The sequence below is a fragment of the Bos indicus x Bos taurus genome, chromosome 27, assembly GCF_003369695.1.
Source record: "Bos indicus x Bos taurus breed Angus x Brahman F1 hybrid chromosome 27, Bos_hybrid_MaternalHap_v2.0, whole genome shotgun sequence".
In the NCBI taxonomy this organism is placed as follows: domain Eukaryota; kingdom Metazoa; phylum Chordata; class Mammalia; order Artiodactyla; family Bovidae; genus Bos; species Bos indicus x Bos taurus.
This window is the reverse complement of record NC_040102.1, coordinates 15,010,250-15,142,486: the sequence shown is the minus strand read 5'-3', so window position 1 is coordinate 15,142,486 and position 132,237 is coordinate 15,010,250. Positions and strand designations below refer to the sequence as shown.

Here is a 132,237-nt window from a genome sequence, read left to right as displayed (position 1 = left end):
GCTTCTGTAATGAGGTTGATAAAAACATTGTCTTTTTCTTTAAAAAAAAAAAAATTCTGGTAAAACACACCCAAGATTTCCCATCTTCATCATTTAAAAGCATATGGTTCAGTGGCATTTAGTGCGTTCATACCTGTGCGGCCGTCACCACCATCCATCTCCAGTAGTTTGTCACGTTCCAGAACTGCAGCTCTGCCCATTAAGTAATAACCCTCGTTCACTCCTCACCCAGCCCCTGGCCACCACCATTCTGCTGTCTCTGGACTTGACCGCTCTAGGTGCCGTATATGAATGAGTCATACAGTGCATATCCTTCTTTGGCTTATTTCACTTCGCATTATGCCCTCTGGGTCCAAGTGTCATCACAAATGTCAAGATTCTCTCACTTTTTTGGCTGAATTAATATTTGTACGATTACATCACATTGTGTTTATCCAGTCATTTGTTGATGGACATTTGTTCCTACCCTCTAGCTATTGAGACTATCCACTGTGAACGTCACTGTACAATATCTTTCTGAGTCCCTGCTTTCAGTTCTTTTGGATAAACACCCAGGAGTGGAATTGCTGGATCACTGGGTCATCCTGTGTCATTCATTTTCTGGGGAGCTGCCACACTGTTTTTCGAATCATTTTAGATTCTCAGGGACAGTGTACAAGGGTTCCACCTTCTCCACCTCCTTGGCTATTACTTGCTAGTTTCTTTCTCTTCTTTTGATAATACCCATCCTCGTGGGTGTGAAGTGATACCCCACTGTGGTTTTGATTTGCAAGCTGGAATCAAGATTCCCGGGAGAAATATCAATAACCTCATATATGCAGATGACACCACCCTTATGGCAGAAAGTGAAGAGGAACTAAAAAGCCTCTTGATGAACGTGAAAGAGGAGAGTGAAAAAGTTGGCTTAAAACTCAACATTCAGAAAACGAAGATTATGGCATCTGGTCCCATCACTTCATGGGAAATAGATGAGGAAACAGTGGAAACAGTGGCAGACTTTATATTTTGGGGCTCCAAAATCACTGCAGATGGTGATTGCAGCCATGAAATTAAGACGCTTACTCCTTGGAAGAAAAGTTATGACCAACCTAGATAGAATATTAAAAGGCAGAAACATTACTTTGCCAACAAAGGCCTGTCTAGTCAAGGATATGGTTTTTCCAATGGTCATGTACGGATGTGAGAGAGTTGGACTGTGAAGAAAGCTGAGTGCCAAAGAATTGATGCTTTTGAACTGTGGTGTTGGAGAAGACTCTTGAGAGTCCCTTGGACTGCAAGGAGATCCAACCAGTCCATTCTAAAGGAAATCAGTCCTGGGTGTTCATTGGAAGGACTGATACTAAAGCTGAAACTCCAATACTTTGGCCACCTGATGTGAAGAGCTGACTCATTGGAAAAGACCCTGATGCTGGGAGGGATTGAGGGCAGGAGGAGAAGGGGACAACAGAGGATGAAATGGCTGGCTGGCATCACCGACTCGATGGACATGAGTTTAGGTGAACTCCTGGAGTTGGTGATGGACAGGGAGGCCTGGCATGCTGTGGTTCATGGGGTGGCAAAGAGTCAGACACGACTGAGTGACTGAACTGAACTGAATGATGATAAAGTTGAGCATCTTTTCGTGTGCTTACTGGTCACATGTATATCTGCTGGGCAGTCTGGCTCCAGACACTGAGCTTTCCACCTCACACTGTGGAGGTTGCTTCTTGTCTGCCTGGGCCAGTAACCTCCTGACAGAGACATGTCATTGGATTGTTTCTTGGTGCCAGTAGCTATGCCTCTGAGCTTCAGTCCAGATGGTTTTGATTCCTACCTAATGGTTTTCCTTTGCCACAGCACAGGCTGTGACCACTTGCCAGTGTCATTCTGGTTTATAGCTCATCATACATGAAATACAGTTGCCGTCTGTGACGTTGGAAACCCCACATCCATCAAGGATCAAAAGTCAGGTAGAACCAGCCACTCTATTTCAGGAGGAAAGTAGGTGTAAAGCTGGGTCACAGTCATGTGGCAGGTTCATGAGGACCCTTGGACGTCCCAGGATCATCAGCTGTGGAGGTGATGACAGCTCCGTGTCGTGGCCTTGCTATGAGCAGTGCACCAGGCTGTGCTCAACTTACGTTCTCATTCAGTCCTCACAAAGCCCCCACAAAACTGCAGGCTACAGATCCACAGTTCTGTGTCTAGCATTGGCTAAGTGCCAGGCACAGTTCTGAGCTGCAGGAACTCGGCAGTGAGTACAGCACACGGGATCCTTGCCCTGTAACTCTCTGCCGAGAAAGACAGACGGCAAGCAGACAAGTGAGTGGACAACTTCAGATCACGATGGGGGCTTTGAAGACAACAGGTGGAGTCTCGGTGAGGGGGCCACCAGGGCCTGTCTTCAGCGTTGTGTCCAGAGAAGGTCTCTTTGAGGACGTGACACTTGGGGTGATAACCTGAAGATGGAGGAGGAACCCTGCAAAGTTTTGGAGAAAGAGTTTTCAAATAGAAGCAGCGTGTGCAAAGGCCCTCAGGTGGGAGCCAGCTGGCTCCAGTCCAGGCACTAAAAGGAAGCTGGCGTGGCTGCAGCATCATAAGCGCGGGGAAGAGTGCAACTGAGAGAAGTTAGAGAAGCGTGAGGACCGGTTACCAGGCCCTGCAGCCCAGAAAGGAATCCGGGGTTTTTAAACCAGTAAAGGCTTCTGAGGCAAGGAGTGACGTTCCCTGAATGACCCCTCCAGCCAGGTGCAGAGGGGTCAGAGGAGAGGCCGAGTGAGGGTGAGGACAGGCTAACCTGTAAGTGAGGCAGCTTGAACCAGGTTGGTGGCGGTGGAGACAGAAGACAGTCAATTTAAAAGCCATTGGTGGCCGAACCACTGTGCTTGGGGAATTGGGAAGAGGGTGGGCTCAGGAGTGAGCCCTGCGGTAGATGGTGGAGCTGTATTTACTGGAGTGGGAAGACCCTGGAGAAAGGACTTGAGAGGCCAGGTGGGGCCGGTTTCCATCTCAAGTTCCTGCTGGACAACTCAAAAGATAGATGGAATTGGGAAGAGGGTGGGCTCGGGGGTGAGTGCTGCGGTGGATGGTGGAGCCATACTTACTGGGATGGGAAGACCCTGGAGAAAGGACTTGAGAGGCTGGGTGGGGCCGGTTTCCATCTCAAGTTCCTGCTGGACAATTCAAAAGATAGATATCATCTGCCACTCAGAAGACTGCTCAGGAGATGACAGATTGCAAAGTTAACAGCACAGAAAATGCAGGCTTTATCAGGCAGCCTGGGGAAGCGGAAACCTGGAAGGAAGTGGAGCAGGTCCCAAGCAGAGCCCCAGGGGACCTCCACGGTTGGGGGCACTGAGAAAAGGGGCAGCCACGGGGGTGGAGAGTCACCTGCCGGGAGGAAGAGCACGGTGTCCCTGAAGCCCAGAGAGTGTCAGGAGGGGAGGGAGGCGGTCGATATGACAGCCTGCTGTTGCATCAGGGAATAGGGTGGGGACGGAGGAGCTGGATTTGGCAATGGCGGCAAACTTGGCAGTGAGTGTCCGGCAGAGCAAGGAGGCCAGAAGCCTGCTGGAGCGAGTTCCTGAGTCCTAGGGAGTCAGGACACAGGGTGGCCGGCTCTGTCTTGAAGTTTTGTCCCATGAGTAGAGGGATGGTAACTGGAGAACGGCAGGGAAGTAGAGAGTCTTGCTTTTTTTTTGTTGCTGGTGGTGGGGGTTTTGAAGATGAGAGATACAGTGGTGACAATGACCCACCGACCCAGAAAGTGATGAATCCGGAACAAGGGGGACAGCTGTCCTGAGACGGGGCAGGTTAGAGCCGCAGTCAACTGCAGAGATCGCCCATCAATGGGGCATTTCTATTGTAGGATGCGGCTTCTATTGTAATAGGAAGGGGACTAGAGAACGTGGGGTAGATATAGGTAGATCCATGGTGATTGACCTAGAAAAATTAAGGAGCTCCTATCTGAATAGTTCTTTTTCTTTCGTTGAAGTATTATGTCCTTGTTATGGATGAGAAACGCGAGGCTTGGAGAGATCAGCCAACTGGTCCTAGTAAGTGACTGAGCTGGATTTTCTGACTCCAAGGTCTCTCCGTGTCTGGGCCACCTCCCTTCTGTCCCTCCCCCCTGCATGGTATGATGCCTGGTGAGTGTCTTGAGCATCCCAAAGGCCCCACTGCTGTGTTGGATGAGTTTTTTGTTTTGTTGTTTTTTTTTTTAATTAGGCAACCAGGGCCAGCTACAGTCTCCACTGCAGTTTGAGTCAAGCCACCCGGAGGAATCGGGTAAATGCCAGGGACTCTGGACTCTGCTTGTCGTGTTTTATCCTTATTCCCAGTGATGGCTGCTTTTCACAGCGGAAGAGAAGCTGCCAGCCCACCCCCAGCCACTGGGCAGAGCAGTGGACAGAGGACTGAAGGGAGCACCGTGAGAAGGGAGGCCATGGGTCTGTTGGATGATCAGGCCCAGAGCATCCCTCTCGCCCCCACAGTCTCCACCCTCTCCGCAGTTACTATGGAAGGTGGTGGCCGTGGCTGTGAGTGTGGCTAAAGGGGACTCTCCTGTGGCTCACAGCACAGAGATAGCTCCTCTGTGTCCTCCCTTAGCTGAGTAATCAACCCCCCAATCCCTGCAGCCAGCTGCCCTCTCACCCCTGTAACCTTGAGTGATGCTCAACTCTGTGTTCATCTTGATCTCACCCCTTCACCCAGCGTGAGGAACTGGAAAACTCACCAGCCTGACTTATTCATCCATACATCTGGCATAAAAAGAAGTCTAGCATTTTCATTTTGACTTCTCACTCCTTCGCTGCTGATTTCCTCGGATGGTGGCAGTCTCGCCAGGTAAATTCTGCTCCCCCAGCACCGTTCTTCAGGTGCAAAGGGATTTGTTCTTTGCCCGGAAGCAGCATTCTTTTCACAAATATATTTTGCATGTAAGTTCCTAGCCACTCTCTTTTGTGGAGATCTTTTAGGGAGGGGATGGTTGTGGATGTCACATTTATCTAATAGAAACCGTCCTTGCCAGCTACAAGGTCCCTGCTCCACCCGGAGGGTGTGGGGAACCAGTCGGCTCACACTCTGCTTTGGGCAGCGAGCGCAGGTCCAGAGGGACTCTTGTTCTTGAGTCTTTTGCTTTCCCACACCCACTGATACTGGTTCCTACCAGCTCCCTGCCCTGCCCAGGCGGAGCTGTCTCTAGGCTCTGCCATCTGGGAGAAACTCCAGGGCAGCCACAGGTGGCTCAGGCACCAGGATTGCTGCTGCTAACCCTGTGGGCCATCAAATCCGTCCCCTTCCCGCATTCCCTTAGTCCCACCGCCCAAGAGCACCATCTCTTGCCCTGACCATGTACCATCCTCTTACTTGACGTCCTTATCTCCTACATTGATCTCTACTAACTCAGCCCCTTTCCCTCCACTTTGCAGCAAGAATGACTTCTCCAAATCCCAAGTCTTAGTCACGTGATTCCCCTGCTCAATCATGCCCAGGTTTCCTATTGCTCACAAGTTGGAACTGCTGAATGTACTTAGAGGAAGGCTTCACAAGCCTGATTGTACAGCAGATCCCCAGGGGATCTTAAAATGTGGATTCTGATTCAATAAATCTGGAATCAGGCCTGAAATTCTTCACTTCTAATAACCTTCCAGCTGAAGCCAGTGCTGCGGGCCTGTGCGTTATACTTTGAGGAGCAAGGAACTGCAGGGCTCCTGCCTGTCTCCCCAGCCTCATCCCTTGCCACCTCCCCAACTCTCCTCCAGCCACATGGGGCTTATTCTAGCTCCCAGAAGGAATCAGGCTCTCACTTACCCCTGGGCCTTTGCACAGGCACCCTCTCTAGAGCACTCTCTTACACTGCCTGGCTGGCTCCTGTCCTTTATTGCAGTGAGACCATAGAAGCTGCTTCCTCTAGGAAGCCTTCTCTGATTCTCCAAGTCCAGGAGACAGATTACTGAGTATATTTGTGGTCTGGCAATGGTGTGAGGTGGAGGGGTAAGGAGATAATCTTTTTCTGTTAAGGCACAAAGTCAAAGGGGTGAGTGACCTGCACACGGCAACAGCCAGAGAGTGGGGTGGGCGAGCTGTTTCTTGCTACAGAAGGTTCCAGGAAGATGGTCTCTGGGTCACCTGGGGTTAGAGGTAGGTGACCTGAGCTTGTCTGAAGGTCCCTGGCTCATCCACTTTTCCCTTCTCAGCTAAGCAGAAAGGGTCCCTGAGGAGAGGACCCTGCTTGTCCTGGACTTGGAGAATCAGAGAAGGCTTCCTAGAGGAAGCGATTTCTATGGTCTCACTGCAATAAAGCACAGGAGCCAGCCAGGCAGGGTAAGAGAGTGCTCTAGGGAGGGTGCACGTGCAAAGGCCCAGGGGTAAGTGAGAGCTTGATTCCTTCTGGGAAGTAAGCAAGCTCATTACCAGGATGAAAACTTTTTCCAGAAAGTTCTTTTCTGACCAGAGCTTGAGAGTGAATCATGGAGACGAATTTCTCGTGTAGAAATTTTATGTCCCTTCTTGCCTTAAGAAAATCGTTTTCTTTGGGGTGTCTTTCCATTTCCTTTGCTCTTTCTCAGTTGTTTGAGCTCCTCTGGTCCTTGTACAAGTCTGAGTCATACAGTTATTCCCTTTGCAGGTTGGAAGTTGGTTTTCCTCAGTGAGAGTGAAATCCTGGATTTTGCTAGAATGCTCCTGCCTGGGTTCCTACACCACAGTCTGAGTCCTGCGGGGAGCTGGGAACGGAATCTGAAACACGTGACAAAGCATCGTCTGGAGGTAGTGACCCAACCTATTTAGCCCTGTGATCTCAGCTTGGATAAGAGAAGTGCCAGTTAGGTCTGGAAAAAGTAGAACATTAGTTACAGAACAAACAAGTTTAGTAGCTGGGTATCCGAGCCAGGATGGTGTTGGAAAGCACGTGACCTGGGAGGGAGGGAACCAATGTCATTGCTGTTTGCTCTGATGGAAAAATCTTTCTGCCCTCTGACTTAGTAAACGGTACCGAATAGTCCTACCTTTCTGAATTTTTATTTCGCCTTTTTTCTGAAAGAGGGGGCATCCAAGGGGAGGTCTCCTTCCTCCTGGCCCCGCCTCTCACCCTCCTGGGATGATTCTTTCTGCAGTGTCAAACCGTTGGTCTGTTTGAAATAGGTAACTACTTTAGTTTCTTCCTGTTGAGAATTACCAGGCTCAGTGGGTTATTCTCGTGCATACCCAATAACTCACAGGTGCGTAAGAAGTTAAAAAAGAAAGTTGGAAAGTTTAGGAAGTAACTGATTTTCTTTTCCACAACAGAAAATCATCCTCTTTGCCTTAAGGGAACCTTACTGGAATGGCTTTGATACATTATGGAAGAGCATCATGCACATGAAGGAGAAAATGAGTTGAGCAGTGGCAGTTAAGATGGCTAGCCTTATCAATCTTGAACTGACTTTTAGTCAACTGTAAACATTATTGACAGTGAACATAAGGAAGTAGCTCTGATCTCTGGTTGTTTTCCAGTCTCCAGTCCCGTTCCTCTGCTGCCCTCTCGTGGACATAGTGCAGAACAGCACATTCATCGGAAGGCGCTACCAACAGCTAAGAGCAGAGAGGCTCAGTGAGAAGTAGTTAAGCCCTTCTTCTGTCTTGTTTTGTCACTAAGTCGTGTCCGATTCTTTTGCGACCCCATGGACTGTAGCCTGCCAGGCTCTATCTGTCTAGTAAAGTTGCTCAGTCGTGTCTGACTCTGCAACTGCATGGACTGTAGCCTGCCAGGCTCCTCTGTCCATGGGATTTTCCAGGCAAGAGTACTGGAGTGGGTTGCCATTTCCTCCTCCAGGGGATCTTCCCCACCCAGGGATCGAACCTGGGTCTCCAGCATTGCAGATGCTTTGACCTCCAAATTCTTTCTCTCTTATCTTTATGATAATCCTATAAGATAAATAATAATATTCTCATTTATACTTTACTTAAACATCAAGCTAATAATTCCAGGATATAAAACTCAACATTCAGAAAACTAAGATCATGGCATCCGGTCCCACCACTTCATGGGAAATAGATGGGGAAACAGTGGAAATGGTGACAGACTTTATTTTGGGGGGCTCTCAAATCACTGCAGATGGTGACTGCAGCCTTGAAATAAAAAGACACTTGCTCCTTGGAAGAAAAGCCATGACCAACCTAGACACATATTAAAAAGCAGAGACATTACTTTGCCGACAAAGGTCCATCTAGTCAAAGCTATGGTTTTTCCCGTAGTGATGTATGGATGTGAGAGTTGGACTATAAAGAAAGCTGAGCACCAAAGAATTGATGCTTTTGAATTGTGGTGTTGGAGAAGACTCTTGAGGGTCCCTTGGACCCTCAAGGAGGGATCAAGGAGATCCAACCAGTCCATCCTAAAGGAAATCAGTCCTGAGTATTCATTGGAAGGACTGATGTTGAAGTTGAAACTCCAATACTTTGGCCACCTGATGCGAAGAGCTGACTCATTTGAAAAGACCCTGATTCTGCAAAAGATTGAAGGTGGGAGGAAAAGGGTACGATGAAGGATGAGATGGTTGGATGGCATCACCGACTCGATGGACATGAGTTTGAGTAAACTCTAGGAGTTGGTGATGGACAGGGAGGCCTGGTGTGCTGCAGTCCATGGGGTTGCAAAGAGTCAGACACGACTAAGCACCTGAACTGAACTGAACTGAACTGATAGAACTAATATAGAGATCAACCTACTCCACAAGGAAGATATATTTCTGCAGAGAAGTGTCCATACCTAACCATTCTGTTTATCCCAAGGATCCAGAATGTTTTGTAGTTCTTTATTTTCTGTATTTATATCAGAGAAGCAACAGTTTTTGTTTTTTCTTTAATTCTCCAAACATGAAAGTATATTACATAGCTCAATGATCGGGCCGTAGGCGCTCTGCAGCACCTCTGAGCTTCCTCACGTGGCTCCAGGTTCCTCCCTGGGGCTCCAGACCTGCTGGCTCCTGTTTCCAGTCCTGTCAACACCCCGCCCCACCCCACCCTGTCCTTACTTCTTCACAACCCCAGTGCACATCCTATTGGTTCTTTCTCTCTGGAACTCTGACTAATACAGGTGGGTACATGATGCACGCTGGTAAAATTAGAGTACATCTTTTTCTGAGATTGCTGGGACATAGCAGCCTTCTCTGAAAGATGGAATTCCGATGTGAAACATGGAAAAGCTGCTGGGTGCAGGCTCCCGGACAGAGTCCTCAGATCTAGCACAACCACAGCCACTTCCTCCCTGTGGGCTGCTCCTTAGTCTCCTCACGTGCAGGGTGAGGTTCTGGTGCCTGTCACAGAGGGTTATTGAGAAGATGAAATGTGTTCATAGATGCTAGAACACTTAGAACGATGCCTGGATCATAGTAAATGCTCACTAAATCCAGGCGATGATGGTGACAGCACCCAGGCTGGGGGAAAAGCTCAGGCTCCAGAAGGGCAAGGAAATAGATTCAGAGCCCTGGGGGCTTCTCCAACCTGTAGGTCAAAGTGAGCCATCTTGCCGCCATCTTGCCACTGGACTTTTCAGTGACATGAGCTCATAAATTCTTTTAGCATTTAAACCTACTTGGGTTGAGTTTTTATCTCCACCCAGAGCACTGAGCCTCTTCTTGTTGTAACACTTGGGTGGTTTTCAGCTCCATAACTGCAAAAGGTTTGACTGTAACCCCTTTCCTGGGAAATTGAGCTAGCTTTCCACACTCTTATGGGTTAACAGCTTCCAGTGATTCTAGGAACCCTATTTCTATGCATCAGCGGGGAACTACCTTCAAAACCACAAAGATGATTTATTCTTCTGTGGCAATTGCCCAAATGATTCCTAAGTGGGGTAAATAGGTGTTTCACCGAAGAGGAATCAGGAAGGACCTGTAAACAAAGAAAAGACGACCAACTTAAGGGAAATGTAAATCAAGAACACAAGAGGATACCATTTCAACTTGCTACTCAAGAAAAATGTTTAAATCCTGAAAATTCTAAATATTGACAAGTATGTGGAGTGAAGGGCACTTTTACATATTGCTGATGGGGGTGTAAATTATATAGTCAACAAAACAATGTGTAAAAATTGGCTGCTGCTGCTGCTAAGTCACTTCAGTCATGTCCGACTCTGTGCAACCCCATAGACGGCAACCCACCAGGCCCCACCGTCCCTGGGATTCTCCAGGCAAGAACACTGGAGTGGCTTGCCATTTCCTTCTCCAGTGCGTGAAAGTGAAAAGTGAAAGTGAAGTCACTCAGTCGTGTCCGACTCCTAGTGACCCCATGGACTGCAGCCTACCAGGCTCTTCCGTCCATGGGATTTAAAACCTAGCCAGACCTAATCCCAGGCCCCAGCCCTTGCCCTCGGCAATGGCTCACACTCTGAAGAGTGGTTCTCTCTGGATCCTAACCAATCCACCTCTTTGTCTCTCAATGAATTTTTGCAATGAGACATCAGAGCCTGAGTTTCATTAGTTTTGGCTGGGCTTGAGTCCCGGGAGAGAGCTGAAGGACAGGAAGAAAAAGCAGTGGGAAAAATGTGCCAAGGAATCCCCTCCATAGCCCACCGGAAAATTTGCTAAATATCTGACCGGTGCCCACAGTTTCATTGGTCTGATCTTTGGCACAGAGAAGAGAAAGGACGGAAGAACCCCCACCGGCTTGGGTAACAGCTACTGGGGCTCAGCAGATAGCGCCTTTGGGACATGCTGAGGAGTAGCCTCTCCAGACTCCCTCAGCTCTCAGGTCTTGGACAAACCGTGTTATAGTTCTTAGGCAAATCAGTGTTACAGCTTTATTTTATTTAGAAGATAGCAGGAGAGAGAGTGAGAGAGAGAGAGAGTGAAAATTGGCATTGTTATGTAAAGCTGAAAATGTCTTTATCCCTTGAAGCAATAATACTACTACTGAATCTATCCTTGTCTCTTAGGTTTTTGACTGCAATACACTTAGGTTTGGAGTAAGCATTTTGCAGGAATGTTTACTGTGGCATTTTTAGCAACAGCAAAGACTGAAAACAACTGATGTTTCCATACACGGAAGAATGGATTAGTAAAATGTGATATACTTAATACTTTCCAAAGACAATGAAAATGAATGAATGACAGCTGCCTGCATCAATGTGGATAAACCCAAAAATCAAAGCTTTGAGTAAGAAAGAGCACTTCCAAAATACATACTAAATATCATTTATATAAAGTTTAAAACATACAATAATTAATACATCATTTAGGGATGTATCAAGGTAGAAACGGAGAAGGCGATGGCACCCCACTCCAGTACTCTTGCCTGGAAAATACCGTGGACAAAGGAGCCTGGTAGGCTTGCAGTCCATGGGGTCGCTAAGAGTCGGGCATGACTGAGCGACTTCACCTTCACTTTTCACTTTCATGCATTGGAGAAGGAAATGGCAACCCCACTCCAGTGTTCTTGCCTGGAGAATCCCAGGGATGGGGGAGCCTGGTGAGCTGCCGTCTATGGGGTCGCACAGAGTCGGACACGACTGAAGCGACTTAGCAGCAGCAGCACGGTAGAAAAAACATGGAAATGAGAAACACAAAATCAGAACAGTGGTTATCCTTGGAAGGAATGACTTATTAATTTCCTAATCCACTGGTGAGCACACGGATGCTCTTTTTTTGTTGTTGTTAAAGCTTTTAAGTTTCAACCATTTTCTTTCTTTCTTAATTTGTATTTACTTATTTTAGTATTTTGGCTGTACTGTGAGGCATGCTGGATGGTTCTTCAACCAGGGATGGAGCCTGGGCCTCTGCATTGAAAGTGCTGAGTTCTAACCAGTAAGACACCAAGGAACTCCCAAGTGGCCATTTTTATTTTTATATTATATGTGCTATATTCTTGTGTATGCATGAAATGTAATTTTTTATTGTGGTTAAATGTACATGACAAAGCTTAGCATTTTAACCATTTTTAACTGTACAATCTAGTAGCCCTACTTAAGTGATTCACAGTTAGGCAGCCACCCACTATTATTCATTTCCAGAACTTTTTCATCATCCCAAACTGTGGTTTTGGCGTCACATCCAAGAAATCATAGCCAGATCCAATGTCATGAAGCCTTTACCCTGTGTTTTCTTCTACGAGTTTCAGCTCTTACAGTTAGGTCTTTGACCCATTTAAGTTCATTTTTATTTATGGTGTGATAAAAAGTCCAACATCATTCTTTTGCAGGATTATACGTTTTTAAAGAGAAAGCAGAGAATCAGAGCATATTAGAAGGGGTCCTCCCCGTTTACGAATAAAAACACTGGGGTAGAAATAAAATAATAAGCCAAGCTCACACAGCTGATTCAGTACCAGCGGTACTGAAAGCCTAATCCTGTCAATTTTCAATGCACGACACCAGACAACTGCGCAGGCGCCTAAGCACCCGGCGGGAGGACACCGGGTTTGGATTCGCCCCTCGGCGGCGAGCTCGCGCTTAGGTAGCTTTACGGCAGTGGCTCCTCCCTTCCCCAACCCGGGGGCGGGCCCTGGCGGAAAACTTGCATGGCGGACGGGTAGGCAGAAAAACCAGGTAAGGATTTAGCGTCTCGAGGGGGCGGGGACCGTCAGCAACTAATTGTAAGGCGTGGACTCCAGCTCTGTTCTCGCATATTCCAGGCTGCATTTTCTCTAGCGCTTTAGGATGGGGCGGAGCCCCGGCCCTCAGACTGACAGAGCCGGGAGGTGGGGCCGGGGACGTGTTGGGGGCGGGGCGTTTCTGCATGCTCGGCCCGGATTGGCCGCCGGGAGTAGCGCGAGGTTTGGCGGGAGTTTTTGCGTTGGCGCCGAGCGCTGCGGGCTGGAATGGATCGGCCACGGCCTGCGCGGCTGTCGCAGTAAGTTCTGCGGGCCGTCGTAGCGCCGCCGGGGTCCCCCCCCTTTATTTTCCTCTTCCTCCGGGCTTGGGCTTCTCGAGCTCCCTGGCTCTGCCTCTGCGCACCGTGTCCGAGCGACTGACCGCCCGGGGCCTTTCTGTAAAGTGGGGATAACGTCCCCACCGTGACAGAATTGCTGGGAGGTTGAAAGGCGTCCGCTTACAGCCGTGTCTGGCGCGGGGAGAGGCGTCGGCTAGCGTCCCCTTACTTTGTGCGGATGAACGTGCTCTAAAGTAGACGCCAGGTGTTCTGAAACTATCCCACGAATAGTAACTTAAGGAGTACCTACTACTTGCCAGAATTCACCTTCTAGCAAGAACACTAGCATTGACACTCGGGCTGGAGTCAGTATGCTTATTTTCAAGACCCTGCTTGTTTTTGTAACACAAACCACAGACTGTAAAGCTGAACTAAGTCGGCGGGGGAGCCCAGGCTGCCGCTTGTTATTTTTAAAGGGGGGGACTCCAGCCAGGATGGTTCAAGCTTTTTTTTTTTTTAAGCTGAAAAGATATGCAGGTTAAAATACGTTGCCTATCTGCTCTCTAAAACGTTATTTTTCTCGGAGTCATTGCCAAGTGTTTCTGGAGGTGTTTGAAGCACATCCAGGGCTCTGCCTGGGCCTGGCTTGGAGGGGCCTTGGCAGGCCTGGGCTGGTCCTCAAGGCCGGAGGAGTCCCACCTGGGCGGTGCGAGGGCTGCTGGAGAAGGTGCAGTTTGTAGATGCAGCGTGAGGGTGCAGGAGAGCCAGTGTAGGGAACAGGCTGGAGCAGGACAAAGCAGGGTGGTGGAGTAAACAGACTAGGCTCCTGTGGCCAGCGGGTAGGACCAGACTCTCCCAGAGAGGATTGGGAAGGAGTAAGATGCTTGAGACTCAGCTGACATAGTGGTGTCGGTGGTTTGGTCGCTAAGTCCTGTCCGAGTCTTGCAACCCCATGGACTGTAGCCCACCAGGCTCCTCTGTCCATGGGATTCTACAGACAAGAATACTGGAGTAGGTTGCCATTTCCTTTTCCGGGGGATCTTCGCAACCAGCAATGGAACCTGGGTCTCCTGGGTTGCAGACAGATTCTTTACCAGCTGATCTTTATCAGGTATGCCAGTAGGGGGTTTCTCTCTCCCTCCCCCGCCCCTCCCCACGCGGTACACACACATATAGCATTTTTGTCTTTGATCGAAACTCATGAAATTTGTTCATCCCTCCCCCGGAAACGCAGTAGTATGCCTACACCAAAATTTTTCCATGTGTTATCACAGAGGTTTCTGTCTTTTGGTAACCTCACCTTCCTCCTAGCCTAAGGTGAGGAGGAAACTTGACCACATTGTTGAGCAAAGACAAGGCAGGAAAGAGTGGGTTAAGACCTTATATGATGTGCCTTCTAGTCCTGTTACTTGGCTGTGTGACCACTGATGTCAGTTAACTTTTCTGAACCCCAGAATCATAAAGGCTGTAAAACGAATACCTGCTCCATCTTCTTTTTTGGGTCTGAGAATCAAATAAAGGATTGTTTTTTTCAAATTGTGGTGTCTTGAGCAGCATTAGCAGCCCCGGGAGCTTGTTAACAATGCAGGGTCCATCAGGCGCCATCCCAGGTTTATTGAATCAGCCACTCTGGAGGTGGAGCCAAGCAGTCTTAACAGCTTTCCAGGTGATTCTGATTCCTGATGTTTGTGACCCACTCCTCAGTTTTCCAACTTTTTCTTTTTACTGTAATTCACAGTATTAATAGTTTACATCACAATGGATACACAAGTGTGCACGTATGATAAAACACAAGTTTTAAGAAATCTTAATTTTATGTCCCCTTGTATTTCCTTTAAAAAAAAATGCTAGAACAAGAAGAAAATTTTTAAAGGAAACAACAGCAAAACAAATTTTAAAAAAAGCTGGGGAAAACCTTAAAGGACATGACAGGGCAATTGATAACATTTGGATATGGACTGTAAATTAGACAATGATGTCAGTGTTAAATTTCTTGCTTTGGAAATTGTGCTGTGACTACACAGGATAATGCCCTCTTAGAAAAGACACACGTGTGTCCCCAGGTTACCGTACACAGACACACAGGAAGCCGGTGAGACAAAATGAACAGTGGGTGAAGTGGGGTAAAGGCTGTACAGAAGGTTCTCAGACTCTTCTCAAAACTCGTTCAGACACTAAATGGACTTTGCTCTTTGTTAACGGGTGTGTGCAAGGTTCATTTGAAAGTGGAGGGTCTGTGCAGGGTGGTGCAGGATGTCCTGTTCCCTGGCACCATGCTGGAGCCCATAGGGTACTCAGCCCACAGTCACCGGCAGAGGTATTTCCCGTGTCACTTATTTTCACTTATTCTTTGGGTCTCTGTTGTGACATCTGGTTTACTTAAGCTGATTAAAGATGTAACTTTATCCTTTCATCCTGATGCCCTCTGGAGGGATCCTGAAGGGGAGGGAAGAGGGCAGCTCTGGGTATGGACTGACAGCAGATTTTATCATAGGCTTCCCTCCTTCCCAGCCACCTGCGGCTTTGGGCAAACATGCTTCTGGATGGAGGGATTCACTTCTACCTGGAGGACCGTTAAGGAGCTAAATGAGAACACCTGTGTGAGAGAGCCAGGCACGGGATGCATCAGGGTCCGGTGCTTAAGAAAGACGCACCTCTAGCACATTTCTGCAGGATGCCAGCCTTGGCTGTTGATGTGACTTCAGGGACACGGGTGATGGCAGGGTTAGTTCTCTGTGCCCTGAGGGCAGAGCTATGTTATTTATATGTGGGTAGTATGATTTGGCCTATAAATTATTTATGCGTGGGAGATGTGGCTTCTGCTTTCCAAAGGGTTTGCCATTACCTGAATTTCATCGCGTGCACATTGTTAGTGCAACTAACAAGGAGAGTAACTTGGAAAGAAAATACTTGGACTCCATCGCCAGTTCTAGTGTTTCCCCAGTTATTTTAAAGTATTTCCTAACTTGTGTGTGTGTTTGCTCTTTCCTAGTGCGAGATTTTCGAAGAACCATTCAGGCAGAACACATTCCATGAAAGATGTAAGTTATCATTATATATTTTAATGTAATGCTCGTAATTGAAAATGCAAAATAACATTTTGTGGGAGACTCAGTATTCCGTCGACTTGGTAAGCTCTATTTTCTTGTAGTGGAAAAGTATATTCATTTTCCTTGTGTTCGTTCCAGTACAAGTGAGAGAACATTAACATTTTAAATCTTTTTTTCTGGGCCTAGGTTTCATTTTCATTTGGATAATTGGCATTGTTTAAAAATTGTGCAGTGTTCTGTATTTTGCTTTTTTCACTCGTAGCCATTTCTCCATGTTAATAGTTTTCCACAGTTATGGTCTCATCATCTTCCATGTAGTTTTACTCACATGGTATTTTTACTGTAGGCTGGGGTGAGCCTTAGAAATAAATGTGTGAAGGCAGGGGCATTTCTTTAATACTCTCAGCTCACTTCATGTGCTTTTCCAGCAGCTTGTTGAGTTGGCCTCAGAGATTCACATGAAACGCCTTAGGCAGTGTCTGCTTGGGGGTGCCCAGCCCTTGGGGGTTCTCCCTGCTCTGTGCCCCGCCCCTGATTCTCTCTCTTGGGGGGGTGTCTCCCCCTGCTTCCCTAGGCCCCTGGCTTTGGAGGGGGCCCTTTTCTCCCCTGGGAAGTCCTGGGGTCCCTCTGCAGCCCCACCGCAGCCCGCCCGTTCTTTGGATGGGTTTCTCCAGCTTCCTGTCCTCTTCTTGGGAAGGCAGCTGCCGTACATGGCTGGGGGCCTTTTTGCTCAGGGAGGCCAGAGGATCCGTCAGCTCTCCTTCAACGTTCCTTCTAACCCCAAACACCCCTTGGGTGGTTTTGCACTGAGGGTCTGTGAGTGCTAGTTTTTGTTTGGAGTCTTACTCTATCTCCAGAATTTCCACTAATTTTTTTGTCTGTTAATGGCTCCCTCCACATTGTCCAGAGCTACTGAATGTAGCTTTCTATGTGTTGTGGTCTTTCATGAGGATGTAGGGGGCAATCTTCATGGGGCTTATTAGTATATTGCCCTGTAAGTCTCTTTCCTGCAGTCAGGAGTTTTACCCCTGTGTATCCTCAAAGCTGAGGAAGGCTTTCTTACCTCTCCTTGCTGTTCTTTGGAACTCTGCATTCAGATGAGTATATCTTTCCTTTTCTCCTTTGCCTCTAGCTTCTCTTCTTTTCACAGCTATCTGTAAGGCCTCCTCAGACAACCATTTTGCCTTTTTGCATTTCTTTTTCTTGGGGGGTGGTCTTGATCATTGACTCCTGTACAGTGTTATGAACTTTCGTCCATAGTTCTTCAGGCACTCTTATCAGATCTAATCCCTTGACTCTATTTGTCACTTTCACTATATAATCGTAAGGGATTTGATTTTAGTCATTCCTGAATAGTCTAGTGGTTTTCCCTACTTTCTTCAATTTAAGTCTGAATTTTGCAATAAGGAGTTCAATCAATCTAATTTCGATATTGACCATCTGGTGATGTCCACGTGTAGAGTCGTCTCCCTTCCCAAATTGAAGAAGGAGTTTGCTATGACCAGTGCGTCCTCTTGGCAAAACTCTATTAGCCTTTGCCCTGCTTCGTTTTGTACTCCAAGGCCAAACTTGCCTGTTACTGCAGGTATCTCTTGACTTCCTACTTTTGCATTCCAGTTCCCTATGATGAAAAGGACATCTTTTTGGATTTTAATTCTAGAAAGCCTTGTAGGTCTTCAAAGAACCATCCAACTTCAGCTTCTTCAGCATTAGTGGTTGGGGCATAGACTTGGATTACTGTCATATTGAATGGTCTGCCTTGGAAATGTCGTTTTTGAGATTGCATCCAAGTATTGCATTTCAGACTCTCTTGTTGACTCTGAGGGCTATTCCATTTCTTCTAAGGGGGTCTTGCCCACAGTAGTAGATATGATGGTCATCTGAATTAAATTCACCCATTCCAGTCCCTTTTAGTTCACTGATTGCTAAAATGTGGATGTTCACTCTTGCCATCTCCTGTTTGTCCACTTCCAATTTACCTTGGTTCATGGACCTAAAATCATCTGGGAACTTTGGGCTAAGTGGCTATTTCTGGGGAGCAAGCCCCTGGTGGCTTAGGAGTGGCCGGCTGTGGCCCTGTGAGCTAAGGATGGTTTTTACATTTTTAAATGACTGAAGTAAAATCAAAGAGGACTATCTCACGGCATGTGAAAACATGAAGTTCAGATTTCAGGATCCATAAGGCTGAATTGCAGCACGACTGTGCTTTTTCTGCACGGCCCCGTCTGCTTCCACACCACGACGGCTGAGCTGCTGCAGAGCCTCATGGTCCACGGTCTTGGGTACAAGGGACCCTTGAACAACACAGGTTTGAGCTGGGAGGATCCACTCTACCTGCACTGTTCTCAGTAGTAGGTTCTACACTATCCACAGGTGGTTGAAACCCCCGCAGGTGGAACCTCGAATAAGGAAGCCAGCTGCCAGGGTCATACGGGGATTTTCTACCGTATGGAGGCTGGGCGCCCCAGCCCCTGCGTTGTTCAGTGGTCAACTGTATTTACTCCCTGGTTCTTTCTAGAAAAGTTCCCCAACCCCGCCTTAGATCCCCAAGAGTGCGAAGACTCGCTCCATAGGCACCGGTGACAGCAGCAGCGTCCTTGCCATGCAGATCGGCTTTGTGATGTTCTTGTTATGGCCAATCCAGTGACTTTGAACTTCATTCACTTTCAGAAAGCTGGCCGGAAGCACAGGCCTCTGGATGTATTTGATTTTCCTGATCATTCTCAGCTCTCAAGCTTCAGCAGGCTGGGTGAAAACGAGAAAGATGAAGAATCCTATGAAACCTTTGGTTAGTATTTTTAATCTATATTTTGAAAACTTTAAAGTATTTTGAGCAACAGCATTTAGGCTAATTACTAATAAAAATGTAGAAATGCCTTCACATACAAAAGCAAGGTGGTCCACACATGAATACAGTGTTCTGGGGAGTATTTGATAATTTGAATTAATTTTTCTCACTTCTGGGTACCCCAAAACTAAAAAAGTGGGGCTCTCCTGCTGGCACTGGTCAGCAAGCCAGACATATGTTGGGCTCCTGTTATATGACTTTGTAACGAGGGATGTAGACTAATATTTCTCACTTCATACCTCCAGTAGTCACGTGGAAATGGGCTTTAATTTAGGGAGGAGCAGAAGGATATTCTTCCTTTTCTTAGACACAGGAAGGCGGAGGACGCTGCAGGAGAGCTTCACGCATGGGCCCAGAGTGTCTGGGAGACAGCGCCGCCACTGGCGGGCCAGGGAACGGTGTGTGACCTGCCCGGGCGGGCCTGCTCTGTCCGTCATTGGCCATTCCAGAGGCCAGAGGTGATAGAGAAGGGCTGGTATGCCCACATCTAGAACAGCTGCTGCTGCTGCCGCCAAGTCGATTCAGTCGTGTCCGACTCTGTGCGACCCCATAGACGGCAGCCCACCAGGCTCCCCCATTCCTGGGATTCTCCAGGCAAGAACACTGGAGTGGGTTGCCATTTCCTTCTCCAATGCATGAAAGTGAAAACTGGAAGTGAAGTTGCTCAGTCGTGTCCGACTCTTAGCGACCCCATGGACTGCAGCCTAACAGGCTCCTCCATCCATGGGATTTTCCAGGCAAGAGTACTGGAGTGGGGTGCCATTGCCTTCTCCTAACACACACACAAAAAGAAATTGAATTTATTCTAAATGAGGTGGGAAACTTGAATCAAAGTAGGGGTAAAATAAAACCTGTTTAATTTATGAATCTCATATATTAATTTACATTTTTTTCTTGAGTTGTCATATGCAAGCATACAGCATATGTTGTAGGAGTAAGTTTCAAGGGAATTTTGACAACATAAACCTTCTCACATACTTTTTATTTGGTGTCTAGTATTTTGAGTCTTAATTTTGGTTAATAAAGGAAATTATTGTATTTCTGGCATGATGAAAAGTAATCATTACCAGAACATCTTTTATAGTGACCTGTAAAATGTTTTAATTTCTTACCTAAAAGAAATCTAAATGTAAAAGGTCTGAATCTAAAAGAAATCATAATTTTAAAAATTGAGATGTAATTCACATGCCGTACAATTCACCGTTTTAAAGTGTACGGTTCAGTTCAATTTTAGTTTAGTCACAAGATGGTACAGCCATCACTGTTTTCTATTTCAAGACGTTTTAATCATCCCAGAAAGAAACTCCACGTCCACTAGTAATTTCTCTGGAGCCCTTTGGCAACCATGAACCTGTTTCTTGTCTCCGTGAATCTGTCTGTTCTGAACATTTAAATAGCTTCTTACATGAGGTATGTGGTCATTTGTGACTGGCTTCTTTTATTTAGGGTAGTAGTTTTAAGGTTCATCTACATGGTAGTAAATTTCAGTATTTTATTCCTAAAAATTCTTACAGGTCAATAATCCATGGTTTGGATAGGCCTCATTTTCTTTTTTTTCAAAATTTATTTTTAATTAAAAAAATTTTTTACACAGTTTTAAGGCTTGCTTTCCATTTACAGTTACTATAAAATCTTGGCTGTATTCTCAGTGTTGTACAGGACATCTGAGCCCAGTCACACCCAGTGGTCTGCACCTCTCATCCTCTCCTGTACTGCCCTTCTCTCCCCTCCCCACTGGTGACCACTGGTTTTTTCTCTGTATCTGGGAGTCTGCTGCTTTTCGTTATATTCACTAGTTTGTTGTATTTTTGCGTTTCACACATAAGTGATATCACACAGTATCTGTCTTTCTCGTCTGACTGACTTCTCTTAGCATTCTGCCCAGGAAGTTACTAGAAAACACTCACCTAGGTGTCACCTCCCAGATGCAGAAGCAGAATGTTGCCACCAGGATGGAAGCACTCTTCCCTCTTTCTGGATGTAAAGTGACCCCTATCATCTTTCTAACATTTTGTTTTAGTTTTGCCTGTTTTTGAACTTTATATAAATGCTCTCATACATTATATATTCTCTTTTCTGGCTCTTTTGCTCACTTATTTCCTTTTGTGAAATCATCTAAACAGCTCTGAAAAGTAAAAGCGAAAGTCGCTCAGTCCTGTCCCACTTTTTGGGACCCCATGGACTACACGGTCCATGGAATTCTCCAGGCCAGAACACTGGAGTGGGTAGCCTCTTGTCCAGGGGATCTTCCCAACCCAGGGATTGAACCCAGGTCTCCCACATCACAGGCGGATTCTTTACCAGCTGAACTACAAGGGAAGCCTATGAATACTGGAGTGGGTAGCCTAACCCTTCTCCAGCGGATCTTCCCGACCCAAGAATCGAACCAGGGTCTCTTGCGTTGCAGGTGGATTCTTTGACAACTACCTACCAGGGAAGCCCCTAAACAGCTATAGATAGTGGTGGTTTGTTCATTTCCATTGGTGTGAGTTGCTACATTGTATGATGATGCCACACATTAGTCATGCAAACTAATCTTGAAAATAATTGTTTTTTGGTTTTGTGGAACAACACTGTGATGATCATTCCTGTATGTTTCTTTATTTTTTTTTAATTTATTTTTAATTGGATTGTAATTGCTTTACAATGTAGTGTTAGTTTCTGCTGTAATACCTGTTTGTTTTTCTGACTTCCTTCACAGGGTCTAGGTTCATCCACCTCGCTTGTAACTGACTCAAATTCGTTCCTTTTGATGGTTGAATAATACTGTGTTGTGTATATATACTACACCTTCTTTATCCACTCATCTGTCAGTGGACATCTAGGTTGCTTTCTTGTCCATTGTAAATAGTGCTGCAGTGAACATTGGTGTACATGTGGCCTTCTGAATTATGGTTTTCTCAGTATATATGCCCAGAAGTAGGATTACTGGGTCATATGGTAGATTTTTCTTTGTTTTTAAGGAAATCTACATACCATTCTCCAGAGTCCCTGTATCAATTTACAGTCCCATCAGCAGTGTAGGATTGTTTCATTTTTTCCACATCCTCTCCAGCGTGTATTCTTTGTAGATTTTTTGATGGTGGCCACTCTGACCAGCATGAAGTGATGTTGTTCAGTTGCTCAGTCGTGTCCAACTCTTTGTGACCCTGTAGACTGCAGCACGCCAGGCTTCCCTGTCCTTCACCGTCTCCCAGAGCTTGCTCAAACTCAAGTCCATTGAGTCAGTGATGCCATCCAACCATCTCATCCTCTGTCGTACCCTTCTCCTCCTCCCTTCAATCTTTCCCATCATCAGGGTCTTTCTCCTCCTTCCTTCAATCTTTCCCATCATCAGGGTCTTTTCCAATGAGTCTGCTCTTAGCATCAGGTGGCCAAAGTACTGGAGCTTCTTTAGCTTCCTTCCAATGAATATTTAGGGTTGATTTCCTTTAGAATTGAATGGTTTGATCTCCTTGCAGTCCACGGGACTCTCAAAACACCACAGTTCAAAAGCATCAGTTCTTCAGGGCTCAGCCTTCTTTATGGTCAAGCTCTCACATCCATACATGATTTCTGGAAAAACCATAACTTTGGAGACATTTGTCCGCAAAGTGATATCTCTGCTTTTTAATATGCTTTCTAGGTTGGTCATAGCTTTTCTTCAAAGGAGCAGGTGTCTTTTAATTTCATGGCTGCAGTCACCATCTGCAGTGATTTTGGAGCCTAAGAAAATAGTCTGTCCCTGTTTCCATTGTTTACCCATCTATTTGCCATTAAGTGATGGGACCAGATGCCATTATCTTAGTTTTTGAATGCTGAGTTTTAAGCCAGCTTTTTCACTCTCTTTCACCTTTATCAGTGGCTCTTTAGTTCCTCTTTGCTTTTTGCCATTAGGGTGGTGTCATCTGCATATCTGAAATTATTGATATTTCTCCCAGCAGTCTTGATTCCAGCTTGTGCTTCATCCAGCTTGTCACTTTGCATGATGTACTCTGCATATAAGTTAAATAAGTAGGGTGATAATATACAGCCTTGATGTACTCCTTTCCCAGTTTTGAACCAGTTCATTATTCCATGTCCGGTTCTAACTGTTGCTTCTTGATCTGTATACAGGTTTCTCAGGAAACAGGTAAGGTGGTCTGGTATTCCCATCTCTTTAATATTTTTCCACAGTTGTGATCCACACATTCAAAAGCATTGTCATAGTCTATGAAGCGGAAGTAGATGTTTTTCTGGAATTCCCTTGTTTTTTCTTTGATCCAGCGAATATTGGCAATTTGATCTCTGGCTCCTCTGCCTTTTCTAAATCCAGCTTGTACACCTGGAAGTTCTCGGTTCATGTATTGTTGAAGCCTAGCTTGAAGGATTTTGAGTATTACTTTGCTAGCGGGTGAAATGAGCCCTGTTGTGCTGCAGTTTGAACATTCTTTGGCATTGCCCTTCTTTGGGCTCAGATCATGAACTCCTTCTTGCCAAATTCAGACTTAAAGAAAGTAAGGAAAACCACTAGGCCATTCAGGTATGACCTAAATCAAATCCCTTATGATTATACAGTGGAAGTGACAAATAGATTCAAGGGATTAGATCTGATAGAAAGAATGCCTGCAGATCTATGAGTGAAAGTTCATAACACTGTACAGGAGGCCATGACCAAAACCATCCCCAAGAAAAAGAAACACAGCAAGGCAAAATGGTTGTCTGAGAAGTCTTCACAAATAGCTGAGAAAAGAGAAGTGAAAGGCAAAGGATAAAAGGAAAGATATACCCATCTGAATGGAGAGTTCCAAAAAATAGCAGGGAAATATAAGAAAGCCTTCTTAAGTGAACAATGCAAAGAAATAGAGGAAAACAATAGAATGGGTAAGACTAAAGATCTCTTCAAGTAAATTGGAGATACCAAGGGAATATTTCATGCAAAGATGGGCACGATAAAGGACAGAAATGGCATGGACCTAACAGAAGCAGAAGATACTAAGAATAGGTGGCAAGAATACACAGAGGAACTGTACAGAAAAGGTCTTAATGAAACCACAATGGTGTGATCACTCATCTAGAGCTATACATCCTGGAGTGTGAAGTCAAATGGACCTTAGGAAGCATCACTATGAACAAAGCTAGTGGAGGTCATGGAATTCCAGCTGAGCTATTTCAAATCCTAAAAGATGATGCTATAAAAGTGCTGCACTCAATATGCCAGCAAATTTAGGCCACAGTACTGGAAAGGGTCAGTTTTCATTCCAGTCCAGAAGGAAATGCCAAAGACTGTTCAAACTATCGCACAATTGCGCTCAACTGTACCCTTTGTCCCCCCTTGGTCTTGTTGCCAGGTCTCTTTGGAAATTGAGTATCTTGAGTGTAGTGGTAGAAGGGGCAAGGGCTGGGAACAATGCCATTTCTGTTACGGGCATCAGAGCTGCTTTCTTTGCATCCCAATCTGCCCGGTTGCTTCCTTGGATAATTTGAGAAATTCCCTTTGATGCTTGTGGCAGTGAATGACTGCTACGTATTTTGGTTTTTGAGCTGCTTCTATCAAATGCAAAGTCTCAGCCTCATACTTTATAGAGGAATTTCTTGTATTTGAAAGTTCTTTCTTTTTTTTTCCAGATAGCTCCACTAGCATGTAAAGCATGAGCCTGTGTATATATTTATAATTTATCCTTTCTCTAGGGTTAGGGCTCAGGTGAGAGCTGTCGGTTCAGTTGTCTGGGCTGGAGTGTAGGCCAGGAAAGGTTTTGCTTCTTGGACACTCAGCACTCACGGTAGTGTCCCCTGCCCTCCTGACTCCGTCCTTAATAAAGCTGCTGCTGTCAGGAAACCATTCGTCCTTGGTTTCCTGTAGCTTGATCTCTTAGATTAGGCCTACAGGAATAAACCTGGTCAAGGGTTCTGAGGCAAGAGTCTGCTAGCTGTGGGCTCTCATCAGGCTTAAGCATAGCCAAGTTGAGGGTATGGAAAGTTTTGTAGGTTAGTTCTCATGATTTAAGGATCACAGTGTGGTATTAGTAAGACGGCCTTCAGTTAGCCAGTAGTGACCTGTAATCTCCTGAATCCCTTGTACTTGATGACGGGACTGGACTGCTGCTGCTGTCCAAAAGTAATCTTGTTAGCTTCTTCCACTAATCGATGGCGGCTACTGCCTGGAGACAGCCAGGCCAACCTTGGGCCATGAGATCTAGCTGTTTGGAAAAATGCCCAATAGGCTCAGAATCTTCTCCAGCTTCTGTATAAGAACCCCAGAGCAGTGCCGTGCTATTCAGCCACATACAGGATGAATGGCGCTTTCAGATTGGAGTGACCGGGAGCAGGGGCTCTGGTGAGGGTCTGGTTGTATAATCATGTGAAGCCTTTTCTTATTCCTCATTCTAAAGTAATGGTTCTATATCTGAGCATTAGTCACTTGATACAGAGGCTTAGCCATTGGCCCAAATTTTGGAATCCAAACTCTACAAAATCCTATCATGTGCACAAAGGTAGAGATGTGTCTTTTTTATATAATTTATTTTTAATTGAAGGATAATTGCTTTACAGAATTGTGTTGGTTTCTGCCAAACATTATCAATCAAACATAGGTATACATATGTCCCCTCACTTTTGAACCTCCCTCCCATCTCTCTCCCCATCCCACCCCTCTAGGTTGATACAGAGCCCCTATTTGAGTTTCCTGAGCCATACAGCAAATTCCCATAGGCTATCTGTTTTACAAATGGTGATGTTAAGTTTCCATGTTGCTCTCTCCATATATCTCACCTTCTCCTTCCCCCTCACCCCGTGTCCATAAGTCTGTGCTCTGTATCTGTTTCTCCATTGCTGCCCTGCAAATAATTTCATCAGTACCATCTTTCTAGATTCCATATATATATGTTAGTGTACAGTATTTGTTTTTCTCTTTCTGACTTACTTTACTTTGTATAATAGGCTCTAGGTTCAGCCACTTCATTAGAACTGACTCAGATGTGTTCCTTTTTATGGCTGAGTAATATTCCATTGTGAAATATTACTTTCCAAATTTCTCCTTTCCATTGTGAAAGGAGAGTGAAAAAGCTGGCTTAAAACTCAGCATTCAGAAAACTTAGATCGTGGCATCCAGTCCCATCACATATGGCAAATAGATGGGGAAACAATGACAGACTTTATTTTCTGGGGCTCCAAAATCACTGCAGATGGTGACTGCAGCCATGAAATTAAAAGACGCTTGTTCCTTGGAAGAAAAGCTATCACAAACCTAGACAGTGTATTGAAAAGCAGAGATATTACTTTTCCGACAAAGGTCCATCTAGTCAAAGCTATGGTTTTTCCAGTAGTCATGTATCGATGTGAAAGTTGGACCATAGAGAAAGCTGAGTGTTGAAGAATTGATGCTTTTGAACTATAGTGTTGGAGAAGACTCATGAGAGTCCCTTGGACTACAAGGAGATGCAACCAGTCCATCCTAAAGGAAATTAGTCCTGAATATTCATTGGAAGGACTGATGCTGAAGCTGAAACTCCAGTACTTTGGCCACCTGATGCGAAGAACTTATTCATTAGCAAAGACCCTGATTCTGGGAAAGTTTGAAGGCAGGAGGAGAAGGGGACAACAGAGGATGAGATGGTTGGATGGCTTTACCAACTCAATGGACATGAGTTTGAGCAAGCTCTGGGAGTTGGTGAAGGACAGGGAAGCCTGGTGTGCTGCAATCCATGGGGTTGCAAAGAATTGGACACGACTGAGGGACTGAACTGAATATTCCATTGTGTATACTGCTGTGGCTGCTGGTTAGTCTCTTCAGTCATGTCCAGCTCTATGGACTGAAACCTGCCGGGCTTCTCTGTCCATGGGATTCTCTAGGCAAGAATGCTAGAGTGGGTTGCCATGCCCTCCTCCAGGGGATCTTCCTGACTAAGGGATGAAACCTGCGTCTCCTGCATTGCAGGCTGATTCTTTACTGTTGAGCCAGCAGCTATAGCCTTTTATCCATTCATCTGTCCATGGACATCTATGTTGCTTCCATGTTCTAGCTATTGTGAATGGTGCTGCAGTGAACATTGGGGTACACGTGTCTTTTTCAACTTTGGTTTCCTCAGTAACAGAGATGTTTAGTCATTGTGTTCAACTCTTTTGAGACCTGGTAGGCTGCAGCTTGCCAGGCTTCTCTGCCCTGGAGAGTTCCCAGGCAAAAATTTCGGAGTGGGTTACCATTTCCCTCTCCATGGGATCTTCCTGACTAATCAATTAAACTCATGTCTGCTGCATTGCAGGCAGATCTTTGCAGTACTTAGGTCCAAATATAGCTTGTTTTCTGTATGGAGATAATTGTCTATTCCTGGGGTTTATAGTATATACTAGATATTTAATTCATTGCTTGGGGATTTGTCATGCTTTTGAGAGGCTCTGTAGCCCCAGGGACATCATGGCTTTGATCTAAGTGGTGCTTTGATCTGAGAGCCCCACGGGGAGGTGCATATTAATATGTCGTGTGAACCGTAGAACAGCCCGTTCTTTTACGTGTGTCTCCCATAGTTATGTCCTTAGGGCCTGGGAGATCAAGTGTGGGCTGTCCTGAAACCCCTGAGACAATACTGTCCAAGTGTATTATTGCTGTTTGGCCTACTGCTGCTGCTAAGTTGCTTCAGTAGTGTCCGACTCTGTGCGACCCCATAGGCGGAAGCCCACCAGGCTCCCCCGTCCCTGGGATTCTCCAGGCAAGAACACTGGAGTGGGTTGCCATTTCCTTCTCCAATGCATAAAAGTGAAAGTGAAGTCGCTCAGTCGTGTCCAACTCTTCGCAGCCCCATGGACTGGAGCCTACCAGGCTCCTCTGTCCATGGGATTTTCCAGGCAAGAGTACTGGAGTGGGGTGCCATTGCCTTCTCCATATTTGGCCTGAGTGGAAGTCAAACAGTTGTGAGGGGGGATAGGCTTGGATGCAAGAAAAGGGATCTTGAGGTTGAGCTCAGTAAACCATTTAGCATCCTCAGGAATTGGGCTAATGTTTTATAAGTATTGGCCACAGTGGGTGAATAGGGCCCACAGCATCATTTCCTGCTCTGAGGTCTTGTACCACTCTACTTTCCCCAGTTGGTTTAATTACTGGAAAATAGGAGTATTGCATAGAGACTGGCATGGCACCATGTAAGAGGCCATGTAAGAATTTATGGATGAGGAGTTGTAAACCTTTCTTTGTTTCTAGTTTCATGGGATATTGTCTCTTGTTAGGGACAGTGGCTTCTGGCCTAAGGCTGATTCTTTCAGATTGGGCATTGAGGGCCTTCCTGGGTACGTATTGTTCCCAAAATGCAGGTTCATTCCTTGTAGAATATGGCTGGGAATAGGACCTTGCTCTTTTCATTGGCCTCCTGTAGTCAGAGTCAAAATATGGGGCTGTTCGAGGTATCCTAATTGTTCACTGCTCCCAGGAGAACCCAGAAGGTCCCCTCTCTGTTAGTACACTGAGGGACAACCAGAAAGGCAGGTGACATCAGACACTACAGATTGGCCCGGGAGAAGCCCAGTGAGGTAATGGATGAGAGACTTGCCATCAACAGCAGTCACTGGGCAGCTTTTGGAGGAAAGAGGCCCCGCTTGAAAAATCAGGAAGAAGTAAGTGGCTCAGGTATCAATTAAAAATCCATCCTCTTACCTGTCATGTCAGGAACTACCCAGAGCCCCTCGATGCAGATAGACATCTCAGAACGAGCCCCCTGAATCCCCCCATCAGTTTAGCTTGAGCCCTGGCCTGTCTTCCTCATGTTGGGCTCTCTCTCCTACTCAGCTTGAACTCCATTATTAAATACCCAAAGGCCACCTCTAGGAGTTGGGTCATCAGGGTTTGTTGCGTAATTGTACCTTCTGGAGTTTCTGTGTAGTATCAAGGGCAGACTGACTGATCATATGTTGTCATAGCTGGGATTTGCCCTTGGGATTGGAGAGTTCAATGTTAATCAGTTTTCCAGAAGCCTCCACAAGTGGTCCCTGAAAGAAGGCTGGGTTTTCTTTTTCTTCTTGGGTCACTCCTTGAACCCTTTCATAGTTAATTGCATTTTTGATAGGTTTTTTCATCCCTTCAAATAACACAATGGATCACGTGTTTCATGGCTTCTGTCCCATCCCTGGATTCACAATACCAGTGGGGCTCCTGACTTTGGACCGCGTCTCCATCCATAACAAAATGTTTGGGTTGGTCAAGCTGGTACTATGCCACTGGACTGCTGCCCACATGCTCTGCTTTTCCTCAGGTCCAGAGCAAGTATTCTAGTAGGACTGTTTGGACATCCTCCTAGTCAAAGGCCAGAGTTAGGGCCTGAAACCCTGCAACAGACTGACTGTTGCCTTCAGTATTACCGGCCCAGTCTTAGCATTGGACTAAATCAGTTCAAGAGGATGGCGCGTGTTCTCGGACTGTCCCTTCACTGCTTGTCACTTCCCTTCAAAAGCGTATTTTCTCTGATCCTGGTTGATAGGAAGTCCACTGTGAGTTTACCCTAGGGGCAGTCAGTCTCCCTTCAGGGGTGATGAAGGGTGTATGGGACATAGGAACGTGGAGTTTGGGATTGGTCATAGGGATCTGGAAACTTGGTGGCTCTGGGGAAGCAGAGGAGCCTTTGTTTCACCTCTGAAAATTGGAGAAGGTTAAAGGGGATCCCTGGTAGCTTAGAGGTTAAAGCGTCTGCCTGCAATGCAGAAGGCCCGGGTTCAATCCCTGGGTTGGGAAGATCCCCTGGAGAAGGGAATGGCAACCCACTCCAGTATGCCTGCCTGGAGAATCCCATGGACAGAGGAGTCTGGAGGGCTATAGTCCATGGTGTTGCAAAGAGGTGGCTACGACTGAGCGACTAACACTACTACTACTGAGTATGCATTCCAGATGTGTTTCTTATGGCTTAGAAGAGGATCCTGCCATGTTGAGTAACCTGCAACCAAGAGCGCTTCTAGAATTGAAGTCCAGAGTCCTGGAGACAGTCCTTTGGAGGTTTTTGTAGGAGGGAAGTTGGAGTATCTTCTGAATTCCTTTCTCATCTTATGGGATTTTGAGAGTCTCTGCTCCCTTTCATTCGTAACCTGACATCTCTGGTCAACCCAGGCCCTCCAGTGAGGGGCGCCTGTAGGGGCCATTTGAAGCAGTGCAGTGTGTTGGCCGGACTCCACTTGGGGATCTGTTGTCCATGAAGCTCGCGTCCTGTGACAGTTTTCCCTGTGTTGGAGTGTACTCCTTGATGGGGAGCATCTGTAAAACCTAGGATCTGGGCTGCTTGCAAGTGGCCAGCCCGGTAGTTAGCCTGTCACTGTGTGAGTGCTGGCAAGTGGAGGAGTGAAGGACGTCCTGGAGGTGCAGAGTGAACTCCTGGGGGACTTGCAGGGCCTCTCCGATGGAAATTGAGGTTGGATGCAGTGGAAAAGGCCATGGGTGTAGACAAGGAGGGCCTGGAGGTGGGAGTATTCCCACAGGGGGTTGTTTGGACCTGGAGTAAGGTGAGAGACTAGACAGCAGAAGAACGCAGACCCTTTCTTCTGTCTGTTGGGTGGCTTCAGGAAAATCGGGAGAGGGTAATGATTCTACCTGATGCAGGCAACATTGAATTTAGACAATGTTTCCCACATAATTTAACATACCAAATGAACCCAGTTAGTTTAGGATCTTTCTTTGGGGTGCTCCAGGGACCCTTTGAAGCACCCCAAAGTATCTTTAGGTCAAAAGAACTTTAGTTCAATTTTGATATTTGGGGAGTCTGTCAAAAATCTCAAAGTTTTTTTTTTTTTTTTTAATGGTGTTTAATTTTATTTTTGGCGGTGCTGGGTCTTTGTTGCTGCCGCAGGCTTTCTCTGCTTGCAGCGGGCAGGGGCTCCTCTCATTGCCGTGTGCGGACTTCTCATTGTGGTGCCTCCCCTCATTTCGGAGCACGGGCTCTGAGAGCGTGGCTCAGTGGTTGTGGCTCCTGGGCTCTGGAGCACAGGCTCAGCACTGTGGCGCGCGGACTAGTTGCTCCATGGCACGTGGGATCCTCCCCAACCAGGATCGGGGATGGGACTGGGATCCCCTGCGTTGCAGGCTGTTGCTTTTCCACTGAGCCACCAGGGAAGCCTCTCAAAAAGTTTTAAAACACCCAGATAGAATCATAGAGTCAAACAATGACTTGTTGAGCTTAGGTGAAAAAATTCTTCAAAAATAAATACCGATCCCTTAAGGGCATAGGAACTCACATGATCTGATATCAAAAGGCGTATTCCAGCAAAACCTCGTTCCCTTATGAGAGAAAAACCAAATCCAGTCTCACATCAACCTATTCTTAATAAAATGTGTTTATCTCATTTAATCCAACTTGAGAAAATTTTGACCACATACAAAATTCCTTTATCAGTGTTCCTCTTTTACAAGCATTCACTACTTTCTGTAGCCATATTTTGTCCCGTATTCTTTCCCCATTCAGAAATAGCCAGTTCCAGGGCAAAGGCACCTTTTCCCCTTTCAACAATATGCATTTCCATTTCTCATACCGTCTTTTCTGAAAACACACATCCTGTTTTCCTTAAGCAGCCATGAACTGTCTTCTACGTTAGCATTCCATAGGTTGGTGAAGGACATCTCAAGGTGGCACAAAACATCTTTAGTTTTTCTCTCACAAGAAGACAAAAGTTGGTAAATTTGGGCCTGTGTATAAATTAATATTCCCAGTATTTTATCTTATTTGAAAAGGCCTGGATTTTCAATGAATTCCTGTCGTTGAACTTAATTTAGTTTCAATTTTCCAAAATTTGCAGAGTGTTTTAAACAAATGTTCAAAACATAATTATTGCTATCAGATCAGATCAGTCTCTTAGTCGTGTCTGACTCTTTGCGACCCCATGAATCGCAGCATGCCAGGCCTCCCTGTCCATCACCAAGTCCCGGAGTTCACTCAAACTCATGTCCATCAAGTCGGTGATGCCATCCAGACATCTCATCCTCTGTCGTCCCCTTCTCCTCCTGCCCCCAATCCCTCCCAGCGTCAGAGTCTTTTCCACTGAGTCAACTCTTCGCATGAGGTGGCCAAAGTACTGGAGTTTCAGCTTCAGCATCATTCCTTCCAAAGAACACCCAGGGCTGATCTCTTTCAGAATGGACTGGTTGGATCTCCTTGCAGTCCAAGGGACTCTCAAGAGTCTTCTCCAACACCACAGTTCAAAAGCATCAATTCTTCAGCGCTCAGCTTTCTTCACAGTCCAACTCTCACATCCATATATGACCACAGGAAAAACCATAGCCTTGACTAGACGGACCTTTGTTGGCAACGTAATGTCTCTGCTTTTGAATATGCTATCTAGGTTGGTCATAACTTTTCTTCCAAGGAGCAAGCGTCTTTTAATTTCATGGCTGCAGTCATCATCTGCAGTGATTTTGGAGCCCCCAAAAATAAAGTCTGACACTGTTTCCTCTGTTTCCCCATCTATTTCCCATGAAGTGATGGGACCAGATGCCATGATCTTCGTTTTCTGAATATTGAGCTTTAAGCCAACTTTTTCACTCTCCTCTTACACATTCATCTAGAGGCTTTTCTGCCATAAGGGTGGTGTCATCTGCATATCTGAGGTTATTGATATTTCTCCCGGCAATCTTGATTCCAGCTTGTGCTTCTTCCAGCCTCACATTTCAGATGATGTACTCTGCATATAAGTTAAATAAGCAGGGTGACAGTATACAGCATTGATGTACTCCTTTCCCAATTTTGAACCAGTCTGTTGTTCCATGTCTGGTTCTAACTGTTGCTTCTTGACCTGGATACAAGTTTCTAAGGAGGCAGGTCAGGTGGTCTGGTATTTGTATCTCTTTCAGAATTTTCCGTTTGTTGTGATCCACACAAAGGCTTTAGTGTAGTTAGTGTTGAGGCAATATGAGCGCGTGTTTGAAAAGAATTTCCAGATATAGAACATTTCAGAAGGGAGTGGGTTTATTAAGAACAAAGAGCAGAGGTAATATTGACATTGCGAGCACAGTGGACTGACCTCCTGACAGACCAGGGAAAGCCAACCATCTTCATGAGTTAATAGCCAATTTTTATAGCCTCAAGACAAAATTCTTGCTGGAATGGTAGTGTTATTTTTTGGGGCGCTCTAGGGTTCATTGGAAGGACTGATGCTGAAGCTGAAACTCCAGTACTTTGGCCACCTGATGCGAAGAGTTGACTCACTGGAAAAGACTCTGATGCTGGGAGGGATTGGGGGCAGGAGGAGAAGGGGACGACAGAGGATGAGATGGCTGGATGGCATGACTGACTCGATGGACATGAGTTTGGGTAAACTCTGGGAGTTGGTGATGGACAGGGAGGCCTGGCGTGCTGCTATTCACGGGGTCGCAAAGAATCGGACACGACTGAGCGACTGAACTGAACTGAGGGTGTTCACTGGAGTGGCCGTCTTTGCTTAATCGGGAGTCCTGAAGCTTGTTAGGGGTTATCGGGGGCTTCGGTGAGGTCTGTGGCAACCCTAACTGACCTAATCACCACCTGACAGTGCAGCGTTGCCACAGACCTTCATTTGTAAACAGTGCAGTGTCTGCGAAGCGCCGTGAAGCAGAGTGCAGTAAAACGAGGTACTCTTGTATCTTCTTTGAAGCAGTGTCTGTTCACATCCTTCGTTCATTTTGAAATCAGGTTATTTATCTTTTTATTGTTGAGAGGTAAGAGTCCAGCTCATGTGACTGGTTATATATGGAGATTCAAAAATTGGTCTAGTTTTCTTTTTTTTCCCTTGTTATTCCCAGTAGTTTTAAAGTAAGTAAATCCTTTTCTTAGTTGTTGTTCTGTCACTCAGTCATGTCCTACTGACTCTGAGCTCCCCCTAGACTGCAGCACGCCAGGCTTCCCTGTCCTTCCCTTCCCTATCTTCTGGAGCTTGCTCAGACTCATGGCCATCGAGTCAGTGATGCCATCCAACCGTCTCATCCTCTGCTTCTGTCTTCTCCGCCTGCCTTCAATCTTTCCCAGCATCAGGGTCTTTTCCAGTGAGTCAGCTCTTCACATCAGGTGGCCAAAGTATTGAAGCTTCAGTTTCAGCATCAGTCCTTCCAATCCCTAGTTTGAGGTCAGTACCAAGTATATTACTAACTTTAAAATTGTGCAGTTGCTCTGTTCATTATCTAAACAGCTGTTTATTGTGCATTCATGGTGAAGCCTGAGCGTGAACTGGGTGCTTGGCTCTTTCCAGGCACCCCTGCAGCTGTTCCCTCCTCCCTCCCTTCCTCCCTGCCTCTCACGGGCCTAGCCCCAGGGCTGAGGCCTCTCCTGTCACCTCTGTTTCCTCAGCAGGTAGGAGCATCCTTCTCAGCATCTCTTCTGTATCTTCCACCAAGGCCGTTTGGTCTCCTCTCCTGTTTCTTGATTCGAGTGAACTTTTCCTGCTTCTCTCCATGCTCTGGCAGTGCAGAGGGGAGGAGCAGGGAAGGGATGTGCAGGAGGACCTGGATCCTCCCCAAAGGGCCAGTCGTCCACGGGTGTTGAGCCCGCCTTTGCCAGGCACTTTGTGGGGCGAGAGAGTCAGGGGAATGGCCAGGCACCCCGGGCCCTTGGGTTTGGAGTTTGTGCAGTGTCTCCCAGGTAGCGTGTGATGCTCCAGAGGATGATGGAGCAATGTCAGACGTCCTGTTTATGCTTATCTTTTAGCTCATTTAAAAGTTTCTGTATCATCTATAAGGACAGTAAGGTTATAGGATGACTATCCATGCATGTATTGGTGAAACGGTTTACATTTGTTCTTATTGAAGTGTGACATCAGAAGTAGCCTGTGCAATTGGTTTTGATTTTATTAGCCATGTAAATAGGTTGCTTTGTATGCCAGTGTAGAGAGACAAACTTGATTACTTCCCAGACGACCAGACTTCTAAATATATATATTGTTTTTAATCACTTGTAGATCCTCCTCTACACAGCACAGCTATATATGCTGATGAGGAAGAATTCTCCAAGCAGTGCGGGTCACATCTCCCCTCAACTCCTCAAGAAAAAGAAGCAAAGAGAAGGTATGGGTGGATCACAAGCAGCTGTTTACTCATGGCTAGTGGCATTTCTTAGATGTTCTTTAAGATAGATGCTTACAAGACCAAAGCTTTTTAAAGATTCTTTGAGCCATTTTATGTTTTTCCTCAAGAGAACTGGGACATAAAAGCTTAATTATTCAGTAATTGATGTTACTTATAATAACTATAACTGACACCTGATTATCCTAGAAACATGCCAGTGAAGGTTATTTAGCTTTGAGATACAATGAGGAGAAGAAAGGTTTTAAGAGCGTAGAATTTTAGGTGATTTTACAAATTCTCTTACCCATCACAAACGGGATGTTTTTTGGGGCAGGGTGGGTATAGGGGAAAGAAGCTGATAATCCCAGAGGAAACACAAAGTCTGTTGTAAATTTCAGCTGTGTTGTCCCTTGGGTGCATAGGTTGGAGTTTTATAGATTTCTCTGGGGTTCTGGGTCAGGAAAATCTGTACAAATGACTCAACATAGACAACTTGAGGGCGCACATGGTGAAGAGCTCTTCAGTAGCTATAGTATGAATTATAAACTATTTGCTAGAGCAAGCCCTGACTTAAGGACCTCTGTTAGGTAATAAGTCAATTTTAGTTACTGACTATATTTTGAGAGTGACAAACTGCATTTTTAAAACAAACACCCCACTTGGGCAGTAGCCTAGATGGGACGTCTGTCCAAGTTTCTCTATCTGGGGATGCCTTGTGGTCCTTGGTCAGTCAGGAGATTCCAGGTTTTCTACCAGATGTTACTGGAAATCAGTAACAAAAGCCAAATATTTGGAAAACTACACGCTTTGTTTTAAACAGTGGTGAATGTAATTTTTCCAGAAGAATTTTTGAATGGGTGACACATTCACGTGGTTTAAAAAGGTTAATAAGAGCCTTCATCTCCTCTCTGTCATCACTCCGCTCCTGCACCCACTTCTTCCCTTCCCTGCCAGTGGTTTTCCTCTTTTTTGGCTGTCCTGGGTCTCCCTTGCTGCAGGGCTTTCTCTCGTTGCAGAGAGCCTGCTCTCCAGTGGCGGTGGGCAGTGCTCGTGGCAGTGGCTTCTCTTGAGGAGCGCGAGCTCCAGGGCGCCGGGGCTCAGCAGCTGCGGCTCCCGCCTCTAGAGCACGGCTCAATAGTTGTGCACAGGCCTAGTTGCTCTGTGATATGTGGGATCTTCCCAGAATAGGGATCAAACCTGTATACCCTGCATTTGCAGGCAGATTCTTATCCACTGCACCGCCAGGAAAGGAACCCCCCAACCCCAATATTCATTTCTGATGTCTTTTTACAGTTTCTTTGTGTTCTCAAAAGAAGTGTGTGGTCCAGCTGCTTACTGGTTGGTGGAGAGGAAAGTTTGCCTTATTTCAGATGCCAGCAATGGTGCAGGGAGAGGGGTGGACATCTGTCCCAAGGCTGACTCCCCCACCCCTTCGTAAGCAGGGGTGAGAGCTTTCATAGACAGAGTGGGGGACTGCATTCAGAGACAGCACAGTCATCTCCAGCAGTCATCTTCAAAATGGCATCAGTGGTCTAACCGGCGTCATCTTGGTTGGTACGGTTAATCTTCAGTTCCAGGGTTTGTTTGTTGCCATTTCTTTGAGGCCAGTGTGGCAGCTCGTGTCGTGGGTACAGCCTGCTCATCGTGTAGTTAACTTCTCCACCTGGGGTTTTAGTGTCTATAAGACAGCTACAGGATATGGCTCAGAACATTACCTTACAGCTCTTGAGAAAGAACTAAAGGTCCTTGGCTATGCTTAATGACCACATTATTATTAGCCTCCTTTGACTGTTTTCCTTTGTTCCCACATTTCTCACTTCTGTGATTAAACTTATTCAGACTAAAGTTTTCCTCAGATGAAAGGCAGGCAGAGGACATGGCCGGGGGCGGGGACCACAGGGTCCTGCTCCGTTTCAGTCCCCCGTTTTCTTTGATATTCTCAGTCTTGAGGAAGGACAGGTACAGAACAGGAAAGGCAATAAACTTTCGTAGTACCTGGACAAACATTTGAAAATTACTAGACATATTACAATGAGGATTATAATCAAAATGCACCTTGGTACTGTTCTGTCTTCATGATTAAAGCTGATGTACAATGTCTGTTTAATAGGCCACAAACAGGCTGTTTTACTTAGCCTAAAGTTCAGACTTAATCATGTATAGGTCAGAATGACTTCCCCATACCTCAGTATGTGAGCACTTCATCCATCATTTTCCCCTTTTAAGTTGCAACTCTTTCCATAGAGAGTGTTGATAATCAGTATGTTTTTCCAGCGTTGCCAGAGTGGTTTGCCTGCTCTGGGTCCGTCCATGTCCCTTGGTGCTAGGCCTCCTTTTTATTTATATGCTTGACTAGTTGTCCACATCAGGGGGTACCTACTCAGATACCATGAACAGACTCTGGGTATGTTCATAGGGAAATGTTTTATAGGCCACACATTTTATCGTCTGTTCCCAATTTTCACACAAACATTGTACATGTGCTTTAAGCTGTAAAATTAAAGCCAGTAGTGCTATACATCATGAGTAGTTACACTCTGTGACAACTTTACAGGACAGTTTTTTCCATCCTGAATATTAGGGTCAAAATATGACTAGAAACAAAACAATTGCTTTCCATTAGAAGTGTCTGCTATCAGAATTAGATCAATATTCCAGGAGAATTTTGTTTTTTCAACAAAAAGGAAAAAAAAAAATTTAATCTTGCATCAGTTTACTGGTAATAACAGAATTTATATACCTAATTAAATTTAGTCTAATCTTTATCCTGACAGCATACAAAATTTTGTTCTCAAAGTTCCTTTTTTATAAACCTTTTATAATTTTTTGGATCCAAACAAATTTGTCCTGTGTTTCCCTATCCAGAAGCAAACAACTGTAGAACAGTATTGTCATTTTTTTTAACAAAAATATTTCCATTTGTTTATACCTTTTCTTCACCAACAACTCATATCCTGTTTGTTTTACACATAGAAATGTTATCATTTTCACATTTCACAATTTTTAACCCTTGAAACCTTAAGAAAACCAAGTGATTGAAATGGTACACCAGCATTTTCTGATTGGCAAACTTAAGAACATACTCCACAACCTCTGAAAACATACATTTTTTCACAGCATAATTTTTCTTCAGTTGTATAACATGCATGTTTAATAAACCAAAACATCTTTAATTTCCCTCTTGGTCTTAAAAGAAGACAAAAGTAGGTAAACTTAGATTTGTTTGATTTGTAAGTGCTCATATTTTTTTAAGGCAAATTAAATAGAGCTCCTTTACAGATTAACCTCAGCAATATCATCCAAAGACAAAAACACATATTGAGACATACAAATGTCCAGACCAACAGAGATCTCATTGTTTTATCTTTTCACATTTCGTGAATTAGGCATTGCAATTAAACTTAGCAGTTTATGGATAGTAGTTAGAATAGCCAAACTCACATACTGTATCTTAAAAGGCTTTCCTCCTTTTTTTTTTTTCCTCTTAGCTTGAAGTTTTATAATTAACCCAGGGCTGGCATTCCAGGCAATGTGGACTGTGGTTGTATTTCAAGGACACAATAAGCCTTAACTTCAGATTTTCTCCTAGGCATATTTTTATTTTCCCAGGGTCTGAAAAAAAGTGTTTTATCAAGCTAGCTTTCCCTAACTGCATATGCAAAAAACTGGTTTTTGTCAATTTCAAGAGTTTCATCCTAACCATTTTTTTTTTCAGAGTCTAAAGAATACTATTGCCAAACATACATAGTCCAAAATAAATCAGCTTTCTTTTTGTTTAGTCATAATTTCCCAGCTCAAATTTTTCTTAATGAATTGAACCTGAATTTCCCATTTTACCTAAGGCAACAGGAGTACCAGTCATACAAATGGAATACATGCTCACACACCAAATGACAAATCTGTCACAAGCTCTCTCTCAGGGTGACCGGTTTAGAGCCTGAAACAAACACTTCCATGACACAAACGGTCCTCAAGGTAATCAGATCTCAGAACCAATTGGGAAGATGTCCGAATGACACTCGGTGCGCACAGATGGTCGTCAGTGGTAGTCAGATGTCAGAACCAGTTAGCAAGAATGCCCAAGTAGCAATTCATGCGAACAAACGGTCCTCATTGGCAGACAGACATCAGAACCAACTGGCAAAAATGCCCAATAGCAGTCAGTGCTCAGAAATGATCCTCAGCATTAGACACACACAACCAACTGGCAGGAGTGCCAAGTAGCACCTCATGTTCCAAACAGTTCTCAACATCAGACACACATCAGAACCAGCTGGCAGGAATACCAAGACAGCGCTTGTTTTTGTTGTTGTTTAGCTGCTCAGTTGTGTCCAGTTCTTTGCAACCCCATGGACTGCACACCAGGCTTCCCTGTCCTAAACTATCTCTTATAGTTTGCACAAACTCATGCCCATTGAAATTGGTGATGCTATCCAGCCATCTCATCTTCTTTCATTCCCTTCTCCTCCTGCCTTCAATCTTTCCCAGCATCAGGGTCTTTTCCAGTAAGTTGGCTCTTTGCATCAGGAGGCCAAAGGATTAGAGCGTCAGCTTCAGCATCAGTCCTTCCACTGTATATTCAGGGTATATTTCCTTTAGGGTTGATTGGTTGAATCTCCTTGCTGTCCAAGGGACTCTCAAGAGTTTTCTCCGGCATCACAGTTTGAAAGCATTAATTCTTCAGTGTTCTGCCTTCTTTGTGGTCCAACTGTCACATCCTTCCATGACTACTGGAAAACCATAGCTTTGACTGTATGCCCCTTTGTTGGCAAAACGATGTCTCTGCTTTTTAGTACACTGTCTAGATTTGTCACAGCTTCTTTTCCAAGGAGCAAGTCTTTTCATTTGATGACTGCAGTCACCATCTGCAGTGATTTTGGAGCCCAAAAAAGTAGTCTGTCACTGTTTCCACTGTTTCCTCATCTATTTGCTATGAAGTGATGGGACCAGTTTTTTGAACATTGAGTTTTAAGCCAGCTTTTTTTCTCTCTTCTTTGACCTTCATTAAGAGGCTCTTTAGTTCCTCTTCACTTTCTGCCATTAGGGTGGTGTCATCTGCATATCTGAGGTTATTGATGTTTCTCCCGGCAATCTTGATTCCAGCTTGAGCTTCATCCAGCCTGACATTTCGCATGATGCATTCTGCATAGAAGTTAAATAAGCGGGGTGACAATATTATAGCCTTGATATCCTCCTTTCCCAATTTGGAACCAGTCCATTGTTCCATGTCTGATTCTAACTGTTGCTTCTTGACCTGCATACAGGTTTCTCAGGAGGCAGATAAGGTGGTGTGGTATTCCCATCTCTTGAAGAATTTCCCACAGTTTGTTGTGATCCACACAGTCAAAGGCTTTAATGTAGTCAATGGAGGAGAAGTAGATGTTTTTCTGGAATTCTCTTGCTTTTTCTATGATTCAACAGATGTTGGCAATTTGATCTCTGGTTCGTCTGCCTTTTCTAAATCCATCTTGTACATATGGAATTTCTTGGTTCACATTCTGTTGAAACCTAGCTTGAAGGATTTTGAGCATTACCTTGCTAGCATGTGAAATGAGCACAATTGTGCAGTAGTTTTAACATTACTCTTCTTTGGGATTGGAATGAAAACTAACGTTTTCCAGTCCTGTGGCCACTGCTGAGTTTTCCAAATTTGCTGGCATATTGAGTGCAGCACTTTCACAGCATCATCTTTTAGGATTTGAAATAGCTCAGCTAGAATTCCATCACCACTACTAGCTTTGTTTGTAGTGATATTTCCTAAGGCCCACTTAACAATCCAGGATGTCTGACTCTAGGTGAGTGATCACTCCTTCATGGTTATCTGGGTCATTAAGATCTTTTTTGTATAGTTCTGTGTATTCTTGCCACCTCTTCTTAATATCTCTGCTTCCTCCTACGTCCATACCATTTCTGTTCTTTATTGTGCCCATATTTGCATGAAATGCTCCCTTGGTATCTCCGATTTTCTTGAAGAGATCTCTAGTCTCTCCCATGCTGTTGTTTTTCTCTCTTGCTTTGCACTGTTCACTTAAAAAGGCATTCTCATCTCTCCTTGCTGTTCTTTGGAACTCTGCATTCGTCTTTCCCTTTCTCCTTTGTCTTTCACGTCTCTTCTTTTCTCAATTTATTTGTAAGGCCTCCTCAGACAACCATTTTGCCTTTTTGCATTTGTTTTTCTTGGGGATGGTTTTTATCACCACCTCCTGTTCGATGTTACGAACCTCCGTCCATTGTTCTTCAGTCATTCCGTCTACCAGGTCTAATCCCTTGAGTCTATTTGTCACCTCCAGTGTATAATCCATAAGGGATTTGATTTAGGTCATACCTGAAAGGCCAAGTGCTTTTCCCTACTTTCTTCAATTTAAGTCTGAATTTAGCAATAAGGAGTTCATGATCTAAGTCACAGTTAGCTCTTGGTTTTGTTTTTGCTGACTGTATAGAGCTTCTCCGTCTTCAGCTGCAAAGAATATAATCAGTCTGATTTCGGTGTTGACCATTTGGTGATGTTCATGTGTAGTGTTGTCTCTTGTTGAAAGATTGTGTTTCCTGTGACCAGTGCATTCTCTTGGCAAAACTGTTAGCCTTTGCCCTGCTTCATTTTGTACTCCAAGGCCAAACTTGCTGGTTAATCCAGGTATTTCTCGACTTCCTACTTTTGCATTCCAGTCCCCTATGATGAAAAGGACATCTTTTTTTGATGTTACTTCTAGAAGGTCTTGTAGGTGTTCATAGAACTCTTCAACTTCTTTGGCATTAGTGGTCGGGGCATAGACTTGGATTACCGTGATATTGAATGGTTTGCCTTGGAAACAAACAGAGATCATTCTGTCATTTTTGAGATTGCACCCAAGTACTGCATTTCGGCCTCTCTTGTTGACTATGAGGGCTACTCCATTTCTAAGGGATTCTTGCCCACAGTAGTAGATATAATGGTCATTTGAATTACATTGGCCCAGATAGTACTAGTGCTCACAAACAGTCCTCAGTGGCAGTCAGAACCAGTTGTCAAGAAGGCCCGAATGGCACCAGCATGCACAAATGGGCAGGTTGCACACCAGTCTGCACACCGGTGGACTTAACCTGGTCTTAGAGCTCGTCAGCTTTTCCCAAATACTAGTTTCCATTCTACCAAGGAAAAGATTAAGCTTGTAGCCAGAGCTGAGCAGGGGAGAAACAGGGAGGATCCTCAAAACAAATGGTTTAGGCAGCTGCTCGAAACGCCCCCACATCCTCTACTCAGGGCTGGCTAGCTACGAGCAGCAAGCTGGTACACCGTCATGGCCACACGTCCCCTGGGAATCCCAGGACAGCCAGGCACCATGAAAGCACAGGAGCCAGCCCCACGCTGGGCACCAGAATCTTAACGACAAGGAGTATGTGGGTCTGGCTACTCGCCACTCAAAAGCCAATAAACCAGGTTGGTGGAAAGGAAAGGTTGCTTTATTTTATTATGCCAGCAACTGTGGGGAAGAGGTGCAAACATCTGTCCAAAGGCTGACAAGCAGGGGTGAGAGTTTTTATAGACCGAGTGGCAGCCAGGGACGACATGTAGAAACAGCACAGTCATCTCGAACAGTCAGCTTCAATTGGTCATCTGTGGTCTGACCAGCGTCTCCTTGGATGTTCTAGGTGCAGTTAATCTTCAGTTCCAGAGTCTGTCTGTTCCATTTTTTGAGGCCAGTTCTTGGAATTATGGCTTCTGATGTTGTGGGTACAGTCTGGTCATCATGTAGTTAACTTCTCCACCTGGGGTTTCAGCATCTGTAAGACAGCGCACAGGATATGGCTCAGAATATTAGCCCTTGAGAAAGAACTAAAGGTCCTTGACTGTGCTTAATGACTACATTATTATTAGTCTCCTTTGACTGTTTTCCTTTGTTTCCACATTTCTCTCTTCTCTGATTAAGCTGATTCTTTGACTAAAGGCGGAGGACATGGCCGGGGGCAAGGACCGCAGGGTCCTGCTCCATTTCATTTGTGCCCGTCAAAGTAAGAGTACAGAGTTTTTACCTTTTTCAAAAAGACAGGGTACCTTGCCGCCTGGCTTTCCCACTCTCTGTGTGTGGCAGAGCCGTGCGTGTCAGTGCAGGTGGAGCGCCCTCGTTCTTCTGTTCACAGTCGCGGGTTTCCCGTAGTCTGGAGCGTCACAGCTTCCTCCCCCAGGCCTGGGTCTGCAGGCAGCTGGGTCATTCCCAGTCTTCTGTCACCAGCAGTGCCGTAATCAATAAGGCGGTACATACGCCAGTTCACATGTATATGCCTGTTTCTGTAGAAAAGGAAAGCCTCGGTCACGTGAAACGTGTGATTGTCATAGTTACTGCCGAGTTCCCACCAGCATGGCATCAGGCTTGGGTTTTTGCCAGGGTGCTGTGCTAGCTCAGTTCTAGTTTGATTTTTCTCATGACTGAGTTAAGTAACCTCTTTTGTATGTGTTACAAGTTCTTGAATTTCTTTCTGCAAGCTCTTTAGATCCTTTTTCCGTGTTTCCCATGTTGGTCATTTTCTTCTGACTTCTATGACTGTGTTTAAACAAGAATGAAATTAACCCTGTTTGTCATAGACAGCTCCTGGCTTTCAGGGTTGGGTCAGAGGACTGGCGGTCTGCTGTTGTGTAGGGTAGGGCTGCCCTAGGAGACTGAGTGCTCGGTCCTCCCGAGGGGACCATGGACGTGCTGTGGAGGCGTCAGGCTGCTGCGTCCGCGGGCCGGTACTCAGTCCTCCCGAGGGCACCGTGGGCGTGGTGTGGAGGTGTCAGGCTGCTGCATCCACAGGCCGGTGCTCAGACCTCCCGAGGGGACCGTGGGCGTGGTGTGGGGGCATCAGGCTGCTGTGTCCATGGGCCGGTGCTCCGTCCTCCCGAGGGGACCGGGGGCGTGCTGTGGAGATGTCAGCTGCTGTGTCCATGGGCCAGTGCTCGGTCCTCCCGAGGGGACCCTAGACGTGCTGTGGAGGTATCAGGCTGCTGTGTTTGCAGTCTGGCGCTCAGGGGAGGGGCTGAACTGGTGATCAGACTGGCGGTTTGACACAGGAGTGGGCTGTGGCCACGGGTGGGCCTCCCAGGAAGAGATGGTGGCCTGAGATGGGGCAGAGGCCCAGGGCCAGCCCACAGGAGACCTGGCACCTGTCCAGGGGAGGAGGAGCTTGCGGAGGAGAGAGGAGCCCCTGGCTGGAGGGGAAGAAAGAAGCCAGGAGAGGGTGTGTTCTCAGGAGGCTGAAGTGCAGTTGATAAGAGAGTCAGATTAAGGCTGAACACTTGGGGTTGTTAGACAGTGTGGACCTCCTCAGTGACCTTGGTTTTGGAGGTGTGTGAAGCCCAAACAAAGAGCATCATTTGGATAAGTTGGACAGGGTTTATACATGGATACAGAAGGAAGTCGGGGCGGAAGAGATGAGCGGGGGCAGGGGCGGTGCCGGCACTCAGGAGGCGCCTCTCCTCATCTCTGTCAGACCCTCTCCTCTCCCGCCCCTCCCCCAGTTCCTCTCATGGTATCCCCACACGCTGTCCCCAGGGCTCCCTCTGCCCAGCCTCTCTCCCGAGCCCCCAGCGGGCCTCCACGTGGACCACACCCCCCAGATGCTCTCAGGCACCTCGGACTCCACAGAGGCGCCCCCAGGCCCCATCACTGCCCCCTCATCGGTGTCAGCAGCCGCTTTGTGTTCTCTGGCTGCATGGTCCTGCTGGCACCCCGGCACCCAGCAGAGTAGTCCGGGCCTCTGCTGGCGCGCCCCTGCTGGCCTCTCTGCTCTGCCTCTGGCTGCCTGCCTTCCCTCCTCGCTGTGCAGTGGCCACGGTCAAGGCTCCTGCCACCCGCCCCTCCTGCCTGCTCCCCGCCTGGTCCCTCTGTCTCTGGAGTCGCGCCCCCTCCAGGCTCACCTCCCACCTCCCTGCACAATGTGTCCAGCATGGAGGCTCAGTCTCACGCGTCCCCACCCACCCCCCAACTGTGTGCAAGGGTCACTCAGGCGCCTGTTTGGCTCCCCTTGTCAGTGGACACCGAGGCGGTGAGACTGAAGAGGTTTGTTAGCAGCATCCATGAGCATTACAGGGGGATGGATCAGGCTGGAGCAGAGACGGCCTCAGACCCTAGCGCCGCTCTCAGCTCCCGCCCTCCCTGGGGAGGGGGTAGACTGGGCCTGGTGCTGCTACCTCTGCAGTCGCAGGCAGGGGATCGCCGCTCGCTTGACCCTCTGTGCAGATGAGCAGCGGCTCTTCCCCGAGCGTGGGGAGGGGCGAGCAGGACCCCGCGCCTTGCTGTCTTCCCGGTCATGACCTTTGGCTTCTCTGGCACTGTTTTCTCTTCAAGATGTGTGATCTCTACTCTGATTCCCGTCCTGTGCCTTGATCGTGCAGGGTGTTTTACACCCACCTGCTTCTCTGTTTACTTTTCCTTCTTCCTTAAATCCCCTTCCTTTTTTTTTCTCTGCCTGAGAAAGTGCTGTCAAAAGTCCGCTCATCTTATGACCACTGTGTGTTTCCTGGCGCCACAGCCTGGTGTCCCAGGTCTCCGCTGTCTTTGACCTTCTTCCTAGACACGGATCCCATCACAGGAAGCCTCCTCATTGTTCAAGTAATTGTATTCCTTATCCTTGCTTTTCGAAGTTGGTGTTAAATGTCAAATGAAAAAACTGAAAGCACTCTCATCAGAAATTTAGGTTATTTTTCCTTTTCAAAGGATGAAAGAAGGTTTTCCCTTTTCTGTCCCCTAAACTTGGGCCTGTGGTGGCGGAGGAAGGGACGCTTCTGACGGGGCCACAGGGGCTGCAGTGACGGGCTCTTACTGCCTGCTCGAGCTCAAGTGATGCGGCCTGGGTGTGCAAAGGCGTGGGAGGTGACGGTAAGGCTGGGGAGGTGGCAGGCCCGCCCGTAACAAGTGGGAAATCTCATTAAACTGAGCTTGTGTTTGTGTCAGAGGAGCAGCTTTTAGAAGACACATGTGAATAAAAATGAAGCGTGTGCAAGATACTGATGGTTTGGTTTTTGGTACAGTTCGGACACTTCTGAAATTGAAGCAAGTGAAAACGAGTCTGTAAAGATTAGTGCCAAAAAGGTATGCACGATCTCCCAACTTAATTTGTAAGATATTTCATATCCTATTTAGAGTGGATGCAAGTAGAAGAAATGTTTTGTAAAGTGTTTCATATACTGTGTGGATGCAAATAGAGACAATGTTCTGTAGCATTATTTTTCATAAAGAGTGTATTATGTTTCAGAAGGTACTTTTTAAAGATAAAAATGGGATAGTTTTATACCTGAAGTGTTTTCATCCCCGAGATCTCAAATCTGTGTACCGTGTCAGTTTTCATAGTGTCCTTGTAATGTGCGTAGGTGGTGGTTAAACACTCTGTTGGGAGTGTTTGCTGGGAACCCTTTAATCCGGGTTTCTGGTCCTGTGCACGAGTGAGGTTGCCATCTTTTCTAGTATGTTCAGTTTTGAAGTTTGGAATTAAGAAATGTGGACCTTATGGTTATCTACTAACAGGAATGATAAGCATTTGTATTTTCTAAACAGTAAGGCTGTTTTCTTGATATAGCCAAGAAGAAAACTCAAGCCCATCAGTGACGAATCTGAAAGCCCTGAAGAAAGTGATGTAAGGAGAAAAGTTAAACCCACAGAGAACATAAGTACACAGCATGAAGCTGTTTCAGCTACAGCACTTCCAGGACTGTCAGAGAAACCAGCTGAAGCGGTCACTCCTCAGAAGACAGGACCCCAGAGTGCCGAGTCCTCTGCTGAGAAAGCGACGCTGGCCACAGAACATCAGCTGGTAAGAGTGTCTGCCATCCCCCTGGAGAGGAGAAGAAGCTGAGAATGTCCGGGGGAAGGGAAAGCATTTTTTTTTTCCTTCGCTTCTTTTGAAAGATATGTTTTTTTTTATTTTTCTTATTATAAAAGTATATTTACTTTAAAAAATTTAGAAGGTGTATAAAGGAAGATAAAATCCTTTAATTCCATCACCCCAGAATAAAATAACTGCTGCCTTTTCTGGTCTACACTCTTCAGTCTTTCATTGAGCTTTTCTTACCGTACATGAACCACATCCTTGGCATTAAGTATTCTACATACCATTTTAACACATGACATTTCATTCGTGAATGTGCCATAGTTTAGTTAATCTTTTACTAATGAAGAATTGCAGTTTTTAAAATATAAGTGCTTTGATTTTTTTTTTTTCCCCTAGCGAAATCTCTGTGCACATCCTTGGTCATTTCCTTAGGAAAGAAATTGCTCTGATAAGAATTCTGGGTCATATTTATTCTCTTTTAAGATTCTTGACATGTAATATCTCTTAATCAAGCTTTTAATATGTAATAATATGCCAGCATCTTGATTTTGGCCCACTGAAATGGATCTCAGGCTTCTGAACTCCAGATCTATGGAAATATCTTTGTTAAGCCAAGTTGTAGTAATTTATTATAGTGGTCATAGGGTATAAAACATCACCCAATAACTTTTCCTTTTTAGTATCATGCTCTTGGGTTCTAGAACTTCCTTTATTTTTTTCCCGTCATAGTTTGTTTCTTGGCTGAGATTCCTTATCTGCTTAATCCTTAAGTCCATCATTTCCTTCTTGGGACATATTAATGTTTATGAGAGTGGCTTTGAAGTCTCTGCTTTCTAAGTCAGGTGCAGTCAGCCCTCTCTATCTGCAGGTTCCACATTGACAGATTCAACCAACTATTTGATAGGAAATATTCGGGGACAAAAATTACATAAAATTCCCCAAAAGCAAAAGTTGAATTTGCCACGCACCAGCAACTATTTTCATAGTATTTGTATGTATTTCATAGTATTTGCATAGTATTTGTATTAGGTATTATAGGTAATCTAGAGATGATTTAAATGTAATGGGAAGAAGGTTATGTGCAAGTGCTACCATGTTATACAAGGGGCTTGAACATCAACGGATCTGGGGGTCCCTGGGGATTCTAAACCCACCTTCCTTGGACATTAAGGGGTGACTGTACCTGGACTGTGGTGGGTCAGCTTCTTTTGAGTACTTCTTTTCTGTCTTGACTACAGGTCACATTTTGTGTGACATTTTTCATCTAGGAGTTTAAACTGTGTGTTACACGTTGTTGACAGGTGGTTGAGATTTTGAGTTGTGTTTTCTTCTGAATGTTGACTTTCATTCTAATAGGTATCTTGATTATTGGCTGATCAGCTTGAACTTCTGTGGGTGTGATTTATCCCTTGTTGGGGTCAGTCTGTGGAAAGCCTCAGGGGGTCTCCCAAGCCTCTCTAAGTCCGTGGACTCAACCTCTATATTAATAGTCTTCAGTCACTGCAAAACAGAATACCGCAAACTGTGTGACTTCAAACGACATACGTTTATGCCTCACACAGTCTCTGTAGGTCAGAAGTCCAGGCTCGCCCAGCTGGTGAGGGCCAGGGTCTCATAGGCTGGGGTCGAGGTGCCAGCCAGGACCGGACTCTCACCTGAGACTTGGGGTCCTCATCTGAGATCACGCAAGCTGTTGATAGAATTCAGATCCTTGCGTTCTTGTTTCCTCTCTGGTGGAAGCCAGGGGTCAACTCAGCAAGCAGAGGCTGCCCCGAGGCCCTCCTCACAGGGCCCTCTCCCGGCGGGGCAGCTGGCAATGTCTTCAGAGCCACCAGGGCCTCTCAGTCTGCAGTGATCTCCTGTGCGATGTGACTAATCAAGGGGTGACCATCCCACCAGAGTCACAGGAGTCACCCACACTCAGGAGCAGAGAGCATACAGGTCAGTGGGAATTATGCTTACCGCACCCCCAGGCTCTGTTGAGTCTGGTCAGAGACTGGCTTTAGCCTTAGTTACAGGACGGAGGAGCCTGGTAGGCTGTGGTCCATGGGGTCGCTAGGAGTCAGACAGGACTGAGTGGCTTCACTTTCACTTTTCACTTTCATGCATTGGAGAAGGAAATGGCAACCCACTCCAGTGTTCTTGCCTGGAGAATCCCAGCGACGGGGGAGCCTGGTGGGCTGCCGTCTATGGGGTCGCACAGAGTCGGACACGACTGAAGCGACTTAGCAGCAGCAGCAGCAGTAGGGTGGGTGTAGGGCAGCCCTAACTCTTGAGCAGTGTTTCTTAAACCTTTTTCATTGTTGTCTTCCCTAAGAAGCCTTTTTAGACATTTTTCCTCCTAACCATTCCCCCAACTGAATTTGAACATCATAAGTATGCTGTATATCTATTTATGTATCAGGTACTTTGGAGGGTCATAAACTGTTGTACTAGAATCTCTAAGGCTGTCTTGCTCCCCACCCTGGGGACAGTTGGAGATGGCACGATCTCGGGCATGTTCTTACCCCTGAGCTGGGGTGTCCCCCCAGCACCCGCTCAGCTGGATCAACAGCTCTTAACTAGTTAGTGAGGCCTCTGCGTTTTCTCCATCCAATTTCCCCGAGTATTCCTTGTCCTTTATCACTTGTTACGTCCTTGTTCCCATGATAGCACATCCAGTGCCCCTGTGTAGCCTCCCTGGGAGCATGGAGTAGGCGTCAGGGACCCCAGCCAGACCTCTCGTGTCCTCTTCCGACAGCCTGTTGCAGGGGCTTCGGCCACTGTGCCCTGCTTTCTGCCTCCTCAGCGGGGCAGGACGCTGCTCTCAATGGGGATACAGCTGCTGTGCTGCCGTCTGAAGGAAGGTGTCCCGGGCCTGGGGGGCCGGGGCAGCCGTAGGTTTGCGTTCTGAGAGTCTCAGGCTTGTCCTGCCTTTTGTCCGATGCCACCCCCCCCCACCCCACCCCCTCACCCCCCCCCCCCCCACTTTATGGTTGTGCTGGCAAGAGAGCTAGTTCAGAAGCTGTCACTTCATCATAGCTTGGAGCAGAAATTGAGCTGATTCCACATATTATTATCTTAAATAATAAAAGCTCAGTTTCCTCCAAGGCACCCATTGTTACAAGCCAACTGAAAGTTTTAATTACTTTTTATTTTGAGGTAGTTTAATTTGTTCAGTGTTTCCTTATATTAAGTTAGATAATTTATATGATTAATATATTCACTTAGAACAAAATGAGAAAGTTAGTCACTCAGTTGTGTCTGACTCTGTAGCCCACCAGGCTCCTCTCTCCAAGGGATTTTCCAGGCAAGAGTGGGTTGCTATTTCCTTCTCCAGGGTATTTTCCTGGATCAAATTGTAGCTAAAGTATTGACAGTGTCTGATAATGCTGTCTTAATTCTTGTTTTAAGAGAACTTTCTCCTACATGAAAATCTTTGCTGTGGTTTTTTGTTTATTTTGTTTTGTTTTTTAGGAAACTCAGAAAAATAAGATGCTTCCTGGCAAAAGGAAGAAACCAAGAAGTTACACCACAGGTATAGAAGTGTTTTATATGTAGTCAATCGTTCAAGAAGTTCTTTTTTAAAAATATATTTTTTAATTTAATAGAATAGTACATTTAAGTATATAAAATTTCCACTTTAAAAAGTTAAAAAATATATGACTTTGGAGTAACTGAGTTTTCCAGCAGTCTATCATGAAAATTTTCAATATACAACAAAGGATAAAGAATTGAACAATATATATTCATATACCTACTAACTAGATTTTACCATCAGAATTTATTTCTACTTGCCCTAGCACCTATTCATTAATCTATTTTAATTTTTCATCACGTTATCACTCTTTTCAGACATCAAACTATGCACTTTTAGAAGCCTTTTTTCATTCAATGTAACTCTGAGATTCATGCATATTATTCTGCATCATTTTTATTGGCACAAAGTTTATTGAAAAATGGGAGGAAAATCATTTTCTCTCTTCAGTTTTTTAAAAGATAAGTTTTGTTTTTCTAATTATAAAAATGTTTATTTTAGAATATTTCAAAGATATAGAAAGGATGATAACATCACCTACAATTCCATCACCCCAAAGTAACTGCCATGTTTTTTGGTCTATACTCTTCAGTCCTTTTACTGAGCTTTTCTCACCCTAAGTGGGCTCATATCCTTGTCATTCAGTATTCTACATACCATTTTAATGAATGTGTAATATTTCTTTCACAAATGTACAAAGTTATAGTTAATCTCTTATATCAGCTGTCTGAATCAATATATGCAGTAACCTTCCTGTGTCCTAGAAGTGATCCGTCAGGTAGATTAAAACTAACAAAACACAGTTAACAAAGATCTGCATCACCAGTAGCATTCAGTAACAGCCGGCTGTTAAAGGCGCAGCAGGGTAACTAAGGGACGGCTGCTTTTGGCTGCTTCAAAAGTGGGCCAACCAAGGAGGCGGCCACTAGAGGGCGCCCTACCGACAGGGGTTTGTGAGCCTGTCTTCTCCCATGTGTTTCTTCAAAACCTCTTACTATTTTTAGCAATTTGGTGGAATACTTTTGTTGTAGGCTTTCAGATCCCTGGACCTAGAGCTAAATTGCTGATAATCAGTATATTAAATTAACCTATCCTGATGTTGTAGATACTTCCGACTGTGCACCTGTTTGGTGTTTAAAAGAAAAGAAAGCCAGTGACATCATGGAATTAGATGTGTTTTTGTCTGCATTCGAGAACATTCTTCTAGAGTATGAGTGAGTCTTTTGATGTTGTCATTTATGTGCCTAATAAATTTCCCTTGAAATAGCACTTCTGTTCACCCCACAGCTTGATATGGAGAACTTTCATTATCATTTTTATGAACTTTTAAATTTCTATTATACTTTTTTCTTTAAGCCTCTGATTTAGTAGTATGTTATTGTATGTCCTTGTATGTGACTTTTTAATTTGTATTTATTAATCTTCTGTCTTAAATAGTTACAGTCCAATTTCATGGACTGGTAATACCTATTTTTGAAATACTGAGGCTTCATTTATGGCCTAGCACATAATCTCTGTGGAAGCTCTAATTATTGGATCTGTGTAGAATCAGTATTACTCAGTTTTTCCTGGTATTTCTATCAATTTATGCTATCTCTATAGAGGTTATTTTACTAGGATATCATGTTTAAAATTGCTCTTTTAGATTGAACATTTTATCCTTATGAAGTGACTCTTTTCATTCCTAAAAATGCTTTTTTTGGTTTTAAAATCTTTTATCTCATATGTCACTAGATTTCTTTAGTATTTGCCAGATTTTACATTCTTTTAACTTTTACTTCCTACCTTTGTCTCATGTTAAACTGTTATTTATTACAAAATCCTTTTTAAGTCCAGTGTCCATCTTTGAATTTCACTTTAGTCCATTACACTTAATTATCCTTACCTTTAGAAGAATGTATTTATCCTTTTTTAAATTTATAACTCCCCACCAGTAAGATTAGAACTTTGGCAAGCTGTGATATCTTGGTCTTCTGCCCCCACCACAAAGTGCATCATGTTTAACCTGGAGACTGTTTAATTCTGGGAAAAGGGCGATCAGAGTTGATATGAAATGGCTGTTTGAATTTAGGGTCTAGACTTTGAACTTGCCAGAACCAGTTAAGAACTGCAGCTTCTTAATGGTTCCTGGAGTCCTCCTCATAAGGCTTTTAGGGCTATATGTGGTTGTTGGTTTCCCTGTGGAGGAATGAGGTCTGGGGTTTCTTATTCCATCTTCTGATGTCAAAAGTGCAGGCCATCTCTCCTGCTTAGCGTCTGAAGAATTAGGCCACGGGCCTAGTCCCCTTCTCCTGGGTGACTTTTCCTCATGTATTTGCCCCAAGAAAAAAATGGCTATATGACAAGCTCTCACTCACACAAGAGGTTTATTTTCAATTCAGACTTTAAATTCTAGTGTTGTTCTGTGACGAGGCCGAGCAGGGGTTAGCTCCACCCTGGCAGGGTGTGGGTCACCATGGGTCTGTGTCCAGCTGTGAGGGAGGGAGACTGGGCTCTTCTGTCCCTGACAACAGGGACCCAAACCAGTTTCTTTGTTTGGGTCAGCTTTTGCAGAGCTGAAGAGCTGGCTTCTGGCTGCTTATATAGCGGTTAGTCCAAATGTGAGGCCCAGTCCCTTCCCCAGTTGTGGCAGGGAGGGAGGAAAGGGCTGAAGTCTGCTGGCCACTGGATCAGGCTGCAGGGAAGCCCCGGCTTGTCTGGGACCATCACTTTCCACGTGGTTTCGTGTCACTTGTGGCTGTGGCCAGTGTCGGGAAGTGCTGGCCACATGCGTCAGGACTTAGGAAAGAGAGTTCCAGTTGTTTTTCTTTTCTTGAGGTGCTTCCAGTATTTTTTTTAAACCTGAGAAGGGGCTGCAAGCTGACCATGCCCTCTTAGATATTCAGAATGGCACATGCCAAACTGTGTGTCCCTGGGAATGCTGAACAAATGAAACACGCCTTTCCAAATCCTTCAGAGAGTACCTGAGTTTGACTTTTTTTTCATTCTGCTACAGACAAAAAATAGACTCTCGAGTTTGTAAGGCAGCCATCAACAAATTTCATTCTAATTTGAAAGAAGAACTCATCAAAATGGTAAGTTCAGTGACATAAATTGGTTGGTCTAATTTTTATTTTTTTAAAAACTAATCCTGAGCAACTCACTGTTGTCTTGGAAAAGCTTGCATTTGCTGCCAGTGTGGTGAAGATTAGAAACTGGATATGATATGTTATAAAATGATAAACACTTGACTTTGGAAAATGCATGCAAATATTTGTTTTTGTTTTGTGTAGGTTCAAGAAATCCAGATGTTGAAGACTCTGAAAAGGAAGAATGCTAAGGTAAATCACTTACGTGATTAAAGACGCAGTCCTGTAGAAGGTGCACATACATGGCAAGTAAGACCCGACTCTGGGTTTTGTGACCTACAGTTTGTGGAGGCCTTTTATCTTTTTAGTCAGGCTTTTGTTTGGTCGATCTGGTGACTGTTCAGGTGAGTACTGATCAAGTCAGTAATGTTGTTGAGACGTAGGCTAAGGAACAGGGGTCCCAGTTGGCCTAAAAATGGCTCTCAAGCCCCAAATGACCCCTTACATAGTTGCATATTATGTAATACGTGTATCACTACTGTGTGTGTGTCAGAAGTCTTTCAGACTAAAGAACTGGCTCGAGTCTCAGAAAGGGCAGGCTAGGAAGAATACTGGGCCAAGGTCAGGAGATCTCTTGTCATGGTGCTGCTGCCTCAGTGTCCTGTTGCCACTTGGTCTGCAAGGAAACACGAGGCCCTTCCAGCCCGCCTGTTTACAGTTGGACCAAAACGCATGCCTTGTTCTGGCTGTAAAATTGCGTGAACCCACGTGTGGAAGCACAGCCGCCCTCTGTGTTTATAACAGAAATGGGCGTGAAGTGGATAGTTTTCCTTGTGGTGAAAAACAAACTATTCTGGTGAAAAACAACAGCCTTTGCTGTTTTTCAGTTTTAATCTCTTGTTGGTCATTCCTGCGTCTCTCACAAGCAAGCAGGAGTAGTCTGAATGTCCAGCAGTGGAACATGAGGTAGTCGCTGAAAGTGATGGTTGAGATGATGCAGTGAATCCTGTTGAAATGTTCTCTGTAAAATACAAATTGTGTCATGGCATTCCCGTGCTTCAGGATTTTCCTAGTGTATTAGAGGGCATAGGAATGCCTTACTTGGAAGCTCACAGGGTAGTAAAATAGGCCCTCCTCTTCGGGGCTATCTGCGAGAGGACCCCCTGGACTTCTCCAGTTCCCTGTTCTTTCCCTTCATAGCACACGTCACAGGCTGTAATTACATCCCTTTGTATGTCATGTCTGTCTGCCCTGTGTGACCAGAGTTGGTAAGAATGGGGTTTCCCGTGTTTCCCACTGTGCTTCCAGTACAGTGTACAAGGCACAGTGTACAAGGTGGTGCTCAAATGTTTACAAAACTAATGTAACAAATTTTTGTTACTAGATAATCTCCAATATCGAAAAGAAAAGGCAGCGTTTGATTGAAGTCCAGGATGAACTGCTTCAGTAAGTAATATCGAAATTCTCTTTGAGAACTTAAAATAGGGATTTAATCGCAGCATTTCACGTGAGGCTTTGCTATAAAACTTGCTGCCGTGTTGCATTTAAACACCAGGTCTTCTCTGGGCTGGAAGCTCAGTCAAGGGCGGTTATACTGCCGAGTTGAGAAGCTTTTAGCAAATCAGCCCTGATGTGCCCACCACGAGCTCTCTCAGTTCCTGCCTGAGAGGCGCTCTGATTGGACATGTAACGCATGGACGTGAGGCTTAAGTGCGGGCTCTACCACTTGGCTGGGCAGCCTTGGGCAGGCCGTCCTCTCAGTGCCTCATTCCCTCGTTTGCAATGAGCATGATGGTGACTGTACCTCCCAGGGTGTGTGAGGCCTGAGTGAGTAAATGCGCAGAAAGTGCCACACCATGACTGGCATAGCACAGTGTCGTATGCGGCGTTACCAGTTTTCATGAGTGTCGTTGAGACGCATTGCTTGGTGTGACACACCTGGGCCCAGGTGTCAGGCCAGAAGAATTTCCAGGTCTGTCTCCACGTGTGCTTAGGAAGACAAGCGCAAGCCGTCTGCTCTGTTTCTGGTGGTCTTCCTTACAGACGGGGTGGCCAGGTGAGCCGGAGGGCTGGCAGCAAAGCAGCAGCAGAATAAGCAGTGTCAGGTACGCTCCCTGCCCTTCAGGAGCCTTAAAATAGCTTGGAAAGTGGTCTTAGAAGACAACCTATGAGTGAGTACTAAGTTTGAAAGATGAGACCTGCCCCAGAAGTCTAGAAGAGGGAGAAACGGGTTGTCTTGGCCTTTGGTTCCCAGATCCAGCCTCTGAACAGGTGCTGCTGGCTGGCGCTGCAGCCTTCATGGGCCCAGGCCAGAGTCAGAAAAGTAATCATGACGGGACGCTTTTTCAGGTGTTAGCTGTGTGTCGCTGGGCGCTGTCCTAAGTGCTTTGTGATACCAACATATTAATCGTCACCATAACCCCAGGAGGCAGGGTGTTTGGCCACAAGACAACTATGTAAGACTCGGATCTGTCTCTCAGAGCTTCCAATCCTTTTTCTAGACGGAGTTGTAGAACTTGAGAGGTATAGTATTTTGGAAAGGCATAGAAAGAAAGAAAATGTGTATCATTGTTTTACATGTAGAAAACCCAAGGCACAGGGCGGTAACATTCCAACAGCCCCCAACCCGGAAATGGGGGAGGCAGGACCCGGTGTCTGCCCACTGGCTCCCGACCCAGCACTCCTGCCCACGACCCTGCTGGCGCCCGACCCAGCGCTCCTGCCCACGACCCTGCTGGCTCAGGGGGTTTCCCACTGGTTCAACACACAGAACTGTACGGGGACTTCTATAAAATGATATTAGAGCAGGTTTTAAATATATCTTTGTGAGAATGAAACATGGTAGCCATTCCCCATTCTTTTATAAATTGGTCCACAATATCCAAGTTATCCTTTTTATTTTGTATGTTAAGAGACTTACGAGCTACTGAATCAGAAAGCAGGTTGCCCAAGGTTGCACATCTCATCCAGGCACTGAGATAGTTTCTCCACTGCTTTTATTAGACTTGGACAAAATTTCATAAGACAGAGGGGCAGAGGAAAGGCTTTTGGTCCATGCTTTTACTGCTACACTGCAGTGTTGGTCTACATCCATCTGGGGCGCTAAAATCTTGATACCCAAGTATATGTTTCAATTCAGTGGTTCCTAAGACTCTAAAAATGACTTAATGAACTTTAAGATACATAAGGCATATTTTTCTGTGGGCTTCACTGCTAAGTACTTTTTAGGCATCATATTTCAGAGTTTTTGCTATATTTAAATTGATTTCAGAATCATTCACATTGATAATTTGAAAGCTAATGATATCTTAAACCACCTAGTCCACCTTCCCTGTTTATTTACTTCACTCAAAACCCTTACACACTCCACCTTAGGCTGAAGTTCCACTTTGTCATTTCTTTTTGGGAAAAATATCTTTCTGTTTTAGGGTAGAACCAGAGCTGAAACAACTACAAATAAAGTATGAGGAACTTCAGGAGAGAAAAGCTTCCCTTAGGAAGGCAGCATATTTCCTGTCTAATCTCAAGCAGCTTCATCAAGATTACTCAGATGTTCAAGAGGAAGAACCAAGTGTAAAGGAAACAGTAAGTTCAGTTTTTAATTTTCACTCTGCTTCAGAAGACACAGGGCTCCTGTTAGAGAGCCGGAGCTTGGAGGGGAGAGCAGTGGAGACGCCAGGTCTACCCAAAAAGCAGCCCTATAAACTGGTGAAAATTTGTTCACACCACTTCTTTAGCTAATTAATTAAGGCCAGAGAGGTAAATGAAAATCCAGAAACACTGATTTTACTAAGGTATTTAAGCTTCAGAGAACTGAATTTCTTGAAGGGAAAGTGTATCCTCTGGACAAAACTCAACTTGTCATCAACCTAAGACTAAGACCACTAAAACCTATACAAGTTTTAAAGACCAACCTCTTGTTCTTTGTTCAGCCCGTATTTTTACTATCTTTTGTATCTGCAAAAGTAGCCATTATCCCATATAAATGGTAGGTATGATTTTAGAAGTTGAAAAATGTTTTAAGAGGGCATGCAGGAGGGGAAAGGGTGGTTGGCATAGATTCTTTTCTGTGGTCTTACAAGATAGTGAATATAGCTGGCCCTGTCCTTGCTGTTCATGCTTTATATATAGTAGTGTGTCTGAGTTATGCTTTCAGAGTGTAGATACCAGGGTACATGCCTTACCTCTTTTCTTAAACTAAGAATCCAGTACCTAATGTTAGTTCTTCCTCCCCTGAGAGCAGGTGCCCCCCGGTACAATAGGTTGAACACATTAGGCTCTCAAATATCTGTTAAACTGAATTGCCTAATGGTAGGTGATATAGACAAAATTATTTGGGTTGTAGTCACTCTGATAGCTTTGTGCTTAATTTTGTTTCTAAGAAAACCACCTTGAAAACATAAGCAACAAAATATTCTAAGTATAATATAGCTGTCAGGACTTTAGTCACTGGCTCTTAGATACAAGTTGTACCATGATATTTGGCGTAAGTTTCAAACTCATGAGTTGAGTTTTGTTTCCTATTTTTATGCTGGGTTTGTATTTAATTTTGTCTTTAATCATTAAGGACACTTGGATTGGCAACTGAGAACCACATGGTTAATTTTCTCAAAAAGTAATTTTTCTAGATGAGTTTTATGGGCCTGGTGTCTCGTTACGTCGGTTCTTACAGTGAACCTGCTGAGCCACAGAGCTCTGGCTAACCTGCCCAGACCACGTCTTGGCCTGTCCAGGGAGACTTTGGTTTAAGTCATTCGGATGCCATTGCTCTTTGACCCGGCTGGTCTTCTGGGTGAGGAGCTCAGGCTTTGCAGAGCAGTTCCCTTGCAGCCTGTTTATCAGTTGTTCTGAGGTGACGGATTAAAAACAATTTCATAAAAATGAGTGAACAGTGATTCATGGAAAACACTATTATCACTGGCATTTGGTCATAACATTGAACTACATAAAATGGATAGGGTTTTAAAAGGGTTAAGTTTTTTTATTCATCTAAATATTTTTCTTCAACAGTATGATTCATCTAGCCTTCCAGCTTTGCTGTTCAAAGCAAGACCCCTTTTAGGAGCCGAACATCATCTGCAAAATATCAACTATCAATTAGAGAATCTCCTTGACCAGAAATGAGACCAGTCTACTAAGATGTGCACATTTAAGATTAGTCTCATGATACAGTTTTAGAAGGTAACAACAGTATATATTTTTGCACAAAGGAAAATGGGAAGAAAACCTGAACTTTATTACTATTAATTTGAACTGAATATTTTTTATTGTTATAACATTCTCAGATAAGTTTAAAAGCAGGAAACTGTCTTACTGTTCAGACTGTATGTATGACCTTGAGCTTGTCACCAGAATTTAATATTGCTTTGTCATTAAAATTAAATAGCTAAGTATAGTAGTTTTAGAGGTCATAATTAACTTTTCTAGTTAACACCAAGTACTAAGTTTTTAAATGTTTTACAGTGTTGACACCTCGTCAGCCCTTAGAAGCTCTACCCTACAAATAAACATGCAAAATTAAGCTGATGTGAACATAGTTAATCACATAAGGAGAATTCTACTGAATTTTAATAAGCACACTGGAGCTAATTTTCAATAAAACTGGTTTATTTGAGTACATAAGATTTGGAAGTAAAGTGATAAATAAAACAGCTGATATAACAGGCTTATTTAATAAGTTACTATAATTTAATGGTACTAAATCTGCCTTCATGTAGATTACAGCCTAGTTATGTCAGTGTCCATAATTAGCTACTCTTGTAACACTTCTATTAGTAGTTCATCAGGAATTTCATCCATCCTATTATAAGCCAGAAGACTGTTCTCTGCAGCTTCTGCTAATTCAGCATCTTCTGTAGCCTCCAAAATGTAAGTATCATCAATGCCGTTATCCCAGTCAGCGTCGGAAAATGCCCCTTTCGACAACACGCTGGATGACGGTCCATGAGGACTCTTGGTCTCAGTGTCCGCTGTTGTATCTGTTGTAAACTCCTCTCCCTGTAGTTCCAAGGCGGAGGGAGAGCAGAGTAGGAAGAAAATACCGATTACTCAAACAGAATGTGTGATGGTTTCACCATACAGTTGATCTGTACTGCATTAAGGTATTCAGTTCAACAGATACCAAACACGGGACGGTACAGTCTCCAATGCAGTCATCACGGGCTCATCGTTGCTGCCTTTGTGGGACACTCACAAAACTCCACATTGGAAATGCCTGCAGCTCCGTGGTACGCCCTCTCCGGTGTACACAGATGGGCTACAGCAAAGGGAGACTGAGTCTTTAAGTGGACAAACTGGAATCTGCTATCTGAACAGACTAAGTTCTTGATAGTTTTAGATTGAAAAAGGTTTTGAGATAACTACACGACTGAGTGTCTGATTTGATCAAAAGTATGACTGGATTTTGAGTATTAAACATATTGTATTAACATGAAATTTCCTGAATAATTTCACTATAGATGTATAAGAATGTTCTTATTCTCCAGCTACATGCTTGAGTATTAAGAGACGAAGGGTTTTGATATCTGCTCTTACTCTAAAGAGATTTGTTATGGACTGAACGTTCGTCACCCCCTTCCCCGTTAGATGATCCCAACGCCCAGTGTGGTGGTATTAGGTGAGGGCTGCAGGAGGCAGGTGCTGAGATCAGAAGGGAATGGTGCTAGTGCTCTGTGACCCCGTCTCCCAGGGACAACACAGTGAGAGACACCGCTCAGTGACCCGGGAGCTGATGGGAGTCCACAGCACCTTGATCTTGGACTGTCCAGCCTCCAGAACTGTGAGAAATTTGTTGTTTTTAAGTCACTCAGTCTGAGGTACTCTGTTACAGCAGCCTGAAATGCCTAGGACAAGATTCATCAAAAATAATGTGTCATGTGTACAGTAGCGGGAGAAAACAAGTGTGGCCAAGTGTTTAAGAACCAATCAAGAAAAGGCACACAGGAGGGTTCCTTGTTCTTCTGCAGCATTTCTGCAGGTTAAAACTCTTTCATTGCAATAGAAAACAGGCAAATATCAGTAACACTGGAGTTTAGCTTAAAATACTAAAAGTGTTAACTGTTAAACAGTATAATAAACCTATCACTCAGTTTTTAAGTAAAAAGCTAAAATAAGTTAAATCCAAGCAGTGGTAATACTGGTCACCAAAGGTACTTACAATTTGGTGTTTTCAAGGTATTACTGGATTAGCAGGAAAAAAAAAAAAAACTTTCAGAAACCCACTAAAACCACAGCCATTTATCAAAATAACACTTCAAATAAACTAGGGTGAAATATTCTCAGAGACAAAGTTTGGTTCTTTGAAAACACTTTTTAACCTAGTAATTTACCAGAGACTGGCGATCAGGTATTTTATATCCAGCTCCTACAGATCACGGAGGTTTCTACCATTTCAGTATAAATTTTTTCAGGAGAGACGTTTTTAAAGTTGAATACATACCAGACAGTTACCTAGATTATAAACTCAAGCACTCAAGTAGGTAACTTTCATTTTAACCATAACACTATAAACAAAAGGGGGAAAAGTGTAGAAGAGTCCTTAATACAAAGTTCTTGTAAAATATTAGACCTCATATTAAAGTAAACAGAGGGCAGTTACAGGCAATCCATAATAGAAACCTGAATGTTAAACTGTAAATTAAAACACCTGAAATACCACTTTATGTCTACCAGCTTGGTACAGATTAAAAGGTAAAAATAAGAAATGGCAAGTGGAGGATAACCTAATTTCCTATCATTTTCATGGAGAACAATTTGGTAATACAGAAAATATGACAGTTTAAGTAGGAAAAATCCCTACAATATAGTATATATACTACTAATTTTGGAAGCTACAGACCAAAACATTAATCTGAGTGGTAAAATTATGAGAATGATTTTTTCTTTTTGCGCTTTATGTATTTTGTAATGTTTTTCTACAATGAATGTGAATTACTTGGGTAAGTAATATAAAAGTTTTTTTCAAAGAAAAATATTGGTTTGGCAGTCTGGTAATATCTACCAAAGTTTAAAGTGTATATATATATATCCTATAGAACTATCTCTAGAAATTCTTTCTAGATATAAAGAAAGTATATTTTGATATACTTTGTAAAGCAAAAAATGAGAAGCTAAAATGTCTGAAACTGGTTAATAGCTATCTATTTCTTATGCAGCAGTGGGAAAAAATGAGGTTGAGAGCAGATGTGTGCTGAGGTGGAACGACCACTGCAGCAGTTCCTAAGTGGAAACAAAGTTCCAACCTGTGTTCAGATGATACCTGGACACCATTAGCTCCTTGAACCACTGTACGAAGTCGCTTCAGTTGTGTCCGACTCTGTGCGACCCCACAGACGGCAGCCCACCAGGCTCCGCCGTCCCTGGGATTCTCCAGGCAAGAACACTGGAGTGGGTTGCCATTTCCCTCTCCATTGCGTGAAAGTGAAGTTGCTCAGTCGTGACCGACTCGTAGGGACCCCATGGAACGCAGCCCACCAGGCTCCTCCATCCATGGGATTTTCTAGGCAAGAGTACTGGAGTGGCTTGCCATTGCCTTCTCCGTAGAAACCAGGAGGAAACTACAAAGTGCACTTACCTCTTTGAGAAGAGACAGAAGACATACTTCAGCAGGTAGTGGAAAGCCTGAATCAGAAAGACAGTAGAACTATTTTATATAATATCTAATTTTTACTCTGTGGTAAACGTAAAAATTAGTAACTCACAGTCAGATTTGAAGTTTTCTGCTTTGCAGACAGGGTCATGACATTTTTGATACCAAACTTCATTTTTCAAGTCAACCAAAATCCTTTACATTTAAAACAAAAAGTAAAAATTAGTACTTTCCAGACAGGATAAAAAGCAAAATCCCGTTACATGCCATTTACTAGAGAGATGCCTAAGACTTAAAGAGGGAGAAAAGATAGAAAGTAAAAGGATACAAACATATCTGACAAATGGTGTTTGCCAAAACTATGAACTTTAGGGCAAAAATTATATACTGACCAAAGTTTCTCCCAAGAAGATAAAATTCTCAACTTGTTCCCGCCAAATAAGAGATCTTCAAAATATGTGAGTAAAGCTTACAGAACTTCAAGGGTAAACAAATATTCAACCATAATTTAAGATTTAAAAAAGAAAACATTCTTCTGATAATTGATACCAAACAATCACCCCAAAACTCAGGATATCAAAAATTTGAGAATTTAAAACAATTTAAAACAATTTAAAAAACTGACTATGCTAGGTACAGTATGAATCATTAAATGTATAAGTACTCATTCACACATTCTCTGACTACAAAACAGATTTAGAAATAAGCAATAAAAAGAACTGAAACTCAAAACTTAGAAATTTAAAACATTTTTCTTAATAACCAAGTGACTCAAGGAAAATTCATGATGGAAATTAGAATATGCTTAGAATTAAATGGATTGAAATTACATATTGAAATAGGTGAGGGGAATTTCCTGGCGGTACAGTGATTAGGATTCCATGCTCTCACTGCCAAGAGCCCAAGTTCAATCCCTGGTCGGGAAACGACGATCCCACAAGCCTCACAGTGGTGCCAAAAATAAATAATAAAATGTGAAACTGAGCTAAAGTGATCTTTAGAAAGAAATTTAGAATCTTTAGCAGTAACACAAATAATTTAGAAAATGAACAACAATAAATCTTAAAGGCAGAAATAACAAAAATTTCTAAAAGTCAATGAGGACAGAATGAAGACTAATAAAATTCAAGATTAATCAAAAAAGGTATAAAGACATAAGTGGTATTAGAAGTTGAGATATAACTACAAATATAAAATACATTAAAAATATATATTATGAACTTTTTCTAGTAATGCTGAAAATTTTCGTAGAACAGACACAGTACTAGATAAAAATATACCAAACCAAGCAGAGTTACAGAAAACCCAAACAATCCTATAACCACTAGAATTTTTTTTAAGTAGTTTAAAATCTTCCCACATTTCATAGAAAAGAAACACAAAATGGCTAACTATGTGTTTGGGACATTTACCAAGGAGAGAAAAATGGGCTGGTAGCTCAGTCTAAGGGCCCCATAAACATTCCAGTAACAGACTTCCTAACAGACAAATGCTAGTTTCCAAACTGTGCACAGAAGTGCCCCAGGGCGATACAGGATATGTCTGTCTTTCAGGGGATAGGGTGACATCTGTCAGGCACCTTGCAACCGCTTGCTTGTAACTCACAGGCTCTACAGTACGGCATCACCCTTCTCCATTCCTTTCAGTGATGTCCTGTCTTTTTAGAGCTGGGTGTTTGATATTGGTGGTAGTGATAAAAAAGTAGCATAAATATGGAATGAGACGTGAGGGTGAGGCTGGCAGTGTCCAGCTTGATCCCAAAGTTTGAGTTTATGCATGCAGGCTTCAAAAGGACACACAGCTCATTAATAAGCATACTTAAGAGTCAACAGGTCCCAACTTCCAAGGATAAGTCAAGTCACTGTGATGTAATATACACATAGCAACTACAGTTAATACTATATTGCATATTTGTAAATTGGTAAATCTTAAAAGTTCTCATCACAAGAAAACAAAAATGTAACTATATATGGTGATGGATGTTAACCAGACTTACTGCTGAGATCATTTTGCAGTTGTACATAGATATCAAATGTTTTACACCTGAAGCTAGCTAGTATAATGTTAAATGTCAATTATATCTCAATTTAAAAATGAAATAATACTTCATTTCAATTGATGCATATTGTTTTTTCAAAGTGCTACTAAATTATCAGGGCAAATATTAAGTTGCCTGAAACTGATTAATAAGTATAGGTATTTCTCTTGTCCTTGGAACAATGTGAAAAAGTTCAGACACTAAGGGCACCATGAACTGAGTCTGGGAACCACTGGGCCAGTGGCAGTTTGCCAAGCTGAGCGTCCTTGTCTATAAAGAATGCCCTTGGCAGGAGGTCTCTGATTTCTGTGTATGGTAAACAGGCCTAGAGTCTGTGGGTTTATAAGACACGGTTCCCTGCACATGTCACACATGCTATGTAACCATGAATATAAAACAGATGGTTCATAACCTCAGTGTTCCCTGCTGTGTACGGTGGCTGGTAGCTCCTGCCTCAGCTCTGAGCCGGAGTTAGAGAAAGCGTCCCGTGCAGGAAGGACGTGGGGAGCCGTGCCTGGTGTCCCAGGCCTGACTGCTTCCTTATACCTTTAAAACTACTAGTAAAGCTTCTCATTGGGTAAGATCTCTGATTTGGATGAGGGAGGTTTGACGATCCAATCCTCAAATTAGTAATCGGAAACTCAGATGAAAACCACAATACCATTTAAACTCACCAGATTAGCAAAACAAATTTAAAAACCTAACGATAGTAAAATTTTGGTAAGAATATGGGGCAGGACAAAATCTGAAAACACTGCTGGTGGGAATATCAAGTAGCATGACCATTTGGGAAAATAATTTATCTAATAAAATTCATGCATATTCTGTGACACAGCAATTCTAGTTTTAGAAATACACTTTGAGAAACTTGTGTATGTGCGCCAAGTGACACATACAGTATTTGTAGCTTCACTGTTTACAGCAGCAAGCCAAATGTCCACAGCAGGACAGCAGATGAACTAGTCTACTTACATATACAATGATGGAAACAAGCAACAGCTACATTCTGCACTATGCACAAACCTCATGAATATAATGTTGACCAAAAAGCAAGTCAAAGGACCAATTTACTATAAGATTAAAAAATGTAAAATGAAATGTCTGGAGATGCAAGCAAATATGGAAAAAACCATAAAGACGGAAAGATTGCCACAAAATTCAGGACAACAGCTATTATCTCTAAAGAAACTGTACCTGGGCCCAGAGGATACTTCTGAGGTTAAAAGTGGTAGATATGCAAGTATATGCACATGTGTATATATATATACACACACACACACGATGTATTTCACACTTAAAAGGAATACACTGGATAATAATACAACCTGTAATTCTTCAGAAAGAAATAGCAACCCGAGAATCTCAAAGTTAAATAATCATTATATGAAATGACTTTCTGGCAAACATTCATGAACAGAAAAAAAGACTAGGAAGATACACCAAAATCACAACCATAGTTCTGGGACTACAGGTGGTCTTTGCTACAGATTTGTGCACTGAGTTTTTGAAGTTTTTTTTAAAAACTGAATTAACCTATGTATACATTATAGCACTGAATCATAATATCTAAGATGTTTTCCAGCTTTTTAAAGTTTCATGATCATTTTCTCATGCCTGGCCCATGTGCTGTAAAAGCTTTATATATTGAAGTCTGAGCTTTGATATTAGGTATTGGCTGGTGGTGGTTTAGTTGCTAAGTTGTGTCTTAACTCTTGCAGTCCCATGGACTGTAACCCACCAGGCTCCTCTGTCCATAGGATTTCCCAAGTAAGAATACTAGAGTGGGTTGCCATTTCCTCCAGATGTTAGATATTAAAACATAGAAATTCTGCTAACATCATAAATGATAATGACTGCGTTTCTATTTTATCCCTATCTGAATATTTCCTTATATGATGTAAAATCCTACTTCTGGTCTTACTTCATCCTTTATTTCCTCTTATTTTACCAGGGGCAAAAGACAAGTCCAAAACAAGGCCTTGCATATACAGCAAGCATTCAATAAATACTGGTTCTCTTCTGGACTATTCTTTGTCTTGAACATGTTAACATAACCTTTAACTCTAATTCTTAAACCCTAGCAGAGTAGTTTCCTTCTTGCCCAAACTTGCTCACGTTTGATTTAGACTCCGTAGGTGTCAAAGGCTAATGGCTACTGGCTCTCATTTCTTTCTAGCCCCACTCAATTCTGCTGTAGTTTCCTCAAGATTTCACTATTTAAGGGGTTATTTTACCAAATAAAGTACAAATAAAGATGATATGTGCTGAGGCAAAGTAATAAGATATTCACAGTTAAATATTAAAAAGCACAAGCCAAATATAAGTTGTATGAGTTACAACTAAATCTATTATAACAAAATCATTTTTACATTTTCATCTTAAATTATAAACACTTAAAATATAATACTGGGTAAATACATAGAACTCATTAACAAGCAATAATACTTACATGATATTATTACTCCTGTGGGCTCTTCCAATGTTTTCACACCAGCGGTATTTACAAATGTCATAAACCAACAATTCTTCTGGGAAAAAGTAGTTCCACCGCCGAATTCCTGAACCACAAATAATGTTTCTGAAGGTACTATTACTCTCTCATATAACAGTTAATAAAGAATAAAGTTATCTTTACCTCCTTTAATGCCATTTTTATTCACCAGTGAGAGAACAAATTGATCAATTTCAGGGTAAGGTGAACACTGAAAACCTTCAATGGCTTCTACTGCAACAGAAAAAATAATTATAAATCATAACAGCTAAGAGATGAGTTAAATTTTAAGTTGTTCAGTACAACTGTGTTCACAGCCGCCTCCTGCCAGTTTTTAGTTTTCTTGCTTCTCTGCAGTTTGTCTTTTAATCAGTCGTGCATTCTCACAAGGAAGCAGGTAAAATGCAAACCTCTCAAATCAAATTGTAGCTACTTTTCATAAAAAGCATTTAGAATCACTTCAGTTGCTTGCTTCATTCTGATAAAGAGAAAAACAGCCCCCTACACTTGGGAGCTGGCCTTGTGTTAATACTGTCACTGAGACTGCGGTGTGGCCACAAGCTGGCTGGGGACTTGGAGCTCAGCCCTGGTGTTCTCCCATTAATCATAAACTGCTTCACAGAACTTCAGCATCATATAAGGTCACTGTGGCCACAATAATTCAGGACAAGAATGAAGACCAAACCACAAAAAGGACCAAACACCAGCCTATTTTGTCTCAGTAGCTGCTCCTTTACCAGCTGTGGCGTTAGTCTCCCCCGTAGTCAGCCTTCTTTCCAGATAAGATTTATCGAGATATTTAAATCATAAACCTGTCACTGACAGCGCCCAACTCAAACAGCCCACTCTTCCTTGGAGACTCCTCAGAAGCATCTAACTCAAGCCTGGATCCTATAAGAAGTCCTTTCTAACGCCCTTTTTCTGAGATGCCTGTTTCCTATGGTGTGCAGTCTCCACCAAGGTAACCAGCGATAAACTCACTCATCACAGGCGCATTCTCCAGGGTCCTGTAGCTGCAGAGCACTAACATCTTATGTCTTCTATCTACAACTCTAAGGAAAATTACTTAAAAATCTTATTTAAAGACAGAGTAATCTACTTTTCTTAAAGCCCAATTTCACTTACAAAAATAGTATACATAATAGTGTACATAATTAAAGAAATTTTGGAAAATATATTAAAGCAGAAATGAGAGAAATAAACTTCAATGTCTAGAAACAACTGTTAGACAGTAAACAGGTAAGAAAATGTTATCCATATTTTTAAAATAAACCTGTGATCATACCTCATATAATGTTAGAGCCTTATCTCAACATCTTAAATGGGCATTTTTCATACTATATAGGCTTTATAAATCTAAGTCAAATGTCTACAGAGTATTTTACAGTATGTAACCAATCCAATTTTGTTATATATTAAAATTTTCAGTCTCATTCTTAGAATGATAGCCTAAAAAGTGTGTGTATTAAAATATTTACTGGAGTTTATATCTTAGAAAAAGATATTTTCTTCAGTAAACGAATGAAGAACATATAGATTTTATGAAAAATTATATGGCCATTAAAAGAATGCAGAGGCTCTTCATGTGCTGGAAATGCAGGGGAGCTGTACTGGGTTAAACAGGAAACTGCTAACAGCGGTGACCCCTCTGTGGACAGAGGAGTGAAGAGATCTTTAAGTTTTTTCATTTTAATATGTGCTTATTTTAGACAACCTACATTATTTTCATATTTTTCCCCAAAAACACTATAAAATGAAAATTAGTAAGCTTTAAAATACATTTTTTTTTTTCACATTTTCCATTTTGGAGAGAAATGCAGTTGTTCTGAAAGAACAGTACATACAAATATATAAGATTTAAGATTTTGAAGAAAAATAGATTTTGTGTCCTTAAATTTTCACAGCAAATTGTTTTCTTAAACTTACCTGAAGTACCGGTACGACTGAAACACTGAACTCGCTGTTTACTTTGAGGTACGTCACATGTCAGAATTCGTAAAGCATCTGAGAACCTGAAGAAGAAAATGTGTACAACAGAAAGTAATACTAGAATTAGAGAGATCTGACTACTGAAAGGACACAATTTCAGTCAGTCTCATAATAAAATCCTTTGTTCAACAGCTCATTGTGCTAGGATGTTTATGCCACATTTGCCTACAAAAACACCAATCCAACCCCTACAAAAAGACTAGTTTGGTGACCATTTATAGTATTTTCCTTAACTGCAGAGTCAGTCAGAAGACCTGAGAAATGCTGAAGCTACAGAAGCCTCTGAAATTTTTGTTAATTTTAAAAGTCTGGATAATAGGAAGAAAAAAAGGAAGAGGAACAAAAGCAAAGGGAGAAAATTCTACAGAAAAATTATTGATAATTTATTGGTCAGTTATTAATTTGACAAATATTTATGATATAATGTTGAGTAGACAAGACAGGTGATATAATCATATAAATAATGATCCCAAGAAATATGTTTCAAGTGAAGGATCTATGTAAATTATATTTCTGTATGTGCATATATAAAAAGAAAATTTTATCTTAACGGTAATTACATTTCCAAATGCAATAAGTAGTTTTTATTTTCTTTTTTAATAGAATAATCATTTTAGAAAACCTGGAAAATATATCACATATAAAAGGACATGAAGAGAAAAAGTTAAAAATAACGTTTAAAATAACGTTTATTATTTTCTAGTTAATAGGCAAAAATGAACAGTTAACCTAGAATTTTAAGAACTTTCTTTTACTCAAAATATAAAAACTTTATACAGTTCACATTTTAGTAATTCACAATGCCATTCATTGCTTAATAAATATTCTTGAACACACAATGGTTTAATTCTGGTCCTGCATACCTGACATTGCTGACCAAAGAAGACAGGAAGTATTGATTTTCTTTCGAAATATTCTTCGATTGTATAGGAAAAAATTTGTTATCTTCAGCAACTTCCAAAGCCACATACTTTCCTATTTTTGATGATTTATACAGTCGAAAGTTTCTATTCCTGGTGTAAACTCCTATATAATTAAAAAAACAGTATGAGTTCATGGTTTCAGTGGTGTGTTTCTAGGTCAGCAAATATTAATCCTGTTCAGCATTATTAGAAAAAAACACATGGTTCTGGTTCCAAACAGCAACAGAGATCCTGAATTCACCTTCTCCCGTGGACACACTCTACAACAGTATACGAAACAATTTCACGTGGACAAAATGTACCAGGTGGAAGACCCTTCTCATCAGGCAGTGAGAGGGAAATCACACCGAAGCAGCCGGGAAAGGCTGAGACACACTCTGGCCATAAACCCCACCCCAGACACAGCAGCTCCCAGCCTGCAGGGAACTCAAACTGGGAGCTTCTCCCCAAGGAGCAAAGTACTGCTGCAAACACCTGGATTTGAAGACCAACTGGGCTCCCACCCACAAGAGCCACTGTTGCTCAGTCACTAAGTTGTGTCTGACTGTGATCCTATGAACTCCAGCACGCCAGGCTTCTTGCCTCAAGAACCCCACGAACACGATGAAAAGGCAAGAAACCCATGGGGGCTGTGAAAACTTACTGGGGTTCCTGAAGAACAAGGCAGTGTGAGACTCACCTGCCTCGGAGTCAAGTTCAGAAGCAGCCACTTGAAAAGCACCCATTCTTCATGTGAGAGGTTTGTTTGCTAATTTTAAAGCCCTGGCCTGAGGGGCAAGGTCTCGTTGGTATATAAAGGATGGAGCCTGCTGGGCACCGCCTTCCCTCTCGCCCTTTGCCTTGCTAAAGCTGGAGAGAATCACCTTTTCCTTTTTCTTGTATGAGCAGTATCATCTTCACCCCTCTACCTTGCTCCAGAGTGCCAGTATCTCCCAGAGGGGAGCTTTTAGGATCAATGATCTCAAAACCAGGGCAGATGAACCTACCCAATCAAAGTAGAAAAAAAAAAAAAATAGAAAAAAAACTATATTGCTTAAGGGATTTATGGGACAACATCAAGCAGACTCATATTCACATTACAGGAGTCCTAGAAAAAGAGAGGAACAGAAAACTTATCTGAAGGAGTAATGGCCAAAAACTTTCCTAACCTGGGGCAGAAAACAGACATACAGATATGGGGAGTCCAGAGAGTTCTAAATGAGATCAAACCAAAGAGACCCACAGCAAGACACATTATAAATAAAATGTCAAAAGTTAAAGCCAAGGAGAGAATCTTAACCTACCAATACAAAAAGCTTGTTACCTGCAAGGGAACAAGACAACCACCAGATTTTTAAGAAATGTTCCAGGCCAGAAGGGAGTGGCACGATATATTGAATCCGGCTGACGGAAACGAACCACCAAGAATACTGGCAAAGCTACCATGCATAATGGAAGCATAAAGAGCTTTCCAGACAAGTGAAGGCTAAAGGAGTTCACCACCAAACCAGCCTTGTAAAAAATATTAAAGGGACTTCCTTATACTGAAAAAATAAAAGACGCCTTAAGGGCTTCTCTGCCCGTGGAGTTCTCCAGACAAGAACACTGGAGTGGGCTGCCATTCCCTTCTCCATGGGATCTTCGTGACCCAGGGATCAAACCCGGGTCTCCTGTACTGCAGGTGGATTCTGTATCGGCTGAGCCACCTGGCAAGCCCTAAGAAAACATGAAGGAGTGAATCACCGGTAAAAGCAAATATGTAGGAGAGGTAGGGGACTGAGACGCAGAATTAGTATGAAGGTTAAAAGACAAAAGCAGTACAAATGCTATGCTTAGTTAAGGGGTACACAGATGACAGGGCTGGGGCTAAAAGTTACAAATTTAGAATATTCCCAAACCTAAGTTCTTATCACTTAAAACACGACTGTTAAAAGTTGTTCTATGTAAGCTTCATGGTAACCACAAAGTAAAAACCCACAGTACATACACAACAGGACAAAAGGAAGCGAAGCATACTCTCCTGCATTGCAGGCAGATGCTTTACCAGCTGAGCTACCAGGGAAGCCCACCAGACATGCATCAAACCTCAGAGGGAGAGAGCAAGAGAGCTGGAAGGAAAGAGAGGAACCACGAAACAGCCAGCAGAAAACGATGAACAATATGGCAGTAAGTACGTCAGAGAGCAAACAATGAAAAGCACAATCACAGAAAAGGAACCAAATGATCACATGGATCACAGCCTCATGTAATTAACGAAACTATGACGCATGCCGGGCAGGGCCACCTAGACAGATGGGCCATGGTGGAGAGTTCTGACAACACGTGGTCCACTGGGGAAGGCAATGGCAAACCACTTCAGCATTCTTGCCTTGAGAACCCCATTTACACTATGAAAAGGCAAAAAAATATGACACTGAAAGATGAGCCCCTCAGGTCAGTAGGTGTCTAATATGCTACTGGAGAAGAGCAGATAAACAGCTCCAGAGGGAATGAAGAGGCTGAGCCACAGCAGAAAGGATGCAGAGTTGTGGACGTGTCTGGTGGTGAAAGAAAAGTCCGAATCTGTAAAGAACAATACCGCCTAGGACTCTGGAAATGTTAGGTCCATGAACCAAGGTAAATTGCAAGTGGTCAAACAGGAGATGGCAGGAGTGAACATCGACATTTTAGGAATCAGTGAACTAAAATGCATGGGAATGGGTAAATGTATTCACATGACCATTATATCTACTACTGTGGGCAAAAATCCCTTAGAAGAAATGGAATAGCCCTCATAATCAGCAGAAGAGTCTGAAATGCAGTATTTGGGTGCAGTCTCAAAAACTACAAAATGATCTCTGTTTGTTTCCAAGGCAAACCATTCAACATCACAGTAATCCAAGTCTATGCCCAAACCACTAATGCTGAAGAAGCTGAAGTTGAACCATTCTATGAGGACCTATAAGATCTTCTAGAGCTAAAACACCAAAAAAAAAAAACACACATGTCCTTTTCATCACAGGGGACTGGAATGCAAAAAGTAAGAAGTCGAGAGATACTGGGATTAACCAGCAAGTTTGGCCTTGGAGTACAGAATGAAGCAGGGCAAAGGCTAACAGTTTTGCCAAGAGAATGCACTGGTCATAGCAAACACCCTCTTAAAGATGACTACACATGGATGTCACCAGATGGCCACTCCCGCAATCAGACTGATTATATTCTTTGCAGCCGAAGATGGAGAAGCTCTATACAGTCAGCAAAAACAAGACCAGGAGCTAACTGGCTCAGATCATGAACTACTTATCGCAAATTTCAGACTGAAATTGAAGAAAGTATAGAAAACCACTAGACCATTCACATATGACCTAAATCAAACCCCTTATGATTACGCAGTGGAGGTGACGAACAGATGCAAGGGATTAGACCTTGTAGACAGAGTGCCTGAAGAACTATGGACAGAGGTTCATAACACTGTACAGGAGGTGGCAAGCAAAACCATCCCAAAGAAAAAGAAACGCAAGAAGGAAAAGTGGTTGTCTGAGGAGTCCTTACAAATAGCTGATAAGAGAGAGACAGGAAACGCAAAGGAGAAAGAGAAACATACCCAACTGAATGCAGAGTTCCAGAGAATGGCAAGGAGAGATAAGAAAGTCTTTTTCAGTGAATGATGCAAAGAAATAAAAAACAGAATGGAAAAGACTAGAGATCTCTTCAAGACAATTAGAGATACCAAGGGAACATTTCATACAACGATGGGCACAATAAAGGACAGAAGTGGCGAGGACCTAACAAGCAGGAGATGTTAAGAAGATGTGGCGAGAATACACAGAAGAACTGTGCAAAAAAGGTCTTAGTGACCCGGATAACCACAATGGTGTGGACACTCACCTAGAGACAGACATCCTGGAATGTAAAGTCCAGTGGGCCTTAGGAAGCATAACTACAAACAAAACTAGTGGAGGTGATGGAATTCCAACTGAGCTATTTCAAGTACTAAAAGATGATGCTGTGAAAGTGCTGCACTCAATATGTCAGCAAATTTGGAAAACTCAGGAGTGGCCAGAGGACTAGAGTCAGTTTTCATTCCAATCCCAAAGAAAGGCAATGCCAAAGAATTCTCAAACAACTGTACAACTGCACTCATTTCACATATTAGCAGAGTAATGCTCAAAATTTTCCAAGCCAGGCTTCAACAGTACATGACTGTAGAACATTCAGATATTCAAGCTGGATTTAGAAAAGGCAGAGGAACCAGAGATCAAATTGCCAATAATTGCTGGATAACAGAAAAAGGAATAAAATTCCAGAGAAACATCTGCTTCGTTGACTATGCCAAAGCCTTGGACTATGTGGATCACAACAAACTGTAGAAAAATCCCAAGGACATGGGAATACCACCTTACCTGCCTCCTGAGAAATCCATATGCAGGTCAAGAAGCAACGGTTACAATCAGACATGGAACAATGGACTGGTTACAAATAGGGAAAGGAGTACGTCAAGGCTGTATATTGTCACCCTGCTTATTTAACTTATATGCCAAGTCAGTCACGTGAAATGCTGGACTGAATGAAGCATAAGCTGGAATCAAAACTGCTGGGAGAAATATCAAGAACCTCAGATATGCAGATGATATCACCCTAATGGCAAAAGTTGAACACGAACTAAAGGGCCTCTTTCACTAAAGAGGTGAAAGAGGAGAGTGAAAAAGCTGGCTTAAAACTCAGCATTCAGAAGACGAAGATCAAGGCATTCTGTCCCATCACTTCATGGCAAATAGATGGGGAAACAGTGGAAACAGTATCAGACTTTATTTTTTGGGGCTCCAAAATCACTGCAGATGGTGACTGCAGCCAAGAAATTAAAAGACAAGACACTTGCTGCTCCTTGGAAGAAAAGCTATGACAAATCTAAACAGCATATTAAAAAGCAGAAATATTACTTTGCCAACAAAGGTCTAGCCAAAGCTATGGTTTTTCCAGTGGTCATGTATGGATGTGAGAGTTGGACCATAAAGAAGGCTGAGTGCAGAAGAATTGATGCTTTTGAACTCTGGTGATGGAGAAGACTCTTGAGAGTCCCTTGGGCTGCAAGGAGATCCAACCAGTCCATCCTAAAGGAAATCAGTCCTGAATATTCATTGGAAGGACTAATGTTGAAATTGAAGTTCCAATATCTGCCCACCTGGTGAGAAGAGCCAACTCACTAGAAAAGACCCTGATGCTGGGAAAGATTGAAGGTGGGAGGAGAAGGGACGACAGAGGATGAGATGGTTGGATGGCATCACTGACTTGATGGACAAGAGTTTAAGCTCTGAGAGTTGGTGAAGGACAGGGAAGCCTGGCGTGCTGCAGTCCATGGGGTCACAAAGAGTAGACAGGACTGAGCGACTGAATAACAACACTAATGCAAGTCAGCTGTGTTTGGAATTTACTCCAATACCTGCGCCCCGACATTTCCCAAGGGCAGCTGTCATTAACCCAGACCCAGGTCCTATGAATTAAAATCCTGTGATCGCCATGGATTAAGCTGTAGTTCCCGAATACTTCCACAAGGCGGCAGCACTTTTCCTTGCCCACCTCAAGCCCTCTTCTAAGCGCGCAGCCTCCTAGGTTCTAAGCACCCACAAGAATGTACTGTGAGCCCCTAAGAGATCAGTGTGGACGGGGTGTCTGTGTGATGCTTTAGGACTTAAACGCTTTAGTATTTTCTCAGGCACAATCCACTCTAATTCACCAACCAAAAAGCGAACTTTCCCTCACGGTGTGGTGGCCCCAGGAAACCAAGGTGGGTGAAAAGAAAGTGCTGCCGCCTTGTGCCCATTTTCGGAACTACAGCTTAATCCCTGTGCTAACAGTACCTCAATTCACTCCTGGGTTTGGGTTAATGACAGCTGCTCTCAGGGAACGTCCTGAGGCAGGTATTGGAAAAGTAAGTTCCAAACACAGCCGACTTCTGGGAAGCCAACTGCCAAAGGTAAATTGTCCTCAACCACTTTAAACAGAAAAGGAAAAACAATTTGAACGTCCACCACGGGTAAGATGGTAAGCATCCCTAAGTGACACAGGAAATGTCAGTCAAAAGGCCAATGGGAAATCACATCCCATCCGGCACAATGGCCATCTTCCCAACTCTGAAAACAATAAATGCTGCTGGAAGAAGCCGCCTGAAGAAGAAAGGAATCCCCGAAATTGGTAGCAATATACACTGTCAGCAGCCAGGATAATGGAGAGGCCTCAAATGACTGGAAAAAAAAACTGTCACGATGGGCTAAGCCTAGAATCGGACGTCCCCACACCGGGGCCTGTATCCTGAGAAAAGCACACAGCAGAGGCACACGCAGCAAGGAGCACTGCAGCCCTGCCTCCGATCTCCAGGACTCAACCAGCATCTGCGACAGGAGATCAGGGCGTAAACAGGACGTGCCACTTAGATACGGCAGGCTATTTCTCATTCCTGTACAACCGCCCCTGAAGTTACAGAATTATGACGCTGGTGGCCGCAGGGATGGGTTCATACACTGAGGAAAGTCAGTCACGCAGAGGTAGAACGTGATGTATGAGGAATTCTCCAGGTTAAACAAAAAACAGACATACAAGGCAGCAAATGTATAATGCAGAAAGAGAGTCTGCGAAATCAAAGTCAAACAAATGGTTTCGGTAAAAACAAGAAACCAAAGTGAAAGAATGGAATGAATCAGGAGGTCCCTATGTAAAATGACAAAAAACTCTGTGTCTGTAACAAATAATCCACAATGATTATCCCCTTCCTTACTTCCTTCCTTGGACATATGCAGGGATTCTGTATCTCTAAGAGATAATCCACAAAACTTATCTCCTATATTCCAGCTTGGTATTCACAGAAAAGTGTCTCTGAGATTACCAATACAGCACGACCTGCTGCACACCATCTGCTAGATGTTCTAAGGCAAAAGTCCGAAAGAACAGTAGAGCTGGCCCATTGGTAACGTAACACCCCAACCCGGGGCTGTACGCTGACAGCCATCACAGCGTGGCAAATCCACTATACTTCAAAGGAGCATCGGCAAGGTGTTAAAGGAAAGGAAAGAAAAGCAGTGCCTGTTGATCCTCTCCGACCTCCCAGACTAGGGGTGCTGGCCCATCCCTGGAGACCGAGCAGGCTTGGGTCCCACTGCTCAATGAAGGGGGGTCAACACAGCCGGGCTCGGTGCCCCGGGCTGAACCCCTTGGGAGGGTCTACACTGTGCCAGGTCTGGCTGGGACAAGAGGCTGGTGTGGCATCAAGGCCTCGAGAAATTTCAAGACAAAATTCAGCCGGTCTGCATCTCTCCTGAGCTGGGGATCCCAGCTGAAGCCTCCGTCCTGAGAGTGGAGCCTCCCAGCATCTCAGCACCCACAGCAGTGTCCTGTGGAGCCCAAACAGATTGGTCTGGACGGGGCATCTGTGTGCTGCTTTAGGGGGAACAGGCAGGTAGACTCACAGCCTTTCATGTTTGCTCAGACACAGTCCATTCCAAATCAGCCCAGGAAGCCAACTCTCCCTACGGCTCTGGCTGCTGCAGGAAACAAAGGTGGCCGAGAAAGTGCTGCAGCCTCGGTGCATTTTCCGTGTTGCTGTTCAGTCGCTTGGTTGTGTCCGACTCTTTGTGACCCCATGGACTGCAGCACGCCAGGCCTCCCTGTCCATCACCAGCTCCCAGAGCTTGCTCAAACTCAGGTCCATCGAGTCGGTGATGCCATCCAGCCATCTCATCCCTGTCGTCCCCTTCTCCTCCTGCCCTCCATCTTCCCCAGCATCAGGGTCTTTTCCAATGAGTCAACTCTTTGCATCAGGCGGCCACAGTACTGGAGTTTCAGCTTCAACATTAATCCTTCCAATGAACACCCAGGACTGCTCTCCTTTAGGATGGACTGGTTGGATCTCCTTGCAGTCCAAGGGACTCTCAATTGTCTTCTCCAACACAACAATCCAGAAGCATCAATTCTTCGGCACTCAGCTTTGTAGTCCAACTCTCACATCCATACATGACCACTGGAAAAACTGTAGCTTTGACTATATGGCCCTTTTCAGCAAAGTAATATCTCTGCTTTTTAATACACTGTCTAGGTTTTTCATGGCTTTTCTTCCACAGTGATTTTGGAGCCCAAGAAAAATTAAAGTCTGTCACTGTTTCCATTTTCTGTAACTACTACATAATCCCTGGTGCTCAAAGGACCTCATTTCACAGGGCCTGGGTTTGGGTTAATGACAGCTGCTCAGGAAACCTCCTGGGGCAGGTACTGGAGAAGTAAATGTCAAACACAGCTGACTTCCAGGCAGCCAACTGCCGAAGGTAAATGTCCTCACCCGCTTTAAATAACCTGCTAAACAGCACAGCTTAGCTTAGCCTACATTAAACATGCTCAGAACACTTACATTAGCCTACCCCTGTGTAAAGCCATCTAACACGAGGCCTATTTTGTAATGAAGTGTTGAATATCCCATGTAACTTATTGAACAGCATAATGAAAGTGAAAAGCAGACTTGCCGTCCGCGTATAGACTGGGTGTAAGCGCGTCAGTTTCCTGTCCTTGAGGAGCTGCAGCTCACCGCCGCCGCCCAGCATCACACGAGCGTGATACACACCACACATTGCCAGGCCAGGAAAAGGTCAAAACTCAAAATTCAAAGTATGGTTCCCACTGAATATACCACTTTTACCTCATTGTGAAATCAGGAAGTGGAGAAAAAACCTAAGTGAAGCCATCAGTAAGTCGGGGACCGTCTTTCTGAAAACTCTAAAGACTCCAGCAAAAATCTGTTAGAATAAATGAATACAATAAAGCTGCAGAAAATAAAATCAATGTATAGAAATCTGTGGTGTTTCTATACACTAATAACAAATGTCAAAAGAGAAATTAAGAAAACAATCCCATTTACAATTGCATCAAAAAGAATAAAATATCTAAGAATAAATCTAACCAAGGAAGCGAAAGACCTGTGCACTGAAAACCACAAGCATACTTCTGAGCTACAGTGGGATCAGTTCCAGAACACCACAATAAAGCAGATACCAGAACAGTCACACGGAATTTTTCACTTCCCAGTCCATATTAAAGTTACGTTTACATTACACTGCAGTTCATTCAAGGTGCAAACAGTATTGTCTTCAAAAATGTAAATACCTTAATTATGAAATACTTTATTACGAAAAAATGCTAACTATCATCTGAGCCTTCAAGTCATAGCAGTTAACATCAAAGACCAGTAATCATAGGTCATCAAAATATAATAACAATGAAAAAGTCTAAAATATTGCAAGAATTACCAAACATGAGGCAAAGACACAAAGTGAGCAAATGCTGTTGGAAAAATTGTGATATTAATTCACTCGTAAAATCATTTTGTAAAAAAAAAATGCAGTATCTGCGACGTGTCATAAAATGAGGTACAGCTATTATACTTCTAAATTCTTATAGCTGGTCTTCAGGGGTGCTGGGAAGACAGGCCATACAACAGGAACACTCTCAGCCTGGCTGGCCTGGTAACCTTGCTTATGGTTTAAACTCACTTTTCTTCAAGCTGTAGACACTGAGGCTCTCTGAATTGCTCTAACCATCAATGGAAAAATGCTGCTCTTAACAGCTTTTCAAATCACAAGCTAGAGCTCAATACCAAGTCGGGTTTAGGTTGCCAAATGGAAGCTCAGCTGAATCAGGGGTGCTGACTGGCCTGAGTGCTACCTAACGAGGCTGAGGTCCCGCGCCAATGTTTCATACATACTACCTCGGATTCAGCAAGCAGAAAGGGGCAGGGCAGAAGAGAGCACAGCTGAAGAAGCCTGGTGCGATCGTAGCAGGAAGCTGATGAGGCAGCCCTTGCAAAGTTCCTCAGTGCAGAACATGCCAGCCTTCTCTGCCCACGGAGCACGTCATTGTTACACTGTATCTGTTTTTTATAGGTTATTTCATCTAATTAAACCTGTCAGCAGTGCTGGAGACTGCTGACCCAACTGCACCCGAGAGCACTTCAGAGTAGGAGCCGGCCACAATCACCCTCCTCCGGAGCCCCGGCCAGCCCGTCTGTGGGTCCCCCAGGCCCTCTCTGAGATCTCAGCCCAGAAACCTCCGAGAGTTCCAGCACCTGAGCTCACGATCCCGTTCTGCTCGTGACCCCGCTCTCACCGAGGGGCAGTGCTGGGGGTGAGAATCCTAGGCGAGTGACAAGCGGGCACGGAGCGGTGCCTCACAGCAGCACACAGCTCCATCTAACAGAACGCGGTCAATTCCACGTACCCAGATCCACAAAAAGACGCTTTTCTCCCATGTCATTCTTCACTATTAAAAACGAAAGATCAGGACTGCTTTGCTGAGCCGACCCCAGCCTCCCCAGTTTCTCTGAATTCGATGTCTGGCTCTCTCCTACGTCGATATCTGTGGACATTTTACTAAAGCAAGTTCCTTGTTCACTTGGTGTTTCAGAAAAATGGGTAAATTCATGGCCCGTCGTCTCTGGGGTCATATCCTCATCTTCACTGGCAATTAAGTGAAAAGCAGGCTGCAAGATTTTTCGCACAAAATTACCTAAAGGAAAAATAAAAAGGTTAATCAAATTTTTTTCTGCAAACCATACCAAGATTGAGGCACAGAGCCACACATGGCAATTTTACGCAGCAGGGCTTCTATGTTTGATTTCTGGTTTTAAGGCTGAGTAGTTATTACAAATTGTAACACAAGTCTCCTGTGCGTCCTTCCTCTTGCGTAATCTTTAACTTTTTAAATTCCCTTTCACAAGGGAGCTTGTGTAACTTATGATCAAATCTCAGAAGGGAAGGTGAACATGAGATCTGTCACTGTTGCTAGTGTGGGCCTGGGTCTAATGCTCTGTCACCAAAAACGCACTCGGATGAATACAAACTGCATAGAGTTTACATTCAAATCAGTGACTGAAGAATTTTATTTATTAATAAAATAAAGCAAGGCTTATATGTGTGAACAGTGCTCTCCCAAGCTCTGCCATACTCTCCTGAAGTCAGGATGTCAGCAAATTTCTCAGGACTTGCTTCTGTCTCCTTTAGCTGCCCTGACATCCCCAAGAACCCGACATTCATAGCCGTCAGTTTAAGGGTCACGCTCTTCCTCCCTTCTTCTATGCGGCCACGAGCTGGGTTGTGGCCCAATAACTAAAATCCAGAACTAAAGCAAGTAAATACATTTATTGTATGTCAAGATTTATTCTAAGGGCTCTTAGTATCAGTAGTGATATCTGTACCTAGAAAAGATGGTATGACAATCCAGAGCCTCTTTAAACTTGCATATATTGTTTATACCGCAAAAGTCAAGTAAATAATTTGGTTAGGCTGTTTCCTGCATAACAACAGTGGACAAATGCACCACTACAAGAAAAACTAAATTTTAGTCTTTAAAGCTAGTAGTCTGGGTTTGTTACTTATTTACCGGACAGCTTGAACCCTTTAATTACAAGATACACATGCTCTAAGTTCAAAATTCTTCCTCCAAATTAGACTCAATTACTTTCTTAATCAAAGGAACAATTCACTACCTTGTATAACACTAAGCATCAAAATGAAAGCAAAAGCATTTGATGCTTGCAATCATATCAGACAAGATTATCTCTGGGATGAGGGAAACATATACTGAGTAAAAAAAAAAAAAAAAATCATGATATATCAGAGGACAATAAAGCAAAAAATTGATAAGAGTCAATTTTCCTGGAAATGTACAAAAAATTACAGCTACTTGACACAAAGAATGCGTGGTTACTGAACCAGCTGTAATCATGATATATCAAAGGACAGTAAAGCAATAAATTGATAAAGTCCATTTTCCTGGGTATCACTTGACACTCCAGAAGGCGTGGCTGCAGCCTGGCTGTGAAGGCTGTGCTGAGCAGGTCGGGAGGCCTCTGACCTGTGGCACGGAGCCAACCAGGCCAGGCTGGGACCACGGAGGGGCCACCTTAACGCCAACACGGGCTCCACAAACAGCTCTGCCCTCTGCTGCCCTTCCCCGGCCGTGTCTCCCTCCCCTCCTCATTCACACAGGGACTGCTGGCTGGGAATAACCCAAAAGAACATATCAATCACAGAATGTCAGCTTCTGTGGCAGGCTGGCAGCAGAGTGCTTCAAGCAGACCAAATCTGTACATCCTGCTCACAGTCTGTGCTCTTACACCTAGCCTAATTCCTCTTTCCAAAAGGCTGACAACAGGGAACAGAAATGTCACCAAGAGATACACCGAGAGAGAGGAACCAAAGTAGAGAGCTGGAGTAATTTCATAGTCTCTGCACCTCTGGTTCTGGCCGCTCATAATGCAAGGGGATCAAAGCCTCAGATGGCACCCCACTTAATCACCTGGGACTGTGTCTCTCACTCTCGCCACTCTAGATTCCCACTGCTCCCCAAATTAGTCACAAACTCGTGTCTGTACTTTTGCTTATGTTGCTCTGACAGTAAAGCCTTTCTTATTTTAGTCTGTATGATAGAATTTGATTTCAAGCCCAGCTTGACTGTCAGCTGCCTTGAGAAAATCGCTGTAGCAGAGACTGATTATTATCTGTCCAAGTTCCCTTCTCCCCTTCTTCCCCAGCAACAAATCTCAATCTTTAGCCTTGGGGCTAGGAGTCACAGAGCAGACTGTGAGGAGTAAGTAGGAACCAAAGAAATGTCCTGCTGAGGGTGTCCACACCGACAGCAGAGCCCACCTAACGTGCAGTCATTCATTCGGCAAATGTTACATCACTACTTGTATTTATGATTGTTATCTTATTAATGTTACTGATGAAGACATTATTACCTGATAAGATCTGGAAATACAATAGTGAGTAAGAATCAATCCATGCCCTAAGGAAACATTAACTAGAACAGAGAAAACAAAACAAAAACAAGAAATTACCCTGAAAGGCGGTGGCTGCTTTGACGGAACAGGTACTGGGTGCGCCCTGCAACCCAGATGCCACACAAACCAACGTCTTCGGGTTTGAGAGGTAACAGACACGGCTTCTCAGATGACAGTGCCTACACGGAATCTCAACAGACCAAGCGAACTGGCCAGAGTGAGGCGAAAACAGCGCAAAGCACTAGGAAGAGCGTGGCCTGGTGGGAGCTAAGTGAAGGGCGGACTAAGAAGAGCCAAGCGGTTAGAGACGAGGCTGGCGCCCGTGGGCCTCACCTTGCGAACCAGAACCTCTGCGCCTTTCCCTGAAGGCAAGGAATGATCCTGGAGCAGTTCGAGGCACACAGTGGTATGATCAGATCCCTCTCGCTGTCTGAGTAGGGTGGGTGAGTGAGAGTACTTCTACTCAGGTAACTGGGTGGACGCTCACAGCACTCAGATACACGTGCCCCAGGAGAAGGAGCAAGTCTGGAGGAAAAGATGAGGAGTGTGGCTAAAGACATGCCGCGTTTCAAGTGTATGTGGGGATGTCTAATGTGAGACCGATCTTGCCTGCAGATAAAGATTTGAGAGTCATCAACACACAAATGGGAACTGAAGCCATGATAGTGGATGATCATGAAGGTTATAGACAGAATGAGAAGGATAAGCTCAGACTGGATAATTACTAACATCCAAGGGATGAAAGCTTGGATATTAATAAGTATTGAATCTAGAGTACAAACTGAAGCAGGGCAAAGTCTAACAGTTTTGCCTAAAGAACACACTGCTCATAGCACACACCCTCTTCCAACAACACAAGAGATGACTCTACACATGGACATCACCAGAGGTTCTTAACTGAAATCAGATTGATTAGATATTCTTAGCAGGTGAAGATGGAGAGGCTCTATTCAGTCAGCAAAAACAAGCCTGGGAGCTGACTGTGGCTCCGATCATGAACTCCTTATTGCCAAATTCAGACTTAAATTGAAGAAAGTGGGGAAAACCACTAGACCATTCAGGTATGACCTAAATCAAATCCCTGATGACTATACAGTGGAAGTGAGAAATAGATTTAAGGGACTAGATCTGATAGAGTGCCTAATGAACTATGGATGGAGGTTCGTAACACTGTACAGGAGGTGGTGACCAAAACCATCCCAAAGAAAAAGAAATGCAAAAAGGCAAAATGATTATCTGAGGATTATCTGAGCTATTACAAATAGCTGAGAAAAGAAGAGAAGTGAAAGGCAACGGAGAAAAGGAAAGATATAAGCATCTGAATGCAGAGTTCCAAAGAATAGCAAGAGGAGATAAGAAAGCCTTCCTCAGTGATAAAAGATGAAAACAACAGAATGGGAAGACTAGAGATCTCTTAAAGAAAATCAGAGATACATTTCATGCAAGGGAATGAAATGCAAGATACATTTCAATCAAGGGAACATTTCATGCAAAGATGGGCTAAGGACAGAAATGATATGGACCTAACAGAAGCAGAAGATATTAAGAAGAGGTGGCAAGAATACACAGAAGAACTGTACAAAAAGGTCTTCACGACCCAGATAACCACAATGGTGTGATCACTGACAGAGCCAGACATCCTGGAATGTGAAGTCAAGTGGGCCTTAGGAAGCATCACTACAAACAAAGCTAGTGGAGGTGATGGAATTCCAGCTGAGATATTTCAAACCCTAAAAGATAATGCTATGAAAGTGCTTCACTCAATATGTCAGCAAATTTGGAAAATTCAGCAGTGGCCACAGGACTGGAAAAGGTCAGTTTTCATCCCAATCCCAAAGAAGGGCAATGTCAAAGAATGTTCAAACTACCGCATAATTGCACTCATTTCACATGCAAGGTAATGCTCTAAATCCCTCAAGCTAGGCTTCAACAGTATGTGAGCTGAGAACTTCCAGATGTACAAGCTGGATTTAGAAAAGGCAGAGGAACCAGAGAACAAACCGCCAACATCCACTGGATCATAGAAAAAGCAAGGGAATTCCCGCAAAATATCTATTTTTGCTTCACTGACTGTGCCAAAGCCTTTGACTGTGTGGATCACAGCAAACTGTGGAAAATTCTTAAAGAGATGGGAATGCCAGACCACCTTACCTGCCTCTTGAGAAATGCGTATGCAGGAAAAGAAGCAACCGTTTGAACCAGGCATGGAACAATGAACTGGTTCAAAACTGGAAAAGGAGTATATCAAGGCTGTATGCTGCCACCCTGCTTATTTAAACTACATGCAGAGTACATTACGCAAAATGCCGGACTAGATGAAGCTCAAGCTAGAATCATGATTGCCAGGAGAAATATCAATAACCTCAGATATGCAGATGACACCACTCTAATGGCAGAAAGCAAAGAGGAACTAATGAGCCTCTTGATGAAAGTGAAAGAGAGTGAAAAAGCTGGCTTAAAACTCAGCATTCAGAAAACTAAGACCATGGCATCCAGTCCCATCACTTCATGGCAAATAGAAGAGGAAAAAGTGGAAACAGTGACAGACTTTATTTCTTAGGCTCCAAAATCACTGCAAACGGTGACTGCAGCCATGAAATTAAGAAACGCTTGCTCCTCAGAACAAAAGCTCTGACACCTTGGAAGAAAAGCTCTGACACATCTAGACAGCGTATTAAAAAGCAGAGACATCACTTTGGTGACAAAGGTCCATACAGTCAAAGCTATGGTTTTTCCAGTAGTCATATACAGATGTGAGAGTTGGACCATAAAGAAGGCTGAGTGCCAAAGAACTGATGCTTTCAAACTGTGATGCTGGAAAAGACTCTTAAGAGTTCCTTGGACAAAATCAAACTAGTCTGTCCTAAAGGAAATCAACCCTGAATATTCACTGGAAGGACTGATACTGAAGCTCCAATGTTTTGGCCACCTGATGTGAAGAGCAAACTCATTGGAAAAAACCCTGATGCCGGGAAAGATTGAAGGCAGGAGGAGAAGGGGGCAACAGAGGATGAGATGGTTGGATGGCCTCATTGGCTCAATGAATATGAGTTTGAGCAAGCTCCAGGAGATAGTAGGGGACAGGGAAGCCTGGTGTGCTGGAGTCCATATGATCTCAAAGAATCAGACATGACTGATCAACTGAACAACTAGGGACTAAAGAGAGAAGAAATATCCAACTAAGCAAACAAAATGGGAAGATAATGAGTCCTTGGTACACAGCACACTAGGCCACTTGACCTAGTGTTACCCTACTCTAGCAATTAGACCTTGACCTTTATGCCAGTCCGTTAATAGCTATGTTCATGCCTTTGCCCTTGGTACCCTTGAAATTGTCAGATAGTTGTTCTGAATGGATTACCTGTTACTTGAACTTCAGTCAGTCACCTGCTTGCCCTACCTCTGCTAAGACATACACTCAGGAGTTTGACCTTTATTCAGACCTTGGTTTTCAGTGTTCCCTTTCTGCCTATTTGTTCTCCTGTGCACTGATTTCACTTATATCTGGGCCTGTACCCCTAAATGTCCAGTCCTGGAATTAATCCTCTGGTTATACTTTCAGGGTTACACATCTAGACTTCTCCCCACCCTAATATTTGACCTGGAACAACAAACAAGGCTTCATGAGTGTGGCCTGGAACCCAAGCCCAGCCCTTATGTATTAAAGGATAAAGCAATGCTACAATGCTAAAGCAAAGGTCAGAAATCCCAATCTGAGGCATCGCAGGTAAGACCTGAATTGGGTCTCTCCTGCATTACCCAGAAAACTTCTGAAATGACTCTTCTTGGAATAAAAACCAGGCCCGTGGCACGCATGACCATCCCAGTATCCAAAGCAAGAGGCACCACTGCCAAAGATATCCTGAGTACACGAATCCATCTAAACTGTGTCGGGCACAGAAGGAAGTCTAGAACTAGAGGCAAATACTGAAAACATGAAAAATCATGATTGATTTTTTAGGACAGGTTAATTAATGACCATTAAAAATGTGACAAATACAAAACATTAAGAAGAAAGGAAAATATGTTTTCAATATAACTGCAACTTAAAAAAAAACAGTTCACTTACCAACATGAATATTATCTTTAAATGCCACATCATGGAGTTGAAATATTAAATGGCGGCTAAATTTTTCCTCCGTGCTAGAATCCAAGTTGAGAACATCTTCAGCTGAACAGTTAACTGTGTAAAACTCTTGAAGGGCTTTACAAACATGCTGAGAATGCAAAGAGAATTAGACATTATTTTAAATTTGTTTTAAACTTTTTCATAAGCAAAATTCAAATCTTAGTACAAATAAACCTATTTTGATATCAGATTACATAACAATTTGTTGAATTACTTTATTGAAATATGCATATTTAAATTACTACACATTTATGTTCAAAAATTCATAGGCTCTCCGGATTAAAGGCCTCTCAAGATTCAAATAATTTACCTTATATGTTAATCTCCAAAATCAAAATAAAAATATTTTTAAGCAGCTCTTTAAATATTATCTATGAGTTAAAAAGTCACTAATTCTGTTGTTTATAATTTTAGTTTTCAGAAAGTTCCTCATGTACTGCTGCTGCTGCTAAGTCACTTCAGTCGTGTCCAACTCTGTGTGACCCCATAGACGGCAGCCCTCCAGGCTCCCCAGTCCCTGGGATTCTCCAGGCAAGAACACTGGAGTGGGTTGCCATTTCCTTCTCCAATGCATGAAAGTGAAAAGTGAAAGTGAAGTCACTCAGTCGTGTCCAACTCTTCAAGACCACTGAGCCCAAATCTACCTCCAAGAATAAGGCCTCCAGGGCTAGATAATGATAATAAAGACAGTTATGCATCACAGGAAAAGTAGCGAGTGCAGGGTCAGGAGGACACGACTAGAAATAAGAAAGACCAGAAACAATGTCAGGAAATGGGAAACAGGGAGTGAGCTGAACATCTAACGTTTCCAGTGTGATGCTGGAAAGGAAGCTCAGCAACCCCGGGAATGAGGTGAGGCCCGGAGCCCAGGAGGGGTCCCAAAGAAACAGCCGAAGAGCCGTGGAGAACAGGTCAGCAGCAGGGAAGGACTGCGGGAGCCCCCGCCCCGGCCATGGGAGCAGAGGGCACCGGGGGCTCCTCCTGAGGCAGAGATCAAGCCTGGAGCCTTTGGAGTGGGAGCACTGACTCCAAGACCCTAGACTACCAGGACTAACCCTAGGGAGGATCAAACAGTGAGAAATCGCACAAAGGAAACCACTTAAATACAAGACCCAGCATCAGCCAACCACCAGTAGCACCCTGTGCGGGACATCTCATCTAAACAACAAACAAAACGAAATACAAACCCAACCATCAGCAGACAGGATTACCACCTCACTCAACTTGCCCATAGGAGGAAAAACAAACAAAAAAACAACAACAAAAAACTCAGCACGAATCTCACCCTATAGGAAGCTTAGACAAACCACCAGACCAACCTCAGGAGGACAGAAACCGAAAGGAAGAAAGAATTCAACCATGAATCCTGGGAAAAGGAGATCTCAAGCACAGTAAGTTTAAAAAAGAAAAATGAAAAGGCAGAGAAATACTACACAAATGAAGGAACAAACTAAAAACACAAGTCCAAATAAGTGAAGAGGAAATAGGCAAACTACCTGAATAAGAATTCAGAATAATGATAGTAAAGATGATAAAAAAAAACCTTGAAAACAAAACAGAGAAAATGCAAATATCAATTAACAAAGACCTAGAAGAATTAAAGAATAAACATACAGAGACAAAGAACACAATTACTGAAATTAAAAATACTCTGGAAGGAATCAATAGCAGAAATCTGAAGCAGAAGAACGAATCAGTGAGCTGGAAGATAAAATGGTGGAAGTAACTTTTGAAGAGCAGAATAAAGTGAAAAGAACTGAGGATAGTCTCAGAGACGTCTGGGATAATATAACACACCAACCTGGGAATTATGGGTGTCCCAGAGGAAGAGAAGAAGAAAGGGTATGAGAAAATTTTTGGAGAGATTATAGTTGAAAATTTCCCCAACATGGAAAAGGAAATAGTCAATCAAGTCCAAGAGGCACAAAGAGTCCCATACAAGATAAACCCAAGGAGAAACACACCGAGACACATAATAATCAAACTAACAAAGACTAAATACAAAGAAAGAATCTTAAAAGCAGCAAGGGAGAAGCAACAAGTAACATACAAGGGAAACCCCATACATTTAACAGCTGATCTTTCAGCAGAAACTCTGCAGGTCAGAAGGGAATGGCAGGACATATTTAAAGTACTGAAAGGGAAAAATCTACAACCAAGATTACTGTACCTGGCAAGGATCTCATTCAAAATTGATGGAGAAATAAAAAGCTTTTTTCAGACAAGCAAAAATTAAGAGAATTCAGCACCACCAAACCACCTTTACAACAAATGTTAAAGGGACTTATATAGTCAAGAAATACAAGAGAAAGAAAAAGATCTACAAAACCAACCCCCAAAAATTAAGAAAATAGCAAAAGGAACATATATATCAATAATTACTTTAAATGTAAATGGATTAAATGCTCCAACCAAAAGACACAGACTGGCTGAATGGATACAAAAACAAGACCCATATATATGCTGTCTACAAGAAACCCACTTCAGACCTAAAGACACACATAGACTGAAAGTGAGAGGATGGAAAAATATATTCCATGCAAATAGGAAGCAAAAGAAAGCTGGAGTAGCAATCCTCATATCAGACAAAATAGACCTTAAAATAAACAAGATTACAAGAGATAAGAAAGACACTACACAATGATCAAGAGATCAATCCAAGAGGAAGACATAACAATTACAAATATCTATGCAACCTATATAGGAGCACCTCAATACATAAGACAAACAGGAACAGACACAAAAGGAGAAATTGACAGTAACACAATAATAGTAGGAGACTTTAACACCCCACACACACCAATGGACAGATCATCAAAACAGAAAATTAATAAGGAAACACAAGTCTTAAGTGATACATTAGATGAGATGGATCTCATTGATATCTTCAGGACATTCCATCCAAATGCAGAATACACCTTCTTCTCAAATGCTCATGGAACATATTCCAGGATAGATCACATCTGGGGTCATAAAACAAACCTCAGTAAATTTAAGAAAATTGAAATCGTATCAAGCATCTTCTCTGACCACAATGCTATGAGACTAGATATCAATTACAAGGAAAAAACTGTAAAAAACACAAACACACGGAGATTAAACAATATGTTTCTAAATAACCAACTGGTTACTGAAGAAATCAAAAGGGAAATAAAAAAATTTCTAGAAACAAATGACAATAAAAACACGACAACTCAAAATCTACAGGATGCAGCAAAAGCAGTTCTAAGAGGGAAGTTTAGAGCAATACAATCCTACCTCAAGAAACAAGAAAAACATCGAACAGACAACCTAACTTTACACCTAAAACAACTGGAAAAAGAACAACAACAACAACAAATTAGTAGAAGGAAAGAAATCATAAAGACCTAAGCAGAAATAAATGAAAAAGAAACAATAGTAAAGATGAATAAAACTAAAAGCTGGTTCTTTGAGAAGATAAACAAAACTGACAAACCTTTGGCCAGACTCATCAAGAAAAAGAGAAGAATCAAATCAACAAAATTGGAAATGAAAAAGGAGAGGTTACGACAGACAATGCAGAAATACAAAGGATAAGAAACTATTATGAACAACTATATGGCAATAAAATGGATAACCTGGAAGAAATGGACAGATTCTTAGAAAAGTTCAATCTTCCAAGACTGAACTAGGAAGAAATAGAAATTATGAACAACCCAATTACAAGCACTGAAATTGAAGCTGTGATCAAAATTCTCCCCAAAAACAAAAGCCCAGGAACAGATGGCTTCACAGGAGACTTTTATCAAACATTTAGAGAAGAGCTAATGCCTATCCTTCTAAAACTCTTTCAAAAAATTGCAGGAGGAGGAACACTTCCAAACTTATTTTATGAAGCCACCATCACCTTGATACCAAAACCAGACAAAGACAGCACAAAAAAAGAAAACTATGGGCCAATATCACTGATGAACATAGATGCAAAAATCCTCAACAAAATTTTAGCAAACAGAATTCAACAACATATTAAAAAGCTCATACACCATGACCAAGTTGGGTTTATTCCAGGGGTGCAAGGATTCTTCAATATATGCAAATCAATGTGATACAACATATTAACAAATTGAAAGATTAAAAACCATATGATCATCTCAATAGATGCACAAAAAACCTTTGACAAAATTCAGCACCCATTTATGATTAAAACTCTTCAAAAAACGGACACAGAAGGAACCTACCTCAACATCGTAAAGGCCATATACGATAAGCCTATGGCAAACATTATTCTCAATGATGAAAACTGAAAGCATTCCCCCTAAGATCAGGAACAAGACAAGGGTGTCCACTTTCCTCACCATTATTCAACATAGTTCTGGAAGTCCTAGCTACAGCAATCAGAGAAGAAAAAGAAATAAAAGGAAACCAGATCAGAAAAGAAGCAAAGCTCTGTTTGCAGAAGACATGATACTGTACATAGAAAACCCTAAAGATAGTATTAGTAAATTACTATAGCTAATCAGTGAATTTAGCAAAGTTGCAGGATACAAAATCAATACACAGAAAGCACTTGTATTTCTATATACTAACAATGAAAAATCAGAAGGAGAAATTAAGGAATCAATCAATGGTTGTTCACCATTGCAACAAAAAGAATTAAATATCTAGGAATAAACTTACCTACGGAGACAAAAGAACTGTACACAGAACATTATAAGACACTAAAAAGAAATCAAAGATGACATTAACAGATAGAGAGATATTCCATGTTCCTGGGTAGGAAGAATCAATATTGTGAAAATGACTATATTACCAAACAGAGTCTACAGATTCAATGTGATCCCTATCAAATTACCAATGACATTTTTCATAGATCTAGAACAAAAAATTGCACAATTCACATGGAAACACAAAAGACCCCTAATAGCCAACGCTGTCTTGAGAAAGAAGAATGGAGCTGAAGAATCAACCTTCCTGACTTCAGATTATACCACAAAGCTACAGTCATCAAGACAGTATGGTACTGGCACAAAATCAGAAATATAGACCAATGGAACAAGATAGAAAGCCCAGAAATAAACCCATGCACCTATGGATATCTTATTTTTCACCTTATTTTTGACAAAGGAGGCAAGAAAATACAATGGGGCAAAGACAGCCTCTTCAATAAATGGTGTTGGAAAAACTGGACAACTACATGTAAAAGAATGAAATTAGAACACTTCGTAACACTATACACAGAGATGAACTCTATTAAAGACCTAAATGTAAGACCAGAAACTATAAAACTCTTAGAGGAAAACATAGGCAGAACACCTGATGACATAAATCAAAGCTAGGTCCTCTATGACCCATCTCTCAAGAGTAACGGAAATAAAAACAAAAGTAAACAAGTGGGACCTGATTAAACTGAAAAGCTTTTGCACAGCATAGGAAACTATAAGTTCAGTTCAGTTCAGTTGCTCAGTCGTGTCCGACTCTTTGCGACCCCATGAACTGCAGCATGCCAGGCCTCCCTGTCCATCACCAATTCCCGGAGTTCACCCAAACCCACATCCATTGAGTCGGTGATGCCATCCAGCCATCTCATCCTCTGTCATCCCCTTTTCCTCCTGCCCCCAATCCCTTCCAGCATCAAAGTCTTTTCCAATGAGTCAACTCTTCGCATGAGGTGGCCAAAGTACTGGAGTTTCAGCTTTAGCATCATTCCTTCCAAAGAACACCCAGGACTGATCTCCTTTAGAATGGACTGGTTGGATCTCCAACTATAAGCAAGGTGAAAAGACAACCCTCAGAATGGGAGAAAATAATAGCAAATGAAACAACTGACAAAGGATTAATTTCCAAAATATACAAGCAGCTCATACAACTCAATACCAGAAAAACAAACAACCCAATCAAAAAGTGGGAAAAAGACCTAAACAGACATTCGTCAAAAAGACATACAGATGGCTGACAAACACATGAAAAGAAGCTCAACATCGTTCATTATTAAAGAAATGCAACTCTAAACTACAATGAGATATCACCTCACACCGGTCAGAATGGTCATCATCAAAGAGTCTACAAACAATAAATGCTGGAGAGGGTGTGGAGAAAAGGGAACGCTCTTGCACTACTGGTGGGAATGGAAATTAATATAGACACTATGGAAGACGGTATGGAGACTCCTTAAAAAAAACTAGGAATAAAACCACCATATGACCCAGCAATCCTACTCCTAGGCTTATACCCTGAGGAAAACCAAAACTGAAAAAGTCCCATGTATCCCACTGTTCATTAAAGCACAATTTACAATAGCTAGAACATGGAAGCAACACAGATGTCCACTGACAGATGAATGGATAAAGAAGTGGTGGTACATGTACACGATGGAATATTACTCAGCCATAAAAAGGAATGCATTTGAGTCAGTCCTGAGGTGGATGAACCTAGAACCTATTATACAGAGTGAAGTCAGAAAGAGAAAGATAAATATCATATTCTAATGCACAAATACAGAATCTAGAAAAATGGTACTGAAGAGTTTACTTACATGGCAGCAATGGAGAAACAGACATAGAGAACAGACTTACAGACATGGGGAGAGGGGACAAAAAGGTGAGATGTATGGAAAGAGTAACATGGAAACTTACATTGCCACATGTAAAATAAACAGCCAACGGGAATTTGCTGTATGGCTAAGGAAGCTCAAACAGGGGCTCTATATCAACCTAGAAGGGTGGGATGGGGAGGGAGATGGGAGGGAGGTTCAAAAGGGAGGGGATATATGTATACCTATGGCTGATTCATGTTGAGCTTTGACAGAAAACAACAGAATTCTGTAAAGCAATTATCCTTCAATAAAAAATCAGAAAGACCTAGATTTGAGTTCTAGCTTTGCCACTTAACAAATCTGTCACTTTAGTCAAGTCCAAACCTAACATTCAGTTCAGTCGCTTAGTCGTGTCCGACTCTTTGCGACCCCACGAATCGCAGCCCAGCCAGGCCTCCCTGTCCATCACCAACTCCCGGAGTTCACTCAGACTCACGTCCATCGAGTCAGTGATGCCATCCAGCCATCTCATCCTTTGTCATCCCCTTCTCCTCCTGCCCCCAATCCCTCCCAGCATCAGAGTCTTTTCCAATGAGTCAACTCTTCGCATGAGGTGGCCAAAGGACTGGAGTTTCAGCTTTAGCATCATTCCTTCCAAAGAAATCCCAGGGCTGATTACTCAACTGCAAAATGGGATGATGATAGAACCCAACTTTTCGGGTTGTTGTTAAGAAGCAGAAAAATGAGAGTAAAGAGTTGGCCCAGTGCTTGGTACACATAACTGCGTAAAAGCACTGGCTGTGCAGCCATCGGATGGGTCACTTATGAAGCCTCAGTCTTCTCTTTTGCAAAATGGACATACTAAGAACCACCGTTCAGGGTTATCTTGGGATTAGACACCCAATGGTGGTGGTGGTTTGGTCGCTAAGTCGTGTCTGACTCTTGTTACCCCGTGGACTGTAGCCTGCCAGGCTCCTCCGTCCATGGCATTCTCCAGGCAAGAATACTGGAGTGGGTTACCATTTCCTTCTCCAGGGGATCCACCCGACCCAGGGATTGAACCCATGTCTCCTGCATTGCAGGCAGATTCTTTACCAAGTGAGCTCTGAGGGAAGCCCTAGACACCTAATAGTTAAGCAATACATTGTGTTTAATGTTATTTTGACATTCTTATAGCATGCCATCTCCCACCAGGCTCTCTGATCCTACTCTCCTTCAGTAAGTTTTTTGAGAAGGCCTCCTAATTGCCTTATCTACATCAAATTCCCCCATATACTCTACCTCCAGTTGCAGCACTTACACAGCTGCTGTTTTATGTTAATTTGCGTGAAATTTTTGATAAGTTTCCTCTATATTACAGAGAATCTCTCTCACTATCTGTTCTCTCCTGCTTCTGTAGTCATTGAACCCTGATTATGGATAGATACAATATCATCCAGAAAAAGGACCACGTTTCCCAGACTCCCTTGCAGTAAGGTGGGGGCCATGTGACCAAGTTCTGGACAACGGATGTGAGCTGAAGGACAATATTCCACTTCTACGTTACAGTCTGAAAGCTGACAGGCATGCTCACCCTTCCCCCTGTTCCACGGACTAAAATGCAGACATAGGGGTGGTGAGCCCTCTTGGACAATGTAAATAAAGGCGTCTTAGGAACAGCAAAGCAACAAGCCTCATCTCTAATACAGTAGAGTCACATCCAGGTGTTACATGAGAGAAATAACTTTCTGTCTTGTTTATGCCATTTTAGTTTTAGGCCTTTATTATGGAAGTAAATCTCTCCTAACTTATTATCCTCCATTACACGATAAACTACAAAAGCAGAAATCATGCCTCCTTGGGCTAACCATTGTATTCTCAATGCCTAGCCACACTGACAACAGGACAGACTGAAAGGATTTTGATAAACTAATAAAGTGGAGTTTTGAACTTTGGAGCTCTACAGAATTAATGTAGTAATTCTGAGGTAATAAAAATATTCATAATTCCCTTCTCTTTTCCAAGTTAAATTTAAAATAAAATTTATAATCTATAAGTTTTAAATCACTATATTGTACACCTGAAACTAACATAATACTGTAACTTAACTCAATTTTTAAAGTTTTTAATTTATTTAAATTGTAAAATCCAGACGTTAAAATAAATGATTATTTGAGTGATGTTACCTATCAACAGTTTTATAAAACACTTTAAGCACCAGAATTCACTCCATTTGGCAGAAGTTGCTTACTGAAATTGTCAGTTAAGTTACTGAATCAAAGACCATTATATATTATCACTAGTTATGATTAGCCAGTTACTTATTAACAATCTGTTGTAACAGTTAATCTAACTTACACCTCCTCACAGAGACTCTAAAGGAAAAGTACTTACTGGATTATAAGCTTATTACAAAGTAACTATAAATGAAATTAATTTCAATATAATCATTTATAAGATCATATAAGTATAATAATCCTAATAATTTTCTATCAACACGGTAAATGTGTTAAATAAAAATGCTGTATAATTTTAAATTCAGATTTCTACAACTTTTTCCAACTTTTGCTGATGTAAAAGATTAGTGGTTCAAGACTAATTTGTGTAAGAGTGTAAAGAATGAAAAAGAAAAAATACCTACATGATCTTTGCCATACCAATGTTCATTAATCATTATTAAAAATAGGATTTGCACTAGTATTGATTCCTTTAGGGATAAGTTTCTAGTTTCTAATACAATGAAGTACTTCTTTTTTAACAGTATTAAAGTGTCAGTGGAAAAAAGTCTCAATCTTAACTCCTTGTTCGCCAAAGACCACTTCCTTAGGTAGTAGAAGTGTATATCATACATCAGAAGAGAGTCAGTGTTTATCAATTATTTAAAATGTAATTCAGGTTAAAAATTAAACATAACAACTATAATGAAATAAAACATTTAAATTTATTTTTAAGAGTCCAATGGCTACCTTAAGAAAAACATAACTTTTTTGCTGTTTTTTGGGAGGGCTAGGGGAACTTATGTGTACTTTTTTTGCTTCAAAGCCAGGAGAAAGCTAATTTTTTTTTAAACAGCATTTGAATATCTTTTTCAAATAAACATAATAAAACATGTAGACATCGATCATAATCAGCAGATATTCTTAATCAAAAACATTTTAATTTGGATGTATTTCTAACATTATGAGTCATCTACAGTTAACATCTAAAACAAAAAACAGTTACTGTTAATACCTACTCTGAGGACAAACAATAGTTAATATAGTACACCTTAACCAATACAATCTTAAAAGATTTTATAAATGAACCTAATAGAGCTTAGTTGCACAAGCCCATATTCCTTTTATTACTAACTTCCTAGTTGACATTGCTAAATCAAAAATAAATACTAGAACTACACTTTTCTCTTTGTTAAAAATAATGATATGTTTCTAGACCAGGTTTTGCCAGTAACTAGTTGTTGGACCTGGAACTGGAATTAAGTCTCTCTAGGCTTTAGCTTCCTCATTTATGATGATGTAAGAATAGTTTCCAAAATTTCTGTCAGCTCAAAAATTCTCATGCTATTTTTATCTGAATTTTCTTGAATTTTATCTCAGAACTCAATTTCTACTATAAAAATTACTTCATTTGATATTCAGAATCAACTGTAATGTAAAAGAATATATAAGAAACAGAAAATTCCCAAACTGCCACTTTTCTCAGTTTTTTTTAATTGGATACAGTAATATTATGAAATATACAAACACAAACTGAAACCTCCTCCTTTTCAGAGGTTTACTCTGAGGAGTGCTCATTAAGGAATGAAAGGCAAAAGTACAAGCAACAAGAAAAAGGGGGAGAAACACTGAACCTTTATGTTACATGGGCTGGATTCGTTTAATTCTTTTCAGGACTGAATGACGAAAAGATATACAAGTAGACATAAGGAGAAAAACCTGAGTCTGAAATTTACCTCAATGAGTAATGCAACCATCTTTTTCCCATCAGCTCCTGGATTGGCAAGTTTGTTAAATTCCAAATCAAAATAAAGCTTGCACACAGCATTTTCAGGAATGACTTCATAGCAGTGTAAGAGATTTCTTCTGAATTGAATAATTCAAGATTGTTAGGCTTATATCTCATTCTTTTTAAATCATAGAAGCTGCTCTTGTATCTCAAAATAGCATATTAACTGTGATTTAATGACATACAACTATGACATTGTGAAGACAAGATAAAATGAACAACTGCTGACCCCAAGTTTACGGATCACAGTATCAAGAGTTTCCATCAAACAAGATATAATAATCACATTCTGTAACACTACTTAACGAAAATACAGTCTAACTTCATACTGTTATTTATTCACAGATGATTTTGATATCAGACATCACTTTTACATTTGCTTTTGATATTACCATGAAGCAAATTTTGTTTGAGAAAAGAACTTTCTCAAACTGGGATCCCGGGATCACATATACTTGGGAGTCCCTGAATTTTTAAAGAAAATTTTTAACTTTCACATTTTCATTAAGAATATTTTAAAAACTGCTTACACACATTCTGAATCATCTGACTTCAAGGAGCTTTCAACGCTCACATCTGCAATTTCATTCTCACTGGTACCAAGAGGAGTACGACTTTAAGAAGGGAAAGGTAAAACAGAAGCAGCAATAAAAACAGTGTGCCCACTCTCCTCTCAGTCTGGCCCCGGCTCTGGCCTCAGACGTTAAGAATGCTCAGGGGAGAAAAAGGTGTGACGTTAGCCAGGGGAAGATATATATACAGATTTCTCTATTTGCAGAGATCTCTACAAATGCCAGAAATGGAAAAAATTGACAGAATTCATGGCTCTGTCCAGGTGATAGAAAACTGAAAGGCATCCATAAATGAAAATTAACTAAAAATAAAGGTGTCATTTGAGTAATTTGAAAAAAGATGTATGACTTTAATATGGGTTATTAAGAACAGATGTTGAATTGATTGATAAACTGCTTAGTGATATCACATGCAAATAAAACATTTATACTAATTTGAACAAAAAAGTGATGGGGGAATCGCGTCATCACGTGGCACAGGAATTCAAACACACACAATTTTTCTCTCCTAGCACCTGCTGAGATTCAGTGTTGCTTATGACAAGGAAACTTCAGAATTCAATTCTACTAGTAAAGGAGTAACTAACTGGTGATTGGGAACTATGAAAGCCCAGGCAGCCTGATTTAACTTCACAAGCATCTCCAGATGAAGGAAATGTAACTTCAACGTGCTGTCTTTTAAAAGCTACTTACCGGGATTTATAATAAAACCAAAGTTGAGTATAGGTTGTTACGAGGTAAATGCGCTGTCCATCACCCACTTTGCATTCCAAAGCAAATACATGAACTTCCTTTATAAAATCAAAACTATCAAAAATTAGTAAAAATGCAAATTCAAAATCAACTATAGCTAGTAAATGTTCATATAGAATTTTACCAAATTGTCAAAAACTGGAACATTTGTATTATTAAAAATAAGAAAATTAATCACTAAATCAATGCCAGTCAAAATCTAGTTGTTTTTACTTCTATTTAGTCACTCAGGTAATACATGTTTAAGGCGCGAACATCCACACTAAAAAGAAAAAAAATAAATATTTTGTAATCATTTGACTTCCTACTGTAATTTTACTAATTTATGTAATTCTTAAAACTACCTGAACACTATTATAAAATTAATAAATTCCCTAGAACATACAAAAAAACATGGGAGCCACTTAAAAAATATATTTGCCTGTTAATCTCAAAAGCTTAAGCAAAGTTTTAAAATGCTTAACTTTAACAAGTTACTAGGGAAAGAAGGTCCTCCTCCTTAAAAACATTTAGCATATTTTTATCGATCATCAATGAGTGGAATCACAATATATTTCACTTATGCCGGATTTATGCTGGATACATGCCTCTTTTCATTATATTTTTTTATATTCCCAACAGGGCCCAAGAAGCAAACGATGTGCAATACACAGCTGCTTGTTTATTTTTGAGTACCATCCCCTTTGTAAGGCAAGCATGCAGCAAGCACATCTTCCTCCCGCTATCCTAATGTGTTGGGAATTATGAGAAATCCACTCTACTACTCCAAAACACAAAGGGGACAGAAGAGAGAGAGAAACATGGGTGCTCTGGTAGAATGATTTAAGTTCCAGGGCTTATCAATGCTATGACATCTGAGACATTGTCATTTGCCATTGTTCCAATTCAAATCTCTGATCCCTAATTTCATCCTTAAAATCCCACACACCACTCACTCTCTTTGCTGATATTTCTGTGGGTATTATTTTAGTTTTAAACTCATACTATTATTTTTCAGTCCACGAACAGTCATTTTTCCTCTAAGCATAGCTTCATTTCCAAGTCATTACAAAATTTTTAAACTATTTGGCACCAGATATGTCACCCTTTTTCATTATTCATATAAAGTAAATGGTTAATGATTCATAGGGATATTTTTCCTAAATAGTATAAAAAGACTGCAATTAAATTCTTCTGGTAAAATATGTGGCCTGAAATGAAGACAGACAACAGAGTCTTTTTAGAAATCTTAAGTTATAGTAGCCCTAAAGAAAAAGATGAGTACAATTACCTGTTTACAGCTTTTAACAAAATTAAAAGCCTGAGTTTGCCGATGAAACAGTTTCCAAATGGAAGGTGGTTCTTCTGGCTTGGACAACCTCGGTCTGTACACCGAGGACAACGGTTTCCTCTCATAATGGGATGCTCGCTCCTCAATCTGCTTCAGTGTTGCTTCCCATTTTCTCTTCATTGGATCAGGAGTATGGGAAGACTAAATCTGTCCCCTGTAGGACTTCTATCAATTACAACTAAAACAAAACAAACAAGGATGTCAAGTTCCGTCTTTGGCATATATTGTGTCTTGTAAAACTTCAAAATTCATTTCTGCTTGTTTCTCTGTCTGCTTCCACAGCGTGTTTTGCATGAAGTTTCAATGTGAAACAAGGACAGGAGGACTGGCTATCAGAAATCTTTAGATCCTGGCTCTTTCATCTGACAGTGCTACAGTTCTGAACCATTAATGAAGTTCGTGGGCTTCCCTGCTGGCTCAGATGGCAAAGAATCCACCTGCAATGCAGGAGACGTGAAGTTCCCTAAACTGTAATCAGCTGCAAAAAGACAAGTAACATATCTTTAGGTAGTTATCTTGAGGACACGTGCAATATGAAAACGTTTTACAAATTACAATACTTCATGTAAATATGTGGGTTTTTGTGGGGTTTTTTTTTGCATCACTATGCATTACTATAACCATTTTGTTACATCAAGTGCCATCTACCTGGCCCAGATGGTGGGTGGCATTCCTGTGCTATTATTTCCTACTGCAGAATTCATTTCTAAGGCACCATTGTACAATTCTTAGCTCCCTTTTCCTTTTTGGCCCACTGTTCTTCTTTTCTCCTCAAACAGCTATTAGTTGGGAGGATAACCAGTGTATGAATGAGAAATTACAATATTGGCTAGTTTTGGTTTGGGATGTATGGTAATCATAAGCATGGTTTTAAAAAAGACACCATGGACTTTAGCCCACCAGGCTCCTCTGTTCATGGAATTCTCCAGGCAAGAATACTGAAGTTGGGAGGCTCCTTCTCCAGGGGATATTCCTGACCCAGGGCTCGAACCCCAGTTTCCTGCATTGCAGGCAGATTCTTTACCATCTGAGCCACCAGGGAAGCCCCAAATCAATCTTCATCTCTGTTAATTTAATAACTGTATTTTCATGATTAGTAAATTGAAATGATTGCATTTTAACCCTTTTATTAATGACATATGTTTTTGTTTGAATACAAAGCTTCCATGTTAGCCATACCAAGGTAAGGGAGTCTGGCAATACTTTCCCGATTTGGGATGGATTATGATTTACTTACAAAGGAAAAAGGATTTTTAGAAGAGGGGAAAAGCTGCCAGTGTAGAGAAAAAAATAGGGACAAATTCTCTGGCATTCCTCCCATCAAGAGCTGCCATCTAAGACCACTCCCGTATAGACTCTGGCCTTGGCCATGTGACTGGTTTTGGCCAAGGTCACATTGACAAATGCGAAGCAAGTAGAGGTTTAATAAGTGATTTTGCATGGGATTTGGCGATCCTGGAGTTCTGCTCTGAGAACCTCACACTGTAGCTCAAACCTCACAGAGTTTTTTCCTGGTACCAAGGTATCCCAGCTGTTAGCCAGTACCACTAACTATCAGATATGGGAGTTAAGCCATTTTAAACGATCACCTGAACTCAATGCTTGAGTAAGCCTAAGTGAGTTCAGGTGAGAGATCCAAAGACCTGCCCAAAAAATTGTTTTTAAAGCCAGCAAGCTTTGGCCTAGTTTTTACAAAAAAATAGAAATAACTAATAGTTTCCTTCTTCACTAGTTTCAACTATGTTGTAATTTATGTATGCAGAAAACATATATTAGTTTCTCTTAAGTGACACAGTATCATATACTAAAGCATTTGAGGGCAAAATCCCCATGTTCCTTTGGCAACGCATATCTAGGACTTTATTATGTTGATAAACCTACTCTTGAATGCTAGCAGAAAACTTTACAATGACATAAACTCACGAGCAAATAACATATTTTCTGGAAGGAAAAACAGAATCACCCTAGAAGATTAAGAGAGTGTGGGAATATTAGGACACTGTCAGGGGAAAAAACACATGTTATCCACAGATTTCAAATTTGACTCAGACTAAGAAATTTCATTCTCTGAGTTAGATTCAATCCACATGAAAATTATAAACCAAGAAACAGAAATAAAATTCTATCAACATAAATTTCATAACACATATGCCTAGGAAAGGAATACAATTTCATTGAAGAGATGGGGCAATTTTTAATACAACTGTGTTAATTTTTCAATATAAGTGCTGCTGCTCCTTATTGCTAGATTCTGACTATTATTTTAATCTGCTTCACACATGGATAAAAGTCTCCTCCATTTAGACAGCTAGGAGACCACTAGTCTCCTAGCTGAGAACTGACTTTATGAAACTAACCTTTAATAAAGTCCACCAATTACATAATGAAGAAAATAAACTACAGAATCCAATCAGATGTGAACTGACTAGTATCTAACAAATAACTGGCTAAAAATAACCATGTGGATGTTCACACTTACAGCATCAGGAAAAAATTTTTCTGGTTTTGTAAAAATGTTAGTATGACCACAGAAGTATATATAAAAGTCAAGGTCACAATAGAAAGCCAATTTAACACTTACTAGACTGAGGAAACTGTCCATGTCAACAGAAAAAAAAGAGAGAGAGGAGTTCAAAATACATTATGCCCTCTTGTTCTTTGCACAGTTTTAAAATTGTAACAGCGGGGTCGAAAGACAACTGGAGCTTAGACTATCCAAGCAGCAGGTGTGAACGACAAAAGCAGAGGAAGTGGAAAACAGGAAAGCATCTGGAATTCTGGTTTTGGACCGTCATATTCCTTATCCCTACACCCTGGGAGAATATCACCACTTAGAAGTGCTTTTAACAACTGGTGGGGAAACTATTATTATTGTATATATATAATTAAACATGAAAACCCCTTTTCACATAGGGACCATAAGTATTTTTGTAACAATTTCCAAGCCCCAAAGAAAAATATTTATTGTATTTTAAAATAGCAGGCTTAAGCGCTCTTTTATTTCCTAGATTTGCACAGGCAAGATTGTTTAACCATTTTGGATACCGATTTTATAACTAAAGCTAGTCAGGCTGGAAAAAGGCTGGCTGAGTATTTTTAGAGTAACTGTAGAGAGAGAGAGAGGGCAGTGAGAACAGGGGTGCAGAGATGACTCAGAAGCCAACCTAAGTAGCCTTGGTTTCCCTAGGATTATGGCTAGACTTGCTCATCTGTTGACACTTTACCACCTGGACAGTCGGTACATGCTTCATGGTTACTGGCTTCCATGCTAGTGGTAAAGAATCTGCCTGCATTGCAGGAGATGAGGGTTGGATCCCTGGGTTGGGAAGATACACTGAAGAACAGCATGGCAATGTACTCCTGGAAAATCCATGGACCACAAAGAGTCAGACCTGACTGAGCACACACACACACACACACACCAGAAGAGCTGAAGCCTGCCTCCCAGGGTTCTCTCCAGCCCAGTTCTCCTAGTTTGTCTAATCACAAGTCAATTTCTATTCCCCACTACAACTTCTCCCTCTGTCCTGAGAATAGTTTCAACAGTATTTTGTGTTTTCTGATATGTATGTTCCAGTTCTAATATTTAGTAATGTTCTAATATTTGGCAATGTTTTCTTAATATCATTCCTTTCAGGGCCTCTTGTAATACATTTACACTATTTCTCCCACTGCTAAAGTATTCATAATAGAGTATGTGACTAAAACTTCATTTACAGTAATTCAGTTTATTTCCCAGATGAAATATACTCTTTACATAATTAAGTATACTGATTGACTTTTTCTTTTTCCCCCTTCCTTCAATCATTTTGTCTATGCTTGAACAGAGTAACTCAAATTTAAACTTCCCAAAAGTCTCCTGTAAGGAAGAAAACATTCAGTGGTGCACTGTTTTTTTGGGTTTTTTTTATTCTTTCACCTTTCTACCCTGCTCACAGGATTTCCCAACCAAACAGCCTAATTCTGCCAGACTAATCACCCTTAAAACCATTTTCAGTAGCCAAGACATGGAAGTAACCTGAATGTCCATCAACAGAGGAATGGATAAAGACATGCAGTATACATATACAATGAAATATTATTCAGCCATAAAAAAGAGTAAAATAATGCCATTTACAGCAACAGGGATGAATCTAGAGATTATCAAACTAAATGAAGTCAGACACAGAAAGACAATATCCTACCGTATCACTCATATGTGGAATCTTAAGTTTAAAAAAAAAAAACGATACAAATGAACTTACTTACAAAACAGACAGATATTGCAAACAAGCTTATGGTTCAGTTCAGTCGCTCAGTCGTGTCCGACTCTTTGGGACCCCATGAATCGCAGCACGCCAGGCCTCCTTGTCCATCATCAACTCCCGGAGTTTACTCAAACTCATGTCCATTGAGTTGGTGATGCCATCCAGCCATCTCAAAGGGGAAATGTGGTGGGAGTGGGAGTAATAAATCAGGAGCTTGGGATTAACACATATACACATTACTATATAGATGACAGATAACCAACAAGGACCTTCTGAGTAGCACAGAGAACTCTATTCAATATTCTGTGACAACTTATATGAGAAAAAAAATCTGAAAAAGAATGATATATGCATAACTGAATCACTCTTGCTGTACACCTGAAACTAATCATCACTGTAACTCAACTATACTCCAATAAAAAAAATTTTTAAGACCATTTATGTAACGTTTCCATAATTAATCACTCATTAATGATTCAGAGCATCACAACACACACTCAAGTTTACCTCAGTAAGTCCAAACTCTTCAAAATCTGGCCCTAAACCACTGCCCATTTGATGTCTTACTATTCAGCCTTCTCACCAAATGAACCATAAGGACCACTGCCTGCAAGATCTGGCCCACTCCTGCACATTTCTCTCACCTGGAGTGCCACCCACCTTCCCCCCAAGTCTTTCCCCTGGAGGCCCAGATCAAGTACTGACACCTGGGAGACACCTTTATAAAAAGAAATTTCAAAACTCAGAAGACATTGCCAACTGTTTTCCTCTAAAGTTTCTCTACGTAAATTAGTGTAATTTACACAAAACCCACTCCTACTGCTTTAACTGGAGCATCATTTTGATAAGAAAGTTTAGTACAGGAAGCGACCTGAGCCTCACTATGGGGTGATGGGACTGGTTTAAAAAAGCTAGTACACTAGTTATCTCTTACAAATAACTGTATGCCAACCACTCTTCAGGTTGGGAGTAGGTCCTAGTCTTCAGTTTTATGCAGCAACAAAGCGACTGCCAAACACTGGTCTTTTCTCAATCTGGGAGGCATAAAGGCTTTATTCCTAGGATCTGAGTTGCATAACCCTTACCAAAAGCAAACCAACCTTTTAAAGCCCAGGTGCGAACTGTTATTCCTACAAGGGTTGTTGAAAAGACATTACCACAATGTAAGAGCACATATAAGCACTGTGTATGTAGCCATACACAGAACGAAGTAAACAAAATATCGCCCTGATTTATACAGAAGTAAACCTCGTGGCTCAGATGGTAAAGAATCCGCCTGCAATGAGGGAGACCTGGGTTCGATCCGTGACTCGGAAAGACCCCCTGGAGGAGAGCATGGCAACCCGCTCCAGTATTCCTGCCTGGAGAATCCCGTGGACAGAAAAGCCTGGAGGGCTAGTGGGGGAAGGGGCAGTGAGAATGGGCGGGAAGAGACGGTTTACTCTCCCGGAAGGCCCGCTGGTAATGTCCTGCTCTCTGCCCCGGGGTCCGGCCTCCGTTTACCTCCAAAACCTTCGCGGGGGGCGGAACCCGTGGCTCCTCTGCGGCTGGCTGGACACGAGCTCTACCTCCGGGGCGGGACGGAATCTTCAAACCGAGCGCGGGAACTGGGCCGGAGCAGGAAGTGGGGGAGCGCGCGGGCCTCCAGGGAGGCGGCGTTCTAGAGCAGAACCGGGACCACAACCAAGCGGCAGCCCGGAACCGCTTGCGCAGCGTCGCCGGGACGCGGGAGCTCGCACGATCCGTGAGGGGGCAGAGTTGTCGGGCGGGGCGGGGTCTGTGAGGGGGCGGGGTTCCGGGCTGGGCGGGGCCTTGAGGGGGCGGGGTTCAAGGGCGGGCGGGGCACGGGGAGGGGCGAGTCGGGGTCTGACGGACGCGTCGGGGCTGAACTGAACCCTCAAAGCAGAGGGGCGGGCGATGGGCGGGGCCAGGGGCGGGGCCTGCTCTGAGGGTCAGCTCCTAGCGCGGCTACGGCGGAAGCAGACCAGGAGTGGAGTCCAGCAGAGCTGCAGCGTCGTAGCTGAACGGTGAGTGACGTGTTCCAGGTCCCTCGCTGTCGCGCCGTCAGTCCTGGGCTGGTTCCCTCCACCACCACCCCCTGCCCCCAAGCCCAGCGCCTGCCCAGGGGACCTGCACCGGCCTGCAGCTACCCCGAGGAGGAGACAGGATGCAGGCACGATCCGGCGGCGGATCCTTTGTTTTGCCCCGACAGCGAGGGCGGGAACGAGCGCTGAAGCCCGCAGATGCAGAGACGTGGGGCTGGGGCGGGAGACTGGAGGCCGCGCCGGGGGACGGTGATCCGGCTGCAGGAGCCGAGCCCCGGGGGACTGAAAATGAGCCGAGGATCTAGAGGCTGGATCGGGGGGTGGCGGGAGACCGGCCGGACAGCGGGAGGCTGGGGAGCGAAGACCTGGCCGTAGACCCCGAGCCCGGGGGACAGACAGGTGGCCTGGCCGAGAATGGGGGTGGAGGGGGAGGGTCGGGAGACTTGGTCGGAACGCTGAAGCCTGGTAGCAGGAGGCGTGACCCGGGTGGCTGAGCTGGGGGAGGAGAGGCGCGGGGAGGCCAGGCGGGAGCGCCGAGGCCGAGTGGTAGAGGTGGGATTCGGGAGAGGGAGGCAGAGGAAATCGCAGGCTGAAATTTGAATAGAAAGGTGGTGAGGAAGCAGAGCGCGGAGAGGAGATGGCCTGAGGGCAGGAGCCTGGCCGGCGCTGTTTCCGAGGCTTTGGCCCTCGGGGCTTATCCTCCCGTTTCTGGCGAGGGTTTGGTCTCTGCTGCTTTTGTCTAGATTTTTTTTTCAGGTTGAGATGGTGTGACTCTGCTTTTCAAAGAGTTGATTTCAAGTGCTTGCGTGGTCAGTAGCTCAGTTGTGTCCAACTCTTTGCGACCCCATGGACTGTATAGCCCGCCAGGCTCCTCGATCTAGGGGATTCTCCAGGCAAGAATACTGGAGTGGGTTGCCATTTCCTCCTCCAAGGGATCTTCCCGACCTAGGGATGGAACCTGCCTCTCCTGCATTGGCAGGCGGATTCTTTACCACTTAGCCACCTGGGAAGTCCCAGTTTCAAGTATTAAACTCCTGTTCATTTTCAGACGTGAAGGCTTGCATGAATCCTAGCTCGTGCTGATGACTATTTTTCCTGGCCCAAATCCCTTAGGCTGTGAAATTCCCAGATCTCCTGCATCGCAGGCTCTTTAGACGTCTGAATCACTTAAGGAAGCCTATGTGAAATCCCCTCAGCCCAAGTGGAGTAAGAGTTCCTTAGTCACTCTTGTGTCCAGTGGGTCTGCTGTCAAACCTTACTTCCCAAGGCAGCAGCCTCTTTGCCAGTTCTCAGTATGTGGCTCCCATGCCAAAAAACTAGGAACCAACCTTCTCAGCTAACTCTCCCAACTCCTCCAGTTAGCGGCCAAGCCTCTTAGACCTCCTGAAATCCACTGGATTTGGCCTTTTCTCTCCATCTCAGATTCAAGCCACCCTAAGCGCTCACCTCGGAGAAGGCAATGGCACCCCACTCCAGTACTCTTGCCTGGAAAATCCCACGGACGGAGGAGCCTGGTGGGCTGCAGTCCATGGGATCGCTAAGAGTTGGACATGACTGAGCGACTTCACTTTCACTTTTCACTTTCATGCATTGGAGAAGGAAATGGCAACCCACTCCAGTATTCTTGCCTGGAGAATCCCAGGGACAGGGGAGCCTGGTGGGCTGCCGTCTATGGGGTCGCAGAGTCGGACTTAGCAGCAGCAGCAGCAGCAAGCGCTCACCTGGCTATAGGAGCCTCCTCATTGGCCTCCATTATGTCTGTGTCCTCTGCCCCTCTCCAGCCACTGAGGAATCTTACAGAATAAAAATCTAGAATCTTACAGAATAAAAATCCAGAAAGCTGTTCCTTTGCCCGAAGGATAAATCCAGTCCCTTAACAGTTAACAAGTCAAGCACAGGTTGGCTCCTTGGTCCACTCTGCTGCCTTATTTGTCACATTCTGCACAGCCATGCTGATCTCAACAGCAACTATTCTCTTCCTCGAACAGTCTTGCATTCCCTCTCTCTTCCATCACCACACCTTTCCTTGAGAAACTCCTATTGATGTTTATGTTCTGATTCAACACTTCAAGGTTAAGTCTTATCTATTCTGTATTCCTTTCGCATCCGCCTGGTCCTGAGAGGAAAGAGTCATATCCTTTGCAGCTGCTTTTTACATTCTCCTCTATTAGCTCCTAAGCAAATTCCACACGGAATTCTGGCTTGTTATCTTGTTCCTTGTCTTCCTTCATATCCAGGGCCTGGTACAAATGAATGCTAATACTACAATATCATGTCTTTTTTTTTTTTTTTTTTTTTAAATAATTATGCCCTATCTAGAAAAAAAATAAATGTATTTTAAGGTTGAGTGAAGTCGCTCAGTCGTGTCTGACTCTTTGCAACCCCATGGATTGTAGCCTATCAGGCTCCTCGGTCCATGGGATTTTCCAGGCAAGAGTGCTGGAGTGGATTGCCATTTCTTTCTCCAGGGGATCTTCCCAACCCAGGAATCGAACCCGGGTCTCCCGCGTTGCAGGCAGACGCTTTACTGTTACTTAGCAAACTATGATTAAATGATGCATACTAGAAAGGGATGGTAGAGGTGAAATACAGGAGTTGCTCTAATAGTGTGTGTATGCAGGATAGTGCTAAGCAAGCTGCATAGACCTGCCTGTGTCAAAATTCACTCTGCCACTTTGAATATGTTAGAGTTATGTGATCTCTAAGAATGAAATGTAAAAACTTAAACCATCCCTACCCCAACCTGCTGTTTGAGCTTTGGTTTTGCTTTGCTCTTTTGCAGTGAAGGCTTTTGAAGGTTAAAATGTGTTTTAATGAATGAAGGAATGAACAGTTAGTTGGAGTGTAGCAATAAAACCTGTTCCCAGTAAGAAAGAAGAGAAACATTATATCTTTCACAATCCTGAAAAAAGAAGCCTAGCCTCCTTGCAGTACTCTTGCCTGGAAAATCCCATGGACAGAGGAGCCTGGTGGGGTGCAGTCGATGGGGTCGCTAAGAGTTGGACATGACTGAGCGACTTCACTTTCACTTTTCACTTTCATGCATTGGAGAAGGAGATGGCAACCCACTCCAGTGTTCTTGCCTGGAGAATCCCAGGTACGGGGGAGCCTGGTGGGCTGCCGTCTCTGGGGTCGCACAGAGTCGGACACGACTGAAGCGACGTAGTAGCAGCAGCAGCAGCAGCCTTCTTGCATTTTAAGAGACTGCAATCTGATAGAGGCAATTATAATTGATTTTAAGAGACTGACGTCTGATAGAGGCAATTACAATGCTTCTTCACTGTTTTGCTTTCACACCTAATTTAACACAACCTCCTACTGCTTCAGCCCCTTCTGATGCTAAAAACCCGGTCTTTCTGTAATGGCATTAGGTCAGTTCTGGTGCCTAATATGAGTTCTTTAGGCTCTGCCTCAAAAATGGAACCACTGGTGTTTGGATCTACAAGATGTAGAGTACTTAGACTGTTAGCTACTGTTGTGTACACTTGTAACAAATCCAAATAAAATGGAGGGGGATAGGGACTTGGCTGTCATAGAACCTGAGGCCACTTCCCAAAGGCAACACTTTCCTACTTCATCCATAAATCAGGCAGCAGTTAATATACATACCTTAGAGGGTTATTATGAGGATAAAATGAGATAATGTCTGTGACAATGCTCTGTAAATCTCTATGTAATGTTATTAATTCTCCACCTATTTTGTTCTTCAAATTGCTTTTAGAGTATTTGCATTAGAGTAGTAAGATAAAGTTCCCCTGGTGGCTCAGTGGTAAAGGATCCACTTCCCAATGCAGGAGATACAGGTTAGTTCCCTGAGTCAGGAGGAGGAGATACAGGTTAGTTCCCTGGAGGAGGAAATGGCAGCCCACTGCAGTATTCTTGCCTGGACAATCCCATGGACAGAGGAGCCTGACTGGCTACAGTCCACAGAGTCGCAAAGAGTCAGACACAGCTGAGCATGCGCACATGATAAAGTTATCTCTTTTGTACTGTACATCAGCACCTGTCTTGTTGAGCCACTTTTGAATATAGTGAGCTTCGGGGCAGGTCACAAACAGGGATAGATCTTATTCTCCATTACTTCAAACACTCAGGGTTTATGACCCCTCCACACAGTTGGTGTTCAGTCAGTTGTTCCAGCGCAAATGAATGAACACTACTGACCCTGGCTTTTCGCAGTTTCAGACCTTCTCTGGCAGGTGGTTGTAAAACTGAATTGTTTCTACAGAGGAGTGATTCTCAGTGGGAGGGAGGAGGTCTTAGAGGTTATCTGTAATTTTTATAAAAGGCATCCCAGAGCCTTCATTCTAGGTTTATTTCATAAATACTTAGGTTGGCAAGGACTTCCTGTTTCTTCTTCTTCTTTTTTTTTTTTTCTGACTTTTTTTTTTTTTTTTTTTATCCAGAATCTACAGTTTATTTTTGGTGTTCACTCTGCATGTTGTACATTTTATGGATTTACAAAAATGCACAGTGACATATATGCACTCATACAGTATCACATGGAACAGTTTCAATATCCTAAAAATTCTCTGTTCTACAGATTTTTTTTTTCTTTTTTTTTTTTTAAACATTTTTAAATTTCAGGTATACACATGCTCCCCTTCCTGAACCCTCCTCCCTCCCCCCTCCCCATACCATCCCCCTGGGCCGTCCCAGCGCACCAGCCCCAAGCATCCAGCATCGTGCACTGAACCTGGACTGGCATCTCGTTTCATACATGACATTTCACATGTTTCAATGCCATTCTCCCAAATCTTCCCACCCTCTCCCTCTCCCACAGAGTCCATAAGACTGTTCTATACATCAGTGTCTCTTTTGCTGTCTCGTATACAGGGTTATCGTTACCATCTTTCTAAATTCCATATATATGCGTTAGTATACTGTATTTATGTTTTTCCTTCTGGCTGACTTCACTCTGTATAATAGGCTCCAGTTTCATCCACCTCATTAGAACTGATTCAAATGTATTCTTTTTAATGGCTGAGTAATACTCCATTGTGTATATGTACCACAGCTTTCTTATCCATTCATCTGCTGATGGACATCTAGGTTGCTTCCATGTCCTGGCTATTATAAACAGTGCTGCGATGAACATTGGGGTACACGTGTCTCTTTCCCTTCTGGTTTCCTCAGTGTGTATGCCCAGCAGTGGGATTGCTGGATCATAAGGCAGTTCTATTTCCAGTTTTTTAAGGAATCTCCACACTGTTCTCCATAGTGGCTGTACTAGTTTGCATTCCCACCAACAGTGTAAGAGGGTTCCCTTTTCTCCACACCCTCTCCAGCATTTATTATTTGTAGACTTTTGGATTGCAGCCATTCTGACTGGTGTGAAATGGTACCTCATAGTGGTTTTGATTTGCATTTCTCTGATAATGAGTGATGTTGAGCATCTTTTCAAGTGTTTGTTAGCCATCTGTATGTCTTCTTTGGAGAAATGTCTATTTAGATCTTTGGCCCATTTTTTGATTGGGTCATTTATTTTTCTGGAGTTGAGCTGTAGGAGTTGCTTGTATATTTTTGAGATTAGTTGTTTGTCGGTTGCTTCATTTGCTATTATTTTCTCCCATTCTGAAGGCTGTCTTTTCACCTTGCTAATAGTTTCCTTTGATGTGCAGAAGCTTTTAAGTTTAATTAGGTCCCATTTGTTTATTTTTGCTTTTATTTCCAATATTCTGGGAGGTGGGTCATAGAGGATCCTGCTGTGATGTATGTCAGAGAGTGTTTTGCCTATGTTCTCCTCTAGGAGTTTTATAGTTTCTGGTCTTATGTTGAGATCTTTAATCCATTTTGAGTTTATTTTTGTATATGGTGTTAGAAAGTGTTCTAGTTTCATTCTTTTACAAGTGGTTGACCAGATTTCCCAGCACCACTTGTTAAAGAGATTGTCTTTAATCCACTGTATATTCTTGCCTCCTTTGTCAAAGATAAGGTGTCCATATGTGCATGGATTTATCTCTGGGCTTTCTATTTTGTTCCATTGATCTATATTTCTGTCTTTGTGCCAGTACCATACTGTCTTGATAACTGTGGCTTTGTAGTAGAGCCTGAAATCAGGTAGGTTGATTCCTCCAGTTCCATTTTTCTTTCTCAAGATGTCTTTTATATTTTTTCCTACCTCCTTTCGAAGAGTTGGATTGCTTTTCTGGGTGCCTGATGTCCTCTGCCGGCATTCAGAAGTTGTTTTGTGGAATTTACTTGACGTTTAAATGCTCTTTTGATGAATTCGTGGGGGAGAAAGTGTTCTCCCTGTCCTACTCCTCCGCCATCTTGGCTCCTCCTCCCCGTTTCTTCTTCTGCCCCGTCAGGGATACCATCTTAGGACAGGGCATCAGGTGAGGGGACGCAGGCCCTTGGCACTCAGTAAGCATTGTGTCCATTCTGGCTTGTGGCTTCAAGTAGTGGGGAGCCCTCCTGTCTGTCTGCCTGGTGGTATGGGCCTTGCCAGAGAAAAGGAAAGAATGGTTTTGTTTGTGTGGTGCAACGGAACTAAGTTTCTTCTGTATTTAACTTTACTTGCCATGTGTGACATTCTTCCTTTATTACAAAATAAATATTAACCATCTGACTTCACCAGGCCAAATGACAGTATCCAATTTGGTGATTCTTCCCAAAGAAATGCAGGGACCAGTTAGGAAATTATTTCAGTAAAAGCTCTAGGGCGTCACAGCGGAAATCTCCACTTATCCAAACTATTGTGAAAAAAAGAAAATCTTGTTTCTCTTTCACTTACCAAATCTAGAAACATAACTGCTTTTGAGATTTTTGTCCTCTCTCAGTTCAGTTCAGTTGCTCAGTCGTGGTCCGACTCTTTGCGACCCCATGGACTGCAGGACGCCAGGCCTCCCTGTCCATCACCAACTCCCGGAGTTTAGACAAATTCATATCCATTGAGTCTGTGATGCCATCTAACCATCTCATCTTCTTTCGTCCCCTTCTCCTCCTGCCTTCAGTCTTTCCCAGCATCAGGTCTTTTCAAATGAGTCAGTCCTTTGCATCAGGTAGCCAAAGTATTGGAGTTTTAGCTTCAGCATCAGTCTTTCAGCATTTGTCCTCTCTAGTTGGTAATAAATGTAATCCCAATGTTTTTCAAGTTCCTTGGCCAAAGAACCGGCCACCTATCTTGTCTGCAGGATCTGTAACTATATATGGAACGCCAGTTCTCCTGCACCATTGTACATGAAGGGACATGAGCATATGTAGATTTTGGTAGGGGGTGGCAAGGGTGGGGTGGGGAATGAAGGGGAGGTGGGTATCCTGGAACGAATCCTCCACAGATACTGAAGAAGGACTGAATAATCTCCCCAGAAATCATAGCAAAAAGGCTTCACCTTTTCTTTAGAGACAAGCAGAGATATAGAAAAAACTGCTCGATGCTTACTTAATATGAAAGTTATTCATATTTTGTAATTTTACTTTTAGAAGTAAATTACCCAGTGGCCCCCAAAACACCATAACCATCATTCCTGTTTTCTTCATGAATTAGAGAAAGTGTACTTCATACTATTTCATTGTCCCTGCAGTCAGTTTCTATATGTTATTTATGCTTTCTGTCTCAATATTTCTAGGTTATAGATTTGCTTCCTTCCTTGAAATTAGTGATAGCATTACTCCTCATAGGTAGTAGTAAGTCATGGAGAAGTGAGGGAAGCTGACAGATCCTAGTTAGGGCAGAGTCCTAAGTTACTTATCTGCTGTGAGCCTCAATCAGCTGAACTATGAAAAATGGAAATCACTCTGCCTCAAAGCATCGTTGGAAGGACCTTTAGCTTTCGAATCATCTGCCTATTATAGCTTCATTGGCAAGTATCAACTGGATCTAGGAATTCAGAGACTTGATTATAAGAGTCAGGTTCCAGGCTGCCACCTAATAGCAACTGGTCTACCTTAGAACTTCCCTGGGACCCAAAATGTGTTCAGAAATTTACCATGAGCACCCTGAACTGATGGGAAGAATTATATACTCAGTACAGTAAGAAGCAGTTCGTGTTAAATCCATTGCTATGCTGCAATCTATTTTTGTGTATTTTTCCTATTTATGTTTTGTCAGATGACAGTGTTCTAAGAACTGAAATTCCTTGTCATCATACAGGCCACTTTTCCCCCTTGGGGGACAATGTTTTTTATCCTTCTGAGATGAGATCACCACACCTAGAATAACTTATATTCAGCCAGGCATTCGCTAATGGAGATGAGATCATGCTGAGCTTAACCCTTTTGGTTCTGCAGAAACCAAAGCGCTGCTCCCAAGAGTGTGGATTAGATGCTTTCATGTGGGAAAAGCAGATGGTGACAGGCAGAAAGCAAATGTCTGATGTAGTGAGGGTTTTACTTACCATTATATAAATTTTCAATAGTCTATGAATAATAAAGGGAACAAAATAATACATTATAGTATTTGTTCCTGAGAAATCCTTATCAAATAGAAAAATCCTATTCTAAAAGAATTCAGGTGTTTTTTTTTTTCTTTCAGCCATCAAATTCCTTATTGAAACAAAATTGTCTCTGATGTCTAATTTTGGAAATTATTAATTACAGTTACTTATATTAAGGATAATCTAGCTGAAACTTTTTTAACTTTGAAAAATGATTTGGTTAAAGAATGTTGATTAAATGTATGAAAAGGAAGTTATTACTTGAAAGTCACTTTATATTTAGATGAAATCTTAACCATGGTGTGAACCAAGAAGCCAAACACAGTTGACCCTTGAACAACAGAGGGGACCCTCCCCACAGTTGAAAATCTGAGTGTATAATTTATAGCAGGCACTTCGTATCCACAGTTCCATGTCTGTGGATGTCAGCCAGCCTTGGATGGTGTAATGCTGTAGATTTGCTATTTTAAAAAATCCACGTGTAAGTGGACCTGTCCCATTCAAACCCCAGTTGTTCAAGAGACAACTGTATTTTAAAACTCTGGAAGGCTGGCCGCTATGTAAATCTAAACCTCCTATTACCAGTCACAAGGATAGAATTGCTTTATCCCAGAGCTTTATTGATGGCAAGAAATAAAAAATTGTTAGAAGCTAGTGTTTCAGTCCAATAATCACTGCGCTCTTTGCAGAAGTATTTGCTAAAGACCTTAAGGCCTTGATCACTGATGGAATGTAGCAGCATTTAGGGGTTCCTGAACGCATACAGTATACCCCACACTTGGCAAACTTATTCAGAGGGCCAGTTTGAGGGAAAACCCTGGAGCCAGAAAGACGCTGGCAGGAGCTCTGGGATCCCCTTCAGAAATGATCTTTATTAAGTCTTGTTTTCCCATTCCACTGTGTTTTCACTCCAGATTTTCTACAGGCTAGCTGGAAAGTCTTGAAATATAGATAATACTGTTCTATCATGGATTACAATATAATATCAATAAGCCATTTGTTATGTATCTGCCTACGTTTCCACACTTATTAGCTACCGTGTACTGTTCTCTCAATTAATCAGATTAACCAGAACTTTATTTTTCAACCATGGGTAGATAATTATTTTGACATGCACTGAGGCAAGTTGGCCTCCGTATTTCTGGTTCGAGGAAGTTTGAGATTTCTCTGTACCTAATAATACGTGTTTATTGTACGTATGGGAGAAAAAGAAAAAGACAGACTGGGATGTGGTCCACAGCAGTCAAGGAAGCGTTGTTGCTTTCAGAAGAGTGCGTGTTTTTGCATGTTCAGCTGCTCAGTCATGCTCAGCCCTTTGTGAACCTTTTGGACTGTAGCCTCCCAGGCTTCTCTGTCCATGGGATTTTCATACTAGCAACATACCCTTATTATTGCTTTTGAAACAGGGCTGAGAGTTGAAATTGGCTAGCACTGTACTCGGAGAAGGCAGTGGCTTCCCCACTCCAGTACTCTTGCCTGGAAAATCCCATGGATGGAGGAGCCTGGTAGGCTGTAGTCCATGGGGTCGCGAAGAGTCGGACACGACAGAGCGACTTCCCTTTCACTTTTCACTTTCATGCATTGGAGAAGGAAATGGCAACCCACTCCAGTGTTCTTGCCTGGAGAATCCCAGGGACGTGTACTGGTTGGTACAGTCCACCACTGTTAAAAGATATTATTTTATAAAATAATCTGTGTTACTATTTCCTAACTTTTAAAAAATGCAGATGTTACAGAAAAATATACAAAAATATTGAAGAGTAATTAAGTTGCCAGTAATCCCATCACCCAGAGATAGTTACTGTTAAATAAACAGGTTAAAAGGTAAAGATGTTATATAACCAGTGTATTGGCTACATCGTGACTTCACTGTTTCTCTGTCCAAATTCTCAATATTTTGATGAGTAATGCATATCCTTCCCTTTCTCTCCTCTCCCTAATCTCTAGAGTAGGGTTACTAGAGGAAGTAGGGCCAACGAGAGGTTTTGTTTTAAACTGTGTTGAGCTGGAAATGTTTGCTTCCTTAGGCTCCATTCTTAGCAGTGTAAGTCTCCTAGAGCACACTTTAAGGCTTCTATTGAGACATGGCGAGACATGTTGTCCACATGTTCTCAGGAGGTAATACCAACTTGTGTCCCTTCCACTCATGTCTGGGAACGCCTGTCTCATACAGCCGTGCTAGATGTATGCATGGTTAGTTTTTGTATTACATGGTAAAATGCATGGATAAGTACACATGAAGGGATAGTTAGACATTTGGGGATTTTTCTCTCAGTTTTCTAACGAGAGAGCAAGTGGATGTGATCGTACGAGGAGTGCCTCATCCTCCTTGCACTCGGGTTACCAGCCTTCATACTTTGTGCCACATAGTTTGTCTTCCTTGCACGACAGTGGATGAGCCCTCACCTGTTCTTATTGTTTAGTCACCACGTCATGTCCAACTCTTTGTGACCCCATGGACTGCAGCACACCAGGCATCCCTGTCCTTCACTATCTCCCAGAGTTTGCTCAAACTCATGTCCATCAAGTCGGTGATGCCATCCAACCATCTCATCCTCTGTCGTCCCCTTCTCCTCCTGCCTTCAATCTTTCCCAGCATCGGGAAAGAGTTTTCCAGTGAGTCGGCTTTTTGCATCAGGTGGCTAAAGGATTAGAGCTTCAGCCTCAGCATCAGTCCTTTCAAAGACTATTTAGAACTGGTCTCCTTTAGGATGGACTGGTTGGATCTCCTTACAGTCCAAGGGGCTCTCAAGAGTCTTCTCCAACACCACAGTTCAAAAGCATTAATTCTTTGGCGCTCAGCTTTCTTTATAGTCCAACTCTCACATCCATACATGACTACTGGAAATAATAGCTTTGACTAGATGGACCTTTGTCAGCAAAGTGATGTCTCTGCTTTTTAATATGCTGTCCAGGATTGTCATAGGTGTTCTTGTTCTTACCGTCAAGAACTTTGTTCTTTTTCTCTTCTTGCCTTATTAATTTCTCACTTTCTATGGGTGATTCTCATCAGCATAAAAGCATGCCTTAGATGGCTCGTCTTTAAAACCAAGGCAAACAACAAGTGTCCTCTACTCCTGGTCCCACTTCGGCCATCATCCCCTCTTCTTGCCCCTTCACAGTAAAACTATGTTGACTTACTCATGTTGTGTTTATCCATTTTTTCTTTTCCCATTGCCTCCTCAACCCACTGCAGCAACATTGATCCTTTTAAAGTAGAATTTTCAAAAGGTATAAAACTTGGATGCTGTGTAAATATAAAATACATGTCAAATATCTTATTCAATTAACTGATAATAGAACTAGTAGGATAAGACCAGTTCAAAGGAGACTTTAAACAACAAACACAGATGTAAATGGTTGGATACAATGAAATGAATTTGTTAGTAGAAGGGAAACTGGTTAATATCCTGTAGGACAGTAAAGTGTTATTTGAGAGGGTCATCTTTTCTGCAAGTTGCAAATTAGTTACATCATTTCAAGACAAAATTTATTTTCACTGCTGTCAATAAGAGTCATTTGCATGGCTTCCCTTTCCTGTGGCTTAACTTCCTATAAGTTGTAAAATAGCCTAGTCAGGGGGTCAGGCAAAAGAGGACACCCTGTACAAATGAACTTATCTACAAAACAGAGATGGAGTTACAGAGATGCAGAAAATGAAACTTATGGTTACCAGGGGGTAATAAGAAAAGGAGTACGTCAAGACTGTATACTGTCACCCTGCTTATTTAATTTATATGCAGAGTACATCATGAGAAACGCTGGACTGGAAGAAACACAAGCTGGAATCAAGATTGCCAGGAGAACTATCAATAACCTCAGATATGCAGATGACACCCCCTTATGGCAGAAAGTGAAGAGGAACTAAAAAGCCTCTTGATGAAAGTGAAAGAGGAGAGTGAAAAAGCTGGCTTAAAGCTCAACATTCAGAAAACAAAGATCATGGCATCTGGTCCCATCACTTCATGGGAAATAGACGGGGAAACAGTGGAAACAGTGTCAGACTTTATTTTTTGGGGGCTCCAAAATCACTGCAGATGGTGACTGCAGCCATGAAATTAAAAGACGGTTACTCCTTGGAAGGAAAGTTATGACCAACCTAGATAGCATATTCAAAAGCAGAGACATTACTTTGCCAACAAAGGCCTGTCTAGTCAAAGCTATGGTTTTTCCAGTGGTCGTGTATGGATGTGAGAGTTGGACTGTGAAGAAGGCTGAGCACCAAAGAATTGATGCTTTTGAACTGTGGTGTTGGAGAAGACTCTTGAGAGTCCCTTGGACTGCAAGGAGATCCACCCAGTCCATTCTGAAGGAGATCAGCCCTGGGATTTCTTTGGAGGGAATGATGCTAAAGCTGAAACTCCAGTACTTTGGCCACCTCATGCGAAGAGTTGACTCATTGGAAAAGACTGATGCTGGGAGGGATTGGGGGCAGGAGGAGAAGGGGAAGACAGAGGATGAGATGGCTGGATGGCATCACCGACTCGATGGACATGAGTTTGAGTGAACTCTGGGAGTTGGTGATGGACAGGGAGGCCTGGCGTGCTGTGGTTCATGGGGTCGCAAAGAGTCGGACACGACTGAGCAACTGAACTGAACCTGAAAATAATATCCAGTCGTTTCTTTTGCCTATATCCAAGTCCTGGACAATTTTTCCTGACAACCTCTGCTCGCCCCATAACTTTCTTGCCTAAGCTAATGGTCTTCTGTCCTCATCTGAACTGAACTTTTAGTGAGATTTGTAATGATCAAATGCTCATTGAAAGACTTCTGCATACTTTGGTACACCCCAGTTACCTAATGTCCTCCCATTTCTTGTACCTCTCTTGAGTCTCTTGCTGGCTGTACTTCGTCTAGTAACCCTTTCATTGTCAGAGTGCCCCAGTATGACTCCAGCCTTGATCTCTCTCAGAGTTCCAGACTCTTAATTACCTATATCCACTGTTCAACTCTCATCCTAGACTCCATCCCTAGGAGGGAGTCCTATTGATGGGGTGTGTATTCTTTTAAGATTTCTGATTTTAGCATAAGAGTAAAGTTAAAAGTTCTGTTTAGATTGGAGTTTTGAGATAGGCAGGGCTTCTAGAGGCTTGAGAAAGGTTGTTGTCCCTGTTTTTCTATATTCTTTATTTAGGGAGGCAGACTGATGGTCATAGGAAGTACCTTTTGCTTTTGGAAAACCAGAGAAGACCTGGCAAAACTCCAGACAAATAGCGAGGGACTGGCTTCTTCCAAGGCAGCCAGGGGGAGAGGGAAGAAGAAGACCAACATCATTAGCTCTGTGGCTGCGGACAAAGTCATTTCATCACTAAGGGCTGGGTTTCCTGACTTTTTGGGTTGTTGGGAAGATATAAGATGCCTCGCACAGTACCTGCTGTGTAATAAATGCTCAGTACGTGGTAGCCGCTTTGACTAGAAGGACTCATTCACTGTGGAAGGTAAACAGAATTACCAGATGGAAGAATGGAAGCAGGAACTGTAATTTTTACTTGCAGGTTTCCTCAAGCCAGTCGACCACCTTAAATGAGAAAGTGGGGTTCTCGTGTCTAGTTTAAGAGTAAAGGTTTTGTGGAGGTTTGGAACTTCTGGCACTGAATCTCTTGGGAATCTAAGCATCATAAAATTGTGTTATGTGAGGTATACCATTGCTATGGGAAGTTTTCAGGTTTTGTTTTTAACTGTGTTGAGCTGGAAGACAGTTCTTAACCAATGATGGGATCTGTTGAAGTAGAAAGAAGCTGCAATCTGTATCTTGATCTAGGGGAGCAGCAAAATGTAAAACTGTATCAGGCTGCACACTTATCTGTGCTCTGCGTGCATTTCATAACTCAATTAAAATGGAAAGAGAGAAAAGGGCTACATTGTGTGCACTTTAATAAAAGATTGTTGTTCTCAGGTTTGACTCAAAAAAGCCTTGCACGACAGGGGTGAAGCTGGGGGAGTGATGGTACTGCTAATGTGAAAATGTCCATATAGCACATTTATTTAGAGAAATAATCATTGGCATAATTAGTATAATGCCGTGATCTTAGAATGACTGATTTTGATTAACATCTATTTTCTTTCTATTCTAGTAAATAAAAAATGTCCATGGAGAACACTGAAAATTCAGTGGATTCAAAATCCATTAAAACTTCAGAGACGTGAGTATTTAAAAGGAATCTCATACCAGCAAGGAGGGTGGGTGTGTGTAGTATGATACAGCAAACTCGGAGGAAGCAGAAAGAATTGGGGCTTTCAAACCGGAGAGGCCCAGATGACTTCTTACCACATGTGACAGCTGTGTGACTGTACACATGTTAAATTATCCTCTCTGAATCTCCTTAAAATAAAACTTAGGTAGAATATGGGGAAGTTGGAGGGGGCCTGACCTGTGGTTGGAGACCCCTCCCTGGTAGTCGGATGACCCAGGAGAGGCAGATGCACCTTCTTGAATCTCTGCAGGATAAGAGGTTTGTGTTTTGGGGTGTTTTTTGGCCTCCTGTTTATGAGTTTTAAGGCTAAGGTAAAATGCAAGTTCTCAGTCTGGGGAATAATTGCCTGCTTATAGATTATCTTTCCCCCTTTTTTGTTTCCTTCCCAGTCTTCCTTTTTGGAATATTCTGCTTATTAATACTTCAATAGATGGAGAAAGGGAAAAGATAAAACTCAAAACACTCTTAATTTAATCCATGTCTGTTATTATCCCTCTGGGATCTCTTGTGGTACATTTAATTCTAAAAGTTTCTTTCTGAGGTATAGTATTATCATTCTGGACCACCTAGGGAATTATAAATTAATTTTAGTACTAAACAGTACTGTTATAGCAGAGCTATTACTAGATTACTAATAAAGATTTTTGCAGTATTTGTTTAGCAAAAGAATTTGCCTAAAAATTAAACTATTGAAATGCAATCTCATCTTGGAGGTAAGATTGGTGTTTTTCTTTTGTCTTTTTAAAAACCCTTTTAAAGTGATTTACACATTCCCTACCTTTTCCTATCATACAGAATATAATTTACTACTTTAGTCTTTTTCCAACAATTTTTTTTTAAATTGCATATAATGTGAAATACTCCTAGGCTGAGTGTATGGGATACGTGAACAATAGGTATCAGTGTTTGGTTGTTGTTTCCTGATTCCTGGCCAGGTCAGGGGTCAGGCTTGTAGACTGTTCTGATCAAGTTTTATTGAAAAATAGCCACCCCCATTTATATACATACTGTCCTGGGCCACTTCCACCAGCTGGATGAAGTGGCTAAGTATAACATGTATTTAATGAAATTTTAATAAAATGTAAAGGAAAACAATATAGAAATTAAAAGCGTGAACCCTGTAGTTCAACAGATGCTTTCAGTCTTGTGTCTTACACAGTGTCTGCATAACTGTTAGCCTCATAGTAATCACTTCCTTATCTGTGAAGTGGGTTTTTGTGAAATTTTAGGGAGGAGAAGCCTGTTGCATACAACCTGGCACATTATATTCAACAAATGTCAACTGTTCTTATGTGTTAGAGAAGTTTGTGTTCATGCGAATAGCAGCATTGGTCACTTCTCTCTTCGTAAACCGTTGTCTGATTTCCAAACAGAAAGATCTTACATGGAAGCAAATCAATGGACTCTGGAATATCCTTGGAAGAGAGTTACAAAATGGATTATCCTGAAATGGGTTTATGTATAATAATCAATAATAAGAACTTCCACGAAAATACTGGTATGTGTCGTGACAGTTTTTAAACCTTTACAAGTATTTGTACCGTTTATATTTGGTATAGTATACAAAAACAGCATTCATGTTATTAGTTAGTAAACTAATGACATAGAATAGCCATGAAGTAAAAACAGAGCCAGGATCCTACGAGTCCTTCAATTCAACAGGAACTCTTAAACTTTCTTTGTATGATCAAGATCTCTCCCTCTTCTATCTGTATGTCGACCTCTTCTGCCCTGACTTCTCTCTATTTTCCTTTTTGGCTGTGCTGTGTCTTCATTGCAGCATTAGGGCTTTCTCTGGTTGCGACTAGCGGGGGCTACTCTCTGGTTGCAGTGCACAGGCTGTAGAGCCTGCGGGCTTCAGTAGTTACAGCCCCCGGGGCTTAGCTGCCCCGTGACATGTGGGATCTTTCCAACCAGGGATTGAACCCGTGTGCCCTGCACCAGCAGGCAGATTCTTAGCCACTAGACCACCGGGGAGGCGGCAGGGGGTGAAGGAAATGGCAGCCCACTCCAGTATTCTTGCCTAGAGAATTCCGTGGACAGAGGAGCCTGGAGGGCTGCTGTCCCTAGCGTCACACAGAGTTGGACACCACTGAAGCGACTTAGCATGCAAGCATGCATTAGAGAAGGAAATGGCAACCTACTCCAGGATTCTTGCCTGGAGAATCCCAGGGACAGAGGAGCCTGGTGGCCTGCTGTCTGTGGGGTTGCACAGAGTCGAATATGACTGAAGCGACTTAGCAGCAGCAGTCCACCAGGGAAGTCCCAGGCCTGACTTCTGTGCAACCCTTGCTTTATCTTCCTGCTCCCTCTTTCATGTTAATGGAAGGATCTCACCAGACAGTAAGGAGAAGTATTTTTCCTTTCCAGGAACTGCACGAGGCACCTCACAGAAATCTTATTTAATTCTTCTAGCAACCATGAAAAGTAACCGCCATTAGTTACCGAAAGGTGAAAAGCCCTTGCACAGAGGAGTCCCACAGACGATTTAGTAGCTGGACCTCTCGGCCTTAGCGTGCCCGACACTAGCCTGAGCTGGGAATCCACCTCTGTATCACTTCACCTCCTGGGCCTTCGTTTGTTCCGTTGACTTGTCTTCTTCCCCTGAAAAGAAGACAGACTCCCCACCTTAAAGAGACCTTATCTTTTTTAATCCTGCTGCCCCCTAAGCTTTGATCTGATTTTTGTCTCCTTCCCTAAGTCTTGACAACGGATGTTCTAAACTTGGCCTCTTCTTCCCATCACCTCGACCACTCTATAGAAATTGCTCTTAGGGTCACAATAGCCTGATCGCCAGATCCACGTCTCAGTCCCTGTACATGTCTGGCTTGAATCTAATAACATATTTCAGATGTTTTTTTCTTTTTTTTTTAATAGTATATGAAAAATAAATCCCTCATGATCCTAAAAAAGCTAATTAACATCCTACCATATTACTTATAATTTTTCCTTAACAGTTTCTTGCAAAGTTAAATTTTATCCATAACATGTAAGCCATATTGTATCCTGCTTATTCCATTTAATGTAATATAAGTGTTTTTTGTGTTGTATAATTTTCATATCTGCTATTGTAATGATTATATAATATCCCATTCCTGAAATAGAGTGTTCATTTGACTTGCATAATTTACCATATAAATCAACACTTTGGCTGTTCCTTCATTTTTTCACTTTTAAATTGGTACCGTGATTAACTCTGAATTGGCATATTAATCATATTAGAATTTTAATTAAAGAAATTAGAATCTCCTGATTCACTTTAGGAGGCTATCTATCATAATGCTGGTGAAAAGGGAAAAAAGCGAAATTACACTGGAAAGATAAGCAGGATTGGGTGTTAGATTCATTATAAGGAATGAGGAAAGCATAGTTGAAAATGAGTGTCTAAAACTAGCCCGTTTGTATTGCTTTTGGCTCTAAGTTGAGAGACCACCTTCAACCTTAGGTATTCTGCCTCGCGTTGCTAATTATAATGCCCTCTTCCCATAGAATTTTACGTTGTTGAACTTATTGGGGTTTTGTTTTCTTCTTCCAGTTTTACTGAGATGTAATTGACACACAGCACTGCATAAATTTAAGGTGTGTGGCATGACGGGACTTCCATGCATCATGAAACGATGACCATAATAAGCTTAGCGAACAGCCATCATCTCGTATAGATATAAAACTAAAGAAATAGAAAAAAGCCTTTTTCCTTGTGATAAGAACTTTTAGGATTTACTCTCTCAACAATTTTCATGTATAACATACAGCATTGTTAGTTATGTTTATCGTGTGTACATTACAGCCCAAGTTTCCCAGGCAGGTCAGTAGTAGTTAATCCACCTGCCAATGCAGGAGACATGGGTTTGATCCCTGCGTCAGAGAGATGCCCTGGAGAAGGAAATGGCAACCCACTCTGGTATTCTTGCCTGGAGAATCCCATGGACAGGGAAGCCTGGCAGGTTACAGTCCATGGGATCACAACACAACTAAACAACAGCCTGAGTACTTACTTACCTTTAAAGGGGGTGGGGCATGTTGTTCTACTCTCTCCCCAAAATACCTTGGCCCATAGTCTGACTTAACCTTTACAGTGAGCTCCTTTTCTGCTTTGAAATGTGAAGGTCGGGTTCTCAAACCCATCTCTGACAGCCTGGTGTCTTCTGTTCAACTATTAAGTGGCTCACACACCAGGGCCAGAATTTAATTGCTTTGTCACACAAGTGCACGGTGTTCCCTTTTCCGATGTCAAAACCTTGATGAGCTTACTTCTAATTTTGTAAAAATAATATATGGCGATAAGTTTCAGAAATTACAGATTAGCAAAAGAAACAAATTTAAATCATTCATAATCACACCAGAGACAATCAACAATAATTTGGAGCTGGAAACATCTAGTTTTTTTTTTTTTTTTTTATTCATATGTGTTCAGTTCAGTTCAGTTGCTCAGTTGTGTCCGACTCTTTGCGACCCCATGAATCGCAGCACGCCAGGCCTCCCTGTCCATCACGAACTCCCGGAGTTCACTCAGACTCACGTCCATCGAGTCAGTGATGCCATCCAGCCATCTCATCTTCTGTCGTCCCCTTCTCCTCCTGCCACCGATCTCTCCCAGCATCAGTATTTTCCAGTGAGTCAACTCTTCACATGAGGTGGCCAAAGTACTGGAGTTTCAGCTTTAGCATCATTCCTTCCAAAGAAATCCCAGGGCTGATCTCCTTCAGAATGGACTGGTTGGATCTCCTTGCAGTCCAAGGGACTCTCAAGAGTCTTCTCCAACACCACAGTTCAAAAGCATGGGTACCTTCCCCCTACTACGCCTAACACTTTAGATTTTTAAGTCTGAGGGCATTGTTCAGTCAGTCCATACATGCATGTGGAAGGCACTTTAAGGGGTGAGGAAAGCCCAGGACTACTGGGTACAGGCCACACAGCAGCTGCAGAGCCTTGTTCGAGTTCTCCTGGACTCTTCTGTGCTGTGGGTCCCACACCTCTGCAAATGAAGCCAGTCGTGATCATGGTTTCATGGTGGTCGGAAGGCTTAGAGGCTTTTGAACAGTGTTAATGTGGCCTAGTGGTTTGTGGGGGTTTTTTTGTTTCCCTCGAAAAGATATGATGAAACTAATGATGTATCTTAGAATTGTTGAAAACTTAGAATCAAAGAAATAGTTCCTCTGAGTGTGTGAGGTATGTGTTGATACATATGTCTGTGTATGGTGATGTGTATGTTTGTCAATGTTTATGTGTGTGTGTATAATTTTTTCTTAAAAGTAGGATCCTTTTATTTTCTACTCTTTTTTTTATTTTAATAACAGTGACCATTTTTTTTATTTTAATAACAGTGACCATTTTCCTATGGCAAAATTTTGTCTACAAAATTTCAGTGGCGACATAGGATCCCGTATTATAAATGAATTGTAATTTATTTAACCAAACCTCTCTTTTTAGGCATTTAAGTCATTTGTTTATCACTGTCTAAGCAGCTGTGAAAAACATCTTTGTGACTGTAACACAGATAGCAGATTATATCATGAAGTGTCTTGTATGCGAAGAAATAAGAGACTTAGTGTCACCACTGTCAGAATATTGAATTTTCTTAGCATTTGAAAGGAAGAGTTTCTTGTGGATTGTGTGGATCCCTGAATAGTTCATTTCAAAGCAGTTTATCTTTTTTTTTTCATGCAATTAAAAGTAACTTTCTGTTCAAGGCATGGCCTGTCGATCTGGTACAGACGTGGATGCAGCAAACCTCAGGGAAACATTCATGAACTTGAAATACGAAGTCAGGATTAAAAATGATCTTACATGTAAAGAAATGTTGGAATTAATGAGCAACGGTAAGAAATAATGAAAAGAATGACCTTCATTGTCCAATGTAAATACAGTCTAGCTATAACCTGTATGAAAGTAAAGCATGAGAACTGTGGAACTAAACTGTACACAGTCCTACTCTGCACACTTTATGTAAGTAAAACAAGTTATTCATACCGACTCCCCAGAGTAGTCTGAGATGTGTTGCGCTGCCCCAAGCTGGGTTTACACCATCTCTTTGTTCGGTTCTCAGATTTCTTCATCTTACTCCCATACAGTACATATGAAATTGTTGAATAAAATTGCATTGGTTTTTTTGTCTGTAAATGTTTTTCCAGTTTCTAAAGAAGACCATAGCAAAAGGAGCAGTTTTATTTGTGTGCTTCTAAGCCATGGTGAAGAAGGAATCATTTTTGGAACCAACGGACCCGTCAATTTGAAAAAATTAGCAAGTTTCTTCAGAGGGGACTATTGCAGAAGTCTGACTGGAAAACCCAAACTTTTCATTATTCAGGTAATAGATAACAGATCGATTTGGTTATTGAGGCTTCTTTAGGGATTAATTTACTTCATTGTGGATTATCCAAAGGATTTTTAATTTTTTTCTTCCTTGAAGCTACTAAACTATTGCTACTTTTTTATTTATTTAAACCACCACTTAGGAGACATAGCATAAATTTTAATTTTTAGACTTCTAGCAAAATGGTTCTGAATAATTCACATCAGTTTTTACAGAGCCTTTGCATTTCTTGGGAATAAGTTATGCATTTATGCATGTACATACATTTTTTCCCCCAATAAAAGTTTCTTTTCTTTTTTTCTAATTTTTAAATAGGTGTTTATTTTCTAACCTCTAGGCCTGCCGAGGCACAGAACTGGACTGTGGTATTGAGACAGACAGTGGTGCTGAGGATGACATGGCCTGTCAGAAAATACCAGTTGAGGCAGACTTCTTGTACGCATATTCTACAGCACCTGGTAAGAAACTTACAAATACTGAAATAGGCAGATTTTAAACACTGAAGAGTGTGTTCCAAAGGCTATAGGGATTTTGATATCCATAAAAAGCCATTGTGTCCTATTTTAGGGTGCCCTAACCACAGAGAAGTCTCAAAAAGTTGTCTTTAGCCCAGTTTGGCTAGAAAATGTGCCCGTGTAAGAAAGCACACTTACACAGTGTCATTCATGAACTTGATACCACATGGAATCCATATTATAATACAGGCCAAGTCAGAGCTTCGCCCACTTCCTAAAATAGGAGAGAGGTGTGTTTTCCGGGAATTCGTTGGGAGCTAGGAAACTGAAAGGATAAACGTGAATAGCATATGAGTGGGTAGAGTGGAACGAGAGAAAATAAGGTTAAAAATGATTTATGGCTAGGTTATCAACCTCCACTTTGTCTGTGGTTGTATTACACGTTACGTGCGTGTGTGCTTGTCATCATAAAAATTAATACATATTGATCATGTACTTGTTTACGCGTACAATTAACTCAGGGTGTGTTTGGAAGGTTAGGAAATACTGGGCAAGTGTAAACAGTATTACATTTTTAAATATAGTCGATATGATTTATTTTAACCTCCAGGCATCTTTCCAGTTCAGATTAAAAGCAATGGATCCAGGGACTTCCCTGTAGTCCAGTGGTTAAGACTTGGTGCTGTCACTACTGTGGACCTGGGTTCCACTCCCCGGTCCAGGAATTAGGTCCCCCAAGCCACTCAGCGTGGCCAAAAACACAGCAATGAATCCACTAGTTTATCTGGGAAAAGAATGATAAATACACTATTTCCCCTTTTGGACTTTTGAATATGCTATAATGTGTTCATTATACTCTATTCTGATGCCCCGTAGACAAATTTAAGACCCTCAAATGTATGTGCGTACATAAGCAGGTTGTTGGATGAGCCAATCATCTCACTGCAACACCACGCTACTTACAATGATCCTTTTTTATTTCTTTGCTTTTGCATTTTCTGCCTATAAACCGGTTCTTCCCTATTAGAAGGGAAGCCCAGGAAGTAGAATTCTCACTCAGTGGTGCAGTTAGCCTGCAATTGTTTTCCTTGTCAAAAGCAGAGGTATATAGACAACACCTGCTTGGTTTTTGTTTTGTTTTCCCCTGGAACCGAAGTTATGGTCTATTTTTCTTTTATGGCTAATAATACCTATGCATGTTTATGTTGTTTTTACCTTCGTGAATATGTCACAATTGATTAAATCAGCTGACATCAACTATCTGTGATATTTTGGTTATGTTTTGCCCTATAGGTTACTTTTCCTGGCGAAATGCAAAGAACGGATCCTGGTTCATCCAGGTTCTTTGTGAGATGCTGAAAAAGTACGCTCACAGGCTCGAGCTCATGCACATTCTTACTCGGGTTAACCGAAAGGTAGCAATAGAATATGAGTCCTTTTCTACCGATTCTGCTTTTCATGCAAAGAAACAGATTCCTTGTATTATGTCTATGCTCACAAAAGAACTGTATTTCTAATCACTGAGGACATGGATGATTTTTGATTTTAACTTGTATGCCAAGTGAGCAAATGATGTAACTGGTACTATATTTTCCTCTTACCTCTAAATCTAACCTAATGGCCCGGGTGATAACTTTGAAACAAGCCGCCTTCCTAGCAGTAGGACTACTGTGCAGCTACCTCAGACACAATTGGGTAGTTGAGACTGAGTTTAACGAAGATGAAATAAAAATGGATTGTGGAAATCATTATGAGAAGAAAATGACTGTAAATTAGCACTTCTCTTAATTACCAAGATTTAGTGCCGATGCTATGCTACACATTTGCAAGCAATGAGGGAAAAAGTTAAACACTGCAGTAGTGTATTTCAGTGATGTGGGTATGCCACTGTATCAGGGAACATGTTATGGTTTTTGTCAAACAACAGCAATGACGATATGGAATGATGTATCCTAGAACTTGGTGGTCCATACATGTGGTCTAAGACCTGAAGACCTTGATCTTAAGACAATGGTATTTTTACATCACCTATTTGAGCTCATGGTTTTGTGATGTTTGTGCTGAGCATGTCTTTGTTGTTTAAAAAAATCATGTTTTAGCACTGAAAAAGAACTAAATGTTTTACTTGGGAAGGTGTGAGAAAACTAAATTGACCCTTGAGGGTAAATGCAGCAATATAAAGGGAGACGGGTTGAGGACAATAAGGTGCTGAAATGCAACTCTTCCACCAGCTGCCGGGCCTCGCATACCTGCAGAATATCTAAAGGGCTCTTCTGTCAAAACCTCAGACTTCAATCACACTGATAAGAGCGTGAACTGAAGAAATTCTATAGGGACACACTAAAACACAACTTAAATACAGTGAGGTATAAGGAAGAAACAGTCAGTCAGTCAGTTGGGCACTCTGTAATTAGAAGATGGTTTGAGCCTGACCAGGGACACTGCGCAGCCTCTGTGTGGTGGGGTCAGAGCCATAGATTATGGCTTCAGGAAAAAGAATGCGGGCTAGATTCTTCACAGCTACGGGTGTGTGTGGAAGATGCTCCCAAGGCAAGAAGCTCCAACAAAGTGAATCAAATTAAACTTCTGAAATGGAAATTTTCCAAAGAGGGTAAGAGTAATCATAAAAATCCTAGCCCTCTAATTTTTGTTTTATTTCAAATGATGGCTGTTAATTGGATGTTAAAGCAAATTCTTATCCGCCTTTCTGCAGATAGCCCATTTTATAAAATAGACTTGATATCACTACCACTGAATATCAGTCTACTTCTTACTTGACGCTTGGGGGGAGGAGGTCTACAGTTTTCAGCTTATCAGGAATTGTGTAAATTAATGCTTACATACCTAAATATGGCTTACAAGAGGCTCTGAGTGTTTGGGGAAAACACTAAGGTTTCTCTTTCCCCTTCATGGTTAACAAGGTCTCAATCACCTTTGCTGTGCGTGGGCATGGATGTGCCCAAGTGTGACCACTGAACTTTGTCCAGGAGCTACAGTTCTCCCAAAGAACAAGTCCTGTACTCATTCCAGAACGTCCCTTTCTGCCATCCCTGAATGTCAGCCCGTAAAAGCAATTTCATTAGCATTTCCTCATTTTCCAGTATAAGCAGTGAGTGTGGCCTAATGGTCTGGACCCTCATCCATCCTTTGCAGAAGATGGAAAAAAAAAATCATAGCACTCTTGGCAGTAAAATTTTCACGCATGTTAACTTTTATTCTGTTGATGTTTACAATCAAGGAAGAATGATACAGTTATGATCGTGTACTTTTCTCTGAAATGAAAGAACCAGGGTGCCCAGGACTTTAGCAGTCATCCAGTCTTTCCTCCTTTGGTGCCCAGGGAAACTGAAGGCCAGAGATGGGACACAGACGGGGGAGGCTCTGGGCCTGGTTGCTCAGGAGGCGCTGAACCTTCTGCATCTCTGTAACCCACTGGTTCCCGTGAGCTTTCTTGTGCTAAACAAAGGCGCTCACATTTATAAATGAAAGCTCTTTGTTTTGATTGTGTCTGTAACTTTTTCTGAGTAAATGAAGCATGCTATGGTATCAGAAGGTATGTTCCTATGTGACAATTTTGTAAAAAGTTTGTTATTATGCATTTCTATTTCCAAATACAAATTTTAATTTAAAATGACCAGTGCGTTCAAGTTTCTGTTACTGTTCTGATGTGCTGCTAATTGAAGTTAAAATATATTCTTAACCAAGAGCTTGATTTGGGAGGACCAACGATGATGTGGCGGGACCGTTTAATCAAACACTTTGAGATGGTGGTAAATTACCAAATAGGGTAAAGGAGCCTTCCTGTTCCCTCTAGGGCCCTCTCAGAAGGCCCTATTTTCTAAAATTACATGATGCCAGGAAGGATACTAAGTTCTCACAAACCACAGCCCCTAAATATGACCACATTTTTGTTTGTTTCCTTGCTTTGAGGAATGGGGAGTAGCAGAGTATAAAGGCTATCGCTGAAATTAATCATTTCCACCCATAAATTGTTAACGGGGCTAATGGGGGAGGAATAAAACACTGATGTTCCCCAATGGTCAGCTCTGGGAGAGGTGTTATAAGAAGGGAAGAATTTCCCTCTTTATTTTACATACTTAACAAAGGAGTGTAAGTGAAAACCTGAGTGGTTTGCATTTCTTCTAATATTTCTGTAGTAAACCTACATTACTTTTAAGTCAGAAAACTGAAATTCTAATTGGGAATAACGATTCCTATTTCCAAGGAGTGGAGGGCAGCAGGAATAACTCCTTTAAGGCTATTGCAGGAACTTCCCTGGTGGCGTGGTGGCCAAGACCGTGCTCGCAGTGCAGAAGGCTGAGGTTCAGTCCCTGGTTGGGGAGCTAGGTCCTGTGTGCTGCAGATTACTTTTTTAAGAAAGACTCTGTTAAAGCTGTAGTTTTGTAGTACATTGACAGTTGAGCCCGTTCTTTGTGGTCGTTTAGTGACTAAGAAGGCGATGGCACCCCACTCCAGTACTCTTGCCTGGAAAAATCCCATGGACGGAGGAGCCTGGCAGGCTGCAGTCCATGGGGTCTCGAAGAGTCAGACACAACTGAGCGACTTCACTTTCACTTTTCACTTTCATGCATTGGAGAAGGAAATGGCAACCCACTCCAGTGTTCTTGCCTGGAGAATCCCAGGGACGGGGGGCGGGCGGGGGGGGGGGGGGGGGCCTCGTGGGCTGCCATCAATGGGATCGCACGGAGTCGGACATGACTGAAGCGACTTAGCAGCAGCAGCAGTAACTAAGTCATGTCCACCTGTTTTGCAATCCTATGGGCGATGGCCCACCAGGCTCCTCTGTCAGTGGGATTTCCTAGGCAAGAACACTGGAGTGCATTGCCATTTCCTTCTCTGGGGAATCTTCCCCACCGACCCAGGGATCAAACCCGCATCTCCTGAATTGGCAGGCCGATGCTTTACCACTGAGCCACCAGGGAAGCCCTGAGCCCTTCCTAATCTCTGCTAAATAAAAAAGACTAAAAAGAAAAAGACCAAGAACCCGATAGAAAAATGAACCAAGGGCAGTGAACGGACAGTTCACAGAAAAAGAAAGACCAAATATCCTTTAAACCTCAGAGGAAGAGATTTATCATCTTAATAAGAGAAATGCAAATTAAACTAAGGTATCATTCATCGCCTGTGAGAGTGACAAAAATCCTCAAGTTTGATAACACTATGTTGGCTGAGCTGTGGGGAAATGTATTCTCCCGCTGGTAAGAGTGCAAAATGTTGGGGGTAGAATCCAGCAATAGCTGTCCAATCATTTACTCTTGAAGTAGCAAGCGCAGGTCTTGAAATTCAAACTAACCTGTCCACGTATAAAAGTATATACACAATTCTTCATCGCAGCATTGTTTTAATGGTACAAAATGGCAGCAACCCAACTGTAAAAAAGATATATCCACACAGTGGAACACAATTTGCTATAAAACAGAATGAGGAGAATCCTCTTAAACTGGTAGGCAAGGATCAGCATGCATGAGGAGGTGGGAAAG

General features: G+C 42.7%; 3 protein-coding genes and 1 non-coding gene across 14 annotated transcripts; 3 read left to right on the top strand and 1 right to left on the bottom strand.

Annotated features, from left to right (window-relative positions):
• Positions 1 to 12,725: 12,725 nt before the first annotated feature.
• CENPU (centromere protein U) lies at positions 12,726 to 61,010 on the top strand. 3 transcript variants are annotated; one of them, XM_027529775.1, is made up of 14 exons: positions 12,737 to 12,806; positions 15,319 to 15,548; positions 15,817 to 15,865; positions 18,545 to 18,662; positions 34,566 to 34,671; positions 45,659 to 45,719; positions 46,204 to 46,437; positions 49,912 to 49,972; positions 51,078 to 51,186; positions 52,968 to 53,046; positions 53,245 to 53,292; positions 54,425 to 54,486; positions 56,469 to 56,625; positions 58,051 to 61,010. In XM_027529775.1, the coding sequence occupies exons 2-14, from the start codon at positions 15,445 to 15,447 to the stop codon at positions 58,162 to 58,164; spliced, it is 1,302 nt and encodes a 433-aa protein (XP_027385576.1). In that variant the 5' UTR covers positions 12,737 to 12,806; positions 15,319 to 15,444; the 3' UTR covers positions 58,165 to 61,010. The 3 variants fall into 3 exon arrangements, with proteins under 3 accessions (XP_027385579.1, XP_027385576.1, XP_027385578.1); XM_027529777.1 differs by having other exon boundaries at positions 12,753 to 12,806; positions 15,336 to 15,548; XM_027529778.1 differs by lacking the exon at positions 15,319 to 15,548 and having other exon boundaries at positions 12,726 to 12,806.
• Positions 29,323 to 29,394, top strand: TRNAC-GCA. The gene has a single exon. It is a non-coding gene; the product is annotated as a tRNA-Cys (tRNA).
• PRIMPOL (primase and DNA directed polymerase) lies at positions 58,630 to 105,116 on the bottom strand. Of its 9 annotated transcripts, XM_027529772.1 has the most exons (14): positions 104,855 to 105,116; positions 99,045 to 99,282; positions 97,715 to 97,812; positions 96,397 to 96,526; positions 85,913 to 86,060; positions 79,281 to 79,568; positions 69,009 to 69,171; positions 68,083 to 68,168; positions 66,301 to 66,390; positions 66,115 to 66,223; positions 61,740 to 61,822; positions 61,613 to 61,659; positions 60,197 to 60,219; positions 58,707 to 59,037 (listed from the first exon to the last, which is right to left on the bottom strand). In XM_027529772.1, the coding sequence occupies exons 2-13, from the start codon at positions 99,222 to 99,224 to the stop codon at positions 60,217 to 60,219; spliced, it is 1,425 nt and encodes a 474-aa protein (XP_027385573.1). In that variant the 5' UTR covers positions 99,225 to 99,282; positions 104,855 to 105,116; the 3' UTR covers positions 58,707 to 59,037; positions 60,197 to 60,216. The 9 variants fall into 9 exon arrangements, with proteins under 9 accessions (XP_027385567.1, XP_027385573.1, XP_027385571.1 ...); XM_027529766.1 differs by lacking the exon at positions 60,197 to 60,219 and having other exon boundaries at positions 58,630 to 59,037; positions 104,855 to 105,113; XM_027529770.1 differs by lacking the exon at positions 60,197 to 60,219 and having other exon boundaries at positions 66,301 to 66,387; positions 104,855 to 105,113.
• Positions 105,117 to 105,289: 173 nt separating this feature from the next.
• Positions 105,290 to 130,370, top strand: CASP3 (caspase 3). Its single transcript, XM_027529917.1, has 7 exons — positions 105,290 to 105,378; positions 119,849 to 119,917; positions 121,342 to 121,466; positions 125,659 to 125,787; positions 126,100 to 126,275; positions 126,619 to 126,739; positions 128,030 to 130,370. The coding sequence occupies exons 2-7, from the start codon at positions 119,859 to 119,861 to the stop codon at positions 128,251 to 128,253; spliced, it is 834 nt and encodes a 277-aa protein (XP_027385718.1). The 5' UTR covers positions 105,290 to 105,378; positions 119,849 to 119,858; the 3' UTR covers positions 128,254 to 130,370.
• The last annotated feature ends 1,867 nt before the right edge of the window (positions 130,371 to 132,237 follow it).

Excerpts from the sequence above, each read along its gene's own strand:
- CENPU (XM_027529775.1), top strand. The coding sequence starts at position 15,445 with ATGCATCAGGGTCCGGTGCTTAAGAAAGACGCACCTCTAGCACATTTC. Across the intron at positions 15,866-18,544 it reads GAACACATTCCATGAAAGAT|AAAGCTGGCCGGAAGCACAG; the intron begins GTAAGTTATCAT and ends ATTCACTTTCAG. Across the intron at positions 45,720-46,203 it reads TAAAGATTAGTGCCAAAAAG|CCAAGAAGAAAACTCAAGCC; the intron begins GTATGCACGATC and ends TTCTTGATATAG.
- PRIMPOL (XM_027529766.1), bottom strand. The coding sequence starts at position 99,224 with ATGAAGAGAAAATGGGAAGCAACACTGAAGCAGATTGAGGAGCGAGCA. Across the intron at positions 86,061-96,396 it reads TGGTTGCATTACTCATTGAG|CATGTTTGTAAAGCCCTTCA; the intron begins GTAAATTTCAGA and ends TTGCATTCTCAG. Across the intron at positions 79,569-85,912 it reads TAAAGATAATATTCATGTTG|GTAATTTTGTGCGAAAAATC; the intron begins GTAAGTGAACTG and ends TTTTTCCTTTAG.
- CASP3 (XM_027529917.1), top strand. The coding sequence starts at position 119,859 with ATGTCCATGGAGAACACTGAAAATTCAGTGGATTCAAAATCCATTAAA. Across the intron at positions 121,467-125,658 it reads GAACTTCCACGAAAATACTG|GCATGGCCTGTCGATCTGGT; the intron begins GTATGTGTCGTG and ends TTTCTGTTCAAG. Across the intron at positions 126,740-128,029 it reads CGCATATTCTACAGCACCTG|GTTACTTTTCCTGGCGAAAT; the intron begins GTAAGAAACTTA and ends TTTGCCCTATAG.